This window comes from Myotis daubentonii, chromosome 16 (assembly GCF_963259705.1).
Source record: "Myotis daubentonii chromosome 16, mMyoDau2.1, whole genome shotgun sequence".
Classification (NCBI taxonomy): domain Eukaryota; kingdom Metazoa; phylum Chordata; class Mammalia; order Chiroptera; family Vespertilionidae; genus Myotis; species Myotis daubentonii.
Window position 1 is genome coordinate 5805848 of NC_081855.1, and position 103331 is coordinate 5909178.

Sequence of the window (103331 nt, forward strand, 5' to 3'; positions counted from 1 at the left end):
TGAAACCAAAACACGGAACGGACATCACCCAGAAACACAGGAACGCTGGCTGAGTGGAAGTCCTACAACTAGGAGGAAAGAGAAACGCATACGGACACTCAGAGGAGGCGCAGTGCTGAAGTCAAATTCTGAGGTGCGGAGTGCGCGGAGCGGGCTGGCGGCGGAGGGCACGGTTGTTGTTTTCAATCGGGAGGGAGTCGCAGACTCTGAGCTCCAGATCCGGGCGAGTCTTTAGGGACCCAGACTCAGGCGGGAGAAGCGGGACTGTCTGGCTTCGGTCAGAGCGAGTGCAGCTTTCTCTCCGAGCTTTGCAGCGGGTGCTGGGACTCAGAGAGGCAGAGCCCCTTGGGACAGGACTGAGAGCCGCCATAACTGCTCTCTCCGGCCCACCCTGTTGATCCTGTGCGACCCGCCCTGCCCAAGCCCTGCACAGAGGCATTTGCCGGATAGCCTCAGGCAAAGGCTAGATTAGCACCTCCCTAGAGGACAGAAGTTCTCTCACCGCTGACACAGCTGAATCTCATAGCCACTTGGCCTGGAGGTCAAACCCTCCCTGGAATTAGCTACAGCAATCAAGATTTATCTATAAGACTGCGAACAAAGACCACTAGGGGGTGCACCAAGGAAGCATAACAAAATGCGGAGACAAAGAAACAGGACAAAATTGTCAATGGAAGAAATAGAGTTCAGAACCACACTTTTAAGGTCTCTCAAGAACTGTTTAGAAGCTGCCGATAAACTTAATGAGATCTACACGAAAACTAATAAGACCCTCGATCTTATATTGGGGAACCAACTAGAAATTAAGCACACACGGACTGAAATAACGAATATTATACAGACGCCCGACAGCAGACCAGAGGAGCGCAAGAATCAAGTCAATGATTTGAAATGCGAGGAAGCAAAAAACATCCAACCGGAAAAGCAAAATGAAAAAAGAATCCAAAAATGCGAGGATAGTGTAAGGAGCCTCTGGGACAGCTTCAAGCGTACCAACATCAGAATTATAGGGGTGCCAGAAGATGAGAGAGAGCAAGATATTGAAAACCTATTTGAAGAAATAATGACAGAAAACTTCCCCCACCTGGTGAAAGAAATGGACTTACAGGTCCAAGAAGCGCGGAGAACCCCAAACAAAAGGAATCCAAAGAGGACCACACCAAGACACATCATAATTAAAATGCCAAGAGCAAAAGATAAAGAGAGAATCTTAAAAACAGCAAGAGAAAGAAACTCAGTTACCTACAAGGGAATACCCATACGACTGTCAGCTGATTTCTCAACAGAAACTTTGCAGGCCAGAAGGGAGTGGCAAGAAATATTCAAAGTGATGAATACCAAGAACCTACAACCAAGATTACTTTATCCAGCAAAGCTATCATTCAGAATTGAAGGTCAGAAAAAGAGCTTCACAGATAAGGAAAAGCTAAAGGAGTTCATCACCACCAAACCAGGATTATATGAAATGCTGAAAGGTATCCTTTAAGAAGAGGAAGAGGAAGAAAAAGGTAAAGATACAAATTATGAACAACAAATATGCATCTATCAACAAGTGAATCTAAGAATCAAGTGAATAAATAATCTGATGAACAGAATGAACTGTTGATTATAATAGAATCAGGGACATAGAAAGGGAATGGACTGACTATTCTTGGGGGGGAAAGGGGTGTGGGAGATGTGGGAAGAGACTGGACAAAAATCGTGTACCTATGGATGAGGACAGTGGGTGGGGAGTGAGGGCGGAGGGTGGGGCGGGAACTGGGAGGAGGGGAGTTATGGGGGGAAAAAAAAGGAACAAATGTAATAATCTGAACAATAAAGATTTAATTAAAAAAAAAAAAAAAAAAAGACAGTTTGCCAGAACCCCAATGACACAAGCCCATCTTTTTACACGGCTTTCCATCCACACCGGTGAATATTTGTGGAATTAGCTGTCGTTTATGAGCTCCACGAGTGGCCCAGGAGCTGCACCTTCCTTCCTGCTCCTACACGGGAGCGAGGGGCTAGGCTCCAGGTCAACAGCTGACGTCAGAGGAACCGGACGGAAGGGGAGGCTCAGCAGAGCCAGGCGTCCATCCGCCTTGGTCCCACTCACCCGGAGATGGATGGGCGCTTGCTGATGGGAGACAGGGGCTAACTTCTGGATCAGTGGCTCTGCCGGCAGACAGAGCACAGGGGCCCGCCCTCCACTTCCTCAGCATGCGGCCCACACCTCCCAAACACTGGCCTTGGCGAATGCAGGTAACGCTCCCAATTTCCAGAACTGCTCTGTTCACCCCGAGTCAGAGTGTTAAGTAGTGACCACTGCATCCAGCAGAGGGGATGCGCTAGCGTTTGGGGGAGAAGAAGGCCTTTGGGACTTATCAGAGGCCTTACTTCTAAGGCTAAATACGCTCTTGCGACCTTTCAACAAGCGGAGCTTTCACCCCTTACTTGGTCGGGTTAGCTGGAAGCTTCCAGCACCTTCTGCTTGCCTCAGCTTCCTGTGAAGCAGCAGCCCAGTCCCTCCCACCCCTGTGAAAGCTGTTTTTCTGAGCATCAGGCCTGCGTGTAATCGTATTTATTTATTTATTTTTACTGTTTTCTGCGAATGAAGCTGCGACCATTAGTATAGCGCATAAGAGATAACACGGCTCACTGTATACCAGAAAGCAGGTCAATGAAATGTGCACTGGAATTGCCTTCAGAGGCTAAAATGGCCTTCTCTCGTTTGCAGCCAGACGCTCTGATGGCCTTTTAGGTAATCCTCCTCCCCCTCCTGCCCTGAGCCTTTCCTGGAAGCAGGTTGGCAACGTTTGCTGGAACAATATGGCTCCTTGCCCCCACGGCGGCCAAGACCTAGAGAAAGGAGCAGGCCCTGAGGGCCCTGAAAGCGTGATGAGGGGCGCCTAGACAAACAGAGCCTCCAGAGACAAGAAGGAAGAGGTTAAGGGGGCAAAAGTGGGGGCGGGAGGAGCCTGCACAGCAGCCTCTCGTCCTCTGCTCCTCCGGCCTCAGCCTCCCCGGAGCTGCTGGTGCCTCTGCTGTCGCAGACGCCTCTGCGCAGAACCCCCAGAACGCAGGTGGAGGCTGCTCTGGCTTCCAGTAATGTCTGATGACTCACTCTGCGTAGCTGCTCCCCTGCAGACTGACTGCAGCCGCTTAAAATAGTTCACTGGTTTCCCTCTCGGCTCTGGCCTCTGCACTCCTGTTCCCGGCAGGAGCCTTACATCCTGGCTCCAAGCTCCTGCCCTGGGCTCAGGGGAGCAGCGCCTCAAGTGGGTAGTCTAACATGGAAATGTATACTGACCCAAGGCACCTGTGCCTAAAGACATCCCACAAAGTAAATGCAACATCTGCGCAGGCTCTTGGGTGGCCCCAAACCACAGAACGTAAGGGAGACAAGGGTGGAAACCCAAACTTTCTGTGGGGCATGGTTGGGGAACACCCAGAAATAGGCGAATTTCACCCCTTCCGTGTGGAAAAGGTGAAGCCAAAAAGTGTTGTGTGAATTCAGGCCCAAAGCATCTCCTCAGTGTCAGGTCGCCCAAGGAGGAACGAACCGGCGTGTGCACGAGGCCAGAGTGGTGAGGGGTTACGAATTGATTCCATCTTCGATCTTCGACTGTCCGCCCGCCAGGTGGCTGAGCCTGGATGGGGTTGGCGGTTTCTACCAGGGACGGAGTTGGCGGTTTCTAAAGGGCGTCGGATGGCTTTGTCTCGGTGGACAAGTCTCTGCGCAGGTCCGTAGAGGAGATAATGGAATGTGGTCTCAGCAAGTGTGGTCTCAGCAAAAGGGAATGTCCATAGTGAAATGGCCTGAAGGTCCGTTCCCGGGGGAGGGGGCATCGATTCAGTTATTTGATCAGACCTAACACTAAGGAAATAAGTATGTTCTTAAGCCCTAGAGCCTTAAATATTTGTGAAATAAAAGTGGTTTTTCTTACCCTGTGCCAATCGCTAAGGCTACCCAGACAAATATACTCAATCCTCGGGTAGAAACAGGGAAGTAAACAGGCACTTGCAATGTGGGTGACAAATACAATGATAGTCAAGGTCGAACAAGATGCTGAGTCAGCACATCTGCTGGGCGGGAGGGGCGTGCTGTTTTGAACTGGAAGATAAGATGGAGGAGTGGGCCTCTAGTCTTGCTTCCCCACCCATTGCCTTGGACATGGTGCCTACCTCCACCTCTGCAATGACTCAGGGCTCTGCTCCAGGCACACTTGGCATCAAATCAGGGCATCCAGGCTGCCTGTGCTTGGGAGATGCTAAGAAAAACAGGTGGCTCCTGGCTGGCTCCCGGCAGTTGCCTACTCATTCCCCCTCAAAACACCCAGCCTAGGGAATGACCTGTTAGGGGTGAGTCCTCCTCGTACTGCTTCTCTCTGGAGAGCGAAGTGTGAAAACATGACAGTGAGGAGTTCTTTTGTGAGGTGAGGAGCAGCTGGCTGTGTTTTCCTCTCCTGGTCACCTGGCAAAAACCCAGGCCTGATGACTCCAATATCTGCCTTCTCCCTGCTTGCACCCAACTGCTGGTGGTGGTGGTGGTGGGGGGGGGGGTGGTGGTGGGGGGAGGAGTCCCACAGCTAAGGAGCCTGGTTTCACTTTAAATTCATGATTGCACAACTCAAAGGGATTCTGAACTCTGCCAGGCAATTTCACTCCATTAGTCTGAGACGCGATATGCTTTATTTTCTTTCTTCAACCTCCCCACCTGCCCCTTTACTCTCAGCTAGTGACCTTAACTTGACATTTTTTTTTAAAAAATATGTTTTTATTGATTTTTTAAAGAAAAAGACAGGGAGAGGGAGAGAGAAACATTGATGGGCTGCCTCCCGCACGCCCCCTACTGGGGATTGAGCCCACAACCTGGGCATGTGCCCCCACCAGGAATCAAACGGGTGATTTCTTGGTAAATGAAATGATGCTCAACCAACTGAGCCATGCCAGCCAGGGCGATCTCACTTTTTTGAGAAAACAGAGGTAATCAGGTTTCTCACACTTGGTCTGAAACTTGTCCAAATAGCATCTTTCATTCCATGTATCTGTGACCTGTAAGCAAACACTCCCCCTCCACAGACCTTTCTGTTAGTGCCCACTCCCGGCTTTCCTGTATGATGAAACACCTCCAAAGGGTGGTCTGCACATTGTCTCAACTTCAACTTCTTCACTTCTATTTTCTGGATCTAGATTGTCTTTTAAAAAAGAAATTAAAAAGAAGAAGAAGAATTAAAACCTGGCTGGTGTGGCTCAATAGCTGAGTGTCAACCTATGAACCAGGAGGTCACAGTTCGATTCCTGTTCAGGGCACATGCCTGGGTTTTGGTCTCAATCCCTCATGGGGGACATGCAGGAGGCAACTGATCAATAATTCTCATCATTGATGTTTCTATCTCTCCCTCTCCCTTCCTCTTTGAAATCAATATAAGTATTTTTTTTTAAATAGAAATAAAACACCAATTATGGTTGGGCTCACAGTTTAAAAATGGCTTCCTCCTCAATCCCCTCTAAAAGATCGTAAATGAGTAAGAGAGGTGTAAACCTTCCAGGAGACAAAGAGAGTAGAAGACCAGGCAGAGAGGCGTGGCCAGAAGTGTGTGCGCCATAGACAGAGGATGACACTGATAACGCAGGAGAGAAGCTGAGACCTCAGTGCCCTGGGGACCCACAGACAGATGAGACCCTGCTAACCCGGGGGAATGAAGTGGACATCTGAGTACTAGACTTTGGGAACCATGGCATCACCCTAGGGGGATGCTTAAGCAAGCCCCATCCATGTACTGGACATTTGAGGAAAACCTCTGCCTGGAAAGGCAGGAACACACACACACACACACACACACACACACACACACACCCCAAAACTGAGATAAGAAGAGACAACACAGAGGAACACAGAAAACTCCGATGCACGAATTTTCCCATTCTCTCTCTAACTCTGGCCCTAGCCCTGGGTTAGGCAGTGTGAGTCCTGAAGCATCCAGGCCGGGAGCAGACCTGGCTGACAACTTTTCTCTTCAGAGAGAAGCTTTAGTAGAAATGAGGCGGGTCCTGGTAACCCTAGGGCTCCAGGGGAGGGTCTAACACTCAAATCTAAACGATTCTTTATTACTTCCACGATAAAGTCTAAATTTGAGTGACATTTCTGAAATTTCCTAAACCAGTGATGGCGAACCTTTTGAGCTCGGCGTGTCAGCATTTTGAAACACCCTAACTTAACTCTGGTGCCGTGTCACATATAGAAATTTTTTGATATTTGCAACCGTAGTAAAACAAAGACTTGTATTTTTGATATTTATTTTATATATTTAAATGCCATTTAACAAAGAAAAATGAACCAAAAAAATGAGTTCGCGTGTCAGAGGTGACACGCGTGTCATAGGTTCGCCATCACGGTCCTGAACTCTTGTTTCAAACTCTTGCCCCTGGTTCTTTACTCAGCTTGCCGTCTCTCTGCTGTGGCCCGAATATTTGCGTGTCCCCCAGATTCCAATGTGGAAACCTAACGGCCAGATGTGATGGTACTAGGAGGTGGGGCCCTTGGGAGTTGTTTAGGGCAGGAAGGTGGAGCCCTCAGGCATGAGATTAGTGCCTATAAAAGAGGAAGCAGCAAGAAGGTGCCTGGCCGTGAACCAGGAAGAGGGTCCTCACCGGTATGGAGCCATGCTGGTGCCCTGACCTTGGACTTTCCAGCCTCCAGAGCGATGAGAAATACGTTTCTGTTGTGTATAAGCTGCCCAGTCTGGGGTTCATTATAGCGACCCAAACAGACTAAGACACCTTCAGAAGTAGAACCCAGCCCACCCTTCCCTTCCCAGGCCTGAACCACGCCCCAGGCAGTGGCAGCAAACTTTCCTCAACGTCTGGGGGCCTAGGAGAGGGACAGACGCTACCAAAGGAAACTGCAGCAAGAACAAGCTATGTAGGACAAGCACGTCAAACTCGCCACCCACAACGAATATTTTTGTGGCTCAGCCAATATAACGGTATGTAAGAAACGTTTTAATAAAAATTTCATAACTTAATTTTTATAATATCCTGTTATACATAATTATTAATAACGAATTACAACGTGCGCTAATGACTGATGACTATCATCGTGTTGCATTCATTTCCCTTAGCGCCTTATGCGCAGGCGCACCATTTCTCTCCACTAATACCAGCAGCGAATATTTTAGCTGCCAATGGCCATGCCTTTAGTCTTGGACTGACTTGTTTGGTGGGCGAAATAGGAAATATTTGGGAGAACAAGAAAAATAGGTTAATTTGTGCAGTTATTTAGCATCTGGTAAGTTAATGTTCAAGAAAAAATATTACTCTGGAGTAATTTTTATTAAAATGTTCTATTATTTTATGTTAACGATGACTTATTTATTTCAACCTTTTGAATTCAGCATGTCTCTATCGAAATAAGCCTACATTTCTATGAAAATTGAAGCTTTTGTTTTTTTGCAGCCCACATACATTTACACCTTGTTTATTTGGCCCGTGTTAGCCTTTGAGTTTGACATGCTTGATGTAGGACCTTAAAAGCCAGGGATACACATATTGTGTGATTCCATTCACATGACACCCTGGAAATGGCAAATCTACAAGAGCAGAGATCAGATCAGCGGTTATCAGAGCATGGCAGTCATGGAGGGGAGGGCAAAGGGGCCCAGAGAGCATTTTGGGGTGAAGAAAATTCTCTGTATCTTGATAGGTGTGGTGGTAATACAATTATATACACGTTTGTCAGAAGTTTATTTTATTTTATTTTTTTAAAAGGGAGAGTGAGAAACATCAATGGGCTGCCTCCTGCATGCCTCCCACCAGGGATTGAGCTGTGTGCCCCGACTGGAATCAAACTGGCAGTCCCCAGATGCATGGGCCGATGTCCAAACAACTGAACCACACTGGCCGGGATTGTCAAAAGTTTTTGAACTGTCACTGTTTTTTAAAGGGGGTCATTAGACTACAAAACAACTTCCTGGGGTAAGAGATCAACCAAAGGATTTATATGCATGCACAGAGGACACAGTGGGGGAGGGAAGGGGGGGAGTTTGAGGCATGTGCTGGGGGGTGGGGACTGTCGGGGAGAGGCCAATGGGGGGAAAAAGGAGAGTTATGTAATACTTTAAAGTATACAAAATTTAAATTAAAAAAATAAACTTCCTTTTCCCCTCCTCTTTCTCCTCCCTCTTTGTAAAAGAGAGATGAAAACGCAAAGGGCCATCAGAATGTCTGGGTTCAAACCCCACTGCCATCACGTGCAATGTGCAAAACAAACGGAGACTTCATCTCTGACTCTCTCCCCTTCTCTGAAGGGGAGATTCCAAAGGGATCGACCTCGCAGGGTGGAGGTAAGGATTAAAAAAAGAAGAGCCCTAACCGGTTTGGCTCGGTGGATAGAGCGTCGGTCTGCGGACCGAAGGGTCCCGGGTTCGATTCCGGTCAAGGGCATGTACCTTGGTTGCGGGCACATCCTCAGTAGTGCGGGCACATCCTCAGTAGAAGGTGTGCAGGAGGCAGCTGATGGATGTTTCTCTCTCATCATGTTTCTAACTCTCTATCCCTCTCCCTTCCTCTCTATAAAAAAATCAATAAATTTAAAAAGAGAGAGAGAAGAAAAAAGCCCATAAAGCGCCTGGCTTTGCCTGGAGGGCGGTGCCGCCTGTGCCCACCCCGTGGTGCACCCGCTCCGTAGGAGGGAGGCAGAGGGCACGGGCTCTGGTACCCCCACTGTCACTTGGGGAGAACAGCGGGCATTAGGAGGGCGCCCCGCGGTCCTCCCAGCCTCAACCAGGACCACCGACCACCGGATCGCGCGGCCCCGGGAGGGCGAGTCCGGACATTCACTTAGGAAGGGGGCGGCCCTCGCTTGGGCGGGAGAAGGGCGCGGGGAACTGGAAGGGGGGCGTGGCTGAGGGGAGGCGGGGAGGGGGGAGGGGAGGCGGCGCGGGGAGGGGGGAGGCGACGCGGGGAGCGGGGAGGGGGGAGGCGGGGAGGGGAAGGCGGCGCGGGGAGGGGGAGGCAGGGAGGGGGGAGGCGGCGCGGGGAGGGGGAGGCGGGGAGGGGAGTGGGGAGGCGACGCGGGGAGCGGGGAGGGGGGAGGCGGGGAGGGGAAGGCGGCGCGGGGAGCGGGGAGGCGGCGCGGGGAGGGGGGAGGCGGGGAGGGGAAGGCGGCGCGGGGAGGGGGGAGGCGGGGGGGGGAAGGCGGCGCGGGGAGGGGGGAGGCGGGGGGGGGCGCGGTGGGGTGGGGTCCTGCGGCGGCGGGGCGGGCGCGGCGGCCGGCCTCCGCACCCCAAGCATCCGTCCCCGGTGCTGGACCGCGGGCTCTTCGGCTGGACCTGCACGCAGCCCGGATCTTCCTGGTTTCAGTCCAGCTACCCGATGCATCCCTGCCCGGACGCCTGGTCGTGGTCCTGGTCTTCGTCGCCGGTTCTGACCGGCCCTGTTCCGGTCTCTAGGCCTCGGTCTGTGCCTGTCTGGACGGCGTCGCGCTCCTCTCCTGCCCCATCTCTATCTCAGTTCACCAGCCTCCGACTTTTCCTCTGCTCCGGGCTCCCGGCTGGTGGAACATCCCTTCTCCCCGCCTCCGCGTGTCCGTTCACCAAGAGCGGGGGCTGCTGAACGGCCAGCCCAGCCCCAGGCTGGGACACCCCCGAGGCTAGGGTTCCGGCCCGAGGCTCGGGTCCTGGAGCTGGCCGGCCTGGCTGTGGCTATTCTGGGTGCTGGAGGAAAGCACCGCCCCGGGGCCTGTGGGACTCAGAGCCCCACGGGGCGGGGTGGGAAGAGGCAGCGCCCTGCGGAGAGCAAGACTTCCCCGGGCCAGGCAGCCTGAGAACCAGCCGGCCTTTGGCCTCCTACTCTCCAGGGTGTGCCCTTGGCCTGGGGCTGGGGGAGCCCCAAGTGCCCCTGCCTCTCTGAGGACCAAGCCCACCTCAGCTGGCATTTTTTTCTCTATGAGCGGATTCATATCCCTCTGTCTCCCTTGGAACAGGACACCTATCAAGCCTACTAAGCCGGTCTTTCCTTCCTCCCTCCCTCTCTCCCTCCCTCCCTCCCTCCCTTCCTCCCTTCCTTCCTTTCCTTCCTTCCTTCCTTCCTTTCCTCACCTGAGTATATTTTTCCCATTGCTTTTCAGTGAGAGTGGGAGGGAGGGAGGGAGGGAGGAAGGAAGGATGGAAGGAAGGAAGGAAGGAAGGAAGGAAGGAAGGAAGGAAAGGAGGGAGGGAGGGAGGAAGGAAGGAAGGAAGGAAGGAAGGAAAGGAGGGAGGAAGGGAGGGAGGGAGAGAGAGAGAGAGAGAGAGAGAGATCTATGTAAGAGCAACACCAGGTACATGCCCCTTGACCTAAGACACTTCAGTGTGCAGGCGGAGGCTCTAACCACTGAGCAACCCACCAGGGCTAAGCTGGCCATTGCGGTCTCCTTCCTGGCAGTCTCAGACAAACTGTTCAGGGAGGCTACATCTGGCCAGGACCCATGGCCCTTCCAGACTCTGTATCAAGTGTTTCCCCCGCTATCTGAAAGTAGAGCATTTCTATGAAACTTTTGTAATCTGAAATGGTGTAAAGTGAAGAAGCAAGTACCATTCACTTATATGGAAAATCTTTTGAGGGTTCCCAGATCCCCAAAATAACCTGCCAAATCACACCAACTATGCTTCATCATGCCCGGTTTTATGCTAGGCATCAACACTCTTATGAGCTCTCGTAGGCTTTTTGGTACCTTAGGACACATCTGGCTAACAGAGGCACAAAATGAATGGGATAAAGCACAGATGCTCACAGATGCAGCTCAAAGCTATGGGGCTCGATGTGGAGATGCTGAGGGGTGCTCCCCTGGGAGAAGCCGGGGGTGCACTGCTCGCTGCCTCTATAACGGCTGCCTCGCCACAAAACAAATGCTGTTTTCCCTTTTGCATAAAAGCAAACTCCTTTTTGGATTCTTTTGGCTATCAAAACAGGTTAAAATGTAGGTCTTTCATAAAAACAAAGTGGTATAATGAGAACTTTCAAAAAGCAGGGCTACCTATACTTGTTTGGTAAAAATGATAAAATATTCAAATAGTACAAAGGTTACACACTAAAAAGGAAGTTGCCTTCCCATCCTTGATCCTGAGTTTTCTCCGACGCATATCTCTGACACGTGTTTGTGACCTCTCTCTTGCTTGTTTTTTAAAATATATTTTATTGATTTTTTAAAGAGAGGAAGGGAGGGAGTTACAACATCAACGAGAGAGAAACATTGATCAGCTGCCTCTTGCACACCTCCTACTGGGGATGTGCCCGCAACCAAGGCACATGCCCTTGACTGGAATCGAAACCGGGCCCTTCAGTCTATGGGTTTTTTAAATGATAAACAAGGGTCCTTGCAGATACCACGCTGAGGAGATCATACCCACAAGCATTTTGCCGTAAGGATCAGACTTTCAGAGCTGTGTCCTGTGTGAAGATTCATTTAGCTATCAAGACCTTGTGCTCTGTCTTCAGGCCCAGGCCTGAGATTTGCAGTGACAGAGGCCCAGCTTACCATCACTGCCAGCACTCATCGAGGTTCCAACTTCCTGGTCAGGGGAAGGGGCAAAGGACCAATTCACACAAACAAACAACTGTTCTGAAGCCACAAGTTTAAGGAACTTTTTGATGAAGGCAGTGAGTCTTCGGGTTCACTCCACAGCCCACATCTTCGTTTTCATGATAGGGGTGTCTCCCACAGCCTTTAGCAGAATATCAATTTTTTTCTGGATGTCACTGGCAGGTTCCTCTGTTTCTGAAAAGACTGCAGAAGAAGTGCCTCCCCCCCCCCGCGCCCCCGCTGCGTGGCTGTTCCTGGGGGGACGTCCGTAGGCCCTTTGCTGCCCGTGGGCTCTGTGCCTGGAGTTGCTGGGCTGGCACGGAGTAAGGAGATCCAATTCAGCAGTGAGCATTGGAATTGCCGGCTACCTTCTGTGTCGAGCCTGTAGTCTAAAAAATTGATTTTAGAGAGGAAGGGAGAGGGAGAGAGAGAGAGAAACAGGAGAAAGAGAGAGAGAGAGAGAGAGAGAGAGAGAGAGAGAGAGAGAGAGAGAGAGAGAGGAACATCAGTCTGTTGCCTCCTGAGCTCGCCCCAACCAGGGGTCAAACCCAAACCAGGCACGTGTCCTGACCAGGAATTGAACCAGCAATCTTTCTATGCACAGGGCAACGCTCAGCTCACTGAGCACCCCGGCCAGGGCATGACTGGCTTCTGTCACTTAGCCTAATTTTTTTAAGGTTCATCCATGTTGAGCACGTACCAGTACTTTATTCCTCTTTGTGGCTGAATAGTATTCCATTGTAAGGAGAGATGACATTTTGTTTTCCCACTTAACAGTTGGTGGACACTGGGTTGATCCACTCAGCTATGATGGATAACGCTGCTGTGAACGTTTGTGTAAGAGTGTGTGTGGCATCTGCTTCCGTTTCTTTGGAGTACATGGCCGAGCGGCATTGCTGGGTTGAACGGTAACTGTGTTTAACCCTTTGAGGAACAGCCAGGCTCTCCCAAATGGCTGCACCATTTTACACCCACTAGCAGAATATGAGAAATTCCAATTTCTCCACAATCTCACCAACGCTTGTCTTACCCATCTCTGTTATCTGGCCATCCTGGTGGGTATGAAGTGGTATCTCCTAGTGGTTCTTGATTTCCCTAATGGCTATCCATCCGAGGACTTTTTATGAGCTGCTGTTGCATTTGGGCTTGTCTGCCCAATTGTCATTGTCACTGATGTGGTGATGCCTCCGAGGGATTTGAGGGACTCCACTTGCTCTCCGTTCTCCCCAACAGTACAGTAATGCCCTCTGCATTATGATTGGCCAGCCAGTCTTTCAAAGCCTTCTTGTGCCGGGCACTGTTCTGGGTACTGGGATACAGAAAAAAAAAAAAAAAGGTAAGATCTCACCCCTTGGAGAGCTTGGTGGGTAAGGGTATGGCTCTGGATTTGAATGGCCTGGGAAGGTACCTCACTTTGCCTCGCCTCAGTTTCCTCATCTGTGAAATGAGGTTAAATGTAAAGCACTCAGCATAGTGTCTGGCACAGAGTGAGTGCTCAGTAGGCATTTGTTACTGTTAAAGGCGAAGCCAGACAATTAATAAATGTTAACAATAATGAATAATGAGTTCTGATCAGAGAAGTACAAAGTGTCGTGGGAACACATAGTGGGGACTCCCATCCCAGTTCAGGGTCTAGTACAGGCTACTCAGGGGAAGCGATGTTCTCAATGGAGAGGTGACAGATGAGCAGGAGTTGGCTGGAGTAAGGCAGTGTGTGTGTGTGTGTGTGAGGGTGTGTGTGACTCTGGCAGATGGAACAGCTTGTGCAAAGGCTCAGAGGCAACAGAGGAGAGGCTAACACGTGCTCAGAATGCCTAGAACAGTGCTGTCCAATAGAATGCTCTATGACGATGGAAAAGCTCTGCAATATGATAGCCACTGGCCAACCACATGTGACTACTGAACATTTGAAAAGGGGCTAATGTGACTGTAGAATTGAATGTTTAATTTTATTTTATTATAATTGATTTGAATTTAAATAGTCACCATGGCTAGTGACCACCATATTGACAGCAAAGGTCTAGTGCCGTGGTTCTCAACCTTGGCTGCACATTAGAATCACCCGGAAATCCTTTTAAAATCCCGATTTCTGGGCCTCACCCTCGGGAAATTCTGTTTCTTTGTTACTAATGTTGTGGCCCCACCCCATAACAAAGAAACAGAATTTCCGGAGGATGAGCCTCAGAAATCAGGATTTTAAAAAGATTCCCAGATGATTCTCATGTGCAGCCAAGGTTGAGAACCACTGGTCTAGGGTGTAACAGGGGTGCAAGGAGAGACCAAGGTGGGGTGATGGGAAGCCGCTCCGGGCTGTGCAGGGCTGTGTGTGGAGGATGCATTTTATTCTAAGCACCTGAGGAAACCGCTGGTTGGGGTGGGAGTTAAGCGGGGAGTGGGGTGACCTGGTTTTACTTTTGGAAGATACTCCAGTTGCTGTGAGGAGAATGGATTATGAGGGTGAGGGTGGGGCAGGAGTGAAGCGGGGAGACCAGTGTGGAGGTGGGTGCGGTCTCCCAGGGAGCGATGAAAGTGGCTTGGACCAGACACAGAGATACATTCGGTACATTTGCTGTGTGTGTGTGTGGGGGGGGGGGGGGGGGAAGGGAGAGAGAGGCCTCCTAGGACTACTTGGTTGGTGGCTGTGTCCCAGGCATCCAAGGCTGAGTCCAGACCAGGGCAGTACAGCAACTTCCCCCGCCCCCTTCCCCCCACACACAGCTGGAAGTCCAGGAGTCCTCTGGGCCCCTGGCTGGGAGGGGTTGGGGGGGGGGGCAGGAGGTGGGAAAGTCCCTTCAAACTGTTGGGTGGTGGGTGGGGTGAATTTCCTGGGGCATGTGCTGGGCTGAGCCTCTCCTCTTCCTCTTCCTCTCCTCTGTCCCTCTGTCCCTCTGTCCCTCTCCCCCTCTCTCCCTCTTCTCCCTTCTCCTTTCCATTGGGCCATCCACATCAGCTCTGTCCTGCGATGGGTCAGCCAGTTCGCAGCGGGAGCCACGCGGCTGTCAGGAGGCCCGGGGGAGGAAGGGGAGGGGAGGTGCGGTGTAGGGTGTAGTGGGCAAGGCTCCCCACCGGCGCCCGCGCCCTGCGCTCCAGGGCTGCCCCTGCTCCCCCCACGCCGCCCCGCAGTGCCAGTGCTCAGGCAGCGGGTGGGGGCGGGCGCAGGGCGTGTCCTCACGGGGTGTGGCCAGTGGTCCAGAAGGACAGTCCCTGACGTCCCCCGGCCCTGACGGGAGAGAGCACCCCAGATCCCACCTTGCAGCGGGCGCGCGGGCTGAGGGTGCGGGGCCCCCGGGAGCCCCCTCCGGCTGCAGCCCGAGGTTTGGGTGCCGCGCCCGCCCGGCTGTCAGCCTCCGGCTTCACTTCCTCCGCCGCCCGCGCCTGGCAGCCCCGGCTCAGCCTGCGGGGTAAGTCGGAGGACCATGCCGGGGTCCCCAGACCTGACAGCGAATGATGGGGCGGGACCCCCGATGGGCCTCTTGCTTCTCCAGGCCCGAGCGGGGCTCTGCTGGGCGCGCTCCCTCCGTCTGGAGCGGGGGCTCCGGCCTTCCCTGCGGGGATCAGGGGGGCTCCGGCGGGGCGGGGCTGGACCCCAACTGTTGCTGCGGAGGTTGGGGGTGGGGGCGGGGGCGGACCTCGGCCAGGCTGGGTGGGTCTGTCCCCAGAAGCAGCCCGGGGCGGGCAGAAAGGTGGTGCGTCAAAACGGCATGTGGAGGCACCCGGTGAGGTCCCCGCGCCGCCCCCCCACTTTGTCCCGAGAGCCGGCGGCGCACAGGGGGGCGCTCGGTGCCTTCAGCGGCGGGGCAGGCGGCCTGCGATGTTGGGGACGGAAGAGGAGCGTCAGGCGGGAGGCGGTGTCGCCAGGCTCGGCCACAGCTGCGACCTTGGGGAAGTCACTTCCCTTTTGAGCTGCAGCTGCCCTGGCAGCAGATGCAGGGTTTCCCCCCACCCCCAACCCCACCCCGCCAGCACCCCTTCCGTGGTGAGAGATGAGCGCCCCGCACCCACCGCGCTACTGCACCTTCATCTGCGGTGACTCCCGCTGGACAGAGTGTGGAAGAGAGAGGGCTGTGCTGGTGATGCAAACGCTTGCTACCGCCAGGCCAGGGGCTGTGGCCTCCACATCAGGAAGTCCTGGAGGGAAAGTCAGGGACACCTCAGCCCCTTCCCGTGGGACAGCGGCAAAGAGGCAGGCCTGTTGGGTCCTGTTTCCCCCTCTCTGAGGGCACCGCCATTCTCACACTAGAACTTCCCTTCCTCCTCATTCCTTCCTCGCAGCCCATCCCCATCCATGTGGGTGGGTGTACTCAGCGTCTAAACCCCTCTGTCTGCAGCCCAGGCAGACCGCCTACCTCTCCCCACAGAGGTTCCCGCTGGGTCGCCACCCCCAGGATGGCTTCCACCTCTGGCCCCCCAGCTTTCAGGCTGGAGACCTATGATGGAGGCCGGGAAGATGGGGCTGATGTGGACACAGGACAGCGGGGCCACGGGGATGAGCTGCCCCCCATGGAGTCACCGTATGTGGGCGAGGACAGGAACTTCTCCCCTCAGATCAAAGTGAACCTCAACTACCGAAAGGCAGCAGGTGCCAGGTAAGGCAGCAAATGGGGGTGCAGCTCGGGGTCCCTCACTTCCAGCAGAGCACTCGGTGCCCCTTCCCCACAGCCAGCGGGGTCCTCAGTCTGACTGGGACAGCTCCTGGTCCTGACAGGCTGACCTCTGCTCTGCTCTCTGGGATGGCCCCTTCCAGAACCTTCTCTATTCTTGGCCTTCAGTCTTCTGAGGTCATGTTCTTCTTCAAAGGGACATACTCTTCCAGCTCCAAGTGCTCAACTGACCCTTGCACCCCCCAGTTTATGCCTGGCCCCCACCCTGTCATGGCCCCTCTGACGGACGGTAGCAGGGGAGGGAGTCAAAGACGATTCTGCACCAAGGCTGAGCCTGTCGGCCAAGGGGTGTGGACTCAGACTGTGGACGGTGGGCTTCTGCTGGGAGCACCTTCACTTTGAGTTTCCTGTGATCTGTATCAGTTCAGACTGCATGAGAGCCCTCCTGCCAGGACTGACTCTTCTAGCCCTGCGGGGGTGGGGGGTGAGGCAAGGGGTGAGGCAGGGGGTGGGGCGGGAGGGGCACCTGGCATCCCCCCAGTGTGAGGTCTGACATACAAGGTCTGACCAGGAGACACTCCGTGGTCCGGGTGGGACTCTGCCAGGGAAGGCCCCTCCTTCCTCCTCATGCCTGGCACGCGGCCTCCAGCCTGCCTCCCAGCCCAGAGCCCCCATGCTGCCTGTGCTGGAGGCCCACAATCAGATGCAGACCCAGACAGGACAGGCTGCGCACGAGGCTGTTGGGAGCTGGGTAGCCAGCCCGACAGGCAGAATGGGCCCCGCGATGCCCTTTGGTATCTCAACCTGTGCCCCTGAGGGGTTTCCTACCCTAAGACTGTGATGTCACCTGAGAAAGGAAGTACTTTGTCCAAATAGACACTTCCCCTGTCTAGGCTCCCTGCAGGGCTCCCTAGTCAGTTGCAGAGCCCTTGGTCATGTGGCCACGTGCTCTGCGGGCAGATGATGGTGTGTGTGGCCAGGCGAGGCAGAAGTGCAGCTTCCTGGTGTGGAGGAGAAGGGCCTGGCCCTCTCAGTCATGTGGCTATGACTTAAAACACAACTGATCCCAACAATCCCCTCTCTTCAGTACCCAGCCATCACTTGGTTGGCCCATCCTATGGGAGTTGTGAAGCTAGGAGCTGAGGGTCCCCAAAGTGTAATAGTCCCTTTGTCTGTCCCTTCATAATCTGCTGGTCATGGTGCCAGGGGTCCCAAGGATAAGCTTGTCTCTGTGAATAGTGACGAGTCCAGGAGGGGCAGTCCTTCCCTTTCCTGTCAGCAGACACTGTGAGATTCTGAAGATTATAAGGCCCTTCTGGGGCCCTTCCCGGAAGTGTGGCTTCTCAGCAAGACTCCAGTGAGCATCTGCTCGGCTCCGGTGCTGGGCCCACGTGTCTCTGAGAAAGCGCTGTCTGCCAGCCTAGAATCTCTCTGGGGCTGTGAGTCAGGGGCTGGAGTTGGTTAGACAGGCCCCGGGGGAGCCCTGGGCCCTGCATCATGTGACTGGGGGGTTACTGTATTGCCTTGTTTGTCTAAAAGAGAAAGTAGTGATTCCTGACCCCCAGGCTGAAGTGAGTGCAGATACTGCATTACTTGTCCAAACATGGTTTCTGAGAGGAGGAGGGACTTTCCTGGATCCCTTTGTCAAGGCCAGCGAGGCGCACAGCCCTGATGGTCAGGGGCACCTCCTGCAGCCCTGTCCTGACCTGACTCTAGCTCAGGGGCCACGACAAGTCCCTATGCCGAGACCCACCCTGTGGGATAGTGAGCCTGTTGAGAGATCATCCAGGCACCTTGCAAATGACAAGGACCGATGCTGGGAACAGCTGTGACGCCTGGAGCCACAGACACGGGTCCTGGCCCCCCTCTCCAGGAAGCCCCACCCCCGCTCCTGGGCTCTGGCTCCGGGGTCTCCCGGTTTGCTCTGGGAAGGAGGCTCTCATGGTTACCGGCATGCAGTGCTCACAGGGCTTCCTGAAAGGGCTCCCAGGGTTGAGCTCCTTCTGGGGGCGTGGCTCTTTCACAGCATCGGTCACAAACCACATTCTTGCAGCCAGCTGGACCTAAACCGCTTTGACCGTGACCGGCTCTTCAGCGCCGCTGCCCGGGGTGTACCCGAGGACCTGGCGGGGCTACTGGAGTACCTGCGCACTACCAGCAAGTACCTCACCGACTCAGAGTACACAGGTAGGCCTGCCCTTCTCAGAGCCCGGGTCCGTGGCTGTGCTGGGACTGTGCTGGCATGTGGGTCTTGACCATGGTCAGGAGAAGACAAAGGGTGGGAGTTTCCTTTTCCTTTTTTTTTTTTTTTATTTAAGGGGAATGTTGTTAGCAGCAGACCCTCCTGCCGGAATGGCTGCAGGGGGCCCTGCTGACAGAGCCAAGGACTCCACTTACCTCCCACCACCTCACTGGCACCCGGCTGCATGGGTACTTGTAGGCATCCTCAGTGCTTCCTTTTTCTTTCTTTCTTTCTTTCTTTCTTTCTTTCTTTCTTTCTTTCTTTCTTTCTTTCTTTCTTTCTTTCTTTCTTTCTTTCTTTCTTTCTTTCCCTCCTTCCCTCCCTCCCTCCCTCCCTCCCTCCCTCCCTCCCTCCCTCCCTTCCTTCCTTCCTTTCCTTCTTTCTTTGATCTTTTTAAATAACAGCATTATTGAGATACTAGAGACCTGGTGCACGAGATTCGTGCACTTGCGGGGGTCGTCTCCTCAGCCCAGCCTGTGCCCTCTCACAGTCTGGGACCCCTCACTCCTTACTGCCTGCCTGCAGCGGAGGTGGGCGAGGCTCATGCCACCACTGCTGTGCTCACCAGCTGTGAGGCTGGCTCCTGGCTGAGCGGCACTCCCTCTATGCAAGCACACTGACCACCAGGGGGCAGCTCCTGCATTGAGCATCTGCTCCCTGGTGGTCAGTGCACATCATAGCGGCCAGTTGTTCTGCTGTTCAGTCGATTTGCATATTAGGGTTTTATTATATAAGACTAGAGGCCCAGTGCACGAAATTCGTGCACAGGTAGGATCCCTAGGTTTGGCTAGTGATCAGGGCCGATTGGGGCCTTCTGGCTGCCGGCCGGGGGCTCCCTTCCCCAGCTGCCAGTTGCTGGCTGGGGCCTTCCTTTGTTCTGCGCTGCCCCCTGGTGGTCAGCGCACATCATAGCGAGCAGTCTGTCTCCCAGTCGAACTCCCTTGGGGACAATTTGCATATTAGGCATATATATATTACACATATCATATACTTCACCCATTTCAGAGCATTCTTTACCCCAAATCTAAATATCTTTATTACTTGGGGCTAATTAGAAAGATAACTTGTGTGTTCTAGAAGATTAAAATAGCAATGAAATGTATAAAGCTGAGGGTAAAATGTCTGTGATCCTAGACTCCTGTCGATGGCTTGGGATACATCTTTTCAAACTGTTTAAATATGTTATGTGGCCCTGGCTGATGGGGCTCAGTTGGTTGAAGTGGTCCCATGCACTGAGAGTTCACAGGTTCGATTCCCAGTCAGGACACATGCCAGGGTTGTGGGCTTGATCCCCAGTAGGGAGTATACAGGAGGCAGCCAATCAATGTTTGTCTCTCTCTCTCCCTCTCCCTTTTCCTTCCTCCTCTCTCTAAAAAAAAAAAAAAAAATTAATAAAAACTTATTTTTAAAATATGTTAGGTGTATATTTACATAGATGAGGTCATGTATACACACTCATTTGTAATGAGCTTCCCCCCTGCTTACTGCATCTTGTAGCACTTTCCACTTCAGTATATATACCTCTGACTTAGTCACTTGACAACTGCAGTTTTCCATTTTGTAGCCGTACCATAATGTCATTAACTCACTTCTTACTGATGGTCCTTCAGGTTGTTTGTAGTTTTTGGCCTCCACATGGTGTGCCAGGCCCTTGGTGTGCTGAGCATTTTGCATATAATTCCGTTTGATCCGTACAATAACCCGGGAACAGTCCCACTTCGCAGGAAAACTGAGCTTGAGAGAGGCCAAGTGACCTGACTGAGGAGACAGAGCCATTAAGCGGGAAAGCCGCTTCACAAGCGCTGTGCCAATGTTATTGCACAGACCACGCTGCACGTGTGACAAATTCTGTCTGAGAACAATTGCTGGGGCAGAGACGGTATCCCCGGGCCGTAATCCCCAGCATCATGGCTGGCTCCCACCAGCCGCGTGTGGCCTCTGTCCTCCCGAGGGGCGTTTTGGCACTGGGCCCAGCTGCGCCAGGTCTGAGCACCCTCGTGCCCCTGCCCTCCCCCCTCCCGCAGAGGGCTCCACCGGGAAGACGTGCCTGATGAAGGCCGTGCTGAACCTTCGGGATGGAGCCAATGCCTGCATCCTGCCGCTGCTGCAGATCGACCGGGATTCGGGCAACCCCAGGCCTCTGGTCAACGCCCAGTGCACAGACGAGTACTACCGGGGCCACAGCGCCCTGCACATCGCCATCGAGAAGAGGAGCCTGCAGTGCGTGCGGCTCCTGGTGGAGAACGGTGCCGACGTGCATGCCCGGGCCTGCGGCCGCTTCTTCCAGAGGAAAAGCCAAGGCACTTGCTTTTATTTTGGTGAGGAGTCTTGATTAAAGCGAGGCCTGGTGGGCGGAGCGGGGTGACACACGGTTAATGGGTGGTAGAGCTGGCCCTTAAAACCAGCTCTATCTAACCCTGAGGCCAATGCTGCCAACCCCCAGGCTGCCTGCAGAAGCAGTTAGTCTTAAGAGATGTTTGTCCTTGTCTGGCCACATCCCCCAGCGGGGCCAGGGCTGGGGATGGCCGCTAGAACTGGCATGTGGCCCGAGTCAACCAGACAGGGCCTGGCTGAAGGGCATCTCCGTCAGGCAGCAGCGGGCCTGGGTGCTGCTGAAGGAGAGGAAGAGGCAGGGAAGAGGGGGACCCTGGTGGCTGGCCCGGTGCTGCTCCCAATGGCAGCGGTTGGTCCCTCTCCCTGTGTCAGAACGGGTACAGCTGCCGTCACCAGTGTTCACAGAAGGCACAGCTGCCCTCAGCGGGGCCGGGACCTCTGGCCAGTGCTTCATCCTTCCCCCGGGTGCCTGGCCGGCCTCCACGAGGCCTGGCCTCTGTCCAGGGAGTGTGAAGAGTAGGCGGTGAGCGCTGCCCCTTGGCCCCCAGGTGAGCTGCCCCTCTCGCTGGCGGCCTGCACCAATCAGTGGGATGTGGTGGACTACCTCCTGGAGAACCAGCACCAGCCTGCCAGCCTGCAGGCGGCCGACTCACTGGGCAACACGGTCCTGCATGCGCTGGTGATGATTGCAGACAACTCGGCTGAGAACAGCGCTCTGGTGACCCACATGTACGACAGGCTCCTCCAGGCTGGGGCCAGCCTCTGCCCCTCGCTGCGGCTCGAGGACATCCCCAACCGGCAGGGCCTTACACCCCTGAAGCTGGCTGCCCAGGAGGGCAAAATGGAGGTGAGTGGCTGCCCCCCCACCCTCGCCCCACCTGCCCAGGAAGCAGAAAGAGCCTGAGGAGGTGGTGGAAGGCAATGGTTTCCCCATTTTTCAACTGAACACTCCTGTTCTTAAGAACAGTTCAGCACGCACCTCTGCCATGTGTGTTTATTGAGAAACTGTATCTAACTACTGAACCAACATATTACATTATAAAGCACAGGGATTTTCCCCATTTTATTTTTAGTTTTTATTGAATTTATTGGGGTGACATTGGCTTCAGTAAATCACAGGCATTTTTTTTTTAAAGTCATTTGGGCCCTAGCTGGTTTGGCTCTGGATAAGAGCGTCAGCCCATGGCCTGAAGGGTATTGGGTTCGATTCCGGTCAAGGGCAGGTACCCCAGTTGCAGGCTCCGTCCTCCACCCAATGTATGTCTCTCACATCTATGTTTCTCTCTCTCTGTCTCTCACCCTCCCTTCCATTCTCTCTAAAAATCAATGGAAAACTATCCTCAGGTGAGGATTAACAACAACAAAAAGTCATTGGGGTTTCTTGATTAGGAGACAATCTACTCATGGCCTTTCCCATCCTGCCATTAGACTTGCTCTGGGTTTTCTTTACCTGGGTTGGTAGCGTCCTTTATACTGAACAATTAGCATTTTATTTACTCTCACAGGTGCAAAATTTTCTCCCAGCTCAACATTAAATAAAAATTTTTATGGTGCTTTGCCATACAGAATTGTCACCTTTCTAACTTTATAAGTTGTAATTATCCTTTTCTTTAGAGTTTTGTTATTACTTATTCCTCCGGCAAGGGCCTTCCTCTGTGGGGGTGATCCATCGTAGAGTGTCAGTGGGGTGGGCAGGGCCTACGTTTTTGGGGAAATTGATCGAAGGGCTTCCAGGCCATGCAAGGGCGCAGGCCTGAGGGACACACCTCCCCGCCCCCCCCCCCCGCATGAATTTCATGCACCGGGCCTCTAGTTTTGGTATAAAGAGTAAACACAATCCAGCTCTACCTTTTTTCTAAAATGCTTACCAGTTCTCACTATTGTCAGGGCTGGATTCATGGCTGACACCGTGTAGCTTACAAAATCCTGAGAGAGCTTAGAACACAGGCACTTTTAAAGGCTAAGATAGATGTAAACATGAGTAGAACTTTGGCTAATTTTATTTCTGCCCTCCAAGCTCCGGGTGTGGGAACCTCCCTTTGGTGCCTGGAGGCATGGCTGTGTGGTGCTGTGTGGCCTGTAGATGCTGCTCCCCCATCTGCCCCTTCCTTTCCCCCATTTCTCATTTGTGAAACCAAATTATTTCTCTCTCTCTCTCTCTCTTTTTTTTATCCTCACTAGAGGAGTGAGGATTCCCCCCCACCCCCATTGATTTTTAGCAAGAGTGGAAGAGAGGTGGAGGGGGGAGAGAGAGAGAAATAATTATTTCTGAGCCTCAGTGTGCTTTTCTCTTTCCTTCTAGTTGTAGAATTTCCACTCAGCCAGCCTTCCTGTGGTTCTGGATGAGATCCGTTTTGTCTTTTAGTTGTATTTTTGAATTTGTTGTGGGAGGCAGCAATTTCCAGTGTTTACCTATGCCGCCATCTTGGTTTCTCTACCAAATTGTATCTTAACCTGCTCTGGTTAGTGACCCTTTCTGAGTGTTTGTACATACAAGGACCCATGTGTACAGGGCGTGTGCACAGCAGCCGCAGTTCTGCAGACAGAGTACTCCCCAGACTCCCAGTCACGCTGGGAGGTGGCCAAGAGGGCCAAGCTCAGGTGATCCATCCTGCAGATTTTCAGACACATCCTGCAGCGAGAGTTCTCGGGACCGTACCAGTGCCTTTCCCGGAAGTTCACTGAGTGGTGCTACGGGCCGGTCCGGGTGTCACTGTATGACCTGGCCTCTGTGGACAGCTGTGAGGAGAACTCGGTGCTGGAGATCATCGCCTTTCACTGCCGGAGCCCGGTGAGCCCGGGCTGTCTGCTGGCCAGTGGGGTGTGGCTGCAGGCCCTGACCCCACACTCATCCCACCTGCCAGTCCCACCTGCTCTGGACAGGAGATGCCCTCGGCCACTCCCTTGTCAGGAGGGTGGGGTGGAGGCTGGTGGGTGGGGTCAAGCGGGGCTCCCCATCCTTTCCTCTCCTTTCCTCTCCTATCCTCTCCGTTCCCTCAGCCCTTGCACTGAGCCCATGAGTGGGCCCCTGTGCACACCTGCTGAACGTCCCCTGGCGCTCACATTCCCACCCCAGCACCGACACCAAATGGTGGTTTTGGAGCCGCTGAACAAACTACTGCAGGCGAAATGGGACCTGCTCAGGCCCAGGTTCTTCTTCAACTTCCTGTGTTTCTTGACCTACATGCTCATCTTCACCGCTGTGGTCTACTGCGAGCCTGCCCTGGAAAAGGCAAGGCTGGGGAGGGGCGGGGGCATACCCTGGGGAGGCTCCTGGAAATGGCCCTGGAAGAAGCTGGGACAAGGACACCCCCACCCCCAGCCCCCGCTCGTGCTGAGGCTCTGACTGCTGAGGGATCCTCAGGCTTCCCAGCCGGGCCAGTGGGTGCCAGCTCCGCAGGAGTTAACACTCACCATATGTGAGAAAGAGTCTGAGTGATTGACTTGTATTCACTTTAATTCAATTTCACAACAACCCTCTGAGATGAACCACTGTCCACATTTACAGTGGAGGGAAGGGAGGGACAGAGGGGCAAGTAACTCACCCAGGCTCACACAGGCTGTAAGTGTGGAGATGGGATCTGAACCAGGCAGCCCGGCTTCCGATTCCCCCTCACAACTGCTCCGCACGGTGGGCTAGAATCCAGCGGGCCTGCCCGAGCCCAGGTTCCCACTGCCGCTCCACAGCTCAGGCTCAGAGCGGGTCCTCAGCTCTGGCGCTCGGAGGGTGGGCCATTGGGAGGGGACCCTAGGTCCTACCTGAGTGTCTCCTCACAGGCCTTCCTCCCCATGAAGGGGACAGTGGGAAACTCCCTGCAGCTACTGGGCCACATCCTGATCCTGCTTGGGGGCGGCTACCTCCTCCTGGGCCAGGTGAGGGCTCCTTCCTCTCCCCACTCCACGTGGCTCCCAGCCTGCCCAGGGGCAGTGAGGAGCCTTAGAGCCAGGTCACCACAGGACCTTGGTTTATGGGGAAACTGAGAACCAGTCCCACCCTGACTGCCTCTGGGCGGTTGAAGGCCTCGCCTGCTGGGGCTGCTACCCTCCTACTATGCTTTCTAGAGCTGCAGTCGCCAACCTTTTGGACCTCACGGGCCACCGGTTGGCGACTGCTGCTCTAGAGTGCCCGAGGTGTGGAAATGGCTCCTATGACTCCTTGCCAGTGCCAGCTCTGCCCCCTGGGAAATCGAGCTGGAAGTCCCGGCCCCTAGGTCCCTGAGCTGGGGCATTCCTCCCTTGGGGAGCACAGAAGGTGGGGCTGAGCCCACTCCCCCAGCCGGGCTTCTGCCTTTGAAAGTGCTGCAAGCTCGCAGGAGACAGCTGGGCTGGCACTGACCCTCAGAGTGGGCAGAACCTGGGCACCAACTCTAGGTGGGCTGGAGCCCAGGGTAGTGCCAGGAGGCAGGGAGAGGGAGGGCAGGGAGCTCCCCCCTTACCATAAGCAGTGCATGAGCTCTGCTTCCGGATCCACACGGAGCCAGGAGGCCCTGGCATTGTCTTGGTGTCTGTGGGTGGCTGCACTTTTTGGAAACAGGGTCCTAACCTTTCTTAGCTGTCAGCAAAATTCATGAGCTCCTCTGAAATGTCTCAGCAGGTTCCCACATGGCGAGAAGGCAGGGGCAGGTGGGAGCCCTGCCCGGCCTTGGGGGTGATGGGGGCGGGCAGGGCTGTGTGTGGCCTGGAGAGCAAGTTTCCCACGCCTGTCCTTCCCCCCGCAGCTGTGGTACTTCTGGAGGCGCCGTCTCTTCATCTGGATCTCGTTCTTGGACAGCTACTTTGAACTGCTCTTGTATGTGGGGCCTCACTCCTCCTCCATCTCAGGGCCTGGAGGTGGTTGTGGCAGAGGGCACCACGCAGGCTTTAGAGGGGAGGACCCATGGCCGAGGGGCCCCAGGGGGTTGGAACCAGAGGCGGGACTCATGAGTCCAACTGTCCAGCTTGGGGTTCCCTACGCTCCCATCTGTGTAGCACATTTACTGACCCTCACTGTGCACGGATGGAGCCTGAACTCTTCCTATCTCTTGTCTCATTGAACCCTCACAAATGCTCTGTGGGTCAGGTGGTTACTGTTACCTCATATCCTGGGGAGGGAACTGAGGCCCACAGGGGTTAACTAACTTGCTTGGGGTGGAGGTCAGGACCTGATGGAGTCTGGACAGGTGGAGAACTCACCCATCAGACTGCAGCGGGAGAGGCAGTGGTGGTCAGCATTGGCCAGTGGGGTCTAAGGGGGTCTTGTCAAGTGGCCTGCAAGCTGACCCTGTCCCTGTCCCCATTCAGCCTGTTCCAGGCCCTGCTCACAGTGCTGTCTCAGGTGCTGCATTTCCTGGCTATTGAGTGGTACCTGCCTCTGCTTGTGTCCTCGCTGGTGCTGGGCTGGCTGAACCTGCTTTACTATACACGCGGCTTCCAGTACACAGGCATCTACAGCGTCATGATCCAGAAGGTGAGAGGCAGGGGTGGCCCCGCTGCAACCGGACTGGGCAGAGCTGGGCACCACACTCCAGCAGGACTCCTTTGGCCTCAGCAGTCAGGTGACTTCTTCCACAGCTCACCTGGGCAGAGGAGAACATGAGTATGTGCATCACGGACCCAGACACTCACTGAATATCAGCAAGAGTCTGGGTGTGCGCATACCTGCTCTCAGGGGGCTGCGCTCTGCCTACGTAAGCAACTACCTGCACTTGTGTGTTCGCAATTGTCCACACAGGAGCACGTGCATGCTTGCACACTGAAGGAGCAGAGACTATGCACACAAGCCCACTATATGCCTGGACATCTGGGCATATGGATGTGTCTGCATTTATTTATTCATCAAATGTTTAGGAAGTCCATACTATGGACCAGGCCCTGTTTTAAGTGTTAGGAATACACTCTTCTGTTCACTAACAAAATAGACAAGTCCATGCTCTTTTGAGGCTGACGTTCTCTTGGGTGAAATGAAGGCACCACGGAAACAGATGAGATTACTGACTGCTAACTCCTATGAAGGGAACACGGAGGACAATGTGATGGTGAATGACCGGGTAGAGGGCTTTAGATAGAGTGATCTGCAAGGCCCCTCTGAGGAGGTGGCGACTGAGACCTGAAAGAGTGTTTTAGCATTGACTCAAGGAAGAAGATTTGAGACAAAGAGAACAGCAAGGAAAAGGCAGGAGTCAAAACAAGGTTTAAGTGCTGAGATAGATTAGGAGGCGGGGTGTGTAAAGGAGATGAAGGTGAGGAGGGTGGGTGAGTGAAGGAGGTGAAGGTGAGGAGGGTGGGTGAGTGAAGGAGGTGAAGGTGAGGAGGGTGGGTGAGTGAAGGAGGTGAAGGTGAGGAGGGTGGGTGAGTGAAGGAGGTGACGGTGAGGAGGGTGGGTGAGTGAAGGAGGTGAAGGTGAGGAGGGTGGGTGAGTGAAGGAGGTGACGGTGAGGAGGGTGGGTGAGTGAAGGAGGTGAAGGTGAGGAGGGTGGGTGAGTGAAGGAGGTGAAGGTGAGGAGGGTGGGTGAGTGAAGGAGGTGAAGGTGAGGAGGGTTGGTGAGTGAAGGAGGTGACGGTGAGGAGGGTGGGTGAGTGAAGGAGGTGAAGGTGAGGAGGGTGGGTGAGTGAAGGAGGTGAAGGTGAGGAGGGTGGGTGAGTGAAGGAGGTGAAGGTGAGGAGGGTGGGTGAGTGAAGGAGGTGAAGGTGAGGAGGGTGGGTGAGTGAAGGAGGTGACGGTGAGGAGGGTGGGTGAGTGAAGGAGGTGAAGGTGAGGAGGGTGGGTGAGTGAAGGAGGTGAAGGTGAGGAGGGTGGGTGAGTGAAGGAGGTGACGGTGAGGGGGAGTTGTTGCCCATAGGAAGGGGTCTGGAGGCCCAGAAGGCTTTAAAAACTTTTTATTGTAGTAAAATGTACATAAAATTTATCATTCTAACCTTTTTTTAAAAAAAAAATTATCAATCCTCACCTGAGGATGTTTTTCCATTGATTTTTAGAGAGAGTGGAAGGGAGGGGGAGAGACACAGAGACACAAACATCAATGTGAGAGAGACACATCAGTGGGTTGCCTCCAGTATGCACCCCACCGAGGTACGTGCCCTTGACCAGAATCCAACCCGAGACCCCTCGGTCCACAGGCCAACGCTCTATCCAGTGAGCCAAGACGACTAGGCCTTAACCTTTTTAAGTTACAAGTCAGTGGCATTAAGCACATTCACATTGTTGTGCAACCAGGACCACCATCATCTCCAGAACTTCCATTATCCCCACTGAAACTCTGCACCATTGCCCTCCCCAGCCCACGGCAACCACATTTTTACTTTCTGTCTCTATGAACTTGATGACTCTAGGTGCCACCTATAGATGGAATCATGCAGTATCTGTCCTTTTGTCACTGGCTTATTTCACTGAGCATAGTATTCTCAAGGCTCATCAGGTTGTAACATGTGTCAGAATTTCCTTCCCTTTTGTTTTTTTGTTAATCCTCATCTGAGGATATTTTTTTCTATTGATTTTTAGAGGGAGTGGAAGGGAGGAAGGGAGGGAGGAGAGAGAGAATCATCGATGTGAAACAGACACATTGATTGGTTGTCTCCTGTAGGTGCCTCAGGGATCAAACCTGCAACCCAGGTATATGCCCTTGACCTGGAATTGAACCCATCACCCTTCGGTGCATGGGGTGACACTGTAATCACGGAGACACGCAGGCCAGGGCAGAATTTCCTTCCTTTTAAGATTGAATAGTATCCCATTGGATGGATATACCACGTTTTGTTTACCCCTTCATTCATCAATGGATACCTGAGTTGTCCCCACCTTTGATATTGTGAATAATGTTGCTATGAACATTGATGTGTACAAATATCTATTTGAGTTCCTGTTTCCAATTCTTTTGGGTATATACCCAGATGTGGAATTGCTGAATCATATGGTAACTCTATGTTTAATTTTTTTTACCCTGGAGGGTTTTAAGCAGGAAAATTATATGATCTGATGTAGATTTTTTTAAAAAAATATATTTTTATTGATTTTCTACAGAGAGGAAGGGAGAGAGAGAGAGCTAGAAACATCGATGAGAGAGAAACATCCATCAGCTGCCTCCTGCACATCTCCCACTGGGGATGTGCCTGCAACCCAGGTACATGCCCTTGACCGGAATCGAACCCGGGACCCTTCAGTCCGCAGGCCGACGCTCCATCCACTGAGCCAAACCGGCTTCGGCATGATGTAGATTTTTAAAAGACCTGTTTGGTCAGTGTGGATCCACAGGGCCTGTGTATGCACACACGTGTGTGTGTGTGTGTGTGTGTGTGTGTGTGTGTGGTGTGGACATAGGAACCCATGCTTGGGATCAACGCAGGGGTCTGGGGTCATGTCCGGTGGCCCAGCCACCCACCCCAGCTCCTGGTCCTTGTGTTCTAGGTCATTCTACGGGACCTGCTCCGCTTCCTTCTGGTATACTTAGTCTTCCTTTTCGGCTTCGCTGTAGGTAAGAGTTCCCCTCCTGCCCCTGCCCATCCCTCGCTGCCCTGTATACCCCCAAGTCTACCAGCTGGCCTCCCCAGGCTGACGACCCCATTCTACTGTCCTGCAGCCTTGGTGAGCCTGAGCCAGGACGTCCGGGACCCCAAGGTCCCCGCAAGTTCGAATGCCACGGAGGCAGCATGGTCTGGGGCAGGACAGGAGGACGGGGAGGGCAGCGAGGTCCCATACCGTGGCATCGTGGACACCGCCCTGGAGCTCTTCAAGTTCACCATCGGCATGGGCGAGCTGGCCTTCCAGGAGCAGCTGCGCTTCCGCGGGGCTGTGCTGCTGCTGCTGCTGGCCTACGTGCTGCTCACCTACATCCTGCTGCTCAACATGCTCATCGCCCTCATGAACGAGACTGTCAGCAGCGTCACCACCGACAGCTGGAGCATTTGGAAGCTGCAGGTGCCCCTGGAGGCTCCCCTCTCCCTCCCCAAGGAGTTCTGGGCCCAGTGAGGAGTGGGCAGGACCCAGCTGAGCTGGCCCCGGAGCAGATCCAGGGCCCTGGGTGGTCTTGCCTATGTCGGGGTGTCCATCATCCACTACTTCCTTCAAGGGCTGCTGTGAGGCTCGAATAAGCTCATATATCTGAAGCCCTTAGAACAGTGCCTGACACACAGTAGGTGCTCAATGTGTTAGTTATCATCATCATAATTATTATTATGTATTTCTTGAGTGCCTACTATGGGGCTAGGCACAGTTTTAGGTTCTAAACGCATAGCAGAGAACAAGACAAAGTCTGCCCTCATGTAGCTCCTGTCCTGTGTGCAGCATATACCGAATGTGTGGTTTTGGTGGGTGAGGCAGGCAGGCTGTGCCATCAGCGGTCCCTGCATCTGGGGCTGATAAGGCACCACCTACAGTGGAGGAAGCCAAAGCTGCTCCTTGACCTGGGAAGGCTGGGTGCAGGTCTGGGCAGTTTGTGTAGGGAGAGCCTTGCTTAGGAGGCTGGACTGTGCTACCAATTCCCTGTTGACCTTGGGTAAGCCCCTGTCTTCTCTGAGACTCCGTGTCCTTATCTGCAAAGTTCTGTCCCCACCTACTTTGTGTGTCAGTGGGCAGGCACACTGTGGGTTAGAGCAGATGAACTTCGGTACCTGTCGGTGTGACATTCTGGGGCCTGTAATGATGCAATAGCCAGTGACTGCCGAGCACTCTACATGCAGACTTCCCCGAAGCCCCCAGGCCTGTAAGTGGGGAAACTGAGGTTCATGGGGTTAAGGCCGACACCACGCAGGTAATCAAACACTGGAGCTGGATCCTGCCTGGTGCTCAGTGGACTTAGGCCTATACTTACTGTAAAGTGCGTGGCGCATCTCCCTGGCTGCTCTGTCTGATGTGTCCTTTGTCCCCAGAAAGCCATCTCTGTCCTGGAGATGGAGAATGGCTACTGGTGGTGCAGGAGGAAGAAGCAGCCGGCAGGGGTGAAGCTGAGGGTTGGCACCAGGCCAGATGGTAGCCCGGATGAGCGTTGGTGCTTCAGGTGAGTGAGGGGCAGGGGAGGGAGATGAAGGCCGGCCTTCCTCCTCTGAAAGCCAGGGACAGCGGCCAGGAGCCGGGGCGGTGGGAGAGGCAGGACTTAGGAGTGAAGGGGACTGAGCCTACCCTGGGAAGCGGGGTCAGGGATGCTGGATCTCACAGGTCAGGGGCTGCCACTGCCTGTCTGGCCATCTGCCTGTCCCTGTGGCTTAAACTGAAGGTCCCTGACCTACTTCTCTGGCCTGGAATTTGATAGTTAAGAGACCGAGAATCCAGAGGAACCTCAGGTTATAGCACACCAGCCTCGCTGCCGCTGGTCTGACCTGTCCTCCCAACTCCCACATGACCAGGGGCTACAACCCTTTCACAGAGAACAAACTCTTCCATGCCCGTGGGAGACCCAGCACTGAGAGAGGCCACTTGGTGACAGATGCACAGACAGAAACAGGCTTTCCGGAGATAAGAGTTAAGCAAGGAGAGGGAGAGTCTCAGGCAGGTAGCGCAGCCCACTGGGCCCCAGCGGGGACCCGGAGGCACACCTGACCTAAACGCTTCGCTGGACGTTCTGGGCACCCAGGTTGCTGGAGACCGCTTGCAGGGATAGGTGCCTGTCTCCCCCATCTCCCCGTGGGCAGCCGGCTCAGGACAGTGGCCACAGCTGCAAGGGCTGAGGGGGCTGGTGGTGGCCGGGGTCTTGTGGAGAGGGGCAGAGACCCATCCTCCTGGCAGTCCCTGCGTCCCCGGAAGGTCAGCTCAGCCCACCGCCCAGGGCCAGGGCCCTCCTGGGCGCAGCAGGCCGCATTGGCTCCGCAGCTCAGAGCTGCTCTGCCCCTCAGGTCGGAGGAAGTGAACTGGGCTGCCTGGGAGCAGACGCTGCCCACGGTGCGCGAGGAGCCTGCGGGACCAGGCGACCCTGGTGAGTAACCGTGTGGGAGACTGTGTTCCCATGTGTGTGGTCACATGCGTGTGTTTGCATGTGCGTGTTCGTATGTGTGTCTGCTTGGCAACATAGCTATGCAGAGTCTGGGGCAGGACCTCTGCTGTGGCCACTCCTGAGCTACACTCATTTGAATAGATGCCCCCCTGAAAGCGGTGCTCCCCCCACATCCCCAGCCCGCTGGCCTGGGAAAACCTCCAGGCCATTAGTGCTTTCGCAGCCCAGCCTGCACCCCGACCTCCTCGCCTGCCTTCACCTGCCCTCACCTCCCGGCTCTTCACACCGTCCCCTCCTCCTCGCAGGCTCCAACCCATCGCCTGCTTTCCCCATCCAAGTGCCAGGGCTGAGCCTGGAGCCCAGCAGGGGAACTGGCTGGGGAGGCCCCTTCCCACCATAGCACAGGTGGCATCTCTGGCCCCCACCGGCTCTGTCCTCTCGGCCCTGCTGACCGGAGCACCGAGCCTCTTCCCACCTCCAGCCGGTTCCTCTGTGCCTGTCCCGCCTCTCCGGGCCTGCGTTCTCTCCTTCCCAGGGTGTGAGAGCCCCCTTGTCCCCCTCCCTGCTTCCCACCACGGGTGACTCCTTCCTCCCACCCAGAGGCCTCTTCTGAGAACCAGCTCTCTTCACAGCACACCCTCCTGGAACCTTCGGTAGCTCCCATCTCAGCTTCCGTGAGCTCCTTCCTCTCCTTCCTCATCCTCTTTCAGAAGACTCCACTTGCTTGCGCCTCTGGCCCAACCCCTCCCACGACAGCCTCCTGGGTCTCCTAGGACCCCTGTAGGGGACTCGTCTGTCCTCCTGCTTCACAGCCGGCTGGCTTCCCAGGTCCGGGGTCCCTGTCGAAGCCCCTGGCAGCCCGGCAGGCTTCCTGTCTACCCGCTTTGTCCTTAATTCTGAGTCCTGCTGCCCCATCACTTCATTGCCAAGATTCTAAAGGTCAACTTGCTCCTCATCCTGCCCCAAGCATTCCATACCCCAACCTCACACCTGGTGCCTGCTGGGCCTCCACCGGGCCATCCCAAACAGGAACAGTGGGGGGCGGTCCTACCAGGCCCATGTCACTGCACCCTCTCCTCACCAGGGGAGGGCCTTGCCGGTGTCTTGCCTCCTGCCCGCATCTGGTCCTGGAGACCCACGGGCAGCACTTGCCCTCTGCCTGACTCCGCATCTGCTGACTCTGTGCTGCTGCAGGCTGCTTCACCTGCACCCCGACCTCCAGACAAGCCTCCATCTCCAGTGTCTCCCGCTCCAATTCCTCTTTGTAGGAAAGCTACACACGGCCCCACGACACATTGCCCTCCTCTTCCTGGAAGGCCACCCTTTCAGTGCGCAGGCCAAGGACCAAAGCTGCTGTCTACCCCCACCGCCCCCAGCTCTCTCCACGTGAAGCCAGTCCAGCCTACAGTGCTCCCTGTCCTTCGACTGCCTTGGGTCTTCTCTCTGCCCTTCCTGCTTCCCTGGGAGTCCAATCTGCCCCCGCCCTGTGGGTGCGGTCCCTCTTGCCTCAGCTCCCCGAGCACCTAACTCTCACTTCCCTCAGCTCTTCAGGGAGTGAGTCTTCAGTGTCCTGGTTTCTAATGAAAAAGTCTGTCTCCTGGGAGGAGGCCCACCCCAGGCACATGCAGGGGTTCAGGAAATGCTGTGGAAGGAGGGCGGTGGGGAGGGGCTGCTGGGGACTCAGGATCCCCTATGTCCACAGGCAAGATGTGGTTTCAGGGGGGTGGGGGGCCTTCTGCTGCTTCCCGAACACCTGCCTCCCGGGCACACACTGCAAGGGCCAAGTCCCAGTGTCTTCATCCATTCACAGGCACCAGGAAGAGCCCTGCCCCGGCCAACCGCCCCGGGAAGGACGGTGCCCTGGAGGAAGACCACTTGCCACTCCAGCCCCTAAAGTCCCACTGACAGACGAGGCCGGCAGGACAGCGCCAAGGAACTTTCCCAGGGAACAAATCTCAATAAATATTTTCTCAGGACTAACCCTACCGGAGAGATCCGAGCAAAGTTACCGGCCCCTAGGCTGGTCGACGTCTGCATGACTCTGTGAGCAGGAGCCCGTGTCTGGGGCTGGGTGCTCCCGCCCTCACCTGGGCCCAGGAGCCCTCCCCTGCTGCCCCCCAGCCTTGAGCTGTTCTCTTCCTGGGTGCAGGGAGCTGGCCAGGGGGCTCCTGTTCTGGCAGCTGTGTGGTGGTGGACATGCGCAAGCATGGCCTCCCTCCTCCCTCTCCCATAGCCCCAGGCACCTCCAAGACGCCTCTCAAAGCCCTTGCGGGCCTCGGCTTAGTTTGGACTCTGGAGTATTGCTTTCTCTCCCCACTGGCATCCTCCTTAGTTTATACCCTGGCAAGCCGTTCTCTCAGAGCAGGCAGAGGGCACTTGCTAAGACACAAGAGAACCGCCATACCTCTGTGCTCGGGAGGCTTGAGGCTCCCTGTGCGCACGGGTACTCTAGCTGGCACCCCCTGCACCCCGCGGTTTTGCCCAACATTTCCAGGCATCTCTCCCATACCCCTGCGGCCCCTCACGTTCTCCTTAGTACTTTCACCAGATTCTTCACGCAGGCGGAGGGGCCTCATGTGGGTCTGACCCCGTGACTTGGCTCTCTCTGGAAATGAAACTGGAAAAGCCGGTGTTCATGCTGCCTGTCACCGTCAGAACCAATCAGTAGAGACAAGGATTGCATCTTTATGGGTGTGATCTGAGAAGACAGTGGGTTATGTCCCCTAAAAAGAGTGTCTTCATCTCAGATCAAGCCGACCCTTTTTATAAGGAGAAGAAAAGTGTAGGTAAAGGGTTTGGAATTGAGGGGAAAACAGGTGAGGGGTTTGAAATTCAGGGGAAAAGGTGAATGGGATAGAAGCTGCCGTCCAGGGATTTTCCTAGCATCCCTTCACCTGCTGACGGGTGATTCTTTTCTTTTTCTTTTTTCTTATTGTTTAAAGTATTACATATGTCTTCTCCCCCCCACCCCCCACTCCCGCATTGACCTCTCCCAGCCCACCCCTGCTTTTTGTTTTTGAATCTTAAAGTATATTTTTATTGATTTTAGGGAGGAAGAGAAAGGGAGATAGGAACATCAGTGATTAGAATCATTGATCAGCTACCTCCTGCACGCCCCCTATTGGGAATTGAGCCTGCAATCCCGGGCATGTGACCTGACCAGGAATTGAACTGTGACCTGATTCAGAGGTTGACACTCAGCCACTGAGCCACGCAGGCCGGCCTGACCAGTGACTCTATCTGTACCCTGGGCGGTGGACATTCTTCCTCTGGAGCACATGGCTCAGATACCGCCTTGCAGTCCTCCTGGGGCGCAGAGGTCGAAGTGCGTGTGGTTCTCATGAAGTCAGGGCAGGTCCAGTCATAATTTCAGGCCCTGGAGCAATAGCTTTCCAAATGCACATTACCAAGCCTACTAAGTATATATCTGAAGCTAAAAATTTTTTAACTTCTTGAGTTCCCATCAGAAATTCCCTCCCTCTGTATCACGATCTCACTCATATGTGGACTCTAATGAACAAAATAAACTGATGAACAAAATAGATCCAGAGACATAGACGCATGGAACAGACTGTGGAATCTCAGAGGGAAGGTAGAGGTGGGTGGGTGGGAAGAGATCAACCAAAGAATTTGTATGCACATATGGACACAGAGAATAGAGTGGCGAAGACCTGGTATGGGAGGGGGCTGGAGGGGTCAATGGGGGGAAAAAGGGGACACATGTAATACTTTTAACAATAAAGATTTAATAATAAAAAAAAGAAATCCCCTCCCTCCAATAAGATACTACACTTATTTCTAAGATCAGCTCAAGAGTTATCATCTCACTATATAGGGTGTCCCCCCTAAAATGTATACACATTTATATACACAAATGTATACAAATTGTGATATTCCCCCCAAATATATACACACACTCTGAATAATTATAAAGGCAGTGTTTATTAAAATACATTTTATTTTCAAAATTGGTCTACCAGCTGTTAAAGTGTGCATACATTGTTTTGGGACACCCTCATATAGCCTTTCCAATTTACTCCAGCAAAATGAATTGCTCTCCTGCGCCTGGTGTGGCTCAGTGGTTGGGCATCGACTTAGGAACCAGGAGGTCAAGGGCTCAATCCCCAGTAGGGAGCATGCAGGAGGCAGCCGATCAATGATTCTCATCATTGATGTTTCCGTCTCTCTCCCCCTCTCCCTTCCTCTCTGAAATCAATAACAAATATATTTTTAAAAATAAAAATGAATGAATTGCTCTCCCTGGGGGGAATGGGTGTTTATATAATGTGTATGCACGACTGCATATTAATTTTTAAGTGAAAGGGAGACCTGAGTTTGTTCACTTGCGGACAGGCCGAGGTTTCCATTGCTGAGAAGGGGGCATGGGGATCAGGAAAGGAGACGGGGAGGATGGCAGCTGCTCCTGAGGTCATTCTACGGAGCGCACGGTGCGGGGCTCCGCCAAGGCTTTGAAATAGTGGCGGGGAGCGCGCGACTGGCAACGTTTCTTAGAAGCAGGTCGCCGCGCCCTGCCAGGCCCTGCAGGTCTCAGGTGCGGGATCTCACGGGATCGTCAGGACAACGTGGGGTGGCCCGGCTTCTCCACTGTCCTGAGGAGCAGGCGGAACCTCACACAGATGAGCCCTTTGCTCAAGGTCACGCAGCAAAGCCGGGGCAGGGGCGGAACCTCCAGGCGGCCCCGCGCCCCAGACCCCTTCCCCCCCGCCCCTCCCCCGCGCGCCGCCCCGGCCCCCCGGCCCCTCCACCGCGCGCCGCCCCGGTCTCCCCTTCCCCGCCTCTGACCCCCGCGCCCCTCCCCCGCGCGCCGCCCCGGTCTCCCCTTACCCCCCTCTGACCCCCACGCCCCGGACCCCTTCCCCCCTCCCGGTCCCTCCCCTGCGCGCCGCCCCGATCCCCCCCTCCGTCGGGCCCCCAGCGCGCAAGCCCGGACCGCGCCGCGCCCAGAATTCCCGAGGCCGTGGGAGGGACCACAGCTCTGCAGGGCGGGGGCGGCCCGGGCGGGGAGAGCCCGTGTAGAACGGGCGGAAGGTCCCTGTCTTGCCGACCTCACCCCCGCCCTGTGCGGAGTGGAACGTCCCGGCTCCTTAAGGGCCTGGGCCGCGGCGGGAGCGGCCTTTCCTCCGTGGCTGCTGCGGTGCGGGTGTGCTCTGGCTTCTGGCGCTGGTGGCCGGTGGCCGGTGGCCGGTGGCCGGTGGGAGGTGGGAGGTGGGAGGACAAGCAGCCAGTGCCTTCCTCGTGTTTGGGAGATGTTTCCGGGGAGCTTAACCGGAGGCGGCGGGCGGCCGCCCACGTGGGCCTCGGGCGGGCGCCGGGGCGGGGACTGGAGCCTGGCGGGGCCGCGCCACGCAGCCGGGCGCGTGCTTGTCCCGCGGGCCCGCCGCCCCCCGGAGCCTGAGGTCGCCGAAGGCCGGGACCCCTGGGCCTGGGCTCGCCGTTGGGAGTGAGCCAACCCGAGAGAACTGGGTAAGCGGGGCCCTGCACCCAGGGGCGCTGACACGTGGGTGGCGTGTAATGGGCGCAGGGAGTCTTGGTCGACTGTCCTGATGATACTGATCCTAGGAAGTGCCGTCAGATGCGATAACTGACGATGTCACACTGTCTGACCGCAGTCGCCGAGACCTCGGTAGATTGGTTGCAGTTAACAGCAGAATCCGACCTAAATGCATGTCCTTCCTTTCCCGACAGCAGACCCACCGAAGAGGGCCCCGGGCGGAGCGGCCGCGCCCTGCGGTAAGGCCTAGGCTACCGGGGTTTGGTACGGAATGTGGGTGCCTTGTTTCCTTAAATGCCCTGAAGTTGCCTGACGTTGTACAGTTGTAGTTTTACGTGTTTATGATGCACTACCTCATTGCATAATTGCAATGGCTAGGAGACCATGGCCCCTAACCGGAACCACTTAAGTCGCAGCGATATGCATAGACAAACTCCATCAAAATGTCTCCTGGCTTAGTCCACATTAGTTCACCCAGGTAGTGCCTGGAGCAGTACTGGGAACGGTGAGCTTGACTGCTCTGATGAAATCACCCATAGGAAGTGCCGTCAGAAGCGATAACTGACGATAATTCCTGGCTGACTGCAGTCAACAAGGGCTCAGGTGGCTGGTGCCCAGGAGTAAGTTGGTCTGCACTGTGACCCTTTCTATATTCACCCAGGTTGCAAATGAATGAAGAACTGGCAAGAGCCGAGGACTGCAGTGGAGCATTGGCCTGCAACGGGGTAAGCTGTGGTCTGTGGAGAGGTGCGTGGGTGAGTAGGTTTAGCTGGCAGTTGAGTCTGGTGAAGTCGTACTAGGTCAGATATTGGCAGTGGAGCGGAGTGCAGAGCATACCCTGGAGTTCTTTTTTCACTTTATGGATGTATAATCCTGAGAAAATTGCCTTCCTGCTCTGACATGTGGTTTTCTTCATTCTAAAAAATGATAGCCTTAGGTTTGTAATGTTTAAAATACTGAGTAAGTGGCGCTTAACAATACCCCAGAAGCCAAATAGGACTTACTCTTAACACATTGCGTACCACATAGAAATCTCTAAGACATACGCCAGGGACCGCACGTTTTTGGGCAAACTGCACGTTATTTAAATCAGAATAATGCACTTTAGGGGTTGTTTTTCAATAATTACAACATTTTTATTTACAAAAACAATTAAAGTTCTTAGTACTTTTTTAACGTATGGTACTGCGTAAAACATTTTCCTCTATGAAGAGGGACCAAACAAATTTTACGTAAGTATTTAGATTTGCTCCTTTTTCCATGGGTGTGAAAAACGAGAACACTCGTGAGCGGTCCTTAACAGATGGCGCGCAAAACACGAGAAAACTCCCGAGCGGTACGAAATGTGTTAAGGACTGTTAACAGTTTATAGTTGAGACTTGTGATCAGAACTGCATCTGCTGACTGTGGGTGTGGTGTTCGTTCCCCAGGCTCTGAGTGCTGGAGAATGGTGACCTGTGCAGGCCAAAGCTGGTGATGGTGGCAGCAGCAGCAGCTTACCCTGGGGACAGGTAAGATTCCATCTGGACAATGATTGCCCCCCTGGTCAATGAATGAGCAGCTAGTTTTGTTTGCAAAAACTTGCAGAAAAGGATATCAAATGATGAAATCACCCAAAATAGCTGGAATTACCGGCAGATTGTGTGGTGGTGAACTTACGGTTTTCTGAAGATATCCTATGCTGTGCATGACTGCTGTTTGGAGTAGGAAGTGTGACTGATACTTAGTTCCTTGCAGGCTGTTTTTCCAGTGGATGGTCCGCCATGCTGCAGCAGGGGCAGAACTTGAAGTTCCAAGGACCAGTAGTCACCATCAATTTGGACTCAAGACGAAAACCTAGGCTTCAACATTTAGTGTAGAAAGTCTCACCCTGTCCCACTGGCTTGGCTCAGTGGATAGAGCATCAGCCTGTGGACTGAAGGGTCCCAGGTTCAATTCCAGCCAAGGGCACATGCCCAGGTTGCAGACTTCAATCCCCAGTGGGGGGTGTGCAGGAGGCAGCTGATCAATGATTCTCATCAATGTTTCTCTCTCTCCCTTCCTCTCTGAAATAATAAAAAAATACATTAAAAAAAAAAGTCTCTGGCCCTAACCGGTTTGGCTCAGTGGATGGAGCATCGGCCTGCGGATTCAAGGGTTCTGGGTTAGATTCCGATCAGGGGCATGTACCTTGGTTGTGGGCACATCCCCAATGGGGAGTGTGTGGGAGGCGGCCGATCAATGTTTCTCTCTCATCAATGTTTCTAACTCTCTGTCCCTCTCCCTTCCTCTGTGTAAAAAATAAATTATATATTTTTAAAAAGCCTCACTTTGTGCTAAGTATCAGAGGCCAGTCTTACCAATGAGGGCCAAGAAGTGGATTTTGACCACCTTTTTGTAGGACTAGCACTTGGTGTCATTACATTGGTGAGTTTTCTAGTATTGTCCCTCCCTCAAAAGGAGCTTACATACACTTTAGTATTTGTTATATTAGGTAAGGGTCCAAGTTCTTTAAGTTGGAAACTTCCTCCTGAAATTAATATCCATGCAATTACCATAAACAATAAAGGATGGTCTTTGGTATTGGTTCTTAAAATGTGTATTTGAAGAAAGTTAAACTTGGTCACTGCTGGGAAATATTAGCAGCCCAGGTACTCAACTTCCCTGTGGTCTAAGCTCTTCTCTTTTCTTAGAGGCTAAAAGCCCCAGAGCATCTAAGCATCCATACACTTAGTCCAGTCCCTAGGTCCTCGGGCGCTGTCCTTTGTCTGGCCCTCCTAGTAACTCCTGAAGTGCGCTGTGCCTGCCCCCATCCTGCCTTCCTGGGTTGGAATTTTGCCTACTAGCCTGTGGGGCTGCACTTGCTAGTCCTCTGATGGCCTGAGGTAATCATCAGGCACCTGAAATGACTCTCTGGCTCAAGATGGGTTGCCAGGACTTGCTGCTTATATTTAGAAAGGATTTTTAAAAGCTTGGTGGGCCTTGGTTAAGGGTGGATGGAAACCTGCTTCGGGGAACCTCGTTTTCCCTATGAAGGCTGCCTTTGGAGGGACCAGGTCTGCGTTCCTGCCCTGGGTGTTTGAAAAGAGCCTCCCATGATAGCTTTAGGGGATGTGCTGAGTTAAGGACAACATTCAGAGACAGTACTGGGAAAGGTCCTTACTGGCAACACTGGAACCACCATGGTAAAGTCTGTCTGTGGGGGTGTGTGTGGGGTTCTCAGTGGGCTCTTCCATCTTTTCCTGATACCTTAGGATGTTCTACATTGAAGGCTGGTGGCTGGTCCCATGGCCAGGCCACTGGAATCATGGGGTTAAGGGCTGAGACTAGAAGTCGGTTACAAGGAGCCCAGGGGTTCACAAGGAGGAGGTAGGCAACCTTCAGTCCCAAGGGCGACTGCTCCTGGAATCTGGCAGCCAAGAGCCCAGTCTCCCTACCCTGAGGGCCACTCAGGAGATAGGGCACCGAGATGCCAACCTGCCTTGAGCACATTTAGCATCTGGCTGGAGTGTGCTGTCCTGGACTGGACAACTGGAAAGTCCTGGGTTGGATGTAGGCCCCAACTACACTTACAGCTCACACTTCCAACACCCCAACCTGTAAGTGGGGAGGCCAAGGGCTGACTCTTGAGCCAGGGATGACCTCTCAGGAGCCAAACAAAGATAACGGAGATGGATGAGGGGTACGATGGACCCGTGAGAAGTGTTAACTTTTCCCAGATTCTGTGATCTGGCTTCCCATGGGGGGCTGCTCGGGTAGTTGTGACTCTGCCTCAGCCATCATACCCCACAAGGACTACCTGGTGAGGCCCCCACTTCCATGTCACGTCTGAGCTGGACCTGCAGTTTCCCTGCCCTCGAGGTCTTTGGGGGAGGCCACACAGTCCCCTGCTGGGTCCTCCTGGCCCACTGTTCCATCCCAAGCCTCCTCTACACAGCCTGGGCTCTCGCCCAGCTCCAAGATGGTGGGGAGGTGGCCCTGCTTCGGGGAGCGCTTGCGCAGGCTGAGCAGGAAGGGCTGGGGCAAGGAGAAGATGTCCACGTTGTTGCCCAGATCAATCCACGTGACATTGGGAAACTTGCTGGGGTCCTTAAGGGTGTCGGTGAGGTCACGCAGCAGTGCTCGGGTCAGCCGGTTGCCGTTGAGGGCCAGCGTGGTGAGGCGGGGCAGCGTGCTGAGTGCCGGCAGCAGCTGGAGGACCATGTCATCTGTGAGGCCCGTGAAGCCCAGCTCCACACTGTCCACCTGCTCCCCACAGCGCTGCAGGTAGCTGCTCACTCGCTCCAGGTCACGCGAGGTCAGTGGGATGCCTGACAGGTCTACCGTGTTGTCCAGAGGGCTTCCAGCCAGGACGGCCTTGAGGCTGAAGGGGAGAAGGGACAAGCAGGGTTCAGGTGACGGGGCAGGGCTCTCTCCCAGGGCAGCAGTGACGGCACCACAGAGCCGGCCTCTGCTCCAGGGATGGGAGGGAACTGACCCTAGTCCCCGGCACTACCCCGCATCTCGGCCTGGCTGGGCCCCGCTGGCCAGAGCCGAGGGACCACAAGGGAAAGCCCACGTGCTTCTGCAGTGACTAAGGGTACACTCCAGCCACAGTGCCTGGGTTTGCATCTTGCTCCTTCCTACTCCGTGTGACCTTTACTTATTAGGTCCTTAACCTTTCTGTCCTCAGTTATTTTCTGGAAAAAATGGAGCTAGTTGAGTGAGTGCTACAGGGTTGTTACGTGAAGATAATAAATGCAAAGCATTTAAAACAGTGTCTTGTTTGGGTGATGAATAAATACTTGCTGCTGACATTGTTAATCACCTGAGCACTTCCTGTGTTAAGGCCACCTTCCCCACCAGAGGGGGATCCTTAGGGAGACCCCCGCAAGACAGCAGACAGGGGCTGCCAGCCGGTGGGAGCTGCTGACCCCGGTGGCCGAGTGCCCTCCACTCCCTGCCTTCTGCCATTGCTCTTTCTTCCCCGGCCCCTTGCTCTGGCCACAGCTCCCTGTTTCCAGGTGCCTCCGGAGTGTGTGTGTGTGTGTGTGTGTGTGTGTGTGTGTGTGTGTATGTGTATGTGTGTATGTGTGTGTGTGTATGTGTATGTGTGTGTGAGTGTGTGCATATGTGTGTATGTGTGTGTGTGTGTGTGTATGTGTGTGTGTATGTGTATGTGTGTGTGAGTGAGTGTGTGCATATGTGTGTATGTGTGTGTGTATGTGTGTGTGTGTGTGTGTGTGTGTGTGTGTGTGTATGCGCGCGTGCGCGCTGCGGGGGGGTGGGAGGGAGTGAAGAGGGGTGGTGGTGGTGGTGTTAACAGCCTGCACACTTTAGTAGCAGCAACCTGAGCAGGCGAACCCCTATCCTCTATGCTTGGGACCTCCTGAAGCTGAAAGGCCACCTCAGTGTGCTCATCTTGCAGAGCCCCCGGGAGTTTGAAGGTGAAGCTCTCCAGGCATGACAGCTAAGGGCCAGGAACACTGCCGGCACTTGTTTAGGGTGATTTAGTGTTGGCTGTAATTCTCATTACTGTTATGAATAAAGCAGGCCTATGACAGCAGGGAAATGGGAAGTGGGTGGTTAGCAGCCTGAGCCTGGGTGTGAATCTGGCCCTGCCACTTCTCAGCCGGCTGATCGTGGCCAAATGGCAACAGTAATAGCCCCTACCTTGGTCAGTCCTTCAAATGTTTGTTAAGCTGCTAGGTGCCAGGCACTGCCCTAGGCACCCAAGGCCATAGTGGTGAACAAGATGGACAAGACTCCTGTTTTCACTCTGCCGGAGAGCGGCTGGACAGCAAACAAGACAACCTGAGAGTCAAGTGAGAGAGTAGCCTGGGGTGTGGGGTGGGTGGGCATGGCTACTCAGGAAGGCTGCTTTGAGGAGGTAACATTGGAGCTGAGGAGCAAGGAGAAAGCAGGCCATCGGGAGGGTTGGTGAGTTTCAGCAGAGGGAGTGCAGTGCAAAGGCCCTGAGGTTGGAAAGAGCTTGGTGTCTGAACCAGCAAGGAGAGTGTGGCAGGGGGCACAGGAGAGTGGGAGGGAGAGAGTGAGGGGCTGGGGACCCATCACCTAAGGCCCTGCTTGCATTTCACTCAATGTGACCAGAAGCCGCCTTAGAGGCGCAGAGCTGAATGAAGAATGGACTGAGCATGCACGGGGTGGGGGGTGGGGGGGCGGCGGGGGGGAGACAGTAGAAGAGGCCCCTGGATTCCAACAGAGCTCACATTGCCAGCTTTTCAAACCTGAACAACTAGCTCACCAAGTGTCCTCCTGGCATTCCAGGTCCCAGGGGTTCTCCCACCCTGCTCTGTCTGCATATATGGCCCCTGCCCTCAGCCAGTGGGAGCCTCACTTCCTCCCCCCGCTTGGGGGTGGGGTTGTCTGGAAGGGAAAGGAGCCCCTTTCTTCTCAGGGAGGGGCAGGCCTTCCTCCCCCAGCTGCAGCCGTGGGAGTGCTCATGTCCTCCCCCAGGAAGTCTTCCTTCCAGGCTCCCTTGCGTCCACTTCCTGCCATGGCCACAGGTTCTGTGTCCCATGTGGCCTCCTCTCCCCAGTCTCAGGGGCCACAAAGTCCTTGAGGGTTCTCACTGCTGCATGAACCAGGGATGTGCTGGGGTCTGGGCCTCCCGGAGGGATAACCAGGAGGCACTGAGGTTCAGTGAGTGTGCGTGCCCACGTTCACTGCACCAGGAATTAGAAACTCATGACCCTCCACCACCCATCCATTGGGATGGGCCCACATCCCCAGCTCCTACCCCACAGACCAGGGCCCTGCCTCCAGGGCCTCTCATGGCTCCTGCCACCCGGAATGCCCACCCTGAATTCTCTCACTCTCACCAGCTCCGGGCAGCCTTCTAGCTCTTCCCTTCACCCCACTCTCCTGGGAGGGGTGTTGTGTCATGTCATATACCCAGCCTGACACAGACTGTCTCTGGGCTGCCCTTGTAGAAGGAGCCTGGGCAGGGGGGCAGGCAGACCCCCCTCAGGTGACCATGACTCACCAGGCCTGTGGCTTCCTCTTCACCAGCCCCCGGTGCCGCCTCCACTGGGAGTGGGGGCTGAGATGGTATGTCAGCTGCCGGCACAGCTTCTCCATGGCGCCTAGTGCATCGCCCTCCTGCAGAGGCAACCACAGGGTGTGTGTGTGAGAGCCCGGCCCCCCTCCAGCTTCCTGTCCCTGCAGGAAGAGCATGGCACACAGGCTGAGCTGGGGTGCCAACCCTTTGGCTCAAGGTGGGTGCCCTTTGCAGAGAGCAGTGGTTAAAACGATCTGCATGATGGTTTCAGTTTTTGCGAATTAGTTGCTACTATTGAAAAACTGGAGCTTTATATAAAAGTCGGGATTCCAGGTGATCTGACAACTCATTGGGGTGAGGTGCCAGCTGATCCCTTAGCAGGACTCTCTGTGGTCCCGGCCGCTCCCCTACACTCAGGGCCATTCTGCTCGTTCACTGGTTCAACAAATACTTACCGAGCACCTGGTGCCAGACACTTGTCCTCAGAGCTGAGGACGCAGCCATGAGCAAACGCTCTTGCTCTGTATTTCACACGGGACAGAGGAGAGTGAGATGTTGTCACCATGTCTCTTACCCAGGTCCAAAGTGGGAAAATAACAGAACGAAGGAGCCACGTCTTTCACAGCCCAGTTCATTCATCTGTTACCTGTCTGGCCCATCAGCATTTGAGTTTGAGACCCTGGGGTTATGTTGGAATTGTGTCCAAAATTCTTTTTTTTTTAAAAAATATGTTTTTATTGATTTCAGAGAGGAAAGGAGAGGGAGAAATGGAAACATCAATGATGAGAATCATTGACTGGCTGCCTCCTACAGGCCTCCACCTGGGGATCAAGCCCACAACCCAGGTATGTGCTCTGACTGACAATCGAACCATCAACCTCCTGGTGCACAGGACGATGCTCAGCCAACTGAGCCACACTGGTTCCCCCCCCCCCCCCCACCCCCCCGCCACCACCACCACCAATTTTTAACACCTCAGAATGTGACTGCATTTGGAGATAGGGCCTTTAAAGAGTAATTAAGGTAACATGAGGCCATGCGTGTGGGCCCTAATCCAGTGGCTGGTGTCCTCATAAGAGGTTAGGATGCAGACGTGTACTGAGGGAAGACCTTGTGAAGATGGCCATCTGCAAGGCACGGAGAGAGGCCTCAGCGGAAGTGACTCTGAAGACACCTTGAACTTGGACTTCCGGCCTCCAGAACTGGGAGAAGTAAGTTCCTGTGGTTTAAGTGGTGTTTTTTTTCGTGGCAGCCCTAGCACACGAATGCCCTGGGTTAAAGGTGGCAGCAGAGAGATACCAGAGAGACTCCAACTCCATCCCAAGGGAAGTCAAATCAACAAACAGTCACGGAGCCCTGGGAGAGTAACTGAGAGTGTGTGCTCCCACCAGACGACCCACGGCCAGCGTGCCAGGGCTGGGATGAGACCCACCTGTGACAGCAATGTGGGTGTGGGGAGGTGTAGCTGGTAACCGGGGTCCAGGGCTCAGCAGCGCATCCGGCAGAGCTAGCTCTCGGTAAAAGCCAGCTTGGTTCTTATTATCATTACTAGGGGCCCGGTGCACGGAAACTCGTGCACTGGGGTGGGGGGTGGCGTCCCTCAGCCCAGCCTGCCCCCTCTCACAGTCCAGGAGCCCTCAGGGGATTTGCTGCTGACGGCTTAGGCCTCCCTCTGTGGGAAACAACCAGGCTGATCAGGGGAAGGCACCACCCCCATCACCCTGCTGCTGTTGCCAATGCTGGACGTGGCGGCTGCGAGGCCTGAGCCCCGGACCTCGCAGCTGTCGGGGCTCATGGCTGCCTGAGCCCCAGGCCTTGCAGCCGCTGTGGCTCTGTCCGGATGGACATCTGGAAGACGTCCACCCTAATTAGCATATTACCCTTTTATTAGTATAGATCATCCTCACTCTGCTAACAGAGGAGCAGCACATTGAGCCATTAAAGGAAGGAACTTGGCACCAAAGTGTGGATTCAAATCCTTGCTTTGTCATCTCCTATGTGACTTGGGAAAATCCCTTGACCTCTGTGCCTCTGATCCTCACCTGTACAGGGATAATAGTACCAACCTCACAGGGGATGAAATGAGTTCCTACTTGTAAAGTGCTCTGAATGTAGCTGGGCACACAGTATGCTCTCCAGGAATGCTCGCTGAATCAATACTGTGGGGTAACCCTGGCCAGTTGCTCCGTAGTCAACTCTCAGACTGAAGGGTCACAGGTTTGATTCCCTGTCAAGGGCACATACATGGGTTGCAGGTTCTATCCCGGCTTCAGCTGGGGAGCGTGCAGGAGGCAACCAATCGATGTGTCTGTCTCTCACATGGATGTTTCTCTCTTCCTCCTCCTTGCCTTCTACTCTCTCTAAAAACCAATCGAAAAAATATCCTCGGGTTTGGATTAACAAAAAAATAAAAAAAAGTTGGTGCTGTATACTGTGCTGTATTGTAAAATTGGCACGAACACAGAACTTCGGCAGGGTAAAGAAGGAAGGGTACTTCTGCCCAGGCTCAGATTTGAGCTGGCTTTTAAGAGCAAATGGATCAGTGACAACACTTGTCCAGGGCTTGGGGGTGTGGAGGGTGTTACAGGTGTGGGGACAGGTGACAATCTGGAGCCTGATTTCTTGCCGCTTCCGCGGCTACCACCTTGGCCAAGCCACTGTTGTTTGCAACCTGGATTAGTGCACACAGACATTGCACTAGGGCAGCGGTTCTCAACCTGTGGGTCACGACCCCGTTGGGGGTCGAACGACCCTTTTACAGGGATCGCCTAAGACCATTGGAAAACACATATATAATTACATATTGTTTTTGTGATTAATCACTATGCTTTAATTATGTTCAATTTGTAACAATGAAAAGACATCCTGCATATCAGACATTACAATTCATAACAATAGCAAAATTACAGTTACGAAGTAGCAATGAAAATAATTTTATGGTTGGGGCTCACCACAACCTGAGGAACTGTATTAAAGGGTCGCGGCATCAGGAAGGTTGAGAACCACTGAGCTAGGGCTTTATGGAATTCCCACAACACGCTGGTGAAGTGAACGCTTTCATTATCCCCATTTTACCGAGGAGGAATCTGGGGCTCAGAGGGCCAAGGCTGATGAAAAGGCAAGAGAAGGAGACTCTGAGGGAGGGAGACAAGAGACAGAGGAGTTGGAAGAGGGGAGCTGAGTGTCCGAAGAGACGAACATGTGTACAGGAATCAGCAGACGGAGGCAGGCCCGAGGCGGAATGAAACTGGTTTAAAGGAAACCTCTGGTCTCTGGTTCTCCACAACCTCACCTCTTCCACGCGCCTAAGGCTGCCTGTGAGAGAAACAGATGTCACCTGTCACTCCGGGCAAATGTATTCACAACCCCTAGGTTCCTAGACTTCGTTTCTTGCTGAGTCTGGACATAGGGTGTGTGTGTTGGGAAACAATGGTGCTGAAGCAGGCAGGGCTCCACCATGGGGACCAGAGGAATCCCTGCAGGGGCAGACAGTACCACATTCGCATTCTAGGACTGTCCCTCGGACAGGGGACGGAGAAAGGGGTGGACTGGAGGCAGACAGGGTGACTCAGGGCCGGGCCATCTGCGTATGTGTGGTTTGGGGCCCCCTGCTGGGACCATGGAAATGACTGAAAGTGATAGAGGCCACCACACTCGACTGACCATGCACCGGATGGAGGGGATGGGCAGGGAGGGTGAGGAGAGGTCTTGGCTTTGGCCTTGGGACCGTGGTAGAAGGCAAGAGGCTCTGGATAAGAACCAGGTGAAAAGCAGGATGGGAATGTCCGGGTCGTTTCCCGCTGGGAGATGTGATGAACTTAGGGGGCTGGGCTCAAGACAGGTCCAGGCTGGACACGTCCATTGGCATCTGGTGAAAGCCCCTGGCCAGGAAATGAGCCGAGGGGAAGGCAGGGGGAACAGCTGCAGCATCGAAGGGGCAGAGACATACTGGACACGGAGGGACGGAGAAGGCCAGTCAGAGAAGCAAGAGGGGAGCCATGGGCACCAGGAGAAGGTCGGCGAGGAGGCTGTGGCCAGCGAAGGCTCTAGGAGGGGCTGGCATGGTGAAGGCCAACGTGGGGGCCAAAGGGAGAAGGGAGAAGGGAGGGGACAACGGATATGCTGCTCTAGAGCCGCAGTTCTTCACCGAGGACTCTCGTACCCTGGGGTCACCAGGGCAGCCCCCAGCAATGGGTGAGCAGTTCAGTTGCGGGGTTTTTAAAAGCTTCCCAGGTGATCCCCATGTGCTGCCGAGGTGGAGAGCACTGTTTCAGGCAAGAAGATCTGCCCAGCATCTCTCCTGGAGCCCGGGACAGAATGTTGCCAGTCTCCCAATGCCTGCTCCAAAGGCGAGAACTGGCCCTGGTTGGGTAACGGAGGTGGTTAGAGAATCATCCCCATACACCAAGGTTGTGGGTTCGATCCCCGGTCAGGGCACATACGAGAACCAACCGGTGAATGCATAAATAAGTGGAACAACAAATCGATATTTCGCTCTTTTTCTCTATAAAATCAAAGCTGAGAACCAAGCCCCTCCGCTCCAGCTCCCCCTCCAACCACTTCCCAAGGATTCCAAAATCAGGACAACTGGGCCCTGACAGGAGGAAGAGAGGAGACAAAGCAGCGCCAGTACGCGGCGCTGCCACAAGGGGGCAGCTGTGCGCAGGGCGAGGCCCCAGCTGCTGACCTGGGAGACTGGAGGAGGGTTCCTGTTCCACTCAATGGGGACAGCAGACACAGTCACCTAACTGAGCGACTGGAGACAAATGTAAGCTATGTCCTCACAGAAGTCTGGACTAAACAAACTTGTCGGGACTAAAGAAACAACAGCTAACATTTCTTGAGCATCTAGCACTGCATGCCAGGCATTGCCTCTACATTGCCTGCGTGAACTCATCACACCGCTGCAACTCACAACAGTGCTAGGACACAGGGCTTCTAGTATCTCCACTTTGCAAATGAGGACCCTGGGGCATCAAGAAGGGGGACAGACTGGCACGCCACACAACGTGTGAGATGGAGCCGGACCCAGACCTCCAGGCCTCGCAGGCTCTGAGCGGGGCTCCCAGCTGCCAGCAGGCCCTGCGCTTTGCAATGCCCTCCTGGAGAGGCGTTTCCTTCATTTGCACCCAGAAAAGACTGAGGCAGCCCCCCTAATGTCCCTTCACTCCACTGCTTTCCGACAGCCCCCGCCAGGGCTTCCTCCAGCGGAGAACAGGACAAAGCAGGACTGCCCCAGAGGTGGAGCCAGAGCGTGAGGTGGGGGAAGGAAGGGATGGACGGGGAGGGAGGAGGGAAAGAAGGAGAAAGTGCCGTGTTGGTGTTTTTTTTGGGGGGGGGGGGGTCAAATGCCTCTGAGGTGCAGAGCAGCTCCCACCCCCTGTGTAACGTGGGGGCTCTGACAATGAGCAGCACATGTTATGCATCAGAGATCCCTGCGCCCTGCGCGCCCAGGCTGGAGGCTTTCCCTTTACAGCAGGCACCCCAGCAGCCCTTCTGCAACCACAGGCCACGCCCAAGCTACAGCTGATTGGCCCAGAAGTGGGCCCTGGCAGAGCCCAGCCAATCAGCCCTTTCCCTGGATCCTGACTCCTCAGGGCTGGACAGAGGTGTGAATCAGAAGCCATGGGCTTGGCCCCCTGTCCTGGGAAAGAGCCAGGGCAGAGTGGGTGGGTCTGGGAGGTAGCAGAGGGGAGAAGTCTGCAGTTTGTAGCTCTAGTCCCTCCTTCAAGCTTGGCTGCCTTTAGCCCCCACAAGGCCCCTCGGTGCCAGGGTAAATCCTCTCCCTCGCTTTAGGCAGCCGAGTGGGCATCAGGTACTTGCAGGTGAGTCCTAGCCACACTGAAGCTCCAAGGAAGAAGGCAGGAGAGGGGCTGGGGCAAGTCAGGGGTGAGTCGGCACGCAGGGGGGTGGGGGGCTGGGGGCCCTGGAGAAGAATGTTTGAGGGACTCTGACCTGTCGGGAATGCTATTCAGGGTATTCCTGCACCCCCTCCTGGAGGGCCCCAGTGCTTGCACAAGGCCCCATGGCTCCACTGTCAGACAGCAACACCCACCTGGACACCCTGCCCCAGGCAAACACACAGACCTCTCCACTGAGTTATGCCCAAAGGCGTCTACGTCCATTCATAAATTCATCCATTCATCAAATATCAAGCTGGAGACCCTGTGCTGGGTTTCCTGTTTGCTCCCTCTCCCCAGTCCATTCTCTGTCCTTCCGTGTGCTCTGAAGGCTGGGCATCACCCAGCCCTCTGGCCCAGGGCTCCCAGCTGCATGAAACGAACCGGAGCCTGTGGGAGAGGTCAGGGGGCAGCAGGAGCGGTCAGGCATTTCTCTTTCACTCCTCACGTGTGTCAGCCTCCAGGACAGCCCTGGGGGTTCTGGACTCCTGTGACCTCGCCCGGTCTCCGTCCTCCCTGTCTCAGGGCTGACCTGGGCAATCAGCAGAACATGCTAGCGATGGCAGCTGGGTCATAAAGGGTGCTGTGCGTCTGCCTCACTTTCTCCTGGGCCGCCCGCTCTGGGTGGAGCCGCTGCTATGCCGTGGGGACACTCAGGGGCGCCTATGGAGAGGCCCCGCGGCAAGGCACCCAGGCCTCCTGCCAACCACCACTGACACCCCACCCTGGGGGCGGGTGCCCACCTCTGTCAAGCCTCCAGATACTCAGCCTTGGCCAGTGTCTCCAGACTCTAAGCCAGGACCAGCCAGCTGAGCTGCTGGGATGCCTGCCCCACAGAGCCCGGGCAGCAATGTCTGCCTTGTAAGCCCTAAGCCGCGGGGCGATTTGTTAGGCAATAGCACGCACCCGGGCGTGGAAGAGGCATTCTCATCCGGCTTCGGCAACAACACAGCTTCCACCGCGGCCTGGCAATGACCTCCTGCTGCTGGTCTTTGGGGCCTCCATGTCCCGTTCATTTCCGCTATCCTGCCCCGCCCCTAGTAATCTCTCTTACAAGTTCACAATGGGCAGGGTCTCCTGCTTCACGCCGGCTCTGCTTGGGGCAGACGTGGCCGTGACGGGCAGAGCTGTCCTTGCCCCTTGTGGAGTTAGTGTTCTCGTGGGGAAAGCCGGCGCTACGTTAACCAACAAAAAAAAAGCAAGATAATTTTGGAGACCAGCGAGTGAAATGAAAGAAATAAGCGAGGAGATGAACAGGGCGTGAGACGGGGCTGCTCGGTAGACCAGGGAGCGGCAGGCCGATCAAAGGTCTCTGAGGGGCGACCTGCGGGCCAGGCGCCCGGCTGCTTCTCCATCCCACAGACCTGGCAGACGGCAGCCTGGAGATGCCCCAGCCGGGAGACAGGACCCTGCTCTGATTTGCTTTTTTCTTGCTTCTGAGGCCGTTTTTACTGCTTCCCCTGTGGGTGACCGGACCTCGGGGTCCCTGTGCCTTGGAGGGAGGGGTTGGGTTGTGGGGTTAAGGGAGAAGCTGCCAGGCCCCACCAGAGTCTGGAGGAGGGATGTGAGACAGGCGGCAGGTGCGGTCAGGGTGGCAGCCAAGCTCCTCAGGAAGGAGGGGACCTGGGCGCGGGGTGGGGTGGGGGGGCGGGCCGAGGGGGGCCCAGGGCTGGAGCAGAGTTGGCAGGTGGAGGGGGCAGGGCCAGGGGAGGAGTCTGGTTTTTTTTAAATCACAGCACAGGCTGCATGACGACTTCCATCCCTGCCACAGCAAAAGCGCTTCTTTTGGAAGCTGCTGGAAGTGGGGGATGGAAGTGAAGAAACTGAGACAAGAGAGAAGCCAAGGCATGGAGTGTGCATCCCCCACCCCCCGCCCCCCCAGGTCCCGTGGGCAGGTCTGTGTGAGCCGCCCAGTGCCCCAGCAGGAAGAGGGACAGACCCTCCCACCCAGAAGGGGCTGAGCAGCGCCTGGGCCAGGCGTGAGCGGGCATGAGGAGGGTGGTGGGTGTACAATGACACTCAGCTCAGGAGGAGGGCACCTGGGGTGGGGCCTGAGGCCATGCAGGGCCACTGCCAGAATAGGTGGCACCTCTGTACAAACAAGAAAAAGCCCCCCTTGGTGGACAGTCTGCACCAGTGTCCACGGCTTGGGGGGCGAAGAAAGGGCGCGGTCAGCACTGTCTCCTGCACCTCTGTGCCTGCAGTCTGTGCCGGGCACAGCCGCCGCCGCTGACGCAACAGGGGGCCCTGGCCCATCGCGGGTGGCTGCTCATCGAAACGCGGGGTTCGTGCTGCCTGAGCTCCCCATTTTCAAGGGCAGCTGAACATAGGGATTGTGAGAAATACTTGAATTTTTAAACTTTGGCAATAAATCCAGACTTAAAACCCTATGGCCAAACAAAACCTGTGCTGCCGGTGCCAAGGGGCAGCCTCAGCCGTGGACGCCAGGCCTCAGGACCGCCAGGCCTCAGGCCCACCTCTACCCTCCTGGTGCCTGCACGTGGGGGCCTGTCCTCCTTGGGTCTGGGTATACCCACCAGCGCTTGTTGGGCATGGAGCTGCTCTGCCCAGAAAGATGCCACCTCACCCGCACCCCCGGCCCCAGCTGGTTTAGACACAGCCGCCTACCGGCTTGGGGCAGTGGATGTAGCGAGCCAGGCTGATGATGAGGTCGTGGGTGATGGGGTCCACCAGGTTCCGGAAGCTGGCGTAGCGGTACAGCACGTCATCCAGCGAGGTCGACTCCATGCCCAGGTCCTGCAAGGACGAAGGGCGCGCAGAGGTCAGGGGCGGTCCTGCCGCACCCTCAAGTCCCACCCAAACGCCCAGAGCGACCCCCTGGAGGCAGCTCAGCCTCCCACACAGCAGGGCCCGGCAAGGGAGGGCACCCCTCCCCAGAGGCTTCCTAACCTTCCAGGAGGCACCTAGAGGGCGTCCCAGGGAACCAGGCAAGCCTGCAGCCTGGCCTGCCAGCTTATGGCCCTCTCCCAAGACAGCCCCCTCTGCCACCTCTCAGGTTCCCCGAGGACGAGGCCGAGGCATGCGGGCCAGGCGCCCGGCTGCTTCTCCATCCCACAGACCTGGCAGACGGCGGCCTGGAAAGCGCCCCAGCCGGGAGACAGGACCATGCCCTGATGTTTGTCTTTTTCTTGCTTCTGAGGCCGTTTTGACTGCTTCCTCTGCAGGTGACCTGACTCGGGGTCCCTGTGCCTTGGAGGGAGGGGTGCTGAGTTGCGGGGTAAAGGGAGAAGCTGCCAGGCCCCAGGAGGAAGGCCCCACCAGGACTCCCAAAGAGAGGGTGTCACGTGGCTCCTCCTAAGGGGAGAGGAGGGAGCCTGGTGCAAAGGACACGGAGTGGGGTGGGAACGGTGGCAGAGACCACAGGGACAACAGGATCTCACTCCTATGTGGAATCTAATGAACAAAATAAACTGATGAACAAAACAGATCCAGAGTCATAGCAGCACGAACAGATGTTGAACCTCAGGGGGAAGGCGGGGGAGGGTGGGTGGGTGGGAAGAGATCAACCAAAGACCTTGTGTGCACATATGCATGGCCCATGGACACAGACAATGGTGTGTAAAGCCTGGGGCGGGGGAGGGGGGCAGGCTAGAAAGGGTCAATGGGGAAAAGGGGACATATGTAATACTTTCAACAACAAGAAAACCCACTGGGACATGGGACAGGGGTTCCCTGAGCCTGAGGAGGGACAAGGATCTGGCGGGGGGGGGGTCCCCACACATGAGAGCCCCGTTGGGAGGCCCTGCAGACTCCTGCCCACCAGCACGAGGCCCTCGGCGCTGGGACTGGAGCGGGACCCAGTAGCCCTGCTCCAAACGTGCTGTTTGTGTGAGACCCCAAACTCCGGCACAATCCCCGGGAAAGGGCGGATGACCACACTTGAATTTCCCACCAGCCAAGGTGGCGGGAGCTTGAAATGGAGTGAACTGCTTCGAAGAGGAAACATGGTTTTCTACCCTAGTGCTGGACTAAACTGTATGCCTTCCACTGTGAAAGAGCACGGATACACCTTCTACCTGTTCCCAACCCCCTCCCCAATTCCTGTTGTCCGGGACAGGAAGTGTGGGTGACAGGTGACTGCCAGCAGGGGTTGTCCTGTGGGATGTCTTGGCAATAAATCTTGGCAATAAATTGTGCAGCTGGTGCCAAGGTGCAGCCTCAGCCGTGGACGACGGGCCTCAGGACCGCCAGGCCTCAGGCCCACCTCTACCCTCCTGGTGTCTGCAGTGGGGGCCTGTCCTCCTTGGGTCTGGGTATACCCGCCAGCCCTTGTTGGGCACGGAGCTGCTCTGCCCAGAAAGATGCCACCTCACCCCCCACCCCCACCCCCACCCCCGGACCCAGCTCGTTTAACCAGCGGGATGTCCTGAACCTTTCTCAGTGCCTTCCCTGCCTGAGTCAGAAGTTACATCATCATTCCCAATGTACAGGTGAGGAAACTGAGGCCCTGAGCGGCTCACTTCAAAGGTCAAACTTCTAGGAAGGGAATGGACAACGGATGACTACAATGAACACTGCTGCTGGTACATTTGAAAGCTATTAAAAGAGTAGATTCTTGTTAAAAAGAAAACAAAAAAGAAATAACAGGCCACAATGGAGTCACTTTTGCTAAGCTACAGTACCAAACAAAACCTTACTAACCAACCTAATTGCAGTTGCACTTCTCCCAGGAGTGACATTTTAAAGCACTCAGTGGGGTGTCCTGCCAGCACTAGTGAGGTGGGGACCCCGCCTTCCCAGAGGATTGAAATACTCAGCTCCTCAGTGCCTCCCTTTCTGCCCCTGAATACCTCCACGTGACTCAGAGCACCTTCTAGGCAGTGATGGCGAACCTTTTGAGCTCGGCATGTCAGCATTTTGAAAAACCCTAACTTAACTCTGGTGCCGTGTCACATATAGAAATTTTTTGATATTTGCAACCATAGTAAAACAAAGACATATATATATATATTTTAAAATATATTTTATTGATTTTTTACAGAGAAGAAAGGAGAGGGATAGAGCACTAGAAACATCGATGAGAGAGAAACATCGATTAAGCTGCCTCCTGCACACTCCCCAGTGGGGACATGCCCTCAACCAAGGCACATACATGCCTTTGACCGGAATCGAACCTGGGAACCTTCAGTCCGCAGGCTGACGCTCTATCCATTGAGCCAAACCGGTTAGGGCAAGACTTATATTTTTGATATTTATTTTATATATTTAAATGCCATTTAATAAAGAAATCAACCAAAAAAATGAGTTCACGTGTCACCTCTGACACACGTGTCATAGGTTCGCCATCACTGTTCTAATGACTAGATGGGACGCTGCCTTCATGAATCACTTAATAAAGCCAATTAGACCTTCACATTTACTCAGCTGAAGTTGGTTCGTTAACATCCTAAAAGTTCTCATCACAAGCAAAAACATCCATTTCCTCTGTTTTTCTAACTATAGGAGGTGATGGGCACTGACTAATCATTTCGCCTCGGCCCTCCAGCCACAGACCTTCCCCCAAACGGAGCCGGCTGCACCGCAGCTCAACACTGAAACAGTCTTGGATGCAGGTGGCAACAGTGAACTTCAGGCACGGGGTGGTGGCGGGGAGGGAGGACATGCCCAGCTTAGGGCGTGTTTTTGAAGGTTTGCGCTGACTTAACTACCCTTGTGAAGGGGGACCCGGGGGCAGGCAGGCTGGAGGCAGGCTGCTGTTCTGTGCTTTGGTGGCAGACATTTCTAAGAGCAAAGAAAGAAAAGGGTCTTTGCCCGCAGATCTGCAGGGGCGGGCCAGGCCCTCTGCCATCAGGGGCCTCACCGGCTTGAGCCAGTTCCTGCCCTCCACCCTGCTGCCTCCTCTTTGCTAGAAAGGGGTGGGTTTCAAGCTTCACTGAGGACATCAAGGGGCCAGCCTTGGGGGCTGTTTTCCATTCGGCAGGAACTAACCTCAGAGGACTGCTGCCCTGCACCAGGTCTCCGGCTGCTGAAATAATTTACTGGGAACCCAGATCCAGGCGCTCAAGGTTTGGCAGGGATGCAGGGGAGGGAGGTGCTGACGTGCCCACTGCCCTGTTCTCAGAGCCGTGGGCCTCAGAGCCCAGGGCAACGCTGCCACACCTGTCTGTCCTGACCTGCGCAACCCTCAGCCAGGCTGCAGCCTGGGCCAGCTACCTCAGGCCGGGGCCTCAGCTTCCTCACCTGCACATGGGGCAGTGACCCTGCACTAGATGTAGGAGAGGGAAATAAAACCAAGCAGCACGTGGAAAGCCTTCCACAGGGAAGAGAAGCATTAACACAGCTCCCCTCCCCCCTTCCGTCCCTTCGTCCCTTCCCTCAGGAAGGCCCCTCCTCCCCTCATACCAGCTTCTTCACTTTTTGGATCACAGACCTATATGATGTTTTTTTAAACTTTCTTTTAAATTTGATTTGAGAGAGAGAGAGAGAGAGAGATCCGTTGCCTCCCACAAGTGCCCCAACGGGGATCGAACCTGCAACCTTTTGGTGTAAGAGATGACGCTCCAACCAACTGAGCCACCCCGGCCAGGACCGACCGCAGACCCATTTGAGATGTCACGGGCCATGACCTGTCTAGAAAAACCCAGAAGTCACAGGGAGCTTGCTGCACACACGATAGGGCGCATTGAAGCCCTGGACACTTGTGACCTCAGGATACAAACTCTGCCCAGAATTGTGCAAAATGGGGCGGGAGGCGGCTGGGCTCCAGGGAGGGGCAAGTCCCGGGGCTTGTGCCCCTGTGTCCCCCTAGGCCAGGGAAGTGGGGCCGGACGGAAATGGGGGAGGTGATTCTCACGGTCAGAGGCTGCCGGTGGCCACGGGAGTGAGAAGGAGATGGATGCATTTTCCTTTCCCGTCTGTCATGCAGGTGGGCTGCTCCGCTGTGGGCAGTGCCTGGACCCAGCCTCTGCCCTCCTGTGCTCTGCCCGAGACTCCTCTCGTCGGGGTACCCTGCCTGGGACATATGCCTGGAGGTCTTCTGTTACGGTCACCCTGCTCCTGGGAGAAAGCCCTGGATTCTAGGCTCTACCCAGCTCTCAAGTCACGAAAGCCTGTGGGCAAGCGACTTCTCGCCTCTTGGGATCTACTTCCCATCTGAGAAACGGGCGGGCGAATGGAACGGGTCGTTACCTAGAGTGTCTCAAGGTCAGGGGCTGATGGTGACAGGACAGTCAGCAGAGTCAGCAAGGCTGCGGGCAGGCCCAGCGCTCAGCAGCGCAGCTCTGCGGGGCCTGGCCCTCCCCATTCCACGCCCACCACGCCCTCCCCGCAACGTACACATGGGATTGTGCAGAGAAAGGCAAGTTTGAAAACCCCGGACAGGGGGAATCCTTAGGTTGGCTGTGTTCCCACCAGCCCTGCCCCATCTTCCCGTTTGCCCCTCCATTACAGGCCAGAACAGGCCATCCTATCCTAGAAGGGCCCAGAGAACCCCGGAGGCTGGGGCAGCGTGGGAAGGTACAAAATGTCCCACCCCCGGGCCCCACCTCCCTGTGCTCCGTCAGGGGCGGCTCTCTCCAGGCCGCTGCGGCGGTCCTCAGTCATTGCTTGGGAAGGGGGGGCTGGGAGGTAGGGCGGGCGGGGCTCCCGATGGTCCCGAGGCTCCAGCAGGGAAAAGGATGGGCGGACAGGCTGCCGCCTGTGCTGGCTCCATTTCCTGGCTCTGCCGGCCTGGGCCCACCGATGCTTGTGCAGCTCCAGGACCCTGTACATGTGCTGAGGCCCGCGGGCCATGGTGGGCTTCTGGTCCGCTCCATGCCCCCACCCCACCCCAAGCCAGTGTGCCAGGGGACTGTGTCACAGCGTCGCACCAACGGCCTCGCTGATGCTGCCCACAGGGCCCTCCGGTGCCCTGCCCGCTCTGCACGCGGATGGGATGGGCCGCGGAAGGATGGAAGCCACTTGTGGCTCCTCCACACCCCCTGCCAACAGCGCTGGCCTTGGAGGGGCTGGTCTGCCTTGCAAACACCAGGCAGCAGGGCGAATCCCAGCTTCCTGACGCGTCTAAGCGGTCCGACCTCGAGGAACTGTGGGCGGCTTCTCAGCAGAAAACCTGGGAACGGCAGCTGTGCCCGAGCCGCTGCTGGGCTTGGCGAGCGTCCCTGGCCTGGGACCTGGGGGCCGGGGCCAGCACACGGCATCTCACAGACGTGGGGCCACGTTACTGGAGCCTGAGGAGCCAGGGCTGGGGACTCGTTCCAAGGGAAAGAGAAATGCTAGAGTGAGGGGTTTGGCTTTCCGAAACGTAAGGAGAGGGTCACACGGGAAGGTGAGAGCAGCATTTCTCAATCCTGGAAGGGGCCCTGGAGGCCTCCCAGGGGCGCTGCCGAGTCCGCTACATCCTGCAGACTCAACTAAAGCCAGCGACTGCCAGGGACGGAAAGCAGGGGCGGCCGATGGCAGAGCCCAGCTCCCTGCTGAGCCGCGCTTTAAATAAAGAGACTGAAAAACCACGGAACAAGCCACTCTCGCCACTAGGTTTTTCTTTCGGAGGAAGGGAGAACTTTTGTAAAAAATTCTTTCAGACACGCTTATTAATTTTAAATAAATCAATCAATCTTTAAAATATTTTTGTTTTGATTTCTAAAATAGTAAATAGTATTCATTAGATGTAGCCGACACACAGAAAGCCTTTTTGAAGTCCTCAGGAACTGTAGAGTATAGAACAGTGATAGCGAACCTATGACACATGGGTCAGAGGTGACACGCGAACTCATTTTTTTTGGTTGATTTTTCTTTGTTAAATGGCATTTAATATGTAAAATAAATATCAAAAATATACATCTTTGTTTTACTATGGTTGCAAATATCAAAAAATTTCCATATGTGACACGGCACCAGAGTTAAGTTAGGGTTTTTCAAAATGCTGACACTCCGAGCTCAAAAGGTTCGCCATCACTGGTATAGAAGTTCCTCAAAATAGGAGAACTAGAACTTCCATACAATCCAGCGATCCCGCCTCGGGAATATACCCAAAGGAAGTGAAAACAGGCTATGGAAGAGCTACCTGTACTCTCAAGTTCATAACAGCTGGGACTGGAGACCACCTGTGTCCATCAGCGGGGGAAGGGAAGATGTGATATAACAGGTATGTTACGGAACACCATTCAGCCATGAGGACATCTGCCACCTGCCACAACATGGATGGAGCCTGAGGACATTATGCTAAGGAAGGTCAGTCAGAAAGAGAAAGACAATGCTCTAGCCAGTTTGGCTCAGTGGATAGAGCGCTGGCCTGTGGACTGAAGGGTCCTGGGTTCAATTCCGTTCAAGGGCACATCCCTGGGTTGCGGACTCAATCCCCAGTGTGGGGTGTGCAGGAGACAGCCGATCAGTGATTCTCTCTCATCATTGATGTTTCTATCTCTCCCTTCCTCTCTGAAATCAATAAAAATATATTTTTTAAAAAAGGAGGAAGACTGATACTTTATATTTCATATAGTAGGTGCAATCTAAAAAGAACCAAACTCAAAAAAAGAGTGGATGGTGGTTACCAGGGGCTGGTGGAATGGGTGAGGTGTTAAGGGCACATACTTGCAATAGGAACCTGACACAGGCAGTGATTATAGACACAAAACTGTGTTCTCAACATTCAACTTGCTAAGAGACTAGCTCTTTTTTGTTAATCTTCACCCAAGGATATTTTCCCCACTGAGTTTAACAGAGTGTGGAAAGGAGGGAGGGAGGGAGAGAAAGAGAAAGAGAGAGACTCCAATGTGAGAGACACATCCAGCTGGGGATGGAACATGCAATCCAGGTACATGAAAAAGAATACAAAGACTTAGGTTACATAGGTCATTCTTTTAAATTAAAAAAAAATTTTTTTTTGTAAATTCCATGTTAATGCCCAGTGGTTATTCATTCAGGCATCTCTACTATGTAACGATTAAATAATTGCTCTTTTTTGTCCTTAAAACTCCAAAACTGTAAACACCTACATGGAATTCTGATGTAGCAAAAACTATATTAATATTTCTACAACCTGGATTTTGCACATTACTGCCACTCAAAGCATGTCCTGCTTTATTAACTGTATTAGAGGCCCGGTGCATGATATTTGTGCACGGAGGGGGGGGGTGGCGTTCCCCTCTCCAATCTGGGACCTCTCGGGAGGATGTCCGACTGCTGGATATCCCTCTCACAATCGGGGACTGCTGGCTCCTAACCACTCGGCTGCCTGCCTGCCTGATTGCCCCCAACTGCTCTCCCCTGCTGGCCTGATCTTGCCCCCAATTGCCCTCCCCTGCTGGCCTGGTCGCCCTAACTGCCCTCCCCTGCTGGCCTGGTTGCCCCCAACTGCCCTCCCCTGCCAGCCATCTTGTGTTGGTCATTTTGTGATGACATGAGGGCGGTCATCTTGTGGCAGACATGTTGTGACGATGTCGCCCGAGGGCGTCGTGCCACCTAGGCTTTTATTATATTGGATATTGTGTTCAGTGAAGGACTACAGGATTATGATCTTTGATCACAGAGTTTTTCTTCGTGACAAAGTAGTGCTTACTTACTACGTTATAGTAAATGGAGAGTCACCTGTAAACGCTTTCTGAAAAGGCTGCAGATATTAAAATTGTACTTGTCATTATGACTGGATAAACGTTAATTGATTTTGTTAAAACAGATAAACAAAGAGTATAAAGAGAGACCCTGATACCAAAAGCAGTGTGAGAACTGCTGGGTTGGAAGAGTGGGGACCCCGGGAGAAAGGTGCTGAGGGAGGGAGCGCCCTGGGAAGGGTTTCTCATCCCACGGCCTTCCCTGTGGGTCCTGGAAAAGCTAGACCCAGCTGGCTTTCTCTCCCCTCTTCCCATCGCCCTGACCCCTCGGTGAGGTGCCCACCTGTGCAGCAGCAGCTCTGGGTGGAGGTGCAGAGAAGTATGGGACAGGGACGCTCGCCCCACGCCCACAGCCGGTCTCTGGGAGAAGGGGCGACGTTCACTCCACGGGACTGTGCGCTGGCGCCACAGGGACCAGGGCCGGGGCCGTGTCTAACAGCCTCGGGGGCCCTGGTGGAGGGTCACCAGGTTGTTTGGACACTTGCCTGCCTGCCAGCTCCCCCTGCGTGGCCGTTGTTGTTGGTGTCACTGGAGAGGGTAAGTCCAGGAGCCCGCTCTCATTTTTTAAAAATGTTAAAACAACTCTGTCATAATGCATTTGGGTATTTTGCACTCAGGTTTGAACACGGGCTTGCAAGTGGCTGGGGCTGAGCTGGCTGTCCCTCTGGCCTTCCCCGTGGCTGGACGCACTCCTGTGCCTGGTGCCCGCGCTGCTGGGGAACCCGAACTGGCTCTGCCCTGAATGAACACAGCGTGCTTTCCTTCCTGAGCTCAGCCCACCTGAGACCCCTTCCCGTCCAGCTGCACCTGCAGACAACCTGGCTGAGAGAAGTCCGGTTCACAGCGCCGCGTTCTCTGCTCCTGCAGACGGCTCTGAGGCTGCCGATTCTGGGGTCTTTGTTGCTCTCTCTGCCCATGGGATGGTCTTCGCCACCCATCTCCAGCTGCTTCTCCGGACAGTCCCAGCACTGCCCCTCCTTAGCAGCACCAGGTCAACATACAGGGCAGCTTGTAAAGCCGTTGATAACTACGACCATCTCTCTGCATCACAAAAAGGGCACCCCGTCGTGACACCCCAAAACTCCTAAAATTCCTCCTCTGCATCTTTCCCACAACCCCATCTGTTCTTCAATTTCTCATCTCCACCCTGCAAACCCTCTTAGCCCCCAGCCATTCCCTTCCTAATATGAATCCACTTTCCTTCTCTGGTTGGTCCAGTTCTCAGACCCGCTCCCCCCCCCCCCCCCCCCCGCCCCAGAACATGGAGCAACTGGCACACCTGTGCACTGTCAGTGGGAATGCAAACCGGCGCCGTCACAGTGTACAGCAGTATGGCGACTCCTCAAAAAATTAACACAAGCGCCGTACAGCCCAGCACGTCCACCTCTGGGCTACACTCCAAAGAATGAAAACCAGGGGCCCAAAGAGGTATCTGAGTCATTCTATACCCCTGTTCACAGCAGAATTAGTCACAATGGCCCCATGGTGGAAACAACCCAAGTTGTTGTCCATTGACTTCTATGGTGAATGGATAAACAAAATGTGGCACCATATGTATACAATGGAATATTCAGCCATAAAAAAATGAAATCTGACACGCTCTATCATATGACATATAAGACAGTGAGGACTTATGCTAAATGAGTCAGTCACAAAAGGATGATTCCACTTCTATGAGGTACCTAGACCAGTCACAATCACAGACACAAACTAGAATGATGGCTGCCAGGGAGATGGGCTGGGGGAGGGGGGGTTGTTTAATGGACACAGAATTTCAGTTTTGCAAGATGAAAAGAGTTCTGGAGATGGATTGTACAACAATCCTATATAATAAAAGCCTAATATGCAAATTGACCGAACGGCAGAACGACCGGTCACTATGACACACACTGACCACCAGGGAGCAGACACTCAACACAGGAGCTGCCCCCAGCCCGCAGGCCCCAGGACAGCCAAGGCGGATGCCAGCGGGGGGCCCCCCGATTGCCCCGCTGGTCCCCACAGATTGACCCTGATTGCCGGCCAGGCCTAGGGACCCTACCCGTGCACAAATTTCATGCACCAGGCCTCTAGTGTGAATATACTTAACAATACTGAATTGTAAAAATGCTTCTTAAGCTGGTAAATTTTGTTATGTGTATTATGCAACAACTTGAGAATAAAAGGTCCCAAGATCCTGTCAGGCAAACACAGACTAGGGGCACATGTGTCTGGCCGTTTTTTTCTGCCCGGCACGCGTGGCCACATTTGTCCAGTTGCAGATGTTTGTTTTAAATTCACCTTCAGCGTTGGGTCTTTCCATCTACCAACATGGACCTTCTTACAGCCTGTCTCCTCAGCAAAACCAGTGCGGGCTCAGCGTCTCCTGACCTGGTCTTTCCTGGTCTCCCCACAGTGCACTCTTGCGAGGGCCTCGTCTCCTCCCCATGGCTGACCTCTTGTTCTGCAGCATCGACTCGACTTCCGCTGCCTCTGCATGTCGGCTTCCATTTCATACCCCGAGATTCTTATTTTGCTCATTAATCTCCCTTTTCCTCTTGCCCTGTTGTCTCCCCCACCCCCATCTCAGCTTGGCCTCTTTTTGTGGCATTTCTTTTTCCTCAAAGTTCATTTCTTGTGGATCCTGTGTAGGTCATTTTTGGGTGCCAGGGTTCACTTCCACAGCATGTACCCTGCGCCCAGGGCTTTCCCACCAGCTCACCCTTTATTTTCTTCTTCTTTTTTTAAAAAAAATAGATTTTATTGATTTTTTACAGAGAGGAAGGGAGAGGATTAGAGAGCCAGAAACATCAATGAGAGAGAAACATCGATCAGCTGCCTCCTGCACACTCCCTACTGGGTATGTGCCCGCAACCAAGGTACGTGCCCGCAACCAAGGTACATGCCCTTGACTAGAATCGAACCTGGGACCCTTGAGTCCACAGGCCAATGCTCTATCCACTTTGCCAAACCGGTTAGGGCGCCAGCTCACCCTTGAAGGCGGCACGTCTGGTGAGACCCAGACTGCCTGCCGGTCAGCGGGACGCTGGGATTTATCACGAGGAACATGTTTTTGGTCTTTGTCCCAGTTGTGGCACAGACACCCCAGCCCCCTGGAAATCCCTAAGTGATGCAGTGACAAAGGCATCGTGTGTTTGTTAAGGAGGTGACTGCAGGCAGGCCCCCAGTTCACCTAAGGATGGGGCTGGTGGCCAGGAGCACCTGCCACGTGACGGAGTCCACGGACACCCACAACAGGGTCCGTATTCCAGGACTTTTCTCGTCCGTGGCCAGACCACTGGCCATGCTGGACTCCTGGTGGCCATGCCTCGGGGACCCTCTCTCACGGCCTGTGGTGGTGACTCCTGCGAGCTGCTTTCTCTCAGAGAAGCGGCAGCCACGGGGGAGGCGTGCGGAGAAGGTGGGAGCAGCACTCTTCCCCCCAGACCCTCACTCACGTACAGAAGGGCGAGGCGTGACGCCACTGTGAAGGGGCCTCTCTGCCTTTGGGGGTCTCGGGTCCCTGGGGAGCCCAGAACCAGCTCCGACTGTTCAGAGCTAGAGGAGGTTCTCCCAGACGGTTTCCCTGGTTTGTTTTCAGCATTTTTCACCTTTTTGTGTGTGTCTTTGGTACCTGAAGGGGAAGTGGGGGGAAGCCACACAGGAGGCTGTCAGGCTAATTTAAACCACAGCCACTCCCCTTCCCTTTTAAACTCAACGGTTTAAACCCATTCCCAGAAGGAAGGCCCCTCGGGCAATTAGCTTGTATCTGTCTCTCTCCCCAGACAAACTCCACAGCTTCTGCAACAGAGTGAGGCGGGAGGGAGGCAGCAAGCTCTGAATATTCACAGCAAAGGTGGACAGCTGGGATGCTGACACCACCCGCGCTGAGCACACAGAGCTGCTCCTGCGGCTGGAATCGTCATCGTCACTGTCCCCGGAGGAAGTTAACGGGTCCAGAGGGCGGCGGGCGGGGCAGGCTGCCTTTTCTCAGTCCTGGAGCGTCACAGCAGCTGCTCCTGAGGGAGGGGACGTGGTCTGTGGACCAGGCCTGAGCCGTGACTCAACTCCCTGTCCCTCCCCCACGCATTCTAGCTTGGGGCGGGAGGGCTCCCAGGAGAAGGGAGCGATCTGCCCGGGGCCGTGAGGGAACCGCCCTGGAAGCCGCCAGGGAGAGAAGCCAGCGCCGCAGAGTGAAGGGGCCTGGCGCAGGCTCCAGGCCGGGGCCGGAGAATGGAGAGGGGCCTCTCAGGAAGAAGAGCCGAGCCTTAAACGTGCTCCGGGGAGCAGGGAATGCCTGGGGTCAACCCACACACTGTGCAGAAACAGGTGTGGGATGCAGGGCTCAACGGCGGCCCCAAAGACATGTCCACATCCTGGTCCCTGGAACCTGTGAATGTGCCCTCCTTTGGAAAAAGGGTCTTTGCAGATGTGATTAAGGATCACCCTGGATTACCCAGGTGGGCCCTAACTCCAGAGGCAGGTGTCCTTGTAAGGACACACAGAGGGCGGGGTCCCGCAGCCATAACCACTGGGAGCTGAGAGGCAAAGAGAGAAGTCTCCCCACAGCCTCTCTGGGGAGTGGGCCCTGCTGGCACCTGGATCCAAGACTCTGGCTTCCGGACTGTGAGAGACCAAATCTCTGTTTACTAAACCACCAAGTCGGGGGCCTTTGTTACGGCAGTCCTAGGGAACGAACACACCGAATGCAACTGGAGGTGGCATTCCCCAGGCGATACACCAGGCGGAAAGGTCAGGGCCAGCAGGCTGAGAGCACCCCTGCGGCGGTGTGGCCTCGGTCAGCGCAGCCTGGACACCCACGCACCTCGAGTGTCAGAAACCAACCCGGTTTCATCAGCCCTGGTCCTGGGGTGCGAGTATCCCCGACACTCTCGCCTTTGCTCTCTGCTCCCAGAGGGGGTCTGGGCGAGTCAGAAATGCTGCCCGAAGACGGTTCCCAGCTCAATGTAAGAAGAACACTTAAAAACAAGTTGTAATTCTGACACATGCAGCAACATGGATGGACCCTGAGGACATCATGCTAAGGGAAATAAGCCAGACACAAAAGGACAAATACTGTATGATTCCACTTATATGCGGTACCTAGAGTCATCCAATTCATAGACAGAAAGAATGGAGGTTACAGGGCTGGGGGAGGGGGGCAGGGAGCGCTTACCGGGCACAGGGCTGCAGTTTGGGAAAATGAAGAGTTCATGACGGAGGTGACGGTTGCACAATAATGAGAATGTATTTAATGCAACTGAACTGTACACCTAAAGGTGGCCAAGATGGTAAATCCCATACTTTATCACTAAAAGAAAACCCAACCACAAGTGGGGAGCTCACAGTCATTGGAAGCACGTAAGCAGCAGAGAGATACTGCACGGCCTGGGACGCCTGCTGGCAGAGCCAGGTGTGAGGCTGCACCTTCCGAAAGGATGCCACTGAATAGCTGCACGAGGAGGGGCCCTGAGGATGGAAGGAAGGGGAGGAACTGAGAATCAAGCAATAAATAGAATCTATACCCTAGCCGATCTGGCTCAGTGGATAGAGCATCGACCTGTGGACTGAGGGGTCCTGGGTTCAATTCCGGTCGAGGGCACATGCCCAGGTTGCGGGCTCAATCCCCAGTAGGGGGTGAGCAGGAGGCAGCCAATCAGTGATTCTCTCTCATCATTGATGTTTCTATCTCTTTCCCTCTTCCTTCCTCTCTGAAATCAATAAAAATATATTAGAAAAAATTCACTTCAAGATGTTGAATAGTAACTGAGAACCCCCAGCAGCCATGAGCAGCCTGCGTGTGTGTGTGGTGTGTGTGGGCACACACACAGCCCCTCAAGAGCCCCCTGACAACGTCCCAGGGACGACTGGCAGGTGAGGCCCGGAGGGCAGCTCTTACTCTGCGGGTGGGGAGCCCGCAGCCCAGCAGAGGGAGGGCGGCTGCTCGCTGCTCAGAACACCAGGCAGCAAAGCAAACTTGCAGACCCTGCCCTGGACACAGGCAGCCCTGCTGCCCTGCTCCAGAGTGCCCAGGATGGCCACTGCCCGGCCGCTGGTCCCAGACATTGGTCCCAGCCAAGCACGCTGCTCCGCAAGGGCAGGCGGGCTCAGTGCCCACCACACCCACCGGCCCATGGAGCTGGTGGCACCCAAAGGGACACCCATTGCTCACGGATGACCGACACCAGCCAGACACTATTGGGGAGGGCCACTCTGAGGAGGTCCACGCCAAGAAACGCTGGTGGCGGTCACCGGCACCCACTGCCCGACTTGCCCACCTGGCTGAGGGGGGAGGGGCATGGAGTGGGGTTCTCTGGTCTCACCTCAGGGCTGCTGTCTCCCTCCCCCCGCAAGAACAGCTGTGCCTCTCCCACCCCTCAAGGTCGCCCAGCCCTGCGGGGGTTTTGAAGCCAGGCATCCTGGCAGGCTGGCCCTCCTTCATTTTTTAAAAATATGTTTTTATTGATTTTTAGAGAGACAGGAAGGGAAAGGGAGAGCGACATAGAAACATCAATGAGAGAGAATCACATTGATCCGGCTGCCCCCTACTGGGGATCGCGCTCACAACCCCGGCATGTGCCCTGACTGGGAATGGAGCCAGTGAACTCCTGGTTCATGGATCGACGCGCAACCCACTGAGCGACACCGGCCGGGCACAGCCCTCCTCCTTCTGACAAGCACTCCAGCCAGATGGCCACCCCCTGCGGGGACGGCAGCCCTGCCGGGAGGGGCTTCATGGCTGCGTGCTGTTTGTGTTTTAACTCTGAAGTCTTTAAAAATGACACCCTCTGAAAGCAACAGGCCTTGGAAACAGATGCTGGCTGTTGCCAAGGGTAATTTAATTAAAGTCCAAGAAATAGCAGCAACAACAAATAAAAACCAAAAGGATGCTTTCTCTTTAAAAAATAAAATGAAATAAACGCTGGAAGGCTCAGCAGCCAAGGAGGGTTTGGTCTGCTCCCCAGATCGCAGCTCCACCCAGACTCTGCGCCAGGCAGGCGGCCCCAGGGCCAGGCCTGGGCGCGACCCTGGGCCACTGTGTGCTGCGGGGCCCCTGCTCGCTGGGGCACCTCCCCACACACGCCGGCACCCGCTCGTTCTTCCCGTTCTTCCCGAAGAGAGAGCAGAGAGCGGCAGCAGAGCCTCGGGCCACAGAGTAGGGAGCATAAGAAATTGGACAAATACCCATTCCTTCCCTCAGTCTGTTTGGCTGCTGCGCTCCAGGACTCAGTGGACGGGTGGTGGCATCTGCCGTATTCCCCAAAGTTCTTCCTCAAGCCCCCGCCCCCCGCCCCCCTGCATCTCGTGGGACTAGAATTCTTCTGCAGAAAGTCCCTGCGGTCCGGTCCGCCCGCTCCTACATTCCACGAATTCTCTGCATTTACGATCCACCCAGAGCCTCCTGATCTCTTTGCGTGGGAAATAATGGGAGTCCGTTGTCCCCGCCTCCCCGTGAAAGCTCACCTGCCCCTCTCCGGGGTACCTTCTGTCCGTTTCAGATGAAGGTTTGGTTCACTGGCACAGGAACTCGTGGTCATGACAACAAGGTGGAGGAGTGACTCAGAGGCTACTCCGGCTCCCTAATAACCTGCTTTCCAAGTACAGGCTTCCCCAGAACAGCCCATTTCTCAGAGGGACAAGCTGAGGACTCGAGGGCTGTCCCATCCTGTGAGCAAGTGGCAGGGGCAAGAGGGTCTCAGAGCCCCCAGAAGTTTCTAACCGCACCTCTCCCGGCTGCCAGGCCTTGGGGACAAGTGTATTATCAGCAGGATTCTCCAGAGAATCAGAACCCATTCAGTGTGTGTGTATGTGGAGGGAGAGGGAGGGGGAGGAGAGGCTGATGTAAGGAACTGGCTCATGGGATTGTGGGATCTGGCAAGTCCGAAGTCTGCAGGGTGGAGACCAGGGAAACAGCTCATGTTGCGGCAGAAGTCCTTCCAGTCCTTTCTCTGAAGGATTCCATGGATTGCATGAGGCCTGCCCACACTATGGAAGGTCATCTGCTTCACTCAAAGTCCAACGGTTCGAGCACTGATCTCACCTAAAATATAGCGTTGCAGGAGCATCTAGACTTGTGTTTGGACAAAAATGGGGGAATCCACCCCCTAAATTAAAAAGTGCACTCCCCTCGCCCTCGCCCCGTCTCCCCGTCCACAGTGGGGGCCTGACGTTCGGACGTGCCTTGGCGGGGAGCACAGCCCTGTGCCTACGTGGCTTACGGCTTTAATTCGCATGGATGCTCTCAATAAACTCTGGTTCTGCTAAAACAAAAACAAACAGACAAAAGACTGGGAACCACGGCTAGCCAAGCTGACGCGTAAATTAACCGCCACATAAACGAAGGGTCTTTACCACTTTAAATCCCTGGGTCAGGGGCCGGCCCAGGCGAAGCCTTGAAGAACCTGGGTGAGCAGAGATGAGTCCTGCTGGGGAAGGAATCAGCTGGCTCCCAGCTCCAGGCAGGAAGCGGTGCCGAGGGAGGAGGAGGACCCCGCCCCCCAGGACCCCGGCCCAGCCTGCGTGTCCAAGCTCAGCCGACCTCTCAGGTGAGGGTCAGCGAGCACCAGGGCCTGCGTGAAGGCGCGGAGGCCGCTCTCTGGGCGGTGGGGAGGGCAGAGCTCTCGCCGGGTCCCGGCCGCTCCTGCCATCCCAGCGGCCCTGCCGGGATTCTGCCCACCGGACCCCCTCCTGGGCCTCTTCCCTCCGGAGCAGCCCCGGCGGCGGTGGCGGAACGGCTGGAGGCTTTGCTCCACCTGCTCTCCCGTTCCCAGCCAGCTGCCTCACTCCTTTGGGTTCCCGCCAGCCTCTTGCCAGCGTTCTAAAACGGTCTCCTTATTCCAGTCCAATACCCCCTCCTTCTCAGACCTGCCTCCCCCTGGGTCCCCGTGCCCCTCAGAGAGCCCTTTCTGGTCCTCAGCCTTGGACCAGCCTCCCTCTGAGATGCATCGGACCAACCCCCCCCCCCCCCCCCCATTATTCTCGCCCTGTGTGACTGGCCAATTCTCAACCAGCAGGCCATTTCTGGAGAGATGGGAATTCTTGGAACAGGTCACTTGGCACGTTTCGTGTCTGAATTCCATACCCAAGAACTGCCCCCACCACACCCCCAAGGTCTCTGGGCCAGCAGCTTTCTGGAAATCCCATGGCAAGGATCCCACGAAATAGTGTTTTTACCCCAAAACCCACAAATCTAGAAGGCAGTTCAAAACATGTCTGTAGTTGAGAATCATAAAAAGTTCAGGGGACTGGTACATCCCAGGAGAAATGAGATGGGACGGAAGGATTTCATGTGGAGAAGAGGAGGGAAGCACCCAGCCCCATTCTCCCAGCGGGCACAGGTGGGGCTGTGAACAGCTTGGAAGTTGGCACCCGATCCCGGAGAGCCGGGGAAGGCAGGCACGATGCCCGTCCCTGTGCTCCCCACTGGGCCTGCCTCCAGGCCCAGCACAGGTCATCTTCAATTCTGTCTGACACCCTCTGAGCAGCAAGAGTGTCGAGCTGGTACCTTCCAGAAGAAGATGCCCAACGGTTTCTGCTCCTTGTTGGAGGAGGACGAGGGCAAGCACCCGGCTCAGAGGCAGAAGTTGCGCTCTGGCTGTTTCTGCACTGTTCCCTGCCCGGCTGGGGGGGAGGGTGGGGCTCCTGACTGGCCTCAGCTGGCAGACTCTGACCTCTGGGCACCTGTGCCAAGGCTGCGAAGGCTGCCAGGTCTGGCTGCCAGGTCTGGCTGCCAGGTCTGGCTGCCAGGTGTGCTCTGCCCAGTCCCCTGGGTGGGGCTGAACTCGCACGCCTTGCTCTGGCTGTGCATCCAGGCAGACGCCTTCCACTCCTCACCAAGGCTGTGTGCGGGCAGACGCTGCCGGAATCTCACCGAAAGACACCCAGGTGAGGGGCCTTGGGTCCCCTGGACGCACTGAGTGGCCTCCACACCTGCCCGTCCTGGCCTCCCAGCTGACAGCAGCAGGGTGCGGCCCAGCTCTAACGTGGGGGCGGGAGCTCGGGACAGGCTGTTGCTGGACCACCCTCCCTTCCTCCCACATCATCAGTTCACCACAGCCTGAGCCTCCATCTCAACATCTTACTCTAAAAAATGAACTGCGGAAGAAGCGTCACTTAGAACACGCTCAGGGGACTGATGCTGCCCAACCCCTCCCCGCCCCAGGGCGCCCCTCCCACCTCCGGGAGCGGAGGTTCATGCAGCAGTGCAGACAGCGGGCTCCCGACCACGGGGAGCCCCGAGCCCATCCTTCATCCTGCCCCTGCGAATGGGTCCGGGCTACCCGCCCCAACCTGAGGAGGCTCGTAAGACAGCCACGATTCACTGGGGCAGACCGAGGCTCACTCCCAGTGCTTCCCAGGGTCACTGGGTGGGATGGGCCTTGGCAGGCGGGCCCGGTGCCAGTCCTCGGGCGTGCACACCTCTTAGATTTAGAACGTCTCGGCTCTGACTGTGCCTGCCCGCTCACCAAAGGAAACCACGGGGGCCCCTGTCCACACTCTGGTGGCTGGGACCAGTCAGACCACAATGTACGAGATGGTCAGGTGGCCCACCGAGGGCCGACGGCTGGCCCAGCACCTGGTCCGGGGGGGCAAGAGCTGCTACCTCCTGCTAGCTCACACCCTAGTGAGGCAGGGACCGCGCAGGGGGCGGCCACCAGGAGCCTTAAATAAGAGATTACACTCCGCTCTCAGCCGTCACCTCACAGGCACAGAGCTCGCATCTTCAACCACCGAGCCCTGGCAGGTGCAACAAAGGACAGCTTCCGGGACGGCCACCCCAGCAGGTGCCGGAGGGTGGACGGGGCCAGAGTGAGACACCGTAGGCGGGTGTCCCGCTGTCAAGGCAGCCGGGCGGGGCGAGGCAGCCTGGCACTCAGCAGAGGAGAAATGACGGCGCCGGTCCAGCATCTGACCTTTGGGAACAGCCCCTGCGCCGGGGGCGGGCAGCTCCAGTCTGACCTCTCCCCAGGAGTGGACGCGTGGTCTTCTCTGGGAGCACAGAGCCCTCCTGGCAGCACCTGTCCCCTCCTCCCCAGCCTGGTCTGCAATACAGCCCTAATCAGGTCCGCACCCACAGCGCCCGGGGCTGGGTCTCAGATGAGGCGGAGACGCACGCTGTGGGCCCGGCCCTGGGAGAGGCGGGTAGCGGGGACGGGGCTCTGAGGCGTGCTGGGGCCAGTGGGGTGTGGCAAGGCTGTGCTGGGATGGGCAGGTCCTGAGCCCTGCCTGCCCCAGCGCCACTCCTAGGACTCCGTGGGGCAGAGCACAGGGTGTCAGGAGGCGGGGACTGTATCCACATAACTCGGGGCAGCAGGCTGCGGGCCTCCCAGCCACCCTCCCGACTCCCGGCGGTGACAGGAGGGGAGGGCGCCTACCCCTTGCCTGGTGGCCCTCCGTTGGAGAGGGGTGCCCTGCAAGCCTCGGGGGCCAGGCTGTAGCTGTGGGAGAGGCTCCCAAGGACGGCAGCTGCGAGGTAGGGGCAGGCTTCCTGCAGGGCATGGTGTGGTCTGGGGGAGGCCTGGGCTGAGGGTACGGGAAGGAGAGGGACATGTCTGAGCATCAGGGCTGCTGAGAGGGTCCGCACAGCGCAGGTGAGGCACAGCCCAACTCGGGTTGGGGATGACTCCCTGAGCCCCCGGGAGGAGGGGTTCGCACGGCAGCTGGCATGTGCCGTGTGCCCTGTGCTGGTGCGTGCCCCTCCCCCAACGCCATCTCTACAGCCACACTTCTGGCTTTCTGCCCAGCCTGGCCACTGCATCTGTGGCCAGTCAATGGCAGAGCCGGAATCTGACCGACCACGGCCAGCTCTACCCTCCCTACCACCATCTACAGCGCCAGCTGCGCTCTATCCATTCTAGAAAGAGCACCTGGGCCGTGAAGGCCACCTCCATCCCCACTTCTTCCCGGTGCCATCCACCCGCAGGCACAGTCAGCCACGGAAGGAGCCAAGCACTGCAGGCACCCGAGGCTCCGCCTGGACTGGGAGGTCCGGTCCCCGTGGGCAGGAGCACAAAGCCAGGGAGAGAGGAACACGGAGTGACCTCGGAGCGGGGCCCTGGGGGAGGGAGGTGAGGGCAGCCTTGCAGGAGGCGCCGGAGGGAAAGGTGTCAGGCAGGCGGCAGGGCCCAGCAGGCCTGCCCAGGGCTGGAGCCAGCTCCGCTCTCCCCCGGACACCTGGGGGAAGCAGCTCCCAGCACGGCGGGCCTCTGCGACGCTGGTCTTTGCTCTCACACTACAGCTGGGAGCACGTGGGAGCCTGCAGAGACCCCTGCCCTGGGGGGGACTAGGGCTGCTGGCAGCAGGCCGGGCTGGCCTCTGCAGTGGCCAGAGTGTGGTGTGGGGGCACCCGCAGGGCCTCTGGGGTCTGCTTTCCTGCGGAGGCCCCTTCCCTGAGCTCTGGCTCTCACACTGGTTGGGGCCAAGGGAGTGATCTCTTGGGCACGGATGTGAATCCTGCTCGGAGCGGAAGAAATAACCGACCAAGCAAACGTGGGAAGGACGCATACTCCTGGAACACGGCGGCTGGAGCCTGAGCTGGCAGGGAGTCCCAGGGGTCAGCTCAACCCCCCACCCCATTTTCAGATGGGAACACAGGCCAGAGAAGGGAAGGGGCTGGGCGAGCTCAGGTCTGAGCTGGGACCAGAACTCCCGGCTCCCAGTGAAGGTAGCCACAGCCACAGAGGCCTGACTCTGGGCCGCACTAAGCTTGGCCACTTGCTCTGGCCCTCGCAGTCCCTGCCATGCGGCGTGGAACAACGCCTCCCACTGCTCTCCTGCCTGGCGGCCTGCCGCCTCGAGTCCCGGGCAGAGCTGGGAGAGCGGACACCATCGTATTCGTGCTCGTCGGTATTTCTCATTTTCCTATAATCGTCAATGCTTTTTATGACAAAAACCTGCCACTTTTTACTTAAGAAATATCCTGCCAACCTCACAAGACTATTTGAGGAGCACAATAAACACAAGGAAATGCGTTCTGGACTAGAAAGCACTAAGCAGGTGGGAAGGGTCCCAGTGCCTGCCCTGCTCCCAGGGCCCTGAGCCAACAACCAAATAACCAAGATGAGCTGGGACCGTCTCAGCCCCTCCTTCCACTTCTCAGGGCCTCCTCCTGTCTTCCTGCCCTGGAGACTGGGGGACCCAAGGCAGAGGGAAACTGACCAAGATCGGGCAAACTAACAAGAGACGAAAAGTGCTTCTCACGCAGGGAAGGGAGAGAAACAGAAATATACAGACACAAAGAGGAGAAGGAGGGAGAGAGGCAGAAAAATAGGCGTGGACATGGAGGGCCAAATAGGGGCGGCGGGCAGCTCTGGAGGTGGGCACGCAACTCAGCCCCAACGCCAGGCCACCTCTGCAGGCAAACACACTCTGAGCCGCCCACTCTCAGCAGGACTCCAGCGTCTGCTCTGATGAAGAGAAGGTTGGAAACATCACAATGCCACATCCCTTTGAGCAGCAGGCACTGGCAGACCTCCATATGGCTGCAGCAACCAGGAGTTTGAGCTAATAAAAGTTAAAAAAATAAAAATAAAAAGCTGGGAAATGCTCCCAGAGAGCCACGTGGCGCGGCTCAGGACTGGCGGGTAGGTGGGTGGAGTGGACAGCAGGTCACCCGCCAAGGTCACGGTCTCATCGCAACAGCCAACTCTGAGTGACAGTGAGCCAGGACACAGCGCCTGACAACGGGGCCCCTCTCCTGCCCCTCGAGACTCCTAGTGAGAGCGGATCTGAGCCAGACAGTGGAGATGGGGCACAGAGGGCATGTGTGTGTGTGCCATTTTTCTCATAAGCCACGCACAGCACTGCTCCTGAGGGAAATGCGGGGCGGATGGCTGGCCCAGATCCCCACTCTCAGTAAGAGACCTCGTTGAATGTGTTTTTTACATATTTTTATTAATTTCAGGGAGAAAGGGAGAGGGAGAGATAGAAACATCAATAATAAGAGAGAATCATTCATTGGCTGCCTCCTGCATGCCCCCTACTGGGGATCAAGCCAGCAACCTGGGAATGTGCCCTTGACCGGAATCGAACCCGGGACCCTTCAATCTGCCGGCCAATGCTCTATCCACTGAGCCTAACCAACCAGGGCCCTCCTCAAATACTGATCCCATCTCTTAGGCATCCTGATGGGGAAGCCAGAGAAAGACCCTACTCACCTGTATAACCTTCTGCAAAGTGGCCCTGCCTGCAGGAGGTGTGTGGGGTGCAGAGAGGAGCAGCTGAAGCCTGAGAATGCGGGGGAGTGACTGCACCCACTCTGTGGGTGTGGAAGGACAGCGTGATCTGGTGGACAACTAGGTAAGTCTGAGCCAGACCCTGCTGGCGCCAGGGCTCAGAGGCAGCAGCTCCTTAGAAGTTTAAAATCCATCCAATAAGGATTTCCTGAAAACTCACTGTGCCCAGGACAGGGTCTATGGCCTCTGCCCCAGGAGAGTGTGCAGGGAAAGAAACAGCATTAGGGGAAGGAGCAGGGTGTGCGCCTGTGCTCCAAGGAGGTGCAAGGGGTGCTCGTGGACAGACCCTGAGGTACTTCAGGAGTTCTGGAGAAAGCAGGTTCTGGTCATCACTGAGGACGTGGGCATTTGTTCCAAAAAAGAAAGCCCTCGCCCACCAGACCCGACCTAAAGTCAGGAGAGCAGGCCCAGCACCAGCCCTGTGGTCACGCCTGGCCGCACCGAGGCTGCCGTGTCCCCGGCCTTAGCGAGCAGTGAAGCAGGTCCTGGTACTGATTCCTTCTGCATCTTTATCACGGGAAGCGCCATCCCCAGCCCAGTCAGAGAGGGTGGATTTTTAAAAGGTAAGGTTTTGCCCTGGCTGGCATGCATCAGTGGTTAGCGAGGGTGGGAACCTTTTTTGTGCCAAGGACCACTTGGATATTTATAACAGCATTCATGGGCCGTACAAATTATCAACTTAAAAACTAGCCTGCTCTAGTTGGTCAGACATTTAATTTACTCACCCCTAATGCCTTGGCAGGGCCAGACCAAATGATTTCACCGCCTTAGACAGCCCTTGGGCTGGGTTAGAGCCTTGGTCCATGCACCAAATGGTCACCAGTTCAATTCCGAGTCAAGGGCACGTACCTCGGCTGCAGGTTTGATCCCCAGCCCTGGTGGTCAGCCATGTGTGGGAGGCAACCAATCGATGTGTCTCTCTCACATCGATGTTTCTCTTCCCCCCCCTCCTCCCTCCCTTCTACTCTCTCTAAAAATCAGTAGAGCCCTAGCCAGTTTGGCTCATAGATAGAGCACTGACCTGTGGACTGAAGGGTCCCAGGTTCGATTCTGGTCAAGGGCGCATGCCTCAGTTGCAGGTTCGATCCGCAGTGTGGGGCATGCAGGAGGCAGCAATCAATGATTTTCTCTCATTGATGTTTCTATCTCTCTCTCCCTTTCCCTTCCTCTCTGAAATCAATAATATATATATATATATATATATATATATATATATATATATATATATATATATGTATATAAAGTAGCCCTCAGAAGTCAGTCTCTATACTATTTAAAAAAAATCAGTGGAAAAAATATCCTTGGGTGAGGATTAACAAAATAAATAAATAAACAAATAAAAACTTAAAAAGTCAGGTTTCTCTTTGCGGCTGGAATGAACATGATTCAGCACACGCAGTGGATCCGAGACGCAGAGGCCAGGCTCTCCTGCAGGCTCCACCCCCTTCCGCCACTTTGGAGGAGGCCCCAGACCGCACCTGCCAGATGGGATCCCCGAGGTACCCACAGAGGCTGGGCACCATGCCATCCTCTGTCCAAGAATACCACCACCTGACAGGCTGCCAGGAACAGTGAAGCCCCTCAGATGCTGCTCTCAGGAATCCAAGCACACAGAAGGCAAACATGCCAGCTGCCATGGCCTGGTGAACATGCCCCTGAGACACAGCTGTGGCCAGGGAGCCAAATGCTTTCTGAGGACACACCGTGACAGTGGTGGCAGACACACACCTTCACAGCTCGGACTCACTAAAGAATGTTACAGGGGGAGAGGAAGCAAGTTGGCGGAATAGGTAAACACCAGTACTTGCTGCCGCCCACAGCCACATCAAAATTACAACTAAAATACAGAACAACCATCATTCAGAACCGCCTAAAATCTGGCTGAATGGAAATCCTACAACGTGAGAAGTAAAGAAGAAAGCACACTGAGACTGGTAGGAGGGGCTGGTCCATGTCCCGTGAGAAACAGGGGGTCCCAGCCCCATACCAGAACGCCAGCCCAGGGTTCCAGAGCTGGGAAGAGAAGTCCCTGTAATTTTGAGCTGTAAAAACCAGCCGGGATTGTGGCTAGTGACAAGGAAGCTGCTGAAGCCCCAGGTGATCCTATTAAAGGGCCCACACACAAACTTACATGGTCCCGCTTCCTCTGAGGTCCAGTGCCAGGCAGTGGCTTTTGGGGAATCCAGGGACATATGGGGAGGAAATGGATGTCTGGCATCAGGGCAGGAACTTGGGGGCGGCTTTCTCCAGACAAGGGTGCTCTCAGGGGTCACTGTCCCTGTGCTGGGACCTCCTCCATCACAGAGCTGAGTGGGAGCCATATCTGAGTTTCTATCAGCCTGGCCCACACTGTTTATTCCGCCCTAGTGATTTTCTGAGACCCTGCCCCTTGCAATTTGCAGCCCCACTCAAGCTGTTTGCAGCTGCTTTTCCATATGAATAGCCTGTCCTGGCTCAGGCTTCAGACTTTGCTAAAATCTCTCAAACAAGCAGCAGCTGGCATTAACATGCCCCATATCTATAATAATGAAAGGGTAAGATGCTAATTAAACTGGGCATCCTTCCGGTTGAAGCCGGGGCCGGAGTGAAGCCCGGGTTCTGGGTGTCTGCTGGCAGCTAGAGGGAAGCCTCTGGGTCCTGGGTGCTGGAAGGAAGCCGGTGCTGGCAGCCAGGGGAAGGAAGGCCTACTCTTTCACAAATTTTCATGGATCAGGCCTCTAGTCTATCAATAAAAGGCCCAAGGCCTGGCACTAGCACCAACCTACCTTACTTCATAGCTGGGCCTCAGCTGGGTGTTCCTAGCCCAATACAAGTTGCAGCCATCTGCAGATCTCTCTGTAGCCCTGGCAGGTAGCCCCAGAGCCAATGCACCAGGTGGACAGCTTCAGACCACACCATACAACTCTACACATCCACAAGCAACACACTCAAGGGGCAAACTCAGTGAGCACCAAAGCCCTACTGAAGCAAGTCCTGCTCCATAGGGGTGTCTCCTGCAGAGCAGCTCCTCCATTGTAGATGCAGCTGGTCCTCACAGCCAATTGGCTTGGAGGTCAATTCCTCTCAGTGATGCCAACAGCAATTAAGGCTCAACTACAAGACTGTGCACACAGCCCACACAGGGGCGCACTTAGAATGCCCAGCTCAGGTGACTGGGGAGGTTGAGCCACTGGGCCACTCTACCAATTCCAGGAGACATAGCAGCTCCACCTCATACATAGAAAAAACAAAACAAAAAACACAGGGAAGCAGCCAGCCAAAATGTGGAGACACAGAAACATGTCACAAATGAAAGAAATGGAAGCAAGCAAATTACTGAATATAGAGTTAAAAACAATGGTTATAGGTTACTCAAGGATTTTAATGAGAGCTTCAAGGGACTTAGTGAGACTTTCAAGGATCTTGGTGAGAATGTCAAAGACATGAGAAAGAACCAGTCAGAAGTAAAGCATACACTAACTGAAATAAAGGATAATTTACAGGGATTCAATATTTTGAGAATCAAATCAACAACTGGAATACGAAGAAGCAAAAACACCCAATGAGAATAGCAAAAAGAAAAAAAAAAAAGAGTAAAAAAATATGAAGATAGTGTAAGGAACCTCTGGGACAACTTCAAATGTACCAACATTCGCATCATGGGGGTACCAGAAGGAGAAGAGAAACAGCAAGATATTGAAAACCTATTTGAAGAAATAATGACAGAAAACTTCCCCTACCTGGTGAAAGAAATAGATGTACAAGTCCAGGAAGTGCAGAGAGTTCCAAATAAGAGGAATTCAAAGAGGCACACACCAAGATACATCATAATTAAAATGCTAAGGGTTAAAGACACAGAGAGATTCTTAAAAGCAGCAAGAGGCAAACAGTCAGTTACCCACAAGGGAGTGTCCATATGACTGTCAGCTGATTTCTCAACAGGAACTTTGCAGGCCAGAATGGAGTGGCAAGAAATATTAAAGTGATGAATAGTAAGGACCTACAGCCAAGATTACTCTAATCAGAAAAGCTATAATTTAGAATTGAAGGTCAGATAAAGAGCTTCCCAGAAAAGAAAGAGATAAAAGAGTTCATTACCACCAAACCAGTATTACATGAAATATTAAAGGGTATTCTAGAAGTAGAAGTAGTAGTAGTAGTAGTAGTAGTAGTAGCAGCAGCAGCAGCAGCCGCAGAAGAAGAAGAAGAAGAAGAAGAAGAAGAAGAAGAAGAAGAAGAAGGAGAAGAAACTAAAAATATGAACAATAAAGTGGCAATAAGTACCTACCTATCAACAATTGAATCTGAAAATCAAAATAAATGAACAAGAAATCTAATGAACAAAATAAACTGATGAATGACATAGAATCAGAGGCATGGAAACACAGAGGGAAGGAGAGAGGGGCTGTGTGGAAAGAGATTAACCAAAGATCTTATATGCATACTAGTGGCCCAGTTCATGAATTCATGCACATTGAAAGGAAATTAATTAGAAGAAATATTTTAATATCACTATTCGCCCTTTCTCTATAATAGAAGTGTCAACTAAATTCACGATCGACAATGACAGATGGAAACGTATGCGTGCAATTGGCGCAGTGAGAGCTTTATATGTATCGCACATGCACGAGTCAACTTGGCCTTTTATAGATATAGAATAAACTTGCTTAATTAGACCTGCTTTCTGATGTAGCTAAACTTTTTCCAGCCCAGTGAAGCACCCCAACTTCTCTTTTAGGTAATTGTCAGCAACACAGCAGTAAATATCAACACGAAGCAGATTATTATCGTAGATCACGCAGGGAAAACAAATGGTAAAATATTTAACTGTAACAGTGTTTGACTATATTCTGCACAGTGAGAAAACCTGAAGTCATTTTCAAGGTTCACCATTTCTTACTTCTTTTCATTTTTTTAAAAATATATTTTATTGATTTCTTACAGAGAGGAAGGGAGAGAGATAGCTAGAAACATCGATGGGAGAGAAACATCGATCAGCCGCCTCCTGCACATCTCCCACTGGGGATGTGCCCGCAACCCAGGTACACGCCCTTGACCGGAATCGAACCTGGGACCCCCCAGTCCGCAGGCCAATGCTCTATCCACTGAGCGAAACCAGTTTCGGCTTCTTACTTCTTTTCAGTCGGGTCAAGTTACTAAGCTTTCTAAATCTCCATTTTCTGGCTAATGAAAAGAAAATAGGATTCCACTGACTCTCCTACCTACCTACTCCAGGATTTCTGTGAGGATCAAATGAGATGAGGCACGTGAAAACGCTTCACAGACATTTGGTTACAGTGTGAAATGTTTCCACCTGGCTATAAACCAAGTCTGGTTCCTGGGCTGAAGAAACTGCAAGGAGAATAGCTGCTAGGAAGAGAAGGCCGGGCATTGCTATGTGATGTCATTGCCCTGACGGTTGGGCACGTAGCATATCAGCCTTTTAAATATAGAGATATGCATTACCTATGGACATAGATAGACAGTAGGGTTGTGAAGGCCTGAGGCAGGGCGGGAACTGGGTGGAGGGGAGCAATGGGGGAAATAAAAGGAGACATCTGTAATATTTTCAACAATAAAGATTTTTTAAAAAGAAAGAAGAAAGATGTTACAGGCCTGTGGTGGTCAGTACCATGCCAGGGCCGAAGGTGGTGGTGGTGTCTCCTCTCAGGAAACATCAGATGACAAACAAAATGGGCACCAGGGGAATCTGTGCACGGTGATGAAATACCACCCAGTGTGGTAGACCTAAAAGACCTCTGCATCTCAGAACCACGGTCTGACACGGTCCAGGAAGGTGGCCTTGGAAAGGTAAGGAACATTCAGTGGAAACAAGGCAATGCATTCCAGGTGAAGGAAGACTAAGATCATAGTCCAGGGTGTGGGCCTCCTTGCTGGTGTCTGGTGGCCTTTCAACCTATTCACCTAAAGAGATTTTCATAGGTGATGTCAGAGGGAAAAGGTGACTTTCGAGGGCCATTCCACTAATCTTTCTGCCTCCAGGTGGAAAGACCTGTCCCGTTTCCAGGTGCCCAGGGAGCCTCCAAATGCTTGTCCATTATCTAGCCTCCCTTGGGAGCAAGACACCCTAGGTTCTAGGGTGGGGCGTTCTTGTTTTGCATTAGCTGATGTGGTCCAGGCTCCCACATGTAGAGTGAAGGCAGTTCTGCCACTCTGGCCACAGTGGGCTGAGTCCATGTCCAAGCCACACCATTGGGTGGGGCGGGCAGGCTGACACTGGGCAGCTCTGCCTAGTAGGGCTGCGCCATCCTGGGAGGCATTAAACCAACCCAATCACACCCTCTTTATAAGGAGCAGGGAGGCTGGTGACCAGGAGGAAGTGAGCCACTTCAGCCTGTATCCTGGGACCCCTTATTCTGGTGCTGAATGAAGCTGGCTAACCTCCCAGTCTGGAAAATCTGGGACTCAGAGAGACTGGTGGGCTGACGAGATGACACCCCACCTTGCATGTAGCCTGGCACTCACCCCCACTTCATGACTAAATGTTACTTCGTCCCCAGCGCTCCTTAAAGATGGCAAGCCTGATCCCAAGACCCAGGGCTGGTCATCTGGGAAAGGGTGAGGCCTGCTGAACTGGGTTCCAGGGAAGGGGGAGGGTGGGGGAGGAATGGCCTCTTGTTCCCACAGTTGGCTTCTTTTAGCCCCATGAGCACCCACTCCAGAGCTTCTGAATCTGCCGTGAGCTGTGACCCAGCCCGAGCCTGGCCAGGTAGGCGGAATCCCAAAGCTCCTCAAGCCTGGCCTGAGACAGCAGATGTTGTCCATAGGCTGGCCAAACCCAAATCAGGGCAGATTCTTCTGTTCCTTATCATCTCTGCTGTAAAAACCTGTCTTGATTTGCAAAGCCAACACAATTCCACATACGTTGTAGCGTTTGCTCTGCTCAGTACCCCAGCTACCCTTTGGGAAATGAGGAAACACCACTTGGGTTATCTGTTGGGGCCAAGGTCAAAGCAGACTGAGGACCAGAAGGCAAGCCTATGAGCTGACCGTCAGCCGAGGGTCTTCTCATGGTTACATTGCTCCTAAAGGGATGCATCACTGGCCGCAGCTCGGCATCGTTAACGTTAGGTAAGGCCTCCTGATAGCTCTCCAGCAGGTGACAAGGGCGGACCGTTGCAGCCTCCAATCAGGGAACCTCACCCCCAATCTCAGAGTCGAATGAGGGGCATTCAGAAGCAGCAGCATCTGCAGCCACCGTGAATTGCCACACACGGACCCTCAGTGTGTTTGCATATCCTGAGCCTGTAGCAAGTCACATCGCAGGGGGTGTGGTACCAGACTAGAGCATATGCTGAACTTGGGGTTTGTGAACCCTCTGAAATTCTTGCAAGAATGTGTATGCTGGTGCGTTTGTGTGGAAAGAGTTCCTCATGACCTCAAAAAGCTCAAGGACTTGAGGTTAATACCATAGGGATTAAAGATCTCCAGTTGACCTCCAACCCCGGGACCCTGCACATACGAAAACTCTGCAGCCAAACCGAGGAGGTTATCAAACACAGGAGGAAATGCCATGCAAATGTGGAGGCTTTTACTGTCCTGCTCTTCCTCCCTGCTTGCTCCTCAAGGCCCACCCTGTGGCTTCGACAACATCACCGTGGGGCTGAGCACCCTGAGCTCTGCAGTCTGCCCCCAGAGGCCCTGGGCGTTCCCACATCCCAGGGACTGCTCGTGCCCCTTCTGAACATCACCCCTTCCAGGTTGGAGAAGGAGACTAGAAAGAAAAACAGTTTGGGAGAAAGGGCACTTCACTGCACAGCACAGACCCAGCTCGACATTCCTCTAGACAGCCTCAGGGTCCTCGAAAACTGTCTCCCTGTTTCTGACAGACACGTGGACCCTGGTGCTCCCCTCCCACACCCCCGAGGTCCCCGATCTGTACCCTCCAGACAACAGGGCAGCTCTCCAGGCCCCGCAGGCACACCCATCGCTGGCTCTGCAGAGGCCCACAGACCTTGCCCACAGCTAAGGTCAAGGGAGCCGACCTGCCAAGAGCTGCGGGCAAGTCCTTCCCCTCTTTTCACAAAAAAGGGGAGAGTCTGGTTAACCCCATCCTGCCCCCGTCAGCTCTCCTAGTCCTGCCACTCAGAAGGGTGTCAGGACACCAACAAGACCAACATTTCTCAAGAAATACTCCCCGTCTCAAGGACCCTGTGGGGCCACAGGAACTTATCTGTCCTCCAAAAGCCAGGAGAAGGTCCGCTTCAGGCCGTGGGTCCTACTCAGCCTCAGAGCGACGGGAGGCGCCCACGGTGTCTGCCTCCCGTGCCTGGCCCCCAAGAACGCTGACTTCACTTGTTCTTTCCCCTCCAAGAAGGGCTGTGCTGACCCCCACCTGTCAGCCCCTCCACCCTTCTATGTCCCAGAAGCAGGCACCACAGTGCTGGGGGACAGCATGTGATTAGCAGAATCTTCTTGCTGTCTGGTGTGCCAACGGGATGTGATGGTCTGGAAAGTCCATTATTCTGTTTGAAAGCAAAAGAGTTTCCACAAAGGCCATGCATTGGCTTCCAATTTTTGAGACAAAGAAATACACACAGCTAATGCTATGCGGTGGGTAATGTCATCTTTCTTTGATGAATCAATTCAGAGAAGGCTCATGAGAATCCAGTGCCATCTCAGGCCTCACTCTGTTTGGAAAAGTAAGGAGGCCAAGGGCTGGCCTCACCCCTCCCCAGCTCCTAGGTCTCTGTTTCTCTCCCAGTGCTGTGCACAGCTTGGAAACACATGCTCCAGGGTACCAGCATATCAGGTATAAGCCGGGAGGGATCCCCACAGAATCAGAAGGGATGCCCATCCCAGTCGGTTTTAGAAGCTCCTCCTAGGAAGGTGCCGTACTTCCTATTTCATCAGCGATGGGAAAGCTTCAGCAAGGCCACCTGAGACCCCCTCTCCCATCCGCATGGACTCCACCACTAAGAGGGTCAATCTAGCAAGAATATGGAGCCCGAACTCGCCCCTCAAAGCGGAGTGAAGACACGCCCCTGCCTCTCTCCCACTCAACAAAATCCATGCACCAGGCCACCCCGCTCTCAAAAGTAAGGGAGGAAAACAAGCGGAGGAGAGGAGGGTGACAGTGGGGGCCCAGGGCAGCCCTGAAGTGGAGGGGAACGCCAGTCAGTCGCTAACCAGCAGGACAGGGACAGGCAGAGGGGAGAGCGCTGGCAGCTTCCAGGAAACCAATCCAAGCCCCTCTCCCCTCCACTGTTCAGTAGGGGCTCCCGGCTGAGCACCTGTCCAAGTTCTTCGGGGGGAGATAAAACACTGACTCCGCCTGCAGCGCAATAGAGAATGCCTCCAGGTGGGCAACCACAGGGATGGGCATCTCTCCAGCTCCACGGCTGTGCCCTTGGATTCCCCAGAGAAGCTGACAATTGCGCGTTCCTTGAGGACCCTTGGCAGGAGGGGACTGCCAGTGGGTAGAGGAAGAAAAGCGCCTTTGGCCACACAGGCAACCCTCCCCGCACCCCTTCCCACCAACCATGCCTGGGACCAGCCTCTTCGGCCAGTGGAGGAGAGAAGCGGGGACATTATTTCAACAGGTCCCCCCGCAGCCCAGCCTCGCGCGGCCATCCTTCCTCCGCCCAGTCCTGAGGCCTCAAATTCCGCGGGAGCCAGTGCTCACCTGCTGCCAAACCGGGCTCCGTACCCGCGAGAGGGGGCCCTGGGCGGTGCCCCGCGGCGCTCCTCGGCCTCCCCAGGGAGGGGCGGGGCGCTCCCGCAGCCGGCGCCCCCCGTGCCCCCGCGCCGCGCTCACCTGGCGCAGGTGCTGCAGCAGCGTCCCGGCCTCCTCCCGCCGGCCCTGGCGCACCATCCGCAGCAGCTCCTGGACCATGCCGACGCGCCGCTGGTAGGGGGGCAGCCCCGCGCCCGCGCCCGCGCGCCCCGCCTTGTCCCCGGCGCGCAGCAGCAGCGACGCCCAGAAGTCAGGCCGCTCGCGGCGAGGAGCGGGCGCCGCGCTGGGGCTGGCTCTCTCCGCCAGGCTGCCCTTGGTCTGCCGGGTGCCCATCCCGCCGCGTCCGCCGCCGGCGGCCCGCCTCCCAGGCTGCAACTTTGGGGAAACTGTTGCGCGCGGGCGGGGCGGGGCGGGGGCGGCGGCGGCCCGCGCTCCCCTCGCTCCTCCCTCCACGCTCCCGGGCGCGCTCCCCAGCGCTCGCCGCCCGCCGCCGGCCCCGCCCCGCCCCGCCCCGCCCGCTGCTCGGCTCCTCTCCCGCCCCTGCGCCCGCTCCCGGGCTCCGCGCCCCCGCGCCGCCCTCCCTCCTTTCTTCCCTCCCAGCCTCTTCCCTTGCTCCCTTCTGCTTCCCTCCGCTTGGCTGCGGGCTGGGGGCGGGCGGCTGCCCCCTGCGGTGTGGGCCCCAGCACCCGGCCCCTGCGAGCCACCGCGCCGTGCCTCCCGGAGCGCAGTGGCGTGCAGGCTGCTGGCCGGGCAGGCCCCAGGAGCCATGGCTCTTGGTCCCAACAGATTTCCCAGGTTCTTCCTGCGCCAGGGGGAGGCCCCGGAGGGTGAAGGGAGCCGGTCAGGGTGCCTTCCGCATGGGGAAGTTGAAGCACAGAGTGGCCTCTCAGCCAGGCTTCTGGCTGATTTTGATACACACTCCTTTTGAAAGGGGGGCAGACACAGAATGCTGGGGAACCAGCTAGAACTGTAAGAAATATGAGCCATGCTCTGTTAGCAGGATTGGTTTATTCTGATTAAAGAAGGCACGTTCTACCCTGGCTGGAGCTGCCCTGGAGGTGCAGCCTTCCCCCCATTGGAGCTGCCTGTCATCATGGAAAGATGAACAACTGAGCTGCAGAAGCCACAGTCGCAGCCCTTTGAAGGTCCCCAGTCCATTTTGCACACCTGCAGGCCTTTGCAGACCTCCAGCCTGCTCACCTGTTCACTGCCCACCTGGCACTCCCTTTGGCTGTTTCCCCTGTAACCCCAGCCCTTGCATGTCACTGAGCTCTTTGAAGACCCCTAGTCCTTTAAACTGCCCTTTGCCATATAAGCAGCTGGCTAATGGAGGGCTGCAGAGCAGATTTCTGTGGCTAACCTGCTGCTCTCCCATACTGCCGGCAATATTGGGATAAATGCTTATATGATTCAACCCTGTCTCTGCCTAATTGGCAGGCAGCACAGACCCATTGTCTGTCCGGTTACACTTTGACACCTGCCTGTTGTTGGTGGTGGTGGTTGGTGAGTGGACCCAGAAACTGTGCGAGGTTGTGGGTTGTGTGTGTGTGTATGTGTGTGCCCTTTCATGGAGAGAGTTCATCTCTTACTTTCATCAGTCTCTCCTTTATCATCTCATGGCACGCATAAACGAATTACTAACATTCTGCAGCACGCCCCAAAAGATATTTTTTTTGCGGATCTGACAAAAAAAAAAAAAACCGCTATAATTTTGATTCATTCACATTGGACGGCTATTGTTGTGTTGACTATTGTCGTTTTTTTAATTTGACAATCTAAGGAAAAGAAGTCAGTGACCCTGATTAATAGTCAGGTATTGCATGTCTTAAGAATTCTTGTGGCACACCAGTGTGCCGGCTGTGGCAAACCGCTGGTCTGGACCATCAAGGTATAAAGAACTGCTGCCTTTTGTTCTCATTCTCACAGCTCTGGAGAAGGCTCCTGGGACTAATCTTCATACAGAAAAGCAGAGGCATGCCCCCGAGTAAGCCCAACTGCACACTCCTGCTGCCCCCCTCCCTCCCTGGCCACCTCTGCCAGGCTCAGTCCATATGCACCAGATCACCTGAAGTCTGAGGGTAATTGGAACCAGGGCCCTGCCAGAGAGAAGGCTAAGTCAGGCACCTGGAGGACCTTCCCTATCGCAGACCACCTGGCAGGCTGGAGTGGCTGTCCAGGTCTCAGCCACAGGCTGCAGGGCCAGCAGTCGTGTGTGCTTGCCTGTGACCCAGGCCCTAGGTGCTGTTTTGGGAGGAAAGGACAGTGTGGGCTATAGGGGCAGGAGAGCCAACTCCCAAATTAGAGAGAGCTGGAACCACCATGTGCTGACAGTTAGGCATCAGGCAAGTCCTAGCAAATTCCTCTGTCCCACTGGGATGAGAACACTGTCAAGGAGAGTAAGATGCAGAAACTCCAAGCAGAGTACAGGTGTTCTGCTAAGGACAATTCCTTTTCCTACGCAGGGAGCAATCATTGGGTCTTCCCATAGGTGTTTTTTCTGTCAATCTTGAGTATCTGAGGGGTGAGGTTTGTGATTCCCCCAGAAAGCTCTTTCGTCCCTTTGGATGCCCACTTCCAAATGCCCATCTCTGCTGGCAGAGAACTTTCAACCTGCTTGCCAGCTGGCCTCACAGGGCTTAGAGCAGCACCTTCCTAATTTGCCTGGACCCTTTGTGTATAGAAAATCCCTGTTGGCATCTCCAGAGAACCAGGTTGAAAAACTCTTTGGTGCCTCTCATCTCTGGCTGCAGGACTACCAGGCAAAGTGGCTACCAGGGAAACCTGCTGGACAGGCCCCCCTCTAGGAACGGCCTGAGCTAGCAGGTCGGCTGCTTCAGGGTGTGTGGCTGGGGCAAATGCCATCCCAGACCCTCACCTGGGATCTGAATGTCATCCCTTTCCTCTTCTTTGAAGACCTAATTTTATCCTCTTCAAATTGCTTTTAATTTCCCAACTTTTCCCTATTTAATGGCTTTTTCTCCTCACTCTCTTCCATCTATTTTGAAAGAAAACTTTCATTGTCCCATTTCTTCCGCTCACCAATATGGGCTCTTTCCTTTTCGGCTAAACTTTTTGGAAATACTTATATTTATTGTCACACCTTTATTACCTCCATTCATTCCTCATGCTTCATATTTTCCTAAAATCTCTCAAACAAGCAGCATCTGGCCTCAGTGAACCCCATACTTCTAGCTAAGTGTCCCCAGGCCCAGCACTAGTAGCAGCCTGCCTTGGTTCACAGCTTGGCCTTGCCTGGGCAACTCCAAGCCTGGCACAAGAAGCAGCCATCAGCATATTGCTTTATAGCTTATGTCTGGTGGCTCCGGGCAGAACAAAAGTTGTGGCTGACCTTGGCCTATACCTCCTGGGAGGCTCCAGGGTCAGCACACCCGGTGGACAGCTTCAGAGCACATCGAAGGACCACCACCCAACCACCTTCACAAGCAACACACTCAAGGGTTCAACTCATCGGGTACCAGAGCCCTGCTGAAGTAAGTCCTGCTCTGTGCAGTGGGTCCCTGCATAGCTGATCCTCCAAGGTGGTTGGAGGTCGGTGGTCAGTGCTCATAGCCTGTCCTTGTAGCTGATCAGCCTGTGTAAATCCCTCCCATTGATGTGCCAACAGCAATCAAGACTCAAATACAACAGGGGAGTGTACAGCCTACATGGAGAGGCAGGGGGGAATAACCTCAAGTGTCCAGCTGGGGTGATTGGGGAGGCTGTGCCACTGGACACTACCAGACACTTATTACATTAGGCCATGCTACAAAGCCTAGGAGACATAGCAGCTGTACCTAATACATAGAAACAAACACAAGGAGGTCACCAAAAGGAGGAGACAAAGAAACATGCCCCAAATGAAAGAACAGAACAAAATTCCAGAAAAAAACACAAAAACTGAAACAAAATGGAGACAAACAATCTACTAGATGCAGAGTTCAAAACACTGGTTGTAAGGATGCTCAAGGAACTTAGTGAGGACCTCAACAACATAAAAAAGAACCAGAAATGAAATGAAGGCTACACTAACTGAAATAAATAATGATTTACAGGGATTTAACAACAGAGTAGATGAAGCTGTGAATCAAATCAGTGATTTGGAATATAAGGAAGAAAAAAACAAACAAACAACAACAACACCAAATCAGAACAGCAAAAAGAAAAAAATAATGTTTAAAAATGAGGATGTGTAAGGAGCCTCTGGGACAATTTCAAGTGTACCCCATTTGCATCATGGGGTTGCTGGAAAGAGAAGAGAGCAAGAAATTGAAAACCTCTTTGAAAAAACAATGACAGAAAACTTCCCTAACTTGCTGAAGGAAACAGACCTACAAGTCCAGGAAGTGCAGAGAGTCCCAAACAAGATAAATCCAAAGAGGCCCAAACAAAGACACATTATAATTAAAATGCCAAAGGTTAAAGATAAATAGAGAATCTTAAAAGCAGCAAGAGAAAAGCAATTAGTTACCTATAAGGGAGCTCACATAAGACTGTCAGCTGATTTCTCAACAGAAACTATGCAGGCCAGAAGGGATTGACAAGAAATATCCAAAGGGATGAAAAGCAAGAACCTACAACCAAGATTCCTCTACCCAGCAAAACTATCATTTAGAATCAATGGACATATAAAGAGCTTCCCAGAAAATAAAAAGCAAAAGGAGTTCATCACCACCAAACCAGTATTATATGAAATGTTAAACGCTATTCTTTAAGAAGAAGAAGAAAAGAAGATAAAATATATGAACAATAAAATGGCAATAAATACATATCTATCAACAATTGAATCTACAAATAAAATGAACAAGCAGAACAGAAAAAGACTCTTAGATACAGAGAACATTTTGATGGTTGCTAGTTAGGGAGGGTGGGCAGAAAAGGTGAAGGGATTAAAAAGTACAAACTGGTTGTTACAGAATAGTGATGGGGATGTAAAATGTGGTATAGAGAATATAGTTAATAATCTAGGTGCTGGATGGATGCAGGATTTATTGGGATGATCACATATTAAGTTATATAATATCTCTTCTCTGGGTGTACAAAAATATAATAAAAAATAACCCAAACGCTGAGGGCCACCCTTAGAGTTTATGATTCAGTAAATCAGAGGTATTTGCATTTCTAGTGAATTTACAGGGATCCTGAAGTTGCCAGTAGGTCTGTCTAGAGACCACAGTTTGAGGAGATCTGAGGCTTAGGGAGGAAGGGAGCAACAGTTTTTCTCTCCTGAGGGTTTATTAAGATTGCAAAGGGGCCCTAACCGGCTTGGCTCAGTGGATAGAGCATTGGCCTGCAGACTGAAGGGTCCCAGGTTCGATTCTGATCAAGGGCATGTACTTTGGTTGCGGGCACATCCCCAGTGTGAGGTGTGCAGGAGGAAGCTGATCGATGTTTCTCTCTCATCGATGTTTCTGACTCTCTATCCTTCTCCCTTCCTCTCTGTAAAAAATCAATAAAATATATATTTTTAAAAAAAGATTGCAAAGGGGACAGAACCATTTCTGGACTCAGCTGAAGTTAGAGTTTCACTGAAAGAACTGACCCCGAGCCTGACTGGCATAGCTCAGTGGTTAAGTGTCAACCTATGAACCAGGAGGTAACGGTTCTATTCCCAGCCAGGACACATGCCCGGGTTGTGGGCTCCACTCCCTGTGTGGGGTGTGTAGGAGGCAGCCAATCAATGATTCTCTCTCATCATTGATGTTTCTATTTCTCCCTCTCTGTTCCTCTCTGAAATCAATAAAATAAAATAAAATAAAATAAAATAAAATAAAATGAACTGACCCTGAGGGAACACTGAAAACACACACACACACACACACACACAGAGAGAGAGAGAGAGAGAGAGAGAGAGAGAGAGAGAGAGAGAGAGAGATAAAAGGCTCCCTGACTTAGTCCTTTCTAGGAGGCCCATTAGCCTACTCTCAGCAGCTCTTCCGACACCTGGTGCCTTCTCAGCTACCAGGTAAATGTGTCAGGGTCTCTGAATTATCACATGTGTGGGAGATGAATGTCAACCCCCACATTTTAGTCTGAAAGTCCATCAGTCGGAACCTGGATGGCATTCCAAACATCTGACAAGCTCTTATTAGGAACCTAAAAGCCCTAGGGTGCCTTGCTCAGGCCTTTGATCAGGCACACAGATGAGGGACATGGCCTCTGAGGGGAGAAGGGCCCATGGAGGGCAGGAGAACTGGCACCCAGGCCTCCACCACTTCCATGCTCTCTCCTTGCACATGGAGCACCAGAGGGCTGGGTCCTGGGATCCAAGGCTGACTCCAGTGCTTTTTTTCTCTACTTCTCTAATTATTTCTTCATTGCTCCATGCATGGCTTGCTTTAACACAGCTGCTTAATTAGTTATGTAATAAGTGCCCAGGAACTCACTATCTAAAACAAAACAATGCCAAGCCAGTCCCTTGCATTAGCTGACATTTCATCGGTAGGTTTCCTACCTGTCCCACGACCCTGCCCACTGAACCCTATGTTTGTTGTTCCTTGCTTTCCTTTCTATATTATTTAAAATTTATTTTTATAATGGAAAATTTCAACTATATGCAAAACTGGAGAGACTGGAGTTCCTATGGTCCAGATTTTGACTTTTCAAGTCATGCCCAATCTTGTTTAACCCAAACCCCACCTATTTCCTCTGTTTCCACATTCTCTCCACACTGGAATCGCAGTTACATTGTTCCGAAAGGGTAGCTGGTTTTTATTTTGGGTGTCTTTACCTTTATAAAATGGTATGTTGCACCATGACATTTTTTTTCAAAGCTATATTTTCCAAATAGCTCTCCTTTTTAGTATTGTATTGGTAAGAATCATCCTTGTTGCTGTATGCCATTGTAGCTAATTCATGTTCGTCGTATGAAAGTATCTTGGTTTATGTCTGCTTTCCCACAGATGGCCATTCAAATCATTTTTAGACTTTTGCTATTGGGAAGAGCGCTCTTATGACTATTCTTGTACGTTTTGTTGAACATCTGGGATGGTGCTAGAAATTGAATGGTGTAGCTTTACAATAAATGCTAATTGCTTTCGACCACATTACCGCCCACCCCTACTTTCGTATGAGAGATCCTCCTCTCAACCCCATCCATATCCCCCTCTCTCCAATGCTTGGTATCGATAGGCTTATTACTCTTTGCCATTTACTTTGCCAATTAAAATGGAATCTTAGATTCTTAGAGGAAAATGGCGACCAGCTGGAAGGTAGGGAGGGAGAGAGTGTGAGAGTGCAAGGAAGTGATAGAGGAGTGTGTGGGCATGTGTGGTGTGGGTGTTATGAGCTAGGGGCAGTTAGATTCTGCAGGTCTTCTAAGGGGCTGCCAAACCGGCAGTTTTAGACAGCGGAGCCCCGCTCCCTGCGCGGACACTCCTGGGCAGCCAGCAAGGGCACAGTGACCACGCCATCTTGGGAAACAGAGCTGCTTGAGACTAGGATCCTGGCCTTAGCACCACCCAGTCTGATCTCAGACGCATACCAGGACCCTGCAGCCACTGGGGACAGAGACCTGTGACCACAGCTACAGACCTGTGGACACCAAAAGTTCAGAAATCCCCGCAGCAGGTCCATGAGTAACAGAGCCCATTCCCCTCCCTGCAGGCTCGTGGGCAGTGCCATAGTAACTGATAGAGCCACCCCTTGCCCAGGCCTCAGTGCTGCTACAGGAACTTTAGCCTGGAAGTGCCCGAGCACCTTGGAACTGATCCTGCGTGCACTGCGGGCTTCAGGAGCACTGGGCTGGGAGCAATCATGCGAACACTGAGAATTTGTCTGGTGTAGCACTGACCCAGGGACCCCAATTCTCTGGGCAGGAGGCAGCACCAAGCACCAGTGACTTGACTGTGTTTCTTATCACCTGCGCCTGAGATCCCTGATTCCCTGTGCATTCATACTAAGAGCCAGTGACTCCAATTCTTGGTGCAAGGGCACACAGGGAACCTGATTCTCAATGCGAGGTCACGCAAAGCAACAGAGACTCTGATACTGGATTCTTGGGGAACTCTGACTCCTGGCACACGCAAGGGGGTGCTGACTTTCAACACGCTCCAGGGGGGTCTCTGTTCAGCACGGTGCAGGTAGGGTCCCTGATTCTAAGGGCATGCATGAGGCCACATTGAGCGCTGGCAACACTGACTGAGTGAGCCTGGTTCCCACCAACCCACAACAACATATCTTAGTGTCAGAGCTCTTCAGTGACACTATGGTTGTGTGAGGCTCCCACTGCACACAGCCCAGGCCCACACAACTCCACCTTTGAACCATCCGGAGATAATCAGAATGAAGAGACGACACAACACCCAGAAGAAAGACAATGAGGAGTCGCCAAGAAAGGAAATTAATGAAGTTGAAGCATGCAACATGACAGAAAAAAAATTCAGAATAATGGTTGTACAATTCATTCACCGGATGGATGAGAAAATCAACAACTTATGCAAGAATCAGGAAGAAATGAAAAGTGATATGCTACAATCAAAAACACCATGGAAAGTTTCAACAGCAGACTAGAAGAAGCAGAGGACTGAATTAGTGAGTTAGAAGATAAGGCAGAGAAACAAGCTAAATCTGAACAGCAACTGGAGAAAAAAATTAAAAAGCAGGAGGAGAGCCTAAGGGAGCTTTGGGACAACATGAAACGAAGTAACATACACATAATAGGGCTGCAAGAAGGACAAGAAGAGCAGCAAGGATTAGAAAATCTATTTGAAGAAATAATGACAGAAAACTTCCCAGATATGGGGAAGAAAAAAGTTACACAGTACAGAGAGTCCCAAGCAAGATGAACCCCAAAGGACCCACACCAAGACATGTCATAATAATGATGGCAAATGTACAAGACAAAGAGAGAATTTTAAAGGCTGCAAGAGAGAAACAGAGTTACCTACAAAGGATCCCCCATCAGATTATCAAATGATTCCTCGACAGAAACACATCAAGCTAGAAGGGAATGGAAGGAGCTATACAAAGTGTTGCAAAGCAAAGGTCTGAATCCAAGAATACTATATCCAGCAAGACTATCAATCAAAATTGAAGGGGAAATCAGGAGCTTTGCAGACAAAAACAGGCTAAGGGAGTTTATCACTACTAAGCCAGCAATGCAAGAAATGCTAAAAGGAATGCTGTAAAAAGAAGAAATATAAAGGTAAGAAAGAACACAGGCACGAAAATAGAAATGACTCCAAGCACATACCTTTCAATAATAACTTTAAATGTAAACAGACTGAATACTCCAATCAAAAGACATCGAGTGGCTGAATGGATAAAAAGACATGACCCATATATATGCTGTCTACAAGAGACCCACCTCAGAAAAAGGTACTCACACAGGCTGAAAGTGAAGGGATGGAAAAATATCTTTCAGGCAAATGGAAATGAAAAAAAAAACTGGGGTAGCAATACTTATATCTGACAAAATAGACCTCAAAGTGAAGGCCATAACAAGAGATAAGGAAGGCCACTTCATAATATTAAAGGGATTGATACAACAAGAGGATATAACCCTTATAAACATATATGCACCCAATGCAGGAGCACCCAAATGCATAAAAAACCTCCTGGAAAATAACAAGGGAGAGATCAACAACAACACAATCATAGTAGGGGACTTAAACACACCACTGACATCACTGGATAAATCCTCTAGACAAAAAATCAGCAAAGAAACAGCAATCCTAAATGACTCACTAGATAAGATGGACTTAATTGACATCTTCAGAACATTTCACCCCAAAGCCACGGAATATACGTTCTTCTCAAGTGCACATGGGACATCTTGAAAAATAGACCACATATTGGGTCACAAGCAAAGTATTCCCAAATACAAGAAGATTGAAATCATACCAAGCATCTTCTCAGATCACAAGGGCATAATATTAGAAATAAACCACAATAAAAACAATCCAAAATACTCAAACACTTGGAAGCTGAATAGCATGTTACTAAATAATGATTGGGTTACCAGTGAGATCAAAGTAGAAATTAAAAACATCCTGGAAACTAATGACAATAATAGTACAACAACCTCAAATCTATGGGACACAATGAAAGCAGTCCTGAGAGGGAAGTTTATAGCACTCCAGGCCTATCTCAACAAACAAGAAAAAATGATAGTAAATCATTTAACTCTACAACTCAAAGAATTGGAAAGAGAACAACAAAAAAAGCCCAGAGTGAGCAGAAGAAAGGAGATAATAAAGATCAGAGCAGAAATAAATGACATAGAGACCAAAAAAACAATACAAAAGATCAATGAAACCAAGAGTTGGTTCTTTGAAAGGATAAACAAGATTGATGAGCCTCTAGCCAGGCTCACCAAGAAGTGAAGAGAGAGGACTCAAATAAACAAAATCAGAAATGAAAGAGGTGAAATAACAACAGACCCCTCAGAAATTCAAAGAATTGTTAAAAAATACTATGAACAACTCTACTCTAACAAACTAGACAACCTGGAGGAAATGGACATATTCCTAGAAAAAAACAATCTTCCAAAACTCAATCCAGAGGATTCTAAAAATCTCAACAGGCTAATAACGATGGAAGAAATTGAAGCAGTCATCAAAAAGCTCCCAGCAAACAAAAGCCCGGGGCCAGATGGCTTCACAGGGGAGTTTTACCAAACATTCAAGGAAGAACTAAAACATATACTCCTCAGATTATTCCAAAAAATTCAAGAAGAGGGAACACTTCCCAGTTCATTCTATGAAGCCAGCATCACCCTAATACCAAAACCAGAGAGAGACAACACAATGAAAGAGAATTATAGGCCAATATCCCTCATGAACATAGATGCCAAAATACTCAACAAAATTCTAGCAAATCGGATGCAGCAATACATCAGAAAGATCATACACCATGATCAAGTAGGATTCATCCCAGGGAGGCAAGGATGGTACAATATCCACAAATCAATAAACATGATTCATCACATAAACAAATTGAGAGATAAAAACCACATAGTCATATCAATTGATGCAGAAAAAGCTTTCGACAAAATTCAACACCCTTTCTTGATAAAAACTCTCAGCAAGGTAGGAATAGAAGGATCATACCTCAACATAATAAAAGCCATATATGACAGACCCACAGCCAACTTCATAATCAATGGGCAAAAACTAAAACCATTTCTCCTGAGAACAGGAACAAGACAGGAATGCCCCCTCTTACCACTCCTGTTCAACATAGTACTGGAAGTACTAGCCATTGTGATCAGACAAGAAGAAGAAATAAAAGGCATCCAAATTGGAAAAGAAGTAAAACTGTCCTTATTTGCAGATGACATGATACTGTACATAAAAAACCCTAAAGACTCCATCAAAAAATTATTAGACTTAATAAATGAATTCGGCAATGTAGCAGGATACAAAATTAATGCCAAGAAATCTAAGGCATTTCTTTACATCAATAGTGAACTAACAGAAAAGGAGACTAAAAAAGCAATCCCATTTACCATCGCACCAAAAAAAATTAAGATACCTAGGAATAAACTTAACTAAGGAGGTAAAAGACTTATATACGAAAAACTACAGGACACTGAAAAAAGAGATAGAGGAAGACATAAACAGATGGAAGAACATACCGTGTTCATGGGTTGGTAGAATCAACATCATCAAAATGTCCATACTACCCAAAGCAATCTATAGATTCAATGCAATCCCCATTAAATTACCAACGGTATATTTCATAGATCTAGAACGAACGTTCCAAAAATTCATCTGGAATAAAAAAAGACCTCGAATAGCTGCAGCAATCCTGAGAAAGAAGAACAAAGTAGGTGGGATCTCAATACCAGATATCAAACTGTATTACAAAGTCACTGTTCTTAAAACAGCTTGGTACTGGCACAAGAACAGACATATAGATCAATGGAATAGAATAGAGAACCCAGAAATTGACTCAAAGCACTATGCCCAATTAATATTCGACAAAGGAGGCAAGAGCATACAATGTTGTCAAGACAGTCTCTTCAATAAATGGTGCTGGGAAAATTGTACAGATACATGCAAAAAAATGAAACTAGACCACCAACTCACACCATACACAAAAATACACTCAAAATGGATAAAAGACTTAAACGTAAGATGGGAAATCATAAAAATACTAGAGGAATCCATAGGCAGTGAAATAGCAAACATATGTTGAAGGAATTTCTTCTCTGATAATGCTCCTAGTGGAAACTAAAGAGAAAATAAACAAATGGGACTACATTAAAATAAAAAGCTTCTGCACAGCAAAGGAAACCATCAACAAAACAATAAGAAGACCCACTACATGGAAGAACATATTTGCCAATGATATCACCGATAAGGGTTTAATCTCCAACATTTACAAGGAACTCATGAAACTTAATAATAGGAAGATAAACAATCCAATCAAAAAATGGGCAATGGACCTAGATAGACACTTTTCGAAAGAGGACATACAGAAGGCCGAAAAACATATGAAAACATGCTCAAAGTCACTAATTATATGAGAGATGCAAATCAAAATGACAATGCGGTATCACCTCACACCTGTCAGAATGGCTATCATCAACAAATCAACAAACAAGTGTTGGAGAGGATGTGGAGAAAAAGGAACCCTTCTGCACTGCTGGTGGGAATGCAGACTGGTGCAGCCACTGTGGAGAACAGTATGGAGCTTCCTCAAAAAACTAAAAATGGAACTCCCATTTGACCCAGTGATCCCACTTCTAGGAATATATCCCAAGAAACCCGAAACACCAATCAGAAAGGATATATGCACCCCTATGTTCATAGCAGCACAATTCACCATAGCTAAGATCTGGAAACAGCCCAAGTGCCCATCAGCAGATGAATGGATTAGAAAACTGTGGTACATCTACACAATGGAATACTACACTGCAGTAAAAAAGAAGGAACTCTTGCCTTTTGCAACAGCTTGGATGGAACTGGAGAGCATTATGCTAAGTGAAATAAGCCAGTCAGAGAAAGGTAAATACCACATGATCTCACTCATTTGTGGAATATAGAGACCAACATAGACTGATGAACAGGGTCAGATCCAAAGACAGAGAAACAGCAATCAGACTATTAACCCCCAGAGGGAAAGTAGGAGAGGGTGGTGGTAGGGGGAAGAGATCAACCAAAGGACTTGTATGCATGCATATAAGCCAAACCAACGGACATGGGCAACAGGGGGATGAGAGCATGAGTGGGGGGGAGGGGGAAGGATGGGGGCTAATGGAGGGGAGTGAGGACACATTTGTAATTCCTTAACTAATAAAGACTTTAAAGATTTTAAAAAAATGGAATCTTATTGGGGGCCTTAGTTTGCATTTCCTAAGGAACTGATGTCTTAGTCAGCCTAGGCAGCCATAACAAAGACTAGGTTTGGGACTTGCTTGGGACCTGTCACACCTTTCTTCTTTCCTATTTCTCCTTTGTGGAAGGGGACTGTCTGTTCTAAGCCACCTTGTCTGTGCATTTTGTTCTGGCAGCCTGAAGCTGGCTGAGACGACTGAAGATGTTGACTCTCTTTGTTTAATGACCCATGTATTTCCTTTGCCGTGAAATGCCTGATCACTTCTTTTGTCCACTTTCTATTGGGTATTCATTTTCTATTGTTGCTGTAACAAATTACCACAAACTTAGTGGCTTAAAAGAACATAATTTTATTAACCTACAGTTCAGGAGGTCAGAAGTCCAAAATGGGTCATATTGGGTAAAATCCAGGTCTTGGCAAACCTGCCTTCCTTCTGAAGGTTTAGGGGAAAATCCATTTCCTTCCCTTACAGAGGCTGCCCTCCTTCTGTGGCTCAGGTCCCTCTTCCACTCTGACCTCTGTTTCTGTTGTCATACCTCTCCTCTCTCTGGCCCTCCTGTCTCCCTCTTAGGGGGACCCTTGTGATTACATTGGGTAATTACATTGGTCCTCCCAAATATTTCAGGATGATCTCCTAAATTGGTGTTCTGAGACCCACTTTCCCATGGTAGGGAGTCCACACCAACAAGCAATTCTCAGACACCAGCCGAGGTCTGAAAATTCAATTCAGTTCTGAAACCATCTACTCAGATTCTACAAGCTAAGAGTTCAGCTCTATAAGACTGCCCCACCCACACGCCAGACACAGCCCAGTTTACCTGTGCTTCTGGCCGAATGACCATAGATGGAAGGTTCCCATGACCCTCCAATTCAAGAGGCCAATTGACCATCCAGGTTGTTACCTGTACTTCTGGTCAAGTGGCTATAGATCATAGGTTCCCCAAACTCCCTCCTTGGGTTTGATTAATTTGCTAAAATGGCTCACACAACTCAGAAACATGTTACTAGACCACTGGTTTATTGTAAAAGGATATAACTCAGGAGCATCCAGATGGAAGAGATGGATAGGGAACGTACGGGCAAAGGGCAAGGTGCTTCCCTGCACTCTCCAAGCTGGCCGCTCTCCCCGAATCTCACCTGTTCACCAACCTGGAAGCCCTCCCAACTCTTGGGTTTTTATGGAGGCTTCGTCACATAGGCATATTGATTAGATGACTGGCCATTGGCGATTGATTCAATCTCTCACCTGGGAGGCACGGGTGGGTGGAGGTGGGGGTGGGTGGGAGGGACTAAAACTTCCAAACCTCTAATCACATGGTTGGTTCCACTGGCAACTGGCCCCCATCCTTACATGGGCTTCACAAGTCACCCCATTCACAAGTCACATGACAAAAGACAAAATTCCCCTCTCAATGCTTAGGAAATTCCAAGAGTCCCCAGAGCTATGAGGCAGGGATTGTGACCAAAGAGCAAATATAAATCACAATATTGCCTCACCCACCTCAAGATCCTTACTCACACTGCTTTTGGTAACAGGATCTCTCTTTATACTCTTTGTTTATCTGTTTTAGGAAAATCAATGAACGTTTATCCAGTCATAATGACAAGTACAATTTTAATATCTGCACCCTTTTCAGAAAGCGTTTACAGGTGACTCTCCATTTACTATAATATTGTAGTAAGTAAGCACTACTTTGTCACGAAGAAAAACTCTGTGATCAAAGATCATAATCCTGTAGTCCTTCACTGAACACAATATCCTATATAATAAAAGCCTAGGTGGCACGACGCCCTCGGGCGACATCGTCACAACATGTCTGCCACAAGATGACCGCCCTCACGTCATCACAAAATGGCCACCACAAGATGGCTGGCAGGGGAGGGCAGTTGGGGGAACCAGGCTGCAGGGGAGGGCACTTGGGGGCAAGATCAGGCCAGCAGGGGAGGGCACTTGGGGGCAAGATCAGGTCAGCAGGGGAGGGCAGTTGGGGACAATTGAGCCAGCAGTGGGGAGCAGTTGGGGGCAATCAGGCAGGCAGGTGAGTGGTTAGGAGCCAGCAGTCCTGGATTATGAGAGGGATGTCTAGCAGTAGGACATCCCTCGAGGGGTCCCAGATTAAAGAGGGGACACCCCCCCCTCCGTGCATGAATTTCATGCACCGGGCCTCTAATACAGTTAATAAAGCAGGACATGCTTTGAGTGGCAGTAACGTGCAAAATCCAGGTTGTAGAAATGTTGATATAGTTTTTGCTACATCAGAATTCCATTTAGGTGTTTACAGTTTTGGAATTTTAAGGACAAAAAAGAGCAATTTATTTAATCCTTACATAGTAGAGATGCCTGAATGAATAACCACTGGTCATTAACATGGAATTTACCAAAAAAATTTTTTTTTAATTTAAAAGAATGACCTATGTAACCTAAGTCTTTGTTTTCTTTTTCATGTGCCTGGATTGCATGTTCCATCCCCAGCTGGATGTGTCTCTCACATTGGAGTCTCTCTCTTTCTCTTTCCCTCTCTCCCTACCTCCCTCCGTCCCTCCCTCCCTCTCTCTTTTCCACTCTCTCTTAACCCTTTGAGTGCCAACCAATATCCTAGGAACTATGCTAAAATTGCCAAGGCTTTTTTGCTGATTTTACAGCAGTTTAGGAAAAAAATTATGAATCACAAGTAAATGAAGTTACATATTCAAAAACTTAAGGAAACCTTTACTATATTGACATATTTAGCAGTATCATCATCACTAATAAAAGCAGACTTAGAACTGGACGCTGAAGCTTTGATAGCGCTCCCGGCACTTTAGGGGTTAAGCTCAGTGGGAAAAATATCCTTGGGTGAAGATTAACAAAAAAGAGCTAGTTTTTTAGCAAATTGAATGTTGATAACACAGTTTTGTGTCTATAATCACTGCCTGTGTCAGGTTCCTATTGCAAGTATGTGCCCTTAACACCTCACCCATTCCCCCAACCCCTGGTAGCCACCATCCACTCCTTTTTTGAGTTTGGTTCTTTTTAGATTGCACATACTATACAAAATATATAGTATCAGTCTTCCTCGTTAAAAAAAAATATTTTTATTGATTTCAGAAAGGAAGGGAGAGATAGAAACATCAATGATGAGAGAGAATCATTGTTCAGCTGTCTCCTGCACACCCCACACTGGGGATTGAGTCCGCAACCCAGGGATGTGCCCTTGAACGGAATTGAACCCAGGACCCTTCAGTCCACAGGCCAGCGCTCTATCCACTGAGCCAAACTGGCTAGGGCATTGTCTTTCTCTTTCTGACTGACCTTCCTTAGCATAATGTCCTCAGGCTCCATCCATGTTGTGGCAGGTGGCAGATGTCCTCATGGCTGAATGGTGTTCCGTAACATACCTGGTATGTCACATCTTCCCTTCCCCCGCTGATGGACACAGGTGGTCTCCAGTCCCAGCTGTTATGAACTTGGGAGTACAGGTAGCTCTTCCACAGCCTGTTTTCACTTCCTTTGGATATATTCCCGAGGCGGGATCGCTGGATTGTATGGAAGTTCTAGTTCTCCTATTTTGAGAAACTTCTATACCAGTGATGGCGAACATTTGAGCTCGGAGTGTCAGCATTTTGAAAAACCCTAACTTAACTCTGGTGCCGTGTCACATATAGAAATTTTTTGATATTTGCAACCATAGTAAACCAAAGATGTATATTTTTGATATTTATTTTACATATTAAATGCCATTTAACAAAGAAAAATCAACCAAAAAAATGAGTTCGCGTGTCACCTCTGACACATGTGTCATAGGTTCGCTATCACTGTTCTATACTCTAAAATTCCTGAGGACTTCAAAAAGGCTTTCTGTGTGTCGGCTACATCGAATGAATACTATTTACTATTTTAGAAATCAAAAAATATACATTTTAAAGATTGACTGATTTATTTAAAATTAATAAGCGTGTCTGAAAGAATTTTTTACAAAAGTTCTCCCTTCCTCCGAAAGAAAAACCTAGTGGCGAGAGTGGCTTGTTCCGTGGTTTTTCAGTCTCTTTAACGTGCGGCTCAGCAGGGAGCTGGGCTCTGCCATCGGCCGCCCCTGCTTTCCGTCCCTGGCAGTCGCTGGCTTTAGTTGAGTCTGCAGGATGTAGCGGACTCGGCAGCGCCCCTGGGAGGCCTCCAGGGCCCCTTCCACGATTGAGAAATGCTGCTCTCACCTTCCCGTGTGACCCTCTCCTTACGTTTTGGAAAGCCAAACCCCTCACTCTAGCATTTCTCTTTCCCTTGGAACGAGTCCCCAGCCCTGGCTCCTCAGGCTCCAGTAACGTGGGCCCACGTCTGTGAGATGCCGTGTGCTGGCCCCGGCCCCCAGGTCCCAGGCCAGGGACGCTCGCCAAGCCCAGCAGCGGCTCGGGCACAGCTGCCGTTCCCAGGTTTTCTGCTGAGAAGCCGCCCACAGTTCCTCGAGGTCGGACCGCTTAGACGCGTCAGGAAGTGGGATTCGCCCTGCTGCCTGGTGTTTGCAAGGCAGACCAGCCCCTCCAAGGCCAGCGCTGTTGGCAGGGGGTGTGGAGGAGCCACAGGTGGCTTCCATCCTTCCGCGGCCCATCCCATCCGCGTGCAGAGCGGGCAGAGCACCGGAGGGCCCTGCGGGCAGCATCAGCGAGGCCGTTGGTGCGACGCTGTGACACAGTCCCCTGGCACACTGGCTTGGGGTGGGGTGGGGGCATGGAGCGGACCAGAAGCCCACCATGGCCCGCGGGCCTCAGCACATGTACAGGGTCCTGGAGCTGCACAAGCATCGGTGGGCCCAGGCCGGCAGAGCCAGGAAATGGAGCCAGCACAGGCGGCAGCCTGTCCGCCCATCCTTTTCCCTGCTGGAGCCTCGGGACCATCGGGAGCCCCGCCCGCCCTACCTCCCAGCCCCCCCAGTTCCCAAGCAATGACTGAGGACCGCCGCAGCGGCCTGGAGAGAGCCGCCCCTGACGGAGCACAGGGAGGTGGGGCCCGGGGGTGGGACATTTTGTACCTTCCCACGCTGCCCCAGCCTCCGGGGTTCTCTGGGCCCTTCTAGGATAGGATGGCCTGTTCTGGCCTGTAATGGAGGGGCAAACGGGAAGACGGGGGAAGGGCTGGTGGGAACACAGCCAACCTAAGGATTCCTCCGTTCCGGGGTTTTCAAACTTGCCTTTCTCTGCACAATCCCGTGTGTATGTGTGGGGGGAGGGGGAGGTGGTGGGAGTGGAATGGGGAGGGCCAGGCCGCCGCAGAGCTGCTCTGCTGAGCGCTGGGCCTGCCCGCGGCCTTGCTGACTCTGCTGACTGTCCTGTCACCATCAGCCCCCGACCTTGGGACACTCTAGGTAACGACCGGTGCCATTTGCCCGCCCATTTCTCAGATGGGAAGTAGATCCCAAGAGGCGAGAAGTCGCTTGCCCACAGGCTTTCGTGACTTGAGAGCTGGGTAGAGCCTAGAATCCAGGGCTTTCTCCCAGGAGCAGGGTGACCGTAACAGAAGACCTCCAGGCGTATGTCCCAGGCAGGGTACCCCGACGAGAGGAGTCTCGGGCAGAGCACAGGAGGGCAGAGGCTGGGTCCAGGCACTGCCC

The 103331-nt window shown here is 53.4% G+C and overlaps 2 protein-coding genes, 1 long non-coding RNA gene and 3 other non-coding genes across 6 annotated transcripts; 5 read left to right on the top strand and 1 right to left on the bottom strand.

Moving 5' to 3' along the window:
* The first annotated feature begins 14733 nt into the window (after positions 1-14733).
* Positions 14734-33597, top strand: TRPV2 (transient receptor potential cation channel subfamily V member 2). Its single transcript, XM_059668524.1, has 15 exons — positions 14734-14943; positions 15901-16128; positions 18197-18330; positions 20410-20703; positions 21268-21566; positions 23337-23510; positions 23796-23951; positions 24497-24592; positions 25438-25508; positions 26000-26165; positions 29100-29166; positions 29272-29609; positions 30560-30687; positions 31520-31599; positions 33428-33597. Exons 2-15 carry the CDS (start codon positions 15929-15931, stop codon positions 33520-33522), a joined length of 2298 nt encoding a protein of 765 aa, XP_059524507.1. The 5' UTR covers positions 14734-14943; positions 15901-15928; the 3' UTR covers positions 33523-33597.
* Positions 33598-36648: 3051 nt separating this feature from the next.
* LOC132217970 (uncharacterized) lies at positions 36649-39192 on the top strand. Its single transcript, XR_009449053.1, has 6 exons — positions 36649-36822; positions 36857-37101; positions 37324-37368; positions 37791-37876; positions 38560-38640; positions 38867-39192. It is a non-coding gene; the product is annotated as an uncharacterized LOC132217970 (long non-coding RNA).
* LOC132219441 (small nucleolar RNA SNORD49) lies at positions 37175-37243 on the top strand. Its single transcript, XR_009449452.1, has one exon. It is a non-coding gene; the product is annotated as a small nucleolar RNA SNORD49 (small nucleolar RNA).
* Positions 37646-37713, top strand: LOC132219439 (small nucleolar RNA SNORD49). Its single transcript, XR_009449450.1, has one exon. It is a non-coding gene; the product is annotated as a small nucleolar RNA SNORD49 (small nucleolar RNA).
* Positions 38728-38800, top strand: LOC132219472 (small nucleolar RNA SNORD65). The gene has a single exon (XR_009449473.1). It is a non-coding gene; the product is annotated as a small nucleolar RNA SNORD65 (small nucleolar RNA).
* Positions 39193-39432: 240 nt separating the features above from the next.
* On the bottom strand, positions 39433-84878 carry LRRC75A (leucine rich repeat containing 75A). The gene is made up of 4 exons (XM_059668532.1): positions 84550-84878; positions 52637-52765; positions 44094-44209; positions 39433-41471 (listed from the first exon to the last, which is right to left on the bottom strand). The coding sequence occupies exons 1-4, from the start codon at positions 84799-84801 to the stop codon at positions 40931-40933; spliced, it is 1038 nt and encodes a 345-aa protein (XP_059524515.1). The 5' UTR covers positions 84802-84878; the 3' UTR covers positions 39433-40930.
* Positions 84879-103331: the final 18453 nt, after the last annotated feature.

Coding starts and splice junctions, on each gene's coding strand:
- LRRC75A (XM_059668532.1), bottom strand. CDS start 84,801: ATGGGCACCCGGCAGACCAAGGGCAGCCTGGCGGAGAGAGCCAGCCCC. Junction 44,210..52,636: donor ACATCCACTGCCCCAAGCCG/GTAGGCGGCTGT, acceptor TTGCCTCTGCAG/GAGGGCGATGCACTAGGCGC. Junction 41,472..44,093: donor AAGAGGAAGCCACAGGCCTG/GTGAGTCATGGT, acceptor TCTCCCCTTCAG/CCTCAAGGCCGTCCTGGCTG.
- TRPV2 (XM_059668524.1), top strand. CDS start 15,929: ATGGCTTCCACCTCTGGCCCCCCAGCTTTCAGGCTGGAGACCTATGAT. Junction 21,567..23,336: donor CCCAGGAGGGCAAAATGGAG/GTGAGTGGCTGC, acceptor TCCATCCTGCAG/ATTTTCAGACACATCCTGCA. Junction 30,688..31,519: donor GATGAGCGTTGGTGCTTCAG/GTGAGTGAGGGG, acceptor TCTGCCCCTCAG/GTCGGAGGAAGTGAACTGGG.